A 119182-nucleotide genomic window follows, 5' to 3' on the forward strand; every position below is an offset into this window, starting at 1 on the left:
GGACAAAGACTGGATACATATTTTTTTATTATACCGTATGTATCATCTGAGATTCAAAGGAAAACTAACTGAACCCTAATATCAATACATTTAAAATCTAGAAATCTTTTGGATATGTACAAAAACAGAAGGATCTTATAGTCTTACCATTTAAAAAGGCTGCCATCCTCATCCTAGTATTGAAAGTAGAAATATTTTCATGGAAAGGTAAGTGCTTCTGCTCCAACTACATTCAGTTTTGAAGTAATGTTTCAAGATTAAAAAAGTCCATGAGAGTCTTCTAGACTAATTACCCACTTTATACTTAGAATAAGCAAACAGTATTGACTGAGGCCTAGATGTAGATAGAGTGTCAACCAGTAAATCAAGTGGATTTTAATGCACATCTTCAACATGGCTTGATTGTTCTAAACGAACAAATGAACAATTAAAGACCAAACAGATGGTCTTTAAAGTATTCACATGGAAACAGTTTTTTTTATAACTGTCATGTAAAATTACAAGTAAATGACCTCTTAAAAGTTTAGCCTGATTTTGTTGGAGGTAACATAATAGCTTTGAATTTATTAACACTGACCACTGTGTTATATCAGGAGAGAGAAACCTAAGCTGAATGTTTTTCATGTGTAATGTGCTGAGCTGTGCCATGGCTCTTAAAGAATTTGTCATAAAGGATTCAAGTGAGAGGCAGAAGGAATTAAAACTATCACCACCAATTAATGAGATCCATTATATTTGGAGGCCTAGAAGTGTATTGCTTTAAAACCATAAATGTAGAGGCTGTCATTATCATAAATGTATGCTGAATTTACAGAATATCTTTAAACTACTCCCTGTTCTATAAATGTTACTTCATTAATTCTGTTGACATGGTACATAGGAAGGCAGCATGTGAATTCGTAATTTTTTTCTCCTCAACGTTCTCACAACCTAATACGGCACTAAATATGACACATAATTATACAACTGAAGTGATGCCCACCTTGATATTTGTACCAAAATACAGCCTAGGAGAGAAAAATCTTGTAACAGAATAGCGTCATTTATGAATCACTTATTATATGCCAAGCACTTTACATTTAATCATCTCAATGACCTCATGAGGTAATTAACATTATTAGCTATCATTTTACAAATAGAGGAAACTAAGAGGAGGAGATAAGAAATAGCTGGTAGAAAGTGGGGCCAATATCTGAAACCAGGGAGTCAGACTCCACAGACTACACCCTTGATCACTAAAATACAGTTACCTCTGTATGAGATCTCTTTGTGGCTGACAATATTGGATTGCACAGAGCATAAGTAAAACACCCATTTTCCTTTTGTAATTTACATCAGCCCTTGATGGGGTTAGGGTGGGGGAACAGGAGATCAGAAAAGGTGGCAAAACACAAGGAGCAAATTGCCTTTTGGTAGCTCCTTGCCAGTCTCCTTGCCTTGAGACCACACCATCTAGGCAATAGTTCTGCAACAACAGCGTGCATCAGCATTTTGTTAAAACGCACAATTCAATTGGTCTGGGTTAGGACCCAAGAATGCATTCCTAACCTTCCCAGGTAATACACTGGGGTTTAGTCTTGGAACCACACCTGGAGAATGGCTGACACAGAGTACTTAAAGGAAGCGCAAATGACTAGCCAATGGCATTAACTTGTTTTGAGGGTCTCATTTTTTTGTAGCGTAGTCAGGTGCTACTCAAAATATCTTGTTACCTGTTGTTCATGTTTACTATTCATGTAATGGACTGGACTAAGACAGCAGTCTTGGATTTTTTTGTTTCAAGAGCATTCTACGTATTCTCAGTAATGAATTGCCTTCATAATGTTTCTGAAATGAAAATGCCACAAAGACATGAAATGTTAGAGAATAATAAGAAATTAGAAACTGGAAAATCACAATAATTGAATAATTTTGCTTCCACTGGGTAACTCAAATATACTTTAGAGACAAAATGATAGCTAATTATCTGCTGAGGAGCAAATGTCAATATATGAATTCACCTAAGAGAAGAGCTAGATCATTAACTGGTTGGGGGTTTGGTAGACCACCCATATTAGAGCAGTAACTGTGTCCTCTGAAATAATAGCTATCAATTAGATACAGCTAGGAAACACTATGGAGGGAATAATAGGGGTTCAGAACCCTAGTCCAGTTGAAATGGTGCTTATGAAAAACTAAAGACAAAAATCAAACAAAAGTAACTATTTGATTCTGACAACTTTTCATGAGATAATTTCCCTACAGGATCAATGGGCCTCATCTGTCCACTGTCCAACTGTAAATAACACCCAAGTGCTGATTATAAGAAACTATCACACTTATTGCTATACTTGGCTACATAGGCAAGAAAAGTTTGGGGTATAGTTGCTACTATAGTGGGAATCTCAGCAACTCAAATTTTTTAATGAAAATTGCTTTTATAATGAAAACTTTTTATATGAAAATGTCTCAAGATCACAATTTGGGTTTTTTTTCTCTCCCCCCCTCCCCCCCTCCTCCCTCTCTCTTTTCTCTGTTGTACTTTACCTTTAGGAAGAAAGCTCAATATTGAACATTAATGACTAAATGATAAGGCAGGAAAGTCTAAAGTGAATTAAAGTACCCAGTATATCAACAGAATTTAAGCTGACTGGCAGAAGTAGTGGCACCTCACTCAGCTGCTGAAATTTACAACCTTTTTTTCTACTTTGTTGTTGTTGTTCAATTATACTTGCTCAAGTAGAAGATTCACCTATTTTAGAAAACTAAGAAAGTTAAAAACTACTCCAAGACCCATTCATCAGAAATAACTATTGTTAACATTACATGAATACCTGTCCATATACATATGCACGAGAGAGAGAGAGAGAGAGAACTTTTAAAAACAGAATTGCCATGCTAGTCTTAATTCTTTTGGTTTAATTTTGCTTGAATTTAACAGAAATAAGAAGGGAAGCAGAATACATGGATAAACCTCAGATAAATGTTTCTTTACTACTAGTCCTTTAAAGGTTCCTATAAAATTAAGGGAAAAGGGATTTTAATAAATACTAATTGTCAGTGACTCAATTTGATTTGCTCATTATATTTGCATTGTCAAGGCTTATAAAGTCAGTGTGCAGATTAAAGAGCTGATTAATTACAGCACAGAGAGAATTTGTGAAATAGAAGATAGAGCTGAAGACATTACCCAGAATGTGAAAGAAGGTAAACAGAAGGTAAAAATCTGGAAAATATGAAAAAAGGCATGAGATAGAATGAGGGGGTCTGACACACATAATGTTCAATTGGAAAACCTGAAAGAAAGATAAACATGGGACAGGGATCATATTCAAAGAGCTATTGTCTGAGAATGTTTCTGAATTGTCTGTAAGACATGAAGTCTCAGACTCAGGTAGCACACAGAACCTTAACAGCATAAATAAAACATTTTCCTGGAACAGGATATACCTTTTGAGTTACAGGTTCAACTCTACAGCAATATGCAGTCTTAGAAAACTTTTGCTCTGTGTCCGCTCCCAAGATATGTCAAATATCCCTACCAGGAGAGAGAAAGGAGAGTGGAGGTAGGAAAACCCCATGAATAGCCCAGGTTCACATTCAATAGGGATGCTATGTATCAGGTAACTTAATGACCAGAAAATTAGAGTAGAATGTCCCTATATGCCCTAGAACAGCACTAAAGGTGGAAAGATCCCTTAAAACCTGAAATAAAAATAATAGCTACAATTTATTAGGCATTTATTAGAGGAGGTTCTGACGTTTGGGCCCCAACTACTTAGAGACTGTGATGAAAGGAGTAGACAGATACATTGTCAATGGGGGATCCTCCTGCCTACTACCTGAGCGCATGGACTCCAGATTAACAAAACCTAGTTTACTGTTTTCCAGAAACTTTGTCTCAATTCTCACAACTCCCAGATTACAGGTGAGGAAACAGGCTAGAAGGTGCTTGAAACCAGAGTGTCATATAAGTAGTAAGTAACAGAGCTAGGAGTCAAGGTATAGTTTTATGACTCAAAAATCTAAACTTTTAGCCACTGTCAATGTTACTCAAAGTATAGAACAAGGACCTCCTGCATTAGAGTCTGTTGTTCCTAAGAATGTATTTGACTTCTTTTCCGCTAACACAAGGGAGCAGGGTTTAGCAAACTAAATTTTAATGAGCTCCGCAATAACATGAAACTGTCTATACTGTCTTTATAGGTCTTACAGTTTCATCAATTCTTTTGGAAAATAATATTTTTCTGACATTAAAATTTTTTTCTGACATATACACCCATTGTAGAAAATGCAAACAACACTGGAAAGTATTAAGATCATTTAAATCACCTGAGATTCTGCCACATAACCAAAAGCATTTCCAATGTCTGGTGTAGTTCCTTCTAGTTATATATATCACAAATTTGTGTCATTCTGTTTTGTAACTTTTGCTTTCACTTAACATGTTGAAAATATTTCCCCATACTATTCAAAACAAGAAATTTTAACCTCTATATATTACTGTTACATTGTAATCAACCTATTGTTGAATGGCCCTTTCTAGGAGAAAAACAACACTTTTTTCAAGTGAAGGGAATTGAACCATGAGGTCAGCCCTGTATGGCTGGGTATCCCGGGACTCCCAAGGGAAGGGAAGGCATGAGGGAAGGGTTTATGATTTGAAAGGGAGCAGGCCCTAGCAGCATGTCTGCAAGAGAAATTGGGGTATAGGAGGCTCCTGGAATGGAGTCTGGCCAATGGACTTTAAGAGAAGTGGTTTCTGATGCTGAGTTTTAAGTTTTCCTTTTCTATGATAGCCTAAAGTTTTCAGTAACCTCTTAATTCTCTAGAATCGAGCATTGGCTTTGCCCTCTGGTGCTCTACGGGTACACGGTGGGAGGGCCTATGAGAGAGTACATGTCAGGTTGGGAGTTTGAGGCTCTTGGTATCTAGGCAGTTTCTTTATGAAATCCTGTTCTGTGTATTGTCATGTAGGATTCAAGGAGTATTTTATATTTTTAAAATATGCAATGATTTATCCTGTATTTTATTGTTTTAGAGAGACTGACGGCATGTATTAAGATTACTCTATTTTTTAAAATTTTTTATTTATTTATTTTTGGCTGCGTTGGGTCTTCGTTGCTGCGCACAGGCTTTCTCTAGTTGCGGCGAGTGGGGACTACTCTTTGTTGTGGTGCGTGGGCTTCTCATTGCAGTGGCTTCTCCTGCTGTGGAGCACAGGCTCTAGGCACGTGGGCTTCAGTAGTTGTGCCTCGCAGGCTCTAGAGCGCAGGCTCAGTAGTTGTGGCACACGGGCTTAGTTGCTCTGTGGCATGTGGGCTCTTCCCTGACCAGGGCTCGAACCCATGTCCCATGCATTGGCAGGCGGATTCTCTACCACTGCGCCACCAGGGAAGTCCCAAAATTACTCCTTTTAAAAAAAGTCCTTTTGTCTTTTGAGAAGTCCTCCCTTTAAAGTCACACTTTTCTCACAGAGAACCTTTATCCTACACAGGTAGATGACCACTCTTACAAAACAAGGAAGCAATTCTAGGTTCTCTTGGTTTTCCTGCCAATCTCAATGGTCAGTCTGTGGAGCTGTCCAAGGTTTTATTTCTTGCCTTTCCTGTTCTGGCCCCTTTAATCATCATACAAAGAGGCAGCAGAGGGTAGTAAGGAAGAGCTGCAGACTCGAGTCAGACTACCAGGTTTGAATCCCAGCACCAGCACCGGACAGCTGTGTGACCTTGAGCAAGTCAAATAACGTTTCTGGGCCTCAGTTTCCTCATCTATCAAAACAGGGATGGTAATAAGAGCACCGAACTAAAAAGGTTATTGTGAGGATTTAATCGGTTACTCTTTGTGAAACTGTCACAGTTCCTGGCAAGTAGTGAAAAAAGGAATCTTTGGATACCCTAATTTCTACCATAAAAGGGTTTTAAACTTAGGTTATTTTTCTCCTCAGCTCTTTCGATTTTGTAAATACACCCTGGTAATCATGAATTGAGGATGCCGCAACAGGAGGAGGAGGAAAGAGTGTTCACTGAGCTGTGACTTAGGGCCCCTAATCATGGCTCTGCCATTAACTAACTGTGTGGCCCTTGTTAAGTTAATTGACCTCTCCGACTTCGATTTCCTCCTCTGTAGAATGAAGGACTTGAACTTCAATAAATCATCTCTATGCTTTAGTATTCGGTGAATCGCATTCCCTCCTTGTTTGTAAACTGGAAAAATATTTGGCACCTACCATTAGCCAGAGAGTCATAGCTGCGGAGTACACAGGAAATTAAGGGTCCACTGCCTAAGTGGCACCAAAGGAACAGGGCCTAATATATGCAAGGACTCCGCTCTGAGGGTGGCATTAGCGCTTATTTCTGCAGAGCCTAAACCCTGCCAGACTCACCTGAAGGAGCCGTCACTGTGGTTTGCTAGAAAACCCCGTTCTGTTAGGAAGAATACTGGGCCGCTGTCTCCCAAGGACACGGAAACCTTTTTTATCCAGAGGCTGGAGCGGCTCAGGTCGAAGCGTGAGTTGATGGGAGCTGTGTCAACCCTCTTTCGGCTGTGCGGCCACTTCGCATCCGTGCTCTAGGCGGCGTCCTCTCTGCGGCAGGGCCAAACGCCCTCCTCGAGTGTCTGCGACGGGTGTCCCCGCGCCGCGCGCCCCACTCCCTCTAGCCCCTCCCTCCTGGCTACCATAGAAACCGACCTATGAGGTCCAGGCCCGTGTCCCGGTACCCCGCGGGCCTCCCCTTCCCCCCTCCGCCGGGCCAGCCCCCCGCTCCGGATTGGTCCTTCGGGAAACGCTGCGGGGCGACTGGGTCCCCTTGGAGGAGCCCGGGCCGGGCCGGTGGGCGGGGTTTGCCGCGGCCGCCGTCCGTCAGGTCGGCCACCCCTGACAGCTCCCGGAGCCTACAGCGCGGCCGCGGCGCCCCGGCACCCACGCACCGTCCGCGCGCGCGCCAACCACCGGGAGCGCCTGGCCGGGCGCCGCGCAGCCGACCCCGAGAGAGGAGCTCGCCACCAAGGTAAGCGAGGCCCGCGGGGCTCGCAGCCAGCACCCCACCCGGCAGCCCCTTCCTCCGCCAGGCTGCCGACCTGGGTGCTGAGGAGGGACGCCTCTCCTCCCCGTGACCTGAGGGGAAAGAGAGACACAACTCCTGGCGGGGGTGGGCGACTTGGGGTTAGGAGAAGGTTAGGTGCTTTTTAGGGGCGCCCCCTCCCAGGCCCAGCGCGCCTGGGAGGAGAGCGCGTTGGAGGCGGAGACCGGGGTGTGCCGGCGCGTGGGGCCCGTGCCCGGGGTCGTGCGCCCGGGGGCGTGTGCGCCTGTGTCCCGGAGTCCCGGCTTGGTGCGGGCACCCGTGTCTGGGGGCGCGCCCTGAGCCTCGCCCCGCGCACACCAGCTGCGCGCCACCAGCGCTCCCGGGCGCAAGCCCAGAGCTCGAGAGTTTGTATCGAGGGCCGGGGACCTGCGTGACCCCGGCTGGCAGTGGGCAGTGGAGGGAACTGACAGTGAACGGCTGTGGCCCAGAGGAAGGAACCCTCCACCACACCCCACGCCACGACGCGCCCGAAAGAAAAACGCTCCTTTTGAAAGACTGTACAAGTAAGGAAGAACCTGTCTCCTCTTCCCTGAGGTCCCTTCAGCAATATTAGGAGCTCGAGGATTGGGCGATGCGAACCGGAGAGGATCGCAACAGGGTCTTTAAAATGCCGTCTCCGATCAGCTTTGTGTGCCTGACACAAGATCGGAGCGGATGGAGAGTTCCAGGCAACAGATAAAGGAGCTCCTAGCCCTAATAAGGGTAGCGGAGGTTCAGCCCTCTGCACTTTTTTTCTTCCCTTCTCTCTCTCCCTCCTCCGCCGTCCCTCCCGGCCTGTCTCCCCACCCCCTCCCCGTTTTCGTCCTCCCGACTTTATTAGACAAGAGGGCTCTCTGTTAGACCCACCCTCCCCCACCCCATTCCTCACCCCGTTTCAAACCGAGAGCGAAGGAACCACATTCTAAGCTCTCACCCGTGCAATTTCAGACAAGTTTGGAAGTTAAACAAATCGCCTTTGCACTCGAGGCCGCGGGAATCCAAAAGGGAAACAAACAAAACCAGACCGAAAAATCGATTCCAAGTTAAGTCAAGATTGCAAAGGGGAATCTAAAACGGGTATTTGTTTATGGCGATATGATTTTTTTTAATGTTTGAAAAATATGTATCACTCAAGTTTGCATCATCAGTATTCAATCTGATTCACAGAAGAGCTTCAAAAGATGGTTTCTGTTAGTGTTGCAAAAGCACTTCTAATTTTGGTTGCCATGGTAACTGAAGAAGTCGCCCGGCACTGTTGAGAGGCTGCCTGGCTGGATCCAGGAACTGTTCTTGAGGAGATCTCCCCACGTCGCCTCATGTTACCATGGTAATAATAATCGAGCCTGTAAGATACTTGTTTCTTTAAAGTACTAAAAGCCCAAGGCATGTCGTTGTTCCTTAATTTTACCTTTTCAGAGTGTGCAATTTGTGAAACAGATCTTCCCTCTCAGACAACTGAGAGTAAACACTGCCCTCCAGCCAATCAGGCCCGCTGGCCCAGCTCTCTTACCACAGCTCTCTGCACTAAGGACGGAGGCGGAGGAGTGTTTGATGTTAAAGGAATCCTGGCCTGTGACCAGACCTCTCTCCCCATTAAGCGTTAAATTTGGAATCCTAATTAGCTTTCTAATTAGGAGATGGGGAAATGTGAGTGGGAGGCCCAGAAAGAGGCTAATAGGGAAAAAGCAAAGTCCAGCTCTCCATGGACTGGTGTTTTGTGTGCTGTTGAATTGCCTAGTAAAGTCCTCATAGGTTTATTTTTGGCTTGACCACTGTTAAGTGGTAAGCCTGTAAAAACCTTCAGAGAGGCCTCATTCTGTGCTAGGAAAAAAATGTGGATTGATATTTAGTTTGAGGTGTGTGCTTTTTTCTAATAACAACTGCATTTAAAATAAAGACAGTTTTGTGTGAAATCTCAATTTCCCAGTAATAACTACAGATAGGCCATAGAGCCCTTTATGCTCTAGGTTTGGCCTTAAGTTTTCAGTTAAAAAGGCTTAATTTGGGCGGAGCAATGGTCCCATTCAAATACTTTTATTAGTAAGTGTTGATGTCTTTAAAGGACCTTAATTTTTTACACATTCACAATTCCTGAGCATTGAATACTATAAACTAAATTTACATATTGATAGCATATGACTGGGAAATTTGAAAGCCCCTAGACGTAGAGTTAAAAAAAAAAAAAAGAATTTGTCTTAGTAGCTTAATGTTTTCAGCCAAGTATCTAGTTCCATTTTAAGAAACTTAAAAATTAAAATATAATGTAAAATCCAACTGCATTCTTTGAATCTCATTACAGTATTTCTCTAGGGACTAAAGAGCCTTAATTCATTGGCTGATTTTCTTTCAGTTGTTGAAAGGACAAACTGTTTATAAAATTAGTCTCAGTCTATGGTTGTCACTTCCTATGGTCATTCTAGAAAAAGTTCTCTAGAATTGAAGTTATAAATTTCAAGAAAAGGAGAAAATATTCAAATTTCTTATGAAGACAATAGTCTACAATTTGAATTAATCAGATCACAGTTCTTAAATTACTTTTTTCTCAAGAACTTCAAAGATAGCTCAACCATTATCATACAGTATACTGAAGAATATTAACCAGTTTTATGGATGGGCAAGTCGTGTTCTAAAGACTCAAGTCATCTCAGCTAACTACTTGGAAAATTAAGGGATGAAAACTAAAATCACCTGGCATGTCTATGAACATGAGTATCAGGTAGGACTTAGAGAAAATCTAGGTGAGAAGAGAGACAAGGTAGAGTGGCAGGAAGAATTTAAGATTATGAGAAAAATAAAACAGTAGGGAAAAAGTCTTAAGTGAGAAGAAAACTCACAGATTAAAGGAAAGGGAGTAAAAAGAAAAAATTGAGTGTAAAGAGAGTTGCACAGAAAAACGAAAACAAAAGCAAAAGAAAAACAAGTTGGAGAACAGGAAGCTAAAAAGAACTCTACTCTTCATCTTCCATGGAGAACAGAGAATCTGATGCTTTTCCAGAAAGCCCGCACTATCCTATTTAGCAAAATCCTCCAACTTAGAGGATCTCTGGGAGGCCTGAGTGGTGGACCAAAAATCTCTCTGGGTCACTGCTTCCTCTCAGTAGTATGGGCTGGGGCAGCCTTCCCATCTGCTCGCTAGACCTCCTTCTTCCCAATCCTTAAGCCACTAAGAAAGCTTTCTACGTTTACACTTGTTGGGATAATTTGTAGACACACTTGATTACATAATTGCAATATTTAAACTTTAAATTGCAAGTTTCACTTTTAAAAATTGCTTAAACTGTTATCAAAGTAAGGCATTCATCTAATTTTGTGAATTAGAGCATGTGAAAAGATTCTAACAAAACAACAGTCCCCCTCCTTGGGAGACTCTGCTCTTAGCTGTTTGATCACGTACCTCCCCATTTCCAAATAATTCACTTATGTGACTGGTCCTTGAGTTACCAGTTTTAGACAGAATCTATGTACTTTCTCTTATTATAGGGGAGGATATAGCTCTCTTACTCCACCCGTCCAACTTCCCCTTCGTCCATTTTTGCAACATAGTTGGTGGAAGAAAATCAGCCAGAGCACCATTAGTATAACCCTTTATTTGCAAATACCAGGCAGGGGAGAGCTCCATAGAGCATCAGGCTTAGGGAAGGAGGACTAAATGTTTCCTAGGACTTTAGCCAGAGCAGCCAAAGTTCTGCTAATTTCAGAAATAGTTGGTCAAGGATAGAAAAGGGAGAAATTGCTCTTTTGGATTAGTAGCCATTGTTTGAGTAATCTGGATTTTATACAGGGGAATGGGGAGGAAGATTCAGGGGCTAATGTCTTGTGCTAGGATGGTGAGGAAGAAGAGTGCAGGAGACAAGGACTTGCACACCTCTCCGTGGAAAATCCTGCCCTATAGTGCTTCTCACAAGTGACGTCGCAATGTTAATTAAATCAACGTTGTGTTTGCATTGCTATGACTGTGTGATTATTGTTCACTGCAGGGCCAAGTCGTGAACTATGGTTGTATTTCTTTTTCTCTACAACTTTTTTTTTTTTTAAAGGAATTCCTTTATTTTTATTTATTTATTTATTTATTTATTTATTTTTGGCTGTGTTGGGTCTTCGTTTCTGTGCAAGGGCTTTCTCCAATTGTAGCAAGCGGGGGCCACTCTTCATCGCGGTGTGCGGGCCTCTCACTATCGCTGCCTCTCTTGTTGCGGAGCACAAGCTCCAGACGCGCAGGCTCAGTAGTTGTGGCTCATGGGCCTAGTTGCTCCGCGGCCTGTGGGATCTTCCCAGACCAGGGCTCGAACCCATGTCCCATGCATTGGCAGGCAGATTCTCAACCACTGCGCCACCAGGGAAACCCTCTACAACTTTTTTGAGGAAAATAGTTTTTCATTTGTTTACTTTTTAGAACCTATCGCCATTTCTTCTAGTGGCTCTTTAAAATGCCTCTCCTGGGTATTTTCCACACAATGAAATGCATCGGCCAATCGTCTTCCTTCTGGAACCCACACCAGCCCTCCAGAATGGACCCCTCAGTTCTCCAGTCTGAACCAGTTTTCTGATGGCCCTGACACGCACTGGCATTCCAGGATTTCTCTTTACCTTCCTTCTGTGCTGATGCCCTGTTCCCCCTGTTCTCTTGTTTTCTTCTTTCTTGGTTTGTGCTTTCATTTTATGGAGCATCCATTTTGCTAGCTTCTTAAGAAAGGGTACAGGAAGTACATTTGGGGGACCTTGCATGTCTGGAAAAGTCTGTTTCACTCTCACACTTAATTGATGGTTTGCCTAGGTATAGGATTCTAGACTGGCAATTCATTCCTGCAAATTTCCAAAGATTGGTTTATTGTTTTCCAGCTTCCAATGTTTCTGAAAGTTCATTGCCATTCTGTTGCTTGATTCTTGGCGTGAAATCTGTTTTTTCTCTTTGGAACCTTGTAGGATTCTCTCATTGTTTTATGAAATTTCAGTAAGTATGGATTCACTTTCTACGGATTATGTTCATATACCTGGTAGAGCCAGGAAACTCATGTCCTGCAGTTACAGGGAATTAATAATGTAGGCACACTTGGGAAATTATCCCATTTTATTGGTTTCTTTTCCTTGTCATGTATTGATTATTGTTAATTGTATCAACTCAGGATTTTTAGCTTTGAATAAATTGGTTGCTGCCCTTTGGAATCATGCATGCTGCCAGACCAGTTTCTCTTTTCTCACCACTTTTGGTCTTTTAAAAACTGATCTCTACTCTCCTTCATATAGGACCATATCCTTAGCTCTACTAATAGTTTTGGTACTCTTTGGGCATTTGCGTTACGGTACATATTGGTTTGAAGATGTTAATCTAAGCACAAAGACAGCAAATTTGCTACAGACTAATCAGTGATGTGCAGGCCAAGCCTAAAATGATGGTGCAGGTTTCATGACCTTTCATGTCAACTATTGGTAACCTGCAGAGTAAAATATCTCTCTAGAATATAGACTTGTTCACCTTCACATTTTACAGTGGAGGAAACCAATCCTGAGATGTTAAGTGTGGAGTCATTTCTCCTGACTCCTTTCTAAACCATTATTCTTTCACCTTGTCTCCTCTCTCTGCTTGGCTACCTTGTCTTATATTTCTTTTTCTTTTCATTTCTTAATCTTCTTTTCTTTAGTATAAAGAAATATTATAGTTCTTTACGGTAAGACATATTATACTTATACATAAAGTATGTATTCTAAAATAGTACGTATTCCAGAGGCAGCAAGAAGTAGGGGTTAAGTCTAATTCCGGAACAGCTTGCTGAGTTTGAATCCTGGCTCTGTGACTCACCTACAGTGTGACCTTGGGCACATTATTTGACCTCTTTGTACCTCAGTTTTGGGGGCCTATAATAATGGTACCTACCTTCTAGGATAGTTGCGAGAATTAAATGAGTTAATTCATGTAAAGCTCTTAGAACGGTGCCTGGTATACAATAAATATCAATGTCGCTAGTATTCTTGTCAGAAGTACAGAAACAAATGTTAAAATGAAAGAAATAATTATCTTTTTTTTTTGAAATAATTATCTTTAATTCTGTCTCTACTACCATCTATAATCCCAACTAGAGAGATGACCATGGTTAACATTTCTGAGGGTTGTTTCTTGGTAGTTAAAAATAAAGGAAAAAAAAAAAAAAGGTATATTGTACATAATTTTTTTTTTTTTTGGCTGTGTTGGGTCTTCGTTTCTGTGCGAGGGCTTTCTCTAGTTGCGGCGAGTGGGGGCCACTCTTCATTGCAGTGCACGGGCCTCTCACTGTCGCGGCCTCTCTTGTTGCGGAGCACAGGCTCCAGATGCGCAGGCTCAGTAGTTGTGGCTCACGGGCTCAGTTGCTCCGCGGCATGTGGGATCTTCCCAGACCAGGGCTCGAACCCGTGTCCCCTGCATTGGCAGGCAGATTCTCAACCACTGCGCCACCAGGGAAGCCCTACATACAGTTTTAATGTTGCTTTTTCCACTTGTCTTTATAGTTTAAGCTTGACTGTTCAATATTCTTCTGTGTGGTATATTTGCTTCCTGTATTGGCCCTAACACAGAGTCTTGCAAATTAGGTTCTTCCTAAGTACTAACCGACTGGGAAGCCAACTCTTCCTTCTGGACCTTTTGGGTTTGGAACAGGTGTAAAGAGGTCTTCCTGTCATGAATTCGAGAAGACTCAGTTACAGTTAAGACAGGTCTTATATTTCTCTAGACAATGAAAGCATTCTGGCACCTGAAGAATCTGGAGATGGCATCTGAAAAGTGTGGATTAGAACAAAATGAGGGGATATTCACATGAAAAGATGATGGAGGAGGAGAGGGAGGGCTGGGTGAGAACCAGAATGGAAGTGGTGGGGTGGGACTCAGTGGGACCATTAAGCATGGAGGTGTGGGTCTCTCCACCCACAAGGCAGAGACCACATGGAATGTGGATCTGATATTTTGATTTTTTCCTTGGAAACTCAGCAATTAAGTGAGGCTGGGAAGCCAGTGAAAAGGCTTCTGCGTGCAGACACATCCTGAAAGCTGAGGCTGCTTTGATCTCCTGGGAGATCCGACATGATTTGGCCCTTCCCCAGTGCATGACAGTCACCAGTCTCATTCACTCACACAGGACCTATGTAGCCAGAGGCAGTCGGCTTAGCAGTGTTTCCAGAGTTCTGGAATTAAGCCTTGAGCAGCCCCAGTGAAGATTCATGCCTCTTGAGAGCACTCCATGTAACACTGAGACAAATTTATGTTAGTGGGTTTGTGTTCTGTCATGTTGCACGTGCTAGAGAATTACTGTCTTCTTGGGAAGCAGAGAAGTTCTTCAGAGGCTTGTGGTCTGGGTGGTGGGTTTTGGATGGAGATATATAGAAGGTGATGTAGAAAGTGAGGAGGAACGCTTCTGTCTTGCCTAAACTCAGGCTTCCTTAAGAGTCACCCTCTCTGTATAGCACATCACATCCATGTGAGAACTAGTCTGTGTGGTTTGGTGACTACTATCTACTGAGAAAAGTAAAAAAGATTTAAAACAATAAAACAGGTGACATGGTTAATAGCTATAGGAAACAGGATGCAACATTTTTTTAAAGGTTAGTATATAGCAGTGCTAAGTAAGTAGACTCTGGGTTTAAAGCTGTTTGTCTCATTGATGGAATGTTCAGTGATAGTTGAAATTTGGTGACTTAAACCTTTTTTGTTCAATGCTAGATTAATTGGTGAAAGTTGCCCATCAGAACAGACTAAGATGCAAATACAGACTATTACTCCCATTCTTGGCTAATAAAATACACTCTGATCATATTTAATTATGAAGGTTTTTTAAAAAGACTTTTAAACTTTTCTGAACTTCTAGTTTAGACAAATACCCTTTGGACATAATCAACAGCACTAGTTCTTGTAGCAGACAATGAGGTACAGATTTTCCCACCCTTTACATTGCTTCACATTCAATGGCCATTAAAAAAAAAAACAACCCACATTTCACTTTCTGTTTCCCTGACCTACATTTCCTTATCTTAGCACTTGCTTAATCACAGGGGCAAATTCTTTCAGGTTTCATCTTATTCAGGAAGTTTTCCCTGAACATTGACCATACCCCACGTGTTCTCTGGGTGCCCACCCTACCTTCACATATGTCTGGCCCAGTGCTTTGAACGTTATATTTAAATTATCTGTTTAGGTGTCTACCTTACCCCACTAGCTGATGATTTAATCATACCTATGCGGCTCTTGGGGAGGACCTCGTACCCACTGGCTTAAAGTAGGCAGGCACTTAAAAATAGTCTGCTGAACTGGATATTTCATCTTGTTATTGGAGGAGTATTCCACAGCCCTAGCTGTGAGGGAGGAAGAGAAACTGGGCTTTCCAGCCCCTACAGCAGGAGAAGGCAAGGAAGGGAGAGTTAATAAAGATGTTGAGTGAGCCAGCCTACGGTGACTGCCACACCATCACTGATTGATAGGGTGACCATGTGTCCCAGTTCATCAGGGAAGGCTCTGGATTACATCTGTTGTCCCAGTGTGATTATTAATAGCACCTCCTTCTACTCTCAAAAGTGTCTTGGTTTGAGTGACAAATTCTGTGTTCACCCTACATACTGAGCACTTGCTATTTATTGTAGGCTCTCATTAAACAGTAGCTATTAATAAGGGAGATAGACCACAACCATAAGATAAATAACAAGCCAAGATTACATGTGGTGGTCTAACAGCACTTCATAGGTCTAACCGTTTTGACACAGTCTGTGGCTGGTTGATCATCAGCTCCACCCCTCCCACTCTCATGTTTCCTACTGAAACAGGAGGGAAGGGGACAGGGCACAACCTTTAAAAGAATGACATAGCCATAAGACATGACAAAAACTGGTTAGAACCAACTAGGTCCAAGATGGTGGAAGATTCGACTTCCAGTGGACCTTGAGCCTCATTATACACTCATTGTAATACATTAGCATCTAAATGACACACCCACCAGTGCCATGACAGTTCTGAGGCTAACCATAAAAGGCCAAAAAGTGGGCGGTGGCCCAATTCCTGGAACTCCCCACCCCTTCCCTGAAATAGTTGGAATAATCCTTCCACTTATTAGCCTATGAAATTACCCAGCCCATAAAAACTAACCACCCCATATTTCAGCACCTCTCGCCTTCTGAGATGGCCCACACTCCATCTGTGGAGTATGTTTCTCTCTAAATAAATCCACTTCTTACCTATCACTTTGTCTCTCACTGAATTCTTTCTGCAACATCAAGAACCTGAGCTTTATTAAATCCTGAGACCAGGTGTGTAATCTCAATTAAAAGACCATAGGTTCAGGGACTTCCCTGGCGGCACAGTGGTTAAGAATCCGCCTGCCAATGCAGGGGACACGGGTTCGATCCCTGGTTTGGGAAGATCCCGCATGCCATGGAGCAACTAAGCTGTGTGCCACAACTACTGAAGCCTGCACTCCTAGAGCCCGTGCTCTGCAACAAGAGAAGCCACGGCAGTGAGAAGCCTGTGCACCGCAACGAAGAGTAGACCCTGCTCGCCACAACCAGAGAAAGCCCGTGTGCGGCAACGAAGACCCAACGCACCCAAAAAAGAAAAAAAAAGACCATGGGTTCAAGTCCCAATTTGAGTTGCGCGGTTTCACTATGACCTCCTTTCTAAAGGACCTCTCTTAGGTTTTGCAACATTATTTTCCAATCTGAGTTGCACGGTTTCACTATGACCTCCTTTCTAAAGGACCTCTCTTAGGTTTTGCAACATTATTTTCCTATCACTTTTATTTTTGAAACGAAAGACTTAGAATCTAGAAAATTTGCATGTTCAATCATCCCAACTAGTTTTTGTTTAGATTTTCCCTTGGGAAATCATGTTATCAAATAGCTGAATATATTAGTATTCCAATGTCACACTGCCACTTCAAGGAGTAACCATGTTATAGATTTTGACATTTAAGTTGCCTATTGAAATGGTGATGCTGGACTAATGTCTTAAAGGTACCGAGAGTTCCTATTCCTGACCCATTCCAGGCTCCCACCTCTGACCACCCTTAATGTGGTTTATAATTATTTTGGAATTTTTCTTCCTTGGAAGTTCTCACCTCTACATTCTCTGCTAACTCCTCTTCCCCATTCTTAAAAACGCATTTATTTTTATGAAATCTTCCTCAGGTAAGATTTTCATTTCCTCAACTTTTCACTTGTCAGAAGATAGAATCATCTGCTGAGCACTTCCTGATTGAGCTAACTGATGGAAATGTTGAAAAATGTACCTCCCCCGTTTTATGCCCAGGACCACTCATTGCCTTTTTGGAAAGTTGCTTAAAACCCTACACTTCTGTGGCTGTTCTAAATGACTCATGTTAACAGTTTTGCTCATACCTCTTTCAGAAGGCATGAAGATGTTTGCCGCCCTGAAATTTGGAGTAGAGAGCAGGTGTACCAATCTAAAACATGAAATTGGAACAAGCCTGTTGGAATACAAGACTAAATATGCCGTTTTAAGCATACTCATACACAAAAACAAAAAACAATTGAGATTTCAATTGAAATTCACTAAGTTTGTAGATTCATTTGGAGAAGAGTTTACATCTTTATGATATTGAGTATTCTCTTATTAAACATGGTATGTTTTTTCCATGTATTAGTTCTTCTTTTATGTTCTCCAATAAGCTTTCATAATTTTCATGATTTATGTCTCTCTCATCTCCTTTGTTGGATTTATTCTTAGGTATCTCATGAATTTTTATTGCTACTCATATGAATGGAATATGTTTTATTATTGTTATATTTTCTTATTATGGCCAGATTATTATTGGTGAATACAAATGTTATTGAATTTGCACTAATTTTGTCTTCAGCAACATTGTTAAACTTACTTATTAGTTTTAATCATTTGTGAGTAAAGTCTCTAGGATTTTCAATGTTTAAAATTCTTTGTCAGGAAATCAGAACAGTTTTGTTTCTTTTCAGTATTTAGTTCTTGTCTTCTTTCACTGGCCAGAGGCTCCAATAAATATTGAATAGAAGCAGTGTTAGCAGGCAACCTTGTCTTCTTCCTGATTTTGTAGAGAATGCTTCTAATATTTCACCATTTAAAAAGATGTCTGCTGTAGGTTTTTGGCAGGTAGACGTAACTTGGTTGAGCAAGTTCCCCTCTATACCTAGTTTGCTAACATTTTTATTAATAATGAGTGTATAGTGTTTTTGTTTGTTTTTTTAATTTCATTTTATTTATTTATTTTTTATACAGCAGTTCTTATTAGTTATCTATTTTATACATATGTGTATATATGTCTATCTCAATCTCCCAGTTTATCCCACTACCACCACCCCTCCCCCCACATTCCCCCTTGGTATCCATATATTTGTTCTCTACATCTGTGTCTCTATTTCTGCCCTGCAAATCGGTTCATCGGTACCATTTATCTAGATTCCACATATATGTGTTAATATACGATATTTGTTTTTCTCTTTCTGACTTACTTCACTCTGTATGACAGTCTCTAGGTCCGTCCACGTCTCTACAAATGACCCGATTTCGTTCCTTTTTATGGCTGAGTAATATTCCATTTTATATATGTAATACATCTTCTTTATCCATTTCTCTGTCGATGGGCATTTAGCTTGCTTCCATGACCTGGCTATTGTAAATAGTGCTGCAATGAACATTGGGGTGCATGTGTCTTTCTTTTTTTTTTTTGGCTGTGTTAGGTCTTCATTGCTGTGCACGGGCTTTCTCTAGTTGCGGTGAGCGGGAGGGCTACTCTTCGTTGCAGTGTGTGGGCTTCTCATTGCGGTGGCTTCTCTTGTTGCAGAGCATGGGCTCTAGGCGTGAGGGCTTCAGTAGTTGTGGCACGTGGGCTCAATAGTTGTGGCTTACGGGCTCTAGAGCGTAGGCTCAATAGTTGTGGCACATGGGCTTAGTTGCTCCGTGGCATGTGGGATCTTCCAAGACCATGGCTCGAACCCGTGTCCCCTGCATTGGCAGGAGGATTTTTAACCACTGCACCACCAGGGAAGTCCGCATGTGTATTTTTTTTTTTAATTAATTAATTAATTTTTATATTTATTTTTGGCTGTGTTGGGTCTTCGTTTCTGTGCGAGGGCTTTCTCTAGTTGCAGCAAGCGGGGGCTACTCTTCATCGTGGTGCACGGGCCTCTCACTCTCACGGCCTCTCTTGTTGCGGAGCACAGGCTCCAGACGCGCAGGCTCAGTAGTTGTGGCTCACGGGCCTAGTTGCTCCGTGGCATGTGGGATCTTCCCAGACCAGGGCTCGAACCCGTGTCCCCTGCATTGGCAGGCAGATTCTCAACCACTGCGCCACCAGGGAAGCCCCCGCATGTGTCTTTTTGAGTTACAGTTTTCGCTGGGTATATGCCCAGTAGTGGGATTGCTGGGTCATATGGTAATTCTATTTTTAGTTTTTTAAGGAACCTCCATACTGTTCTCATAATGGCTGTATCAATTTACATTCCCACCAACAGTGCAAGAGGGTTCCCTTTTCTCCATACCCTCTCCAGCACTTGTTGTTTGTAGATTTTCTGGTGATGCCCATTCTAACTGGTGTGAGGTGATACCTCACTGTAGTTTTGATTTGCATTTCTCTAATAATTAGTGATGTTGAGCAGCTTTTCATGTGCCTCTTGGCCATCTGTATGTCTTTTTAGGAGAAATGTCTATTTAGGTCTTCTGCCCATTTTTGATTGGGTTGTTTGTTTTTTGAATATTGAGCTGCATGAGCTGTTTATATATTTTGGAGATTAATCCTTTGTCTGTTGATTTGTTTGCAAATATTTTCTCCCATTCTGAGGGTTGTCTTTTCGTCTTGTTTATAGTTTCCTTTGCTTTGCAAAAGCTTTTAAGTTTCATTAGGTCCCATTTGTTTATTTTTGCTTTTATTTCCATTACTTTAGGAGGTGGGTCAAAAAAGATCTTGCTGTGATTTATGTCAAAGAGTGTTCTCCCTATATTTTCCTCTAAGAGTTTTAGAGGGTCTGGTCTTACATTTAGGTCTTTAATCCATTTTGAGTTTATTTTTGTATATGGTGTTAGAGAATGTTCTAATTTCATTCTTTTACATGTAGCTGTCCAGTTTTCCTAGCACCACTTATTGAAGAGACTGTCTTTTCTCCATTGTATATCCTTGCCTCCTTTGTCATAGATTAGTTGACCATAGGTGCATGGGTTTATCTCTGGGCTTTCTATCCTGTTCCACTGATCTGTATTTCTGTTTTTGTGCCAGTACCATATTGTCTTGATTACTGTAGCTTTGTAGTATAGTCTGAAATCAGGGAGTCTGATTCCTCCAGCTCTGTTTATTTCCCTCAAGATTGCTTTGGCTATTCAGGGTCTTTTGTGTCTCCATACAGATTTTAAGATTTTTTGTTCTAGTTCTGTAAAAAATGCCATTGGTAATTGGATAGGGATTGCACTGACTCTATAGATTGCTTTGGGTAGTATAGTCATTTTCACAATATTGATTCTTCCAATCCACGAACATGGTGATCTCTCCATCTGTTTGTGTCATCTTTGATTTCTTTCATCAATGTCTTACAGTTTTCTGAGTACAGGTCTTTTACCTCCTTAGGTAGGTTTATTCCTAGGTATTTTATTCTTTTTGTTGCAATGGTGAATGGGATTGTTTCCTTAATTTCTCTTTCTGATCTTTCATTGTTAGTGTATAGGAATGCAAGAGATTTCTGTGCATTAATTTTGTATCCTGCAACTTTACCAAATTCATTGATTAGCTCTAGTAGTTTTCTGGTGGCATCTTTAGGATTTTCTATGTATAGTATCATGTCATCTGCAAACAGTGACAGCTTTACTTCTTCTTTTCCAATTTGTATTCCTTTTATTTCTTTTTCTTCTCTGATTGCTGTGGTTAGGTCTTCCAAAACTATGTTGAATAAGAGTGGTGAGAGTGGACATCCCTGTCTTTTCCTGATCTTAGAGGAAATGGTTTCAGTTTTTCACCATTGAGAATGATGTTTGCTGTGGGTTTGTCATATATGGCCTTTATTTTATTGTGGTAGTTTCCCTCTATGCCCACTCCCTGGAGAGTCATAAGTGGGTGTTGAATTTTGTCAAAAGCTTTTTCTGCATCTATTGAGATGATCATATGGTTTTTATTCTTCAGTTTGTTAATATGGTGTATCACATTGATTGATTTGCGTGTATTAAAGAATCCTTGCATCCCTGGGGTAAATCCCACTTGATCGTGGTGTATGATCCTTTTAATGTGTTGTTGAATTCTGTTTGCTAGTATTTTGTTGAGGATTTTTGCATCTATATTCATCAGTGATATTGGTCTGTAATTTTCTTTTTTTGTAGTATCTCTGTCTGGTTTTGCTATCAGGGTGATGGTGGCCTCATAGAATGAGTTTGGGAGTGTTCCTTCCTCTGCAATTTTTTGGAAGAATTTGAGAAGGATGGGTGTTAACTCTTCTCTAAATGTTTGATATAATTCACCTGTGAAGCCGTCTGGTCCTGGACTTTTGTTTGTTGGAAGATTTTTAATCACAGTTTCAATTTTATTACTTGTGATTGGTCTGTTCATATTTTCTATTTCTTCCTGGTTCAGTCTTGGAAGGTTATACCCTTCTAAGAGTTTGTCCATTTCTTCCAGGTTGTCCATTTTATTGGCATAGAGTTGCTTGTAGTAGTCGCTTATGGTGCTTTGTATTTCTGCAGTGTCTGTTGTAACTTCTCCTTTTTCATTTCTAATTTTATTGATTTGAGTCCTCTCCCTCTTTTTCTTGATGAGTCTGACTAAAGGTTTATCAATTTTGTTTATCTTCTCAAAGAACCAGCTTTTAGTTTTATTGATCTCTGCTATTGTTTTCTTTGTTTCTATTTCATTTATTTCTGCTCTGATCTTTATGATTTCTTTCCTTCTGTTAACTTTGGGTTTTGTTTGTTCTTCTTTCTCTAGTTCCTTTAGGTGCAAGGTTAGATTGTTTATTTGAGATGTTTCTTGTTTCTTGAGGTAAGATTGTATTGCTGTAAACTTCCCTCTTCGAACTGCTTTTGCTGCATCCCATAGGTTTTGGATCGTGTTTTCACGTCGTGTCATTTGTCTCTAGGTATTTTTTGATTTCTTCAGTGATCTCTTGGTTATTTAGTAACGTATTGTTTAGCCTCCATGTGTTTGTGTTTTTTACGTTGTTTTCCCTGTAATTTATATCTAATCTCATAGCGTTGTGGTCAGAAAAGATGCTTGATATGATTTCAATTTTTTTAAATTTACCGAGGCTTGATTTGTGACCTGAGATGTGATCTATCCTGGAGAATGTTCTGTGTGCACTTGAGAAGAAAGTGTAATCTGCTGTTTTCAGATGGAATGTCCTATAAATATCAATTAAATGTATCTGGTCTATTGTGTCATTTAAAGCTTGTGTTTCCTTATTAATTTTCTGTCTGGATGATCTGTCCATTGGTGTAAGTGAGGTGTTAATCTCCCCCACTATTATTGTGTTACTGACAGTTTCCTCTTCTATAACTTTTAGCATTTGCCTTATGTTTTGAGGTGCTCCTATGTTGGGTGCATATATATTTATAATTGTTATATCTTCTTCTTGGATTGATCCCTTGATCATTATGTAGTGTCCTTCTTTGTCTCTTGTAATAGTCTTTATTTTAAAGTCTATTTTGTCTGATATGAGAATTGCTACTCCAGCTTTCTTTTGATTTCCATTTGCATGGAATATCTTTTTCTATCCCTTCACTTTCAGTCTGTATGTGTCCCTAGGTCTGAAATGGGTCTCTTGTAGACAGCATATATATGGGTCTTGTTTTTGTGTCCATTGAGCAAGTTTGTATCTTTTGGTTGTAGCATTAAATCTGTTCACATTTAAGGTGATTATCAATATTATGCTCCTATTACCATTTTCTTAATTGTTTTGGATTTGTTATTTTAGGTCCTTTTCTCCTCTTGTGTTTCCTGCCTGAGAAGTTCCTTTAACATTTGTTGTAGAGCTGGTTTGGTGGTCCTGAATTCTCTTAGCTTTTGCTTGTCTGTAAAGCTTTTGATTTCTCTGTCAAATCTGAATGAGATCCTTGCCAGGGAGAGTAATCTTGGTTGTAAGTTCTTCCCTTTCATCACTTTAAATATATTGTGCCACTCCCTTCTGGCTTGTAGAGTTTCTGCTGAGAAATCAGCTGTTAACCTTATGGGAGTTCCCATGTATGTTATTTGTCATTTTTCCCTTGTTACTTTTAATAATTTTTCTTTGTCTTTAATTTTTGTCAATTTGATTACTATGTGTCTCAGTGTGTTTCTCCTTGGGTTCATCCTGCCTGGGACTCTCTGCACTTCCTGGACTTGGGTGGCTATTTCCTTTTCCATGTTAGGGAAGTTTTCGACTATAATGTCTTCAAATATTTTTTTGGGTCCTTTCTCTCTCTCTTCTCCTTCTGGGACGCCTATAATGCGAATGTTGGTGCATTTAATGTTGTCCCAGAGTTCTCATAGGCTGTCTTCATTTCTTTTTGTTCTTTTTTCTTTATTCTGTTCCACAGCAGTGAATTCCACCATTCTGTCTTCCAGGTCACTTATCCGTTCTTCTGCCTCAGTTATTCTGCTATTGATTCCTTCTAGTGTATTTTTCATTTCACTTATTGTCTTGTTCATCTCTGTTTGTTCTTTAATTTTTCCAGGTCTTTGTTAAACATTTCTTGCATCTTCTCGATCTTTGCCTCCATTCTTTTTCTGAGGTCCTGGATCATCTTCACCATCATTATTCTAAATTCTTTTTCTTGAAGGTTGCCTATCTCCACTCCATTTAGCTGTTTTTCTGGTGTTTTATCTTGTTCCTTCATCTGGTACATAGTCCTCTGCCTTTTCATTTTGTCTATCTTTCTGTGAATGTGGTTTTCTTTCCACAGGCTGCAGGATTGTAGTTCTTCTTGCTTCTGCTGTCTGCCCTCTGGTGGATGAGGCTATCTAAGAGTTTTGTGCAAGCTTCCTGATGGGAGGGACTGGTCGTGGGTAGAGCTGACTGTTGCTCTGGCGGGCAGAGCTCAGTAAATCTTTAATCTGCTTGTCTGTTGATGGATGGGGCTGAGTTCCCTGCCTGTTGGTTTTTTGGCCTGAGGTGACCCAGCACTGGAGCCTAGTGGCTCTTTGGTGGGGCTGATGGTGGGCAATGGGAGGGCTCACACCAAGGAGTACTTCCCAGAACTTCTGCTGCCAGTGTCCTTGTCCCCGCATTGAGCCACAGCCACCCCCTGCCTCTGCAGGAGACCCTCCAACACTAGCAGGTAGGTCTGGGTTAGTCTCCTATGGGGTCACTTCTCCTTCCCCCTGGGTCCTGATGTGCACACTACTTTGTGTGTGCCCTGCAAGAGTGGAGTCTCTGTTTCTCCCAATCTTGTTGAAATCCTGCAATCAAATCTCGCTAGCCTTCAAAGTCTGATTCTCTGGGAATTCCTCCTCCCGTTGCCAGACCCCCAGGTTGGGAAGCCTGACGTGGGGCTCAGAACCTTCACTCCAGTGAGTGGACTTTTGTGGTATAATTGTTCTCCAGTTTGTGAGTCACCTACCCAGCAGTTATAGGATTTGATTTTATTGTGATTGCACCCCTCTTAATGTTTCATTGTGGCTTCTCCTTTGTCTTTGGATGTGGGTTATCTTTTTTTGTGAGTTCCAGTGTCTTCCTGTCGATGATTGTTCGGCAGTTAGTTGTGATTTTGGTGCTCTTGCAAGAGGGAGTGAGTGCACGTCCTTCTACTCTGCCATCTTGAACCAAATCCTCACAAATAGCTCGAGTGTACAGTTTTATCGAATGCTTTTTCTGCACCTGCTGAGCTGTTCTTTTATTTTTCTCCTTTAATTGATTCATGTGTTAGATTAAATATACACATCTTCTATTGTTAAGCCATGCTTACATTCTTGGGAGAAGTTTTAGCTGGTCATACTTTTATAAATACACTGCCAGATTTCATTTACTACTATGTATTTTACATTTTTTATATATATGTTAGGGAGCAAAATTGGCTTATAATTTCACTTTTTTGTGCAGTCTGCTAAATTTCAACAGGTATTCTATTCCAAGATGGCCTGAGCTGTGATCTAGCTTGTTTCTTCTCTGGTGTATACATATACAGCAAGTATTGCTGTGTATTCTTTTTTTTTTTTTTTTTAATTATTTTTTTAAACATTTTTTTAAATGTATTTTACCACAATTTTTTTTTTTTAAATGAAAGCTTCTTTCTTTCTTTCTTTCTTTCTTTATCTATTTTTGGCTGTGTTGGGTCTTCGTTTCTGTGTGAGGGCTTTCTCTAGTTGCGGCAAGTGGGGGCCACTCTTCATCGCGGTGCACGGGCCTCTCACTGTCATGGCCTCTCTTGTTGCGGAGCACAAGCTCCAGACGCGCAGGCTCAAAAGTTGTGGCTCACGGGCCTAGTTGCTCCACGGCATGTGGGATCTTCCCAGGCCAGGGCGCGAACCCGTGTCCCCTGCATTAGCAGGCAGATTCTCAACCACTGCGCCACCAGGGAAGCCCCTGCTGTGTATTCTTATTTATTTATAACTTCCATTGAGTCATTTGAACTTGTTTAGCAGTAATAGTAATCATAGTGAACCATTTTGATCTTTCTCTGTGTAGGTTGTCATCCAATAGCATAGGGTTATCTAGAGTTTCATCAAGTCAGGTCGGGTACTTGCAATGGGGAAGGCAAGTCTATTATGTAGTTTCGAATAAAAGATACTTCCATTTGTATATTTACTGTCACTGATATTCATCAGGCCCAGTGGTTTATTAGAAAACAAAACACTTTAAAGACTCTTCCTTTCTGATTCTCCTGCCTGCCCTTGCTGCTATCTGTAACTCATGCCCAAGCTTGGACCTCAGGGCAACAGCCTGTTCCTTTGAGCGTTATGTTCTACTATAGTGTAGACCACATGGAGGCAGCCAGTGGAGTCAGGAGGGCCTGGAGCCCATGCTGCCCTGACACTCACTTGCTCTCTGAGTTTGGGCCAATTCCTCAGCCTCTATAAACTTTAGTTATTTCATCAGTGCAATGGGAATTTTAATATCTGTCTTACAGGGTTTGTCATAATGAGTGATCAATAATACAAAAGCACAGTGTCTGGTATATAGTAATTGCTTATAAAAGTAGCTTTTAGTATACCTTCTCTGTCATATTGAATAAAATGCTAGTAGGACTATGTTAACACCAACTAAAAGCACGACTGCTTGCAGTCGTCCTTCCAAAGGTGCTATTAGTTTGTGGTTTATAGGTTTATGTTACTTCATCTTTCGTATATTGTTTTAATTATTTTAAAACAAATATTTTTTTGGCACCTACCATATCCTAGGACTAGATGCTGGGGAATATTAAGGATACAAGGTAAACAAGGAGCTGAGGTCAGTCTAGAAAGGCCAAACATAATTAGAATATGAGCTGATAGGTTATCAGATATGAGATAGCAAGACAGAATATCAGGATAAGATCTGAAAATATCAAGAAATGAATTTCAGTGGGAGTGATTAGGGTGGAACAGCTAACTCTGTCTGGTCTAACACCAAGAAGGTGATACTTCAGCAGGGTCTTGAAGGCTGAGTGAGACAAGGAGCAAGTGTGCTCCAGTCAGGGCAAGTTGGGTATGTCAGGCTACCTGGGCATGAAAGGATATTTTACGATAGGGATGGTAAAACTTTAGGAATAAATTGCATAATAGATTCAGATCTCAGAATTCCTTTCAGGGCTGCATATTTAACTGTGAGTCTTTGAGCTTGGGACAAGGGACGAGGGATGCCTTGGAATCCTGGGTAAACACTGATCCTCTAGTGTCCTAGTGGTAGGATTTAATTCACCACTAATTAGTGTTGGTTTTGGCTCCCATGGGGAAGTGTAAACACAAAGAAGGCAAGGAGTAGGGAGAAGGGCAAAGGCAAGTGCATGGGTGTGTATATTTGCAGAACCATTTTGGAGGAACTGAGGAGTGCAGAGAAGGTCTTGAAAATAGAGCAGGGATTATTTCTCATGCTTTAAAACACAGCAAAATCTGCTGGAGGCTACTAACGTGTCACACCCTTAAAATAAAAACAGAGGGAAACGGAGCCTTCTTTACTTGTACTGTGATCATTTTAATCTGAGTAGCCTTCCAAAGGGAAACCATAATCGGGTTGTTTTTATTGTCTGTGGGCTGGAGCAAGCGTTGGTCTGTAAACATTGGATGTTTCCAACTCAAATAGCCTTCTTAGGAATGTCTACCCACATTTGAGGTGTGCTTCACTGGGAACCTTAGAATGCTGTACAAAAGCAGTAGGGCATCTCCTCAAACTCACAAGGTTTCAGAAATTTTCCAGCCAGAGGTGCTCGGGTGAGGGGCACTTGTAACAAACCGGCCCTTGTTTTAGGAGACAGCGCTTGAAAGAGTTTTGGTTTTTGTTTGGTTGTCTTTTTTAGATTTTTGCCTTTTCTTCTTCATCATACAACAGTTGTTTGTGGTGGGTTTTTTGTTTTTTCAGCCAGAGAAGGATGTCTGTGAGAGAAATATCTGTATCTTCCAAGATCCACACTACCTTTTTTTTTTTTTTAATTTACTTACTTATTTATTTATTTATTTTTGGCTGTGTTGGGTCTTCGTTTCTGTGCGAGGGCTTTCTCTAGTTGTGGCAAGCAGGGGCCACTCTTCATCGCGGTGCACGGGCCTCTCACTATCGCGGCCTCTCTTGTCCCGGAGCACAGGCTCCAGACGTGCAGGCTCAGTAGTTGTGGCTCACGGGCCTAGTTGCTCCGCGGCATGTGGGATCTTCCCAGACCAGGGCTCGAACCCGTGTCCCCTGCATTAGCAGGCAGATTCTCAACCACTGCGCCACCAGGGAAGCCCCACACTACCTTTTAAAGTATCTGTACGATTCAAGTCAAGTCAGCCAGCATTTATGTACTCCTCCTGGATACTGGGTGCCCAGAATCCTGAAATTAATAAGATTGAGGACCTGCCCCATAGAAACCCACGTTCCGGTCAGGAGGACAAATATGTACCCAAGTAACTCAAACACCAGACAGGATTTGAAGATGTTGAAGGAAAATGTTGGAGTTCATGGGGGAAAACCAGAGGAGGAGCTAAATTCTTGCGAGGTGTATCAGAAGGAGAACAGAAGGGAAGGGAAAGGAAGGGAAGGGAAAAGAAGAAAAGGAAAGGAAAGGGAATGGAATGTAGTCTTAATTTGAATATGTAGAATTTCAACCATTAGGTGACTGAAATTAAGAAAAGGAATGAAATTAATCTCTTGTAAAACAAGAATTTAAAATAATTTTTCTGCTTACCAACAAAATAAACCTGTCTTAATTCATTGATTAATTCTTCTACTGCATAAACATGCATTGAGTACCTATGATGTACCAGGCACTGTTTAGAGATAGAAAAGGAATAGAACATCTCTGCTCTCGGTTCCTTCGTTGTCTAAACAGGTAGACAGAGATGTGCACACAAACAGTGACACCACAGAGAGGCAGGTATACCTAGCGGGATGCATGAAATACTCTGAGAGCCCCGTGGGTGTAAGAGAGTCAAGGAAGACTTCACGGACAGATAGAGTTTTAGAGGTTTGATGGTGAATGGGTCATGGAAACAGTCCATGTAGAGGGCATGTCATGTACAAAGGCAGAGAAGCATGAAGCAGCCTGGGATGTTTATGAGACCTCAGGTGTTTTGATATGTCTCAAATATAGGGTTATAAAGGATGGAAAGTTTGGCTGGGTCTGGAAATTAAACTGACAAGAACAGATTAACAAGAGAAAAGGATACAAATTTATTTCATATACATCTTATGTGACATGGGAGCCTTCATAAGGAAATGAAGACCCAAAGAAACAGGCCTGAGTGTTTTACACTGGGTTTGATGAAGAGTGGACAGTCATGGAGGAATATGATAGGCTAAGGAGTACGAGTTGAGTGTAGTCAACTGGTAGAAACTTAGCAAAGCCTCTTTGTTAGGATTCTTCTCTATGACCCTTTGTCTTCAGAGATAAGGCTGCTCCTTTCCTCCAGGTACAGGGAGAGCCCATCTCACCTGAGGGTTGTATAACATGTTTCAGGGAAGAAGGGCAAGGGGAGAAGAAAGTCGGAGTGACTCTCCTGCTTAAAATACTATGGGGCCATATTTTGGGGTAGCATGTCCTGAACCCCATCAGGGTATATGGAGGGGGCAAATGAGAGGGAGCGGGGGAGATGAGAAATGAAGCTAGAAATAAAATCAAGAGCCAGATCTTGAAGAGCTTTCTAGACCATGCAATGGAAATTGAATTTTATCCTGTAGTCTTTTTTTAAATTTTTTTTTGCTGGGAGATTCTTTTTTATTCATTTTTATCCTTAGAGAAAAGAAATTTAACTTACAAAGACCCGAAGAAACAATTTGTCAAAATAAGTAACCCATCCAGGGTTTACAGACACCAAAGGCATGAAAAGTGGATTCCAGCACAGAGCATGAGGTGACTCCCAGCTGAAGCCAAACCGAGATGCCGGCGTCTAGGCCTCAGGGCAGCGCTAGCCCCCCAGGGTGGCGGCCACAGCAGCACCTACCCCCCATAAGGCTCCGGGGGCAAAGGAGGCCACCTCCTCCCTCTGGCCCCAAGGGCTCAGCCCCTCCTCCTCACGGCTGTGATCTGCTTTGTGGAGAATTTACAAGATGAGGATGACCTACAGAAACCATAGGAACTGACCGTACATCCTTCCTTATATCTATCTGTGTTCAGTGTCCCACCATAGAAAGTTCGTATCCAGAGAGAGCAGGTACGCCACGTGGAAGGGGGTCTGCGCTAGGAAGACAGTCGGGAGGGCGGGGCAGGGAAAACGCCGAGACCGGGACCTTGACCGTGACCGGCGTGGAACCCGTACGTGATGTCAGTGGATCCAAGTGGAGGTTGGAGAGCTCCCCTCGCTGTGCTACGGCAGCTGCCCCTTCCCTCCCGGTCCTGCCGCCCGCAGGCGTGGGGCTCCCACAGTCCATCCGCCGTGGCGCTGGGCTGGCAGGGGCAGCAGGGGGAGGAAGCGGGGGAGAAGCTCCCTGTCCTCGCCAATCCAGGGCGCCTGCCCGGAGCTGAGGTCCTCCGACCTTCAGACAGACCGTGATGGAGTACTGAGGTATATAGTTTCTCGGAAAGTTTAGGAAACGGAATCAATACCGTGCTCGTCGTGGGGCCCGACGGTGCGGGAGCACTCGGGCGGCTCCCTTACTGCCCACGTGCTGCAGCTTGGAATTGCCCTCAAACTGCTCCCATTTCTGGTCTCAGGACTTAATGAAGCTCAGGTTCTTGATGTCTCGTCGCAGAAAGGATTCAGTGAGAGACAAAGTGATAGGTAAGAAGTGGATTTATTTAGAGAGAAACACGCTCCACAGATGCAGTGTAGGCCATCTCAGAAGGCGAGAGCGGCCTCCTGCAGTCATTTTAATGAAGGATGCTAAGTGGGAAAGTAATATCTACATTTTAGAAAGATCCTGCAGGTGGTTTCCTGGAGAATGAAGTTGAACTGGGCAAGACAGGAAGTAGAAAAGCCTGCTAAAAGGCTGTTTCAGCCAACTAGGTACCGGGTGGGATTGAGACCTTTAAAGGCCATTACCATCATCATCCCCCACATGCAATTCAAAATTTAAGCAAAGCTAACCATAAAATAAGAATAATAGAACCCAAGTTCTGATTTTTCTTATGATGATTGTTTAGATGCATTGAAAAAATTATATCAAATATCAAAATATTTTAAGACTTCTATTGCCTCTTCTCTTTGGTGCCCTGGTCCGCTGGTGCCCTAAAGCATGTGCATCACTGTGTCTTGTGGGATCCAGCCTGCCCAGTACAGGCGGTGGTCAGGATGATGGGTAAAAAGACTGGGGTGGTTTGAAGTGGGAGAGTCGACAGGACTGAGTGATGGGTGAGGGGAAGAGAGAAGCCAGGGACGGCGCTGAGACTTCTGACTTGGGTGGCAGGGTCGTGCCCTGCCTTTGGATTTCTACTGCTTGTCATTGCTGACATTTGGCCGTGGCCCCTCCCGGGCAGGCACCCTTCCAGCATCTGTTCCCTCTGCAGAGTGCCTCCATCCTTTGCACTTAGTCCAGGCTCCAACGGGTATTTTAAAATGCCCTCATCCGAGGGCCCCCAATAAATCCCTCACAGACTTTAAAATCCTCAGGACCAGATCCAGCCTCTGACATAACCACCGTTTCAGCACAGCTCTGTCATGAGACTCCTGACACAACCTTGGCTCAGATCGGAGGGCTCAGCAGGGGCCCCCATTCCTTTCACCCATCTCTCATCCTCCCCTTGTAGGTGGCTCCTCTGTGCAAAGGTAACCTGGTCCCCTTACTTACTCGGGAACTGTGGCTCAGTGACAAAAGGAGAAGATTCAGCCTGTAGAGACACAGCTTTATCCCGATGACATGCATCATGTCATCACCCACTGTCAGCCCCCAAATCTGTCTGGGAACAAAAGGCCCCAGGCAGCAGCTAAATACATCTCTGGGGTTGTTTCTGAATATTCTGAAATATCCATAACTCAACTGGGAAGAGAATTCCCCCCATGATCCTGAGACTAGAGTTCATTACACTGTTTTCTTCGGGATTCCCAAAGCCCTAACTCTGAGAGAAACAAAAACAAATGCAGAGGGCACACCAGCTAATATTCTCCATGAGGGCTTTAAGTCCCTCTTCGTGTTCCTCCAGGCCTGGTGTCAGATACTTGCACCACAGTACCATGTATTGTTTTCATCACCAATATTGGAGCACCCCCTTCTGCCTGGGGGTGTATTCTACAGTCAGTTGGTAATTATGTCACCATTTCAACCACTTGACACAAAGTGCCAGATTTCATTTCTTTCCAAGTCATCCTACTTCCGAACTCACAACTCTGGAAAATCTCAGCTTTGGAATGCTGGACTAGACCATGCCGGGTGGGTAGGCCAGTCTATTGTATCAGAGATGAGTTACTTTTACATACACAGTCACCAGAGAGAGGCCATGTTCCCCAGAAATCCGTGGAGGTAAACGTATATTTTTAGTCCTTAAGCCAAGAAAATTGCTGTCATAATCATAAATAGTCCAAATAGCAACAACAACAAAAGGGCACACTGAAGTATACAGGGTGAAATGTGAAAGAGCTTCTTGAATTCTCCACCTCCGCCCCTATTTCATTTCCCTCCTCCTTGGCAACAGTTGGGTACTGCACATCCAGAACTTTTCCTGCACTTTGTAGGTATCTTTCCTTATGTGTGCATAGATCGCCACTTAAATGAAGTGACTGTTATCATGAAGCTCTCAGAGATGTGCCTATTTCACAGATCCGTACATACCCCTTATCTTTACAATGATAAATAATTCATAAAATTCAAACTAAAGTAGTACAGGGCAGGGAGGAGGGGGAGTGTGGGCTGAGAATCACAGCAGAAATCTTCTTGATGCATAATTCAGGATCTTTCCGTGTGCAGTCTGTGATCTTTTTGCAGTTTTATACATTCGAATAATACCTGGTTTCTAGAGCTCATGCTCTGTTCGTGGGCTGCCCCATGAGATGAGATCCTTGTTATCTACTTTCACTCACCTCCTTGGGGAAATATTTTCAGCCTGAAATACCGGGTCAATTAGCAAGCACCATGGAACAGTATGTAATTCTCAGAACTGGCTCCAGAAGCCTCCTGGCTCCCTGGTGGGTGCCCCTTAAACTGCCTCGCCAACACTGTGTAATCACTTCTTCTTCAACCAGCCTCAAAGTGTTCCCGTTCTGGGGAAGAAAGCGTCTCTAATTACATTTGCCTTTCTCTTCCTCAGTCGCCAAGGTCCTCTGTGCAGACAGACGCCTGTGCTCAGCAGTTCCTGGAGCAGCAAAGGCACAGCCAGACAGGAGGGCCCTTCCTCTCCTTTTAGAGAGCAGTGAATTTTGCTTTTCCAAGCCAGGTAGGCCTGCGTGATCTTTGACTTCATGACTCATGTTCTTTAACGGATTTACATTATTACTTACTATGTTACTCCCTTCACATGGAAGGCCAGTTTGGTATTAATGTATTTTCTCTTCATGTAAAATCCAGAATGACTGCTTATACCTACATGATTTATGAATTTCCTGCCTCCCTAGAGGATATCCTATTTCTCATCAAGATGAATATTTATTTGATTAAAAAAAACAACTAATCTTTGATCCTGGTATACCTACGGGTATCGACCTATAAAGACATGTAAATACCCTTTATTACCATTTTCTTTCCCGAGAGCATTTAAAAATGTGGAGATGCTGTATTTTCTATGGGCTAAATTGCTGTTTACTGAAGACCTCAGGAATGGTTTTCTGTGAAGTGAGTTGAGGGAATGTCCTTTATGGAAACCGGGTGGGGGGGTTTTCCCTGTGTTTGCTCCTGGCTGGTTTGAGGCCAGCCTCCTATGAATTTTATTTTATTTTATTGAAGTTTATTTTATTTTTTTTATACAGCAGGTTCTTATTAGTTATCTATTTTATACATATTTGTGTATACATGTCAATCCCAGTCTCCCAGTTCATCCCACCACCACCACCACCCCCACCCCCGCTTTCCCTCCTTGGTGTCCATACTCTTATGAATTTTAAATTGTTCATGACAACAGAAGAAGAAAAAGCTACAGCAGCTGAGACATCAGATATAGTAGCCATGGAGATAAAAGCGCTGCTTTTTTCCCTCTGGGATGCAAAATTTGTGTTTAAATGTGAATGACATCTTGAGATCAATGCATTTGATACAGTTCAGTAGTACAATAAAGAATGGTGTCAGAGATTGGGTAGAAAGATAAGGAAGTGTTCACTTAATGAATGAAGGCTTTTTGGAAGAGGTGGGCCAAAGACAAAGTATTTTGGGAACTAGGGACAAGTCATTTAATCTCTCTGGCCCTTGTCTCCTAAGCCCTAAAGTGAAGGGGTGGGAGGGGAGGAGCACTGAAGTGTCCCCCGTTTCTAACATTCTGTAATTCTTTGTTCTAGCCATTTTGGACAGTGTAGGCAAAGAACAGCAGGCAAGATCTAAATAAAAGTCTGAAAGGGGAGCTAGCTGTTAAGAATGCAAGCTGGAGGGACTTCTAGCCATTTTGGACAGTGTAGGCAAAGAACAGCAGGCAAGAACTAAATAAAAGTCTGAAAGGGGAGCTAGCTGTTAAGAATGCAAGCTGGAGGGACTTCCCTGGTGGTCCAGTAGTTAAGACTCTGCACTCTTCCACTGCAGGGGGTGCAGGTTCAATCCCAGGTCCGGGAACTAAGGTCCCACATGCCGTGCGGCACAGCCAAAAAACAAAAAAGTGAGCTGGGATGGAAGATGTGTGCAGAAATGTGAATGGCAGAAAGGGAACAGGAATGGTCTGGAATCAGAAGGTTGTATTTAATCCAAAAATATGGTCAAGGTAGTAGGAAAAAGATTTGAAGGCAGCTGGCTGGGTAGTTTGCATTAAGTGAATATTTTCTAGTGTAACATTTTAATTCCCTTAATTGTTTCAAATGTATTTTAACAGCTTTATTAAGATGTAATTCAAATACCACACAATTGACTCATTTAAAGTATACAATTCAGTGACTTTTAGTATATTCACAGAGCTGTGCATATTTACATCACCACAATCAATTTTAGAATATTTTCATTACCCTAAAAAGAAATGTTGCTCTGCTTAGTCAGTATTCCCAACTCCTCCCTCTAAACCCTAGCCAACCACTAATCTACTTTCTGTTGCTATAGATTTGCCTATTCTGAACACTTCATGTAAATGGGATCATACAATATACGGTCCTTTATGACTGCTTCTTTCACCTGGCAGAATGTTTTCAAGGTTTGTCCTTGTACATATGTCAGTACTTCATTTCTTTTTATTGATGAATAATATCCACTGTATGGATATACCACATTTTATTTATCCATTCATCAGTTGATGGATATTTGGGTTGTTTCTGCTTTTTAGCTATTATGAATTATGCTGCTATGAACATTTGTATATAAGTTTTTGTGTGGACATGTTTTCATTTCTCTAAGGTATATACCTAGGAGAGGAATTGCTAGTTTATGAGATAACTATATTCAACTGTTTTAAAAACTGACAGATTGTTTTTCAAGGCGCTGCACCATTTCACATTCCCACCAGCAGTGTATGAAGTTTCCAGTTCCTCCACATCCTCTCTAACACTTGTTATTACCTGTCTTTTTTATTCTAGCCATCCTAGTGGGTGTGAAGTGGTATCTCATTGTGGTTTTGCGTTCCCTGATGGCTCATGACGTTGAGCATCTTTATATGTTTTTACTGGCCGTCTGTATATCTTCTTTGGAGAAATGTCTATTTAGATCCTTTGCCCATTTTTAATTGGGTTATTTGTCTTTTTATTTGAGTTATTTTTTGTGTTATCTTTTTATTTTTAATTGAGTTATTTTATTTATAGATTCTCGATACAAATCCTAACACTAGACCACCAGGGAACTCCCAGAACCTAGTTTAAATTTATACTAACTCAATTTTAGTGAAATCAAGAAACTTTACTCCTTTATAGCTCCATTCCCTCCTCCTCTTTGTTGTACTATTATTGTTATAACTATTGTATCTTTATATGTTAAAAATAAAACCACATATTGTTATAATTATTCATTTATATGATTAATGTCTTTTAAAGACGCTGAGAGAAGAAAGGATAGCAAGTGTAGATAGACTTGAGGATTATTACAAACCCCTTGAGTGAAGAAATCCTCTCTACTTTGCTTCATTATCATATCCCCTGCACCTAGAACAGTGTTTGTCACATAGTAGATGCTCATTTAATATATAAATGAATGAATAATGACCTCCATACAGACAATCAATGAAATCCCAGAGAGAGAGAGTCCCAATAAGATGTAGAGATGAGTAACGAAGAGATTGAGATTAAGAGAATAAGGTTGCGTGAGTTGTGTGTATTGGGGAAGAGGTAATAATCATAGTGAGAAGAAGTGAGAGTGTCTTTCTCATTCAGTGCCATATGTATCTGAGGCTTAACATGGTGTTGGCATATAGCAGATGCTCAATAAATGTTGAATGAATGAATGATGCATCCTATGGCTGGTGCAGATCTTGGAGGATGAGGCAAGAGAGTTTCAGTCTTAGAAGTCCCTGTGTTGGGACTTCCCTGGTAGTCCAGTGGTTAAGACTCTGTGCTCCGAATGCAGGGGGCCCAGGTTCGATCCCTGGTCAGGGAACTAGATCCCGTTTGCCGCAACTAAGATCCCGCCTGCCACACCTAAGACCTGGCGCAGCCAAATAAATAAATAAATTAAATATTTTTTTAAAAAAGAAGAAGTCCCTGTGTTCCCCAAATGAATACAATCTCTGTCTCTTCTCAGTGCCTCTGGCTCTAAACTGGTGCTTCTCCTGAGGTCTCACCTTGTGTCCCACATCCCCACTGGACTGCCTGGACCACCTGCTCCCTTTGTGGGTCCTAAGCAGGATGTCCAATTACTGAAGGATGAGAAGTGCAAGCCTATTGGTTAAGACTGAGCAGAGGGAAGACAATAAATTTATCGTTAACCAAGCTGGTAGGGTGGTTTGAAGGGGAAGAAGAAAATTATTAGTGATGGGCAGAGGCAACTGAGAGAAAACCTGTGATCTTCTACATTTATATGCTCATTCATTCACCCACAACAGTTATTGAAAGCTTGCATAGAACAAAGTGTTCAGCTTTCCTTATGCCAAATATTAAATCCTAGACATAAATAATTACTGTATTGTAAAAACATTCTGGAAATAACTATATAGCCCGCTGTGGTGGTGAAGATGAGCCCTGAGACTGGAGCCTCCCTGCCTGGGCTTGAATACTGGATGGGTGGAGTCGCCTTACCTCCCTTTTTGTAAAACCGAGAATTCATGTAAGGATTAAATGGTTAATACACATAAATCACCTAGAATAGTGCCCACCCCATCGTATGTATTATAATATGTAAGAGCTAGCTATTATTATTGGTGTAATAATTGTTATTAAACAAAGACTAGAATAGTTGAGATTATCAGTAAATTTCAATAAAATTTTAGACTTCCCATTTTCCATACTACATATCTATCTAGGCTTCTCCTTAGTAGCAGCCAATTATGTATATATGTATTTATTTATTTTACAGCTTGAGCAAATGAGAAGCAACAACTCTCTTCTTATATATATTTATTTCATTTTGTTATGTGGTTACTGTGGTAAAGAGCTGTTTTCTACCTTTGAAAAACCAGCTTTACTCCAGAGGTTACCAGAGCAGAGAGGAGCCCCATGGATGGATAATTCAGAGGGCAGGAAAGCGGTTGCTTTTCTTTCAAGTTAGGTTGATCTGAATGAATTCCTGCCTGAGATTTCAAAGCTATGGCAGATCAATGGACTCAGGAATCAAAGACATCAAAGGTGATGTTTCTAATGTAAATGTATGAGCCATTCAAAACACTAATTAATGACTGTTCCTAGCTGGTTGTATCATGTAAAAGAGCAGCGTCATTAAAGATTCTTTTTTAAGGTTTAAAAAAAAATCTTTAGATTAGAAAGATACAGTAGAATGGTTGGATGTTTATTTCCATCACTGAATGCGAGAACCGCCCCTTCCCCTTACTCCCCTATTCCCCATAAGTGTTCCATAACCCACTTGCATTGCTTGGACCCTTAAAGTTCACTTGTACAATTAAGATTTGTCTTACTGTAGAACTGCAGGGTCCCTTCCAGTCAATTTTCTCAGTTGAAGCATAGAACGCGCTTCAAACACCGAACATTGGTACCCAATGTGCTTATCTCAGCAGCAGATCGCCTATTTTAAGTCATGCACGCACAGTGAGTGTCCAAGTCGTTGGAGCCTTAGTAAACTCATCATGTGGAGAGGGGTTTTTTTGGCACATAATAGGTGTTTAATAAATGTTTGTTAAATGAATGAATGATGGTGGTGATGGTGAGCTGAAAATACATTTATCATAAATAGGAGTCTTATCTAGATTTTTCACCCTGAATGATCCCAGACAAGCCATTTAACTGGATCATTTCATGCCTTGGTTTCCATGTCTTTAAAAGAAAGTATTGATATAATTAGTGGTTTTAGGAGTAGACTCGAGCTATGTTAATTCAAAATAATTACACTGAAGACTTCTACTGCCGAACTCACCTGGTTACAGCAAGGAGCAGGGAAGCAATCTAAACATCAGGTTATACATTTGTCAACACAGTCTCACACTGGTCGTCAGGAAAGTGAGCACTCGCTCTTATTTGGCCTGAGGTGCCTTCCAGGGAGGGATGCTATCAGGTAAAACAAATAACACAGTGGATATGCAGCTACACACTTATTTATCCTCATTAACTATCCAAAGTAAGAGGAAGAAATAACACATTTAAGTAAAATGATCACATTATATATCATCCAAACAATGACACTTTTGAGAATAAGAAAAGGAGGTAATATTAATCACATTGGGAAACGCATGGACAGTAATAGGCAAACCAGAATGTACAGTCAACCTGGGTCTATGCCATGTCCAGAAGCAGTCTCAAGTGTGCAGGATCAATTTTGCCCTTTTTTACCTAACTAAAAATTTTCCCTTCCTGACCTCACCGTTTGCCTGTGATAGAACTCTCAATCCTCTTAAGATCTACGGTAGATCACTTGTAGCTTCACCTTTATTTGCTAGTTACAGCATCTGTGTTTCTCATTATAAAATCATTAGCACTAACTAGGCAACTAAGAATGAGGCATATTCCTTCTGCTCCATTTGGTGAAATTCTTCCTGTGTTTTTAGCTAATTTCCTTATGTGAGTGTTCTACTGTTACTCACACCTTATTTTGTCTGATTTTCTACAGGTCCTGGTGCCCTGTACACATTCTCCTAAATTTGCTGATGACACGTTTCAGTTCTACTAGTGAATCTTGATAACTTTTCTTCCTCCTATAAGATAAATTTCCCCCCTAACTAGCACTGCCCAGTCAATAGTCGTAGGATATTGACACCTCAGCTGGCTGTACCCGCTAGAATATCCATGTATTCTGGTGGAAAAGAGCCAGGTCTTTTACACATTTGCTCAACAAATATTTAATTGAGCTCTTATTTGTGCCAAATACTGTTTAGAGTCCTGGATATATAATCTAGTCTGTGATCTGTCTGTTGGTTTTCTTAATGGTATCTTTTGATACCCGTAAATTTTAAATGCTGATGAAGTCAAACTTACCAAATTTTTTTTCCCTCTTACTGTTTGTGCTTTTTGTATCTAGTCCAAAAAACTTGCCCTACTTCAAAGTCCTGGAGATATACTTCTAGAAGCTTTATGGTGTTAGGTTTTATGTTTAAGTCAATGACATATCTCAGATTAATTTCTGTGCATGGTGTGGGATAAAGGTCAAGGTTCAACTTTTATTTACACAGACATCCAGTAGGTCCAGCACCATGTGTTAAAAAAGACTTGCCTTTCCCCACTGAATTAGCTTGGCGCCTTGGTGGAAAATCAGTTGACCGTATATATGGGTCAATTCCTGGACTCTCTTTTGATTTTTTTGTCTATCCTTACACACTGTCTCAATTACTGTAGCTCTTATGAATATAGTCCATATAAGTCAAATATGATCACTACCCTGAAGGAGCTTACAATCTGATTTATGAGAGAGACAGTCAACATAGAAGTCATAATAGTACAAAGAGGTGGAGAAAATCACAGTGCTAGCCACAGATGTTGGAAGTACAAAAGAGAACTCCACCTGGTTTAGGTGTGTAGGTACACAAGCTTCCTGAAAGAGGTAACACCTAAAATGATCCTTAAGGGATCAGTAGGAATTTGCAGAGGAGTAGGTCTGGTGCCCTCCAGTAAGAGTGAGGAGACCAGTGTGGCTGGGTGGAGTGAGTGAGGTGGAGATTGGAAGAGATGACATCAAAGAAGAAGGGGACCACACTGGGCAGAGCCTTGAAGGCCATTTTAAGGGTCTTAGCTTTTACTCTGAGTGAGAAGGGAAGCCATCCAAGGGTTTTGAGTAGAGAAGTGACACGATCTGATGTCTTTTAGAAGGATCTTCCTGGATGCTCTGTCTGAAACAGATGATGTCTGAGCTGATCTCAGAGCTTCTATCTTACCTGGCTGGTGGGTGCCAGATAAAACAGAAGCTCTGAGACCAGCTGCAGAGACTGTAACTAAAATCCAATCAAAAACTGATGGTGGCTTGGACTCAATGGTAATACTGGGATGACTGTGGTTTGGGTAATAATGGGATAAAGGGATTGTGTTCTGGATATATTTTGAAAATAGAGCCAATGAGATTTGCTGACAGATTGAACATGAGATATAAGATAAAAAGAGGAGTCCAGGTTTTCGGCTTCAGCTAGAAGGATGTGTTGCCAGTCACCAATATGTGAGAGCAAGTCTGGAGAAGAAAATCAGAAGCTTGGTTTTCCTACTTTAGAGTAAATATGAGAGATTACTACCCAAAGTACAAGCAATTTCCCCTACAGAGAAAGCAGGTGGAGATAAAGTCATCATGTGAGTCGTCAAGCCATGTGTGCAGCACTGTCCTAGGTGATGGGGAATCTAGGGGAATGGACGTGACCCCTGCACGTGGACCCTGCTCCTGAGGAGAGCTGCGGGGAGGCTTGATTCACACCAATGAAATGGAAGAAATGTGAAGTCAAGGACCAGATTGTGGATACAGACCTCAGGTGCCACAGGATAGTAGCAGTGTGGTCAGGAGTACTTAAAGTATGCTTCTAGAAGGAAATGGGAAAGGAGCCATCTTCACAGGTTGGGGAAAACTTAGAGAGGAAAAGACAAAACTGTGGTACTAAGCAGGAACCACTAGAGACACAGATATTCTAGGCCTGGCTGGAAGGGTTGTCAGAAGGATTTTCAAAATTTGGTTCCTGGCACATAGTAGGCACTTGAGAAAGGATAGCTAGTAGTAGGTGTTATATGGGGGGAATAATGGAGATAAAATTGTGAGTCAAACTGTCCTGAGTTCAGCCCCACCCCCATGTCAACACCTACTCCTCTGATGCCCTTTGCCCTTTCTCCTTTCCTAGGTTGTCTTCTAGTACCTCTATTAGAAACCTTCAAATCTGGCTTTCTAAATTGTTTGTGAGGGGAAAAGGGAATTCGACTATCCTATTTTAGCAGGTCCATGCAGGCTTATGGGTTTTTAATCATCTCACTTGTGTGAAGACTACAAAGGTCCAGAAGGGGGCAATGTGACTCTTGGACTTCAGGCGGGCTTTTTTTTTCCTACATATGCTTTGGAATTCATCCCCTTGTCCCCTGCCACCAGCACCCCTCACTTACCTCCACTGCTGGATAACTATTTAAGAATCCTCAGATGTGTTTCTTGTAGCGTGTAAAGGGATCACTTATGATGGATGGGAGGATCTTAGTAAAGGTTTCAAATTTTACTTGAAATTTGAATTTTTTATGATGAATTTTTTATGACGGTGAAAGTAAGAGCTTTTATTCTGAAATGCTGTTCTCCTCCATGACCGTAGCACTCCAGCCCTCCTGCCATGATAGACTTTCTTGAGTTCTGCTCAAACAGAAAAAAATGTTTTTTCTAACACCCCCTATGGCCATCACTCAAACGTTGTTCCTGCTTCTTAGTGAACACACTACATTAGAGCTGAAGAAAGTTATAAGGCAGCAAAAGAGCAGTGTCTGCTTTGACTTGCAAATATTTTTAATCCCTTAAAAATAAACCACGAGCTGCAAATAGGCATGAGTGTTCCTGTACTGTGTTTCCTAAATTAGTTATTCCTGAGGAGATGTAGAATACATTTTGTTTTTCTGCTCAGGGCCACCTGCTTGTGATTCAACCCATGGGTTCGTTCTGTACCTTAATGCCATTCCTTATTTGTATGGAGGCAACCACGCTCCCTCAGAAGAGCTGGGAAGATCTGTGTTTTGGAAATGAATTATAACTGAGATTCATATCTTTATGGGGAAGGGTCTGAGTTTCTGCCATGTTGCTTCTGGAACTTGACCCCATTCTCTTCCTCACGTGTTTGAAATTCCTGGTTTCACATGTTGTAAGGTTAACTTAAATATACAATCTCCATGCTCTTGGAGCTAACAGTCAAGACATTAAGGGCAACTTTCTTAATTTCAGTTGGCCTTAGTTTTGTTTTTCGTTTTAATCTGTGAAAAGGAAGTGACGGTACCTTACCTCACAGGGTTGTCATGTCATTCATCCATTCATTCACTTATTCATCCATTTCACTGTTGTCGTAAAATACCTAGCATTATAAAATTACAAATATTATATTTTTTGAACTAGTAGATTTTAACAAATTTTAAAATTGCATTATAGAAAAATTTAATACAGATACAAAAATGGTGCGAAGAACGTTATAAACCTCCATGTGCTCGTCACCCAGTTTCAAAAATGATCAATTCATGGGTCAGTCTTGTTTCATTTAAATTCCCATCATTTTCTCCACTCATTATTTTGGAACAAATTCCAGACATATTATTTTATCTAACAATCATTTTTAAAGATTAATGTTTATCCTATTAAAAACCTAATTAGGGCTTCCCTGGTGGCACAGTGGTTGAGAATCCACCTGCCAATGCAGGGGACACGGTTTTGAGCCCTGGTCTGGGAAGATCCCACATGCCACAGAGCAACTAGGCCCGTGAGCCACAATTGCTGAGCCTGCGCATCTGGAGCCTGTGCTCCGCAACAAGAGAAGCCACCTCAATGAGAAGCCCGTGCACCGCAAAGAAGAGTAGCCCCCTGTTCACCGCAACTAGAGAAAGCCCACGCGCAGCAACGAAAAAACCAATGCAGCCAAAAAATGAAGAAAGAAAGAAATTTATTAGAAAAAAAAGAATGAATTTGATGGTCAAATAAACTTGGAGAACACTGAATTAAACAAACAAACAAACAAAAAAAACAGATTTTGTTTGTGTGTGTGTTTTAAACACCAGAAGATCATGAGGTACTAATAGAAATATCTAAGAAGGGTGTAATATGCACCATTCCCAGATGTAGTTGACCATGGACCTATGGACTGCCATCCCCTTTTTTTCTGATGATGTTCCTATAAAACCTAGAGCAGAATTGGCAAATTAGCAACCTGACGGCCAAATCTGGCCTGAAGGTTCAGTTTCACTAGGCCACACAGTGTTTTTAAAATATTTAAGCCACCATTTAAAAATTGAGAGTGTTGACCAGAAATTTATCGATTTCCAGTTGCCTTTAAAGAATTAAAAGGCTTGGAAAAAGTAAGCCTGCCTTCCAGCATGGCTACCCAGGCTGTTCGTGAGCCTGGGCTGCCTCGTCATGCTGGGCATGGGGGCTCCCCTAAGCCCCATTGAACACCTGCATGGCCCTCCTGGGCATTTGCGTCTGTGACCTTGACGGTCAAGAAAACCTCAAGTGAGGTAGAGCTCAGTGTGGGAAGAGCTGATGTAAACCCATCAGCCTGGGTGGACTGGCCATGGATGTGAGTGTAAGCAGAATGGGGAGACCCCAGCCTCTTGGCTGGGAAAGTAGCTTGTGAGATCAAGTGGGGCAAGAGGGCGTGTCAGGAGCCACGCTGCTGTTCATCACTAGGGCAGAACCAGTTCACATTCATTTGCCATTTGCTTCAAAGTTTCCCAACTGCCACCGCCCCCAACTCCCCTCCCATGGGGATCTTGACAAATATGCTGAGGAATAAAAAGCTAGGGCCAAAAGCTAATATGGTGCAAATAACGTTTAAATGTTAAAATAGATTTTCAAATGAAGCATGTTTGCTAATGATCTCCCCCGAGGGCCCACCATGTCTGAGGAGGATTACGTGGGCTTTGGCTGTCCTCGCATTCTGTTGTCACACATAGAGAAAACCCAGCTATTTTCTAAGCAAACCAGTGCCTGGCCTTGCCAACCAAGGAAGAGGTTGTCTGAGAGCCTTGCCCAGAAGTTTTGTAATTTAAACTCAGACAAAGAGAACAAAGACGAAATGGTTTTCTTTGATATTATTTTCACAGTGGGTTGCAAGTCAAGAAAATAAATTACCGAGTAAGCTCCGTTTTCTTTAATCTTATTTAATGCATTGCTATGCAGCCACAGTAAGCTAATAATTAAGGACCATTCTGCCTCCTCAGAGGCTTTGATCTATAATGACACGACTCTATATTTTTGGCTGGTTGGGTTTCTAAGCTCTCATTAATGTCCATAAAAATTGGTCAGAATCAAAAGGGCAGAGAATAAAATGACAGCAAACCATGCTTGCATCTAAGAAAAGGGAAGATTTCGTCTGCAATTAGGTATGTCATAATTTCCATTATTTGCTTATTTTCAACATGATATAGCTTGATATTTTAGGACACTGCTAGAAAGCAGTCCAAATATAAACTATTTATAGCAATTCCACAACCTGTAATCAGGATTTCTGTTTCCAGACATCTAAGAAAAGTCTTTAGGAAAAAAAATCCTGCAAAATAAAAATGAATATTCACAGCCAAACAGGATTTATCTTTCTAGTTTGATTTTTTCTTTTACTTTTTTATTCTATTGGAATATGTGAGAATCTGAAGTTTTTCCTCACTCATTACTAATTTTGAATTTTCTGAGATTTGTTGGCAATTCAAGTACAGTAGAAACCGTATGTCTTTGTTTATTGGGAGCACAATAGTGTGAGTCTGGGAATTCTAATAATTAGATGTTGGACTTCATGAATTGATTACCCGCTTTTCTTGTCTTTTTTTCTCTATTGTTCATCTCTTCTAGATTTTTTTAAACAACTCTTCAATTGAATTCCTTAATTTAAATTTCTAATAGAGCTCTTTCTTGTTCTCTGAGGGTTTTTGTTTTGTTTTGGTTTGGTTTTAGAATTTTCTTCTTATTTTATGGATGAAGTATTTTGTCTTTTGTCTTCTGCTTCCTGCAATGCTTTCTATTTCCTTCAAGTTCCTTTCATTCACTACTGTTTTGGTTGGGTATGCTTTCTTTCTTTCTTTTTTTTTTAACATCTTTATTGGAGTATAATTGCTTTACAATGGTGTGTTAGTTTCTGGTGTATAACAAAGTGAATCAGCTATACATATACATATATCCCCATATCTCCTCCCTCCTGCGTCTCCCTCCCACCCTCCCTCTAGGTGGTCACAAAGCACTGAGCTGATCTCCCTGTGCTATGTGGTTGCTTCCCACTAGCTATCTACTTTACATTTGGTAGTGTATATATGTCCATGCCACTCTCTCACTTCGTCCCAGCTTACCCGTGTCCTCAAGTCCATTCTCTACATCTGCGTCTTTATTCCTGTCTTGCCCCTATGTTCTTCAGAACCTTTTTTTTTTTTTTTTTTAGATTCCATATATATGTGTTAACATACAGTATTTGTTTTTCTCTTTCTGACTTACTTCACTCTGTATGACACACTCTAGGTCCATCCACCTCACTTCAAATAACTCAATTTCGTTTCTTTTTATGGCTGAGTAATATTCCATTGTATATATGTGCCACATCTTCTTTATCCATTCATCTGTCAATGGACACTTAGGTTGCTTCCATGTCCTGGCTATTGTAAATAGAGCTTCAATGAACACTGTGGTACATGACTCTTTTTGAATTATGGTTTTCTCAGGGTATATGCCCAGTAGTGGGATTGCTGGGTCGTATGGTAGTTCTATTTTTAGTTTTTCGAGGACCCTCCATACTGTTCTCCATAGTGGCTGTATCAATTTACATTCGCACCAACAGTGCAAGAGGGTTCCCTTCTCTCCACACCCTCTCCAGCATTTATTGTTTGTAGATTTTTTGATGATGGCCATTCTGACTGGTGCGAGGTGATACCTCATTGTAGTTTTGATTTACATTTCTCTAATGATTAGTGATGTTGAGCATCCTTTCATGTGTGTGTTGGCAATCTGTATATCTTCTTTGGAGAAATGTCTATTTAGGTCTTCTGTCCATTTCTGGATTGGGTTGTTTCATTTTCTGATATTCAGCTGCATGAGCTGCTTGTATATATTGGACATTAATCCTTTGTCAGTTACTTTGTTTGCAAATATTTTCTCCCATTCTGAGGGTTGTCTTTTCGTTTTGTTTATGGTTTCCTTTGCTGTGCAAAAGCTTTTAAGTTTCATTAGGTCCCATTTGTTTATTTTTGTTTTTATTTCCATTTCTCTAGGAGGTGGGTCAAAAAGGATCTTGCTGTGATTTATGTCATGGAGTGTTCTGCCTATGTTTTCCTCTAAGAGTTTTATAGTATCTGGCCTTACATTTAGGTCTTTAATCCATTTTGAGTTTATTTTTGTGTATGGTGTTAGGGAGGGTTCTAATTTCATTCTTTTACATGTCGCTGTCCAGTTTTCCCAGCACCACTTATTAAAGGGGCTGTCTTTTCTCCATTGTATATTCTTGCCTCCTTTATCAAAGATAAGGTGACCATGTGTGTGGGTTTATCTTTGGGCTTTCTATCCTGTTCCATTGATCTATATTTCTGTTTTTGTGCCAGTACCATATTGTCTTGATTACTGTAGCTTTGTAGTATAGTCTGAAGTCGGGGAGCCTGATACCTCCAGCTCTGTTTTTGTTTCTCAAGATTGCTTTTGCTATTCGGGGTCTTTTGTGTTTCCATACAAATTATGAAATTTTTTGTTCTAGTTCTGTGAAAAATGCCATTGGTAGTTTGATAGGGATTGCATTGAATCTGTAGATTGCTTTGGGTAGTATAGTCATTTTCACAATGTTGATTCTTCCAATCCAAGAACATGATATATTTCTCCATCTGTCTGTATCATATTTAATTTCTTTAATCAGTGTCTTATACTTTTCTGCATACAGGTCTTTTGTCTCCTTAGGTAGGTTTATTCCTAGGTATTTTATTCTTTTTGTTGCAATGGTAAATGGGAGTGTTTTCTTAATTTCACTTTCAGATTTTTCACCATTAGTGTATAGGAATGCTAGAGAGTTATATGCATTAATTTTGTATCCTGCTTCTTTACCAGATTCATTGATTAGCTCTAGTAGTTTTCTGGTAGCACCTTTATGATTCTCTATGTATAGTATCATGTCATCTGCAAACAGTGACAGCTTTACTTCTTCTTTTCCAATTTGGATTCCTTTTATTTCTTTTTCTTCTCTGATTGCTGTGGCTAAAACTTCCAAAACTATGTTGAATAATAGTGGTGAGAGTGGGCAACCTTGTCTTATTCCTGATCTTAGTGGAAATAGTTTCAGTTTTTCACCATTGAGAATGATGTTGGCTGTGGGTTTGTCATATATGGCCTTTATTATGTTGAGGTACGTTCCCTCTGCGCCTACTTTCTGGAGAGTTTTTATCATAAATGGGTGTTGAATATTGTCAAAAGCTTTTTCTGCATCTATTGAGATGATCATGTGGTTTTTCTCCTTCAATTTGTTAATATTGTTTATCACATTGATTGATTTGCATATATTGAAGAATCCTTGCATTCCTGGGGTAAACCCTGCTTGATCATGGTGTGTGATCCTTTTAATGTGCTGTTGGATTCTGTTTGCTAGTATTTTGTTGAGGATTTTTGCATCTATGTTCATCAGTGATATTGGCCTGTAGTCTTCTTTTTTTGTGGCATCTTTGTCTGATTTTGGTATCAGGGTGATGGTGGCCTTGTAGAATGAGTTTGGGAGTGTTCCTCCCTCTGCTATATTTTGGAAGAGTTTGAGAAGGGTAGGTGTTAGCTCTTCTCTAAATGTTTGATAGAATTCACCTGTGAAGCCATCTGGTCCTGGACTTTTGTTTGTTGGAAGATTTTTTAATCAGAGTTTCAATTTCAGTGTTTGTTATTGGTCTGTTTATATTTTCTATTTCTTCCTGGCTCAGTCTCGGAAGGTTGTACTTTTCTAAGAATTTGTCCATTTCTTCCAGGTTGTCCATTTTATTGGCATATAGTTGCTTGTAGTAATCTCTCATGATCCTTTGTATTTCTGCAGTGTCAGTTGTTACTTCTCCTTTTTCATTTCTAATTCTATTGATTTGAGTCTCCTCCCTTTTATCTTGATGACTCTGGCTAATGGTTTATCAATTTTGTTTATCTTCTCAAAGAACCAGCTTTTACTTTTATTGATCTTTGCTATTGTTTCCTTCATTTCATTTTCATTTATTTCTGATCTGATCTTTATGATTTCTTTTCTTCTGCTAACTTTGGGGGTTTTTTGTTCTTTCTCTAATTGCTTTAGGTATAAGCTTAGGTTGTTTATTTGAGCTGTTTCTTGTTTCTTGAGGTAAGGTTGTATTACTATAAACTTCCCTCCTAGAACTCCTTTTGCTGCATCCCATAGGTTTTGGGTTATCGTGTTTTCATTGTCATTTGTTTCTAGGTATTTTTTGATTTCCTCTTTGATTTCTTCAGTGATCTCTTTGTATTTAGTAGTGTATTGTTTAGCCTCCATGTGTTTGTATTTTTTACAGATTTTTTCCTGTAATTGATATCTAGTCTCATGGCGTAGTGGTCAGAAAAGATACTTGATACAATTTCAATTTTCTTAAATTTACCAAGGCTTGATTTGTGACCCAAGATATGATCTATCCTGGAGAATGTTCTCTGAGCACTTGAGAAGAAAGTGTAATCTGCTGTTGTTGGATGGTATGTCCTATAAATATCAATTAAGTCCATCTTCTTTAATGTATCATTTAAAGATTGTGTTTCCTTATTTATTTTCATTTTGGATGATCTGTCCGTTGGTGAAAGTGGGGTGTTAAACTGCCCTACTATGATTGTGTTACTGTCGATTTCCCCTTTTATGGCTGTTAGCATTTGCTTTATGTACTGAGGTGCCCCTAGCTTGGATGCATAAATATTTACAATTGTTATATCTTCTTCTTGGATTGATCCCTTGATCATTATGTAGTGTCCTTCTTTGTCTCTTGTAATAGTCTTTATTTTAAAGTCTATTTTGTCTGATATGAGAATTGCTACTCCAGCTTTCTTTTGATTCCCATTTGCATGGAATATCTTTTTCCATCCCCTCACTTTCAGTATATATGTGTCCCTAGGTCTGAAGTGGGTCTCTTGTAGACAGCATATATATAGGTCTTGTTTTTGTATCCATTCAGCCAGTCTATGTCTTTTAGTTGGAGCATTTAATCCATTTACATTTAAGGTAGTTATCGATATGTATGTTCCTATTACCATTTTCTTAATTGTTTTGGGTTTGTTATTGTAAGTCTTTTCCTTCTCTTGTGTTTCCCACTTAGAGAAGTTCCTTTAGCATTTGTTGTAGAGCTGGTTTGGTGGTGCTGAATTCTGTTAGCTGTTGCTTGTCTGTAAAGGTTTTAATTTCTCTGTTGAATCTGAATGAGATCCTTGCTGGGTAGAGTAATCTTGGTTGTAGGTTTTTCTCCTTCATCATTTTAAGTATGTCTTGCCACTCCCTTCTGGCTTGCAGAGTTTCTGCTGAAAGATCAGCTGTTAACCTTATGGGGATTCCCTTATATGTTAATTGTTGCTTCTCCCTTGCTGTTTTTAATATTTTTTCTTTGTACTTAATTTTTGATAGTTTGATTAATATGTGTCTTGGCATGTTTCTCCTTGGATTTATGCTGTATGGGACTCTCTGTGCTTCCTGGACTTGACTATTTCCTTACCCATATTAAGGAAGTTTTCAACTATAATCTCTTCAAATATTTTCTCAGTCCCTTTCTTTTTCTCTTCTTCTTCTGGGACCCCTATAATTCGAATGTTGGTGCGTTTAATGTTGTCCCAGAGGTCTCTGAGATTGTCCTCAATTCTGTTCATTCTTTTGTCTTTATTCTGGTCTGTGGTAGTTGTTTCCACTACTTTATCTTCCAGGTCACTTATCCATTCTTCTGCCTCAGTTATTCTTCTATTGATTCCTTCTAGAGAATTTTTAATTTCATTTATTGTGTTGTTCATCATTGTTTGTTTGCTCTTTAGTTCTTCTAGATCCTTGTTAAACGTTTCTTGTATTTTCTCCATTCTATTTCCAAGATTTTGGATCATCTTTACTATCATTACTCTGAATTCTTTTTCAGGTAGACTGCCTATTTCCTCTTCATTTGTTTGGTCTGGTGGGTTTTTACCTTGCTCCTTCATCTGCTGTGTATTTCTCTGTGTTCTCATTTTGCTTAACTTACTGTGTTTGGGTTCTCCTTTTTTGCAGGCCACAGGTTCGTAGTTCCTGTTGTTTTTGGTGTCTGCTCCCAGTGGGTAAGTTTGGTTCAGTGGCTTGTGTAGGCTTCCTGGTGGAGGGGATTGGTGCCTGTGTTCTGGTGGATGAGGCCTGATCTTGTCTTTCTGGTGGGTAGGACCACGTCCAGTGGTGTGTTTTGGGGTCTGTGAACTTATGATTTTAGGCAGCCTCTCTGCTAATGGGTGGGGTTGTGTTCCTCTCTTGCTAGTTGTTTGGCATAAGGTGTCCAGCACTGTAGCTTGCTGGTCATTGAGTGGGGCTGGGTCTTAGTGTTGAGAAGGAGATCTCTGGGAGAGCTTTTGCCATTTGATATTACATGGGGCCGGGAGGTCTTTGGTGGACCAATGTCCTGAACTCGACTCTCCCACCTCAGAGGCTCAGGCCTGACATGCGACCAGAGCACCAGGACCCTGTCAGCCACACGGAATCCCTGCCTCACCTAGCGGGTGAGCAGACGAGGTGGGTAGGTATGCTTTCTTCCTTTCATTGTGGAGCCTTTCCTCAGGTGTCTGGCGCCTCTTGGCTGGACATTCATTCTAAGCAGAAGGCACTTAAATCTGATCAGAAGCTCCTTGCCTGCAAGTGAAACTGGCTCCTGGAGGACTGCACAGTAGGTGGTCAGGCGGGTTTTGGGTTGGAGAACCTCTGAATATGGGTTTCAGGAGGTCTTTTCTCTTTAACCAAAAGAGGAACCCCCTGCCTGGCAGATTATATACATGTTTCCCTTTATCCTGGAAACTCAAGGGTTTAGGGGTGCAGAGAGAAGAGGGAAACAGTGATCCCATAACTGGATCTGAGCTAATGGACTGTCCTGTGCCTTGTGCTCCTGAGCTGGCCTGGGAGTGGGCAGGGAGAGTAGCACACTGGCTCTGAGGAGGAAAGGGGCTGGGGCTCTCACTGCTCTACATTCAAACAATCCCTATTTTTGGTCTGCTTCAATCCTCCAAACTTTGAGGTAGTTGGTCTCTTATAGTTTGAAGTCTCTTGAGCGTTCAGAAAGGTATATCTCATTGGCATATCCAGTTTTGCAGTTTTCTTCACCGTCTTTGCAGAGTCATTAACTACTCCTCAATTTGCTTTCCATCTCCCCCAGATGTGTTGGTATCTTACATCTGCTATTACCTCTCGTACTCTGTTTGTCCTTATGGGTTTATGCCTTTTTCCCCTCTTATTCCTACTGTGGGGTTTTGGCAGGAAATAGAGATAAATGAAAGCATAAAATTCTGTATTTAACTAGAAGTCCCTAATTATCTTTTGATTTTAAAAACAGTCCATTAGTATTAGACAATCAGGTGTGGCAATCTCCCTGTATAACCAAAAGTAAAGCAAACTTTCTGTACACCAATTGTGTAAGATGGCAACATATTACATATTTTTAATTTTCTCTTTAAAGGTAAATACAAGCACATGAAAAAAAGGTAAATCATATAAAAAGAGTAAATAGTGAAAAATACTCTACTGACCTCTTAACAATGTATCTTGGATATCATAACTCATTCTTTTTCACAAGTACAATGAATTATTTCACAAATAATCCACTATTTTTGTATATGTATGTATTGTAACTTATTTAACTTGTCCCTACTGACGGGCATTTAATTAATTAATGTCTAGTTTTTTCCTACAAAACAATGCAGCAGTGAATATCTATCTAGCCATCTTTATATGAGAAATACGTATACCTTTGTGAATGTACGTGCAGGATAAATTCAAGTGGAATAGCTGAGGCAAAGGATACGTACACTTGTACTTTAATACCTATAGCCAATTGTTCTCCAAGCAATTGTACCAATTTATACCCTCTAACAATGAATGAGAGCTCCTGTTTCCCTCTCTAACCAGTGCATTATAATTTGAAGACTTTGGATTTCTAAGCAGTACTGTAGCAATTCTCAGTTGGATGGTGGAATTCAGACTAAGCTTTCACCTACACAAGAAGGCGGGGCCAGGAATACTATTGGCCAGTAGCAGGTAGCCCAGGCCTTGGAAATGTGGACTGAAATAAGCTTTCTGAGATAATTCAAGTAAATGCTGGGATAGTGTTATGTGTCTATAAATAAAATATTTACCTCTACTCAATAGATCATACCTGAATGTAACGATCAATCAGTTGGTAAGTTAATTCATTCCTTCTTCAACAAATGCTTATCATACAACTGCCAGGCACTGGGCTGAGCCCTGGGAGTTCGAAGAATAAGGTGCAGGTTCCTGCCCTCCAGGTGCTTATCTAGTTGGGGTTGGTAATGACAGCACCGTGGCGAGGCACTGGGAGAGAGGCAAGCCTGGAGTCCTGAGCAAGGCCCAGGAAGGACACAGAGCCAAGAAGTTCTGCAACCTGAAGGAACACGAGGCGATCGAGCACTGCATCCTGTCAAAAGGCCTTACTCTCGTTGCGTAGGTGAAGCTAAAGTTTCTTTCAGAATTAAAATTGTTACACCACTTCTTGTCTGTGTGGTCTCTTTCTGCCAGGGATCTGAGGAGATCTTTGTAGAGCTTCTTAATCTGAAGTACAGAGATGGGTCTCAGAGGGTCTGTGAACCCCTTAAAACTGGATGCAGATTAGGTGTGCATGCTTTTTCCTGGGGATAGGGTCACAGGCTTCATCAGAATCTCAAAGGAGTGTGCAACTCCAGGAGGCTTAAGAACCAGTGGCTTAGATTCTCCTCAAGCTAATTCAGGCTCTTTTACCTTAAAATGTCTTTTAAAACACCCTACTCAGACTCTAGCCTAGAGATGTGTGTGGTTACTAATACCTGGCCCCTTTTAAACCTCTGTCCTTTATCCTTCATCCAGCTTCCCCTCCCCCATGCAGAAATAGGCACAGCGATGGGCAGCCTCCCACCACTCCTCTTCCCTGTCCTTGTTTCTCTTTATTCAGCAACCCCATACTTAAACACAATTACAGTGTACGCAATTCTGTACCTAACTGTAATAATGTGATACCATCCAACAGAATTGGGAATTCCCATTTCCAAGGCAGTCTCTCATGTTTTCGCTCAGGTTTTTTGGTTTGGAACGCTCAAGTCCAAAAATCGAGTTCGACGCACATTTAGCAAACACTTTGTTTAGGACATGATGCTCCATGCTGAGGGAGAGAGGAGGAGAGCAGGATATAGAGATGAATTAAACCCGGTTCCCACCTTCAGGGAGAGGAGACCCGTTGGAAATTGTACAGAGTGCTGTGGGGATCCAGGGAGGAAGTGATTATTTCTTACTGGAGGCTGCATGGAAGAAAGTCATGAAGATATTCCAGCTGGGCAGTATTTCTCATCACTGAGGAGGCCATAGACTTTTGCCCTCCAGTAACATTACCCTGTTTCTGAACCTTCAAAATGAGCTGCTGGGCCTGGAGGCTGACACCTGATTAGAAATACCTAGAAAATAAGCCTAGGAGAAAAATTAGCCGGTGTATGAGAACATACAGTGTAAAAGGAAATATAACGCGTTGTTATTTGAATCAGTGTAAGAACTTTTGAAAACTGATAGGAAATCTTTGTCATTATGATGATCATATTATTTTATTTCAAAATTTGACATCGTGGTCACTTTATTTTATAAATGATGTGACCAGAAAAGCTGACAGATTTTACTAAAGACACTTCCACTGTACCTACCAATTCCTTTTTTGGGGGGGGCCGTGCCATGTGGCTCGTGGGATCAAACCCTGGCCCCCGGCAGTGGAAGTGTGGAGTCCTAACCACTGGACCGCCAGGGAATTCCCTATTGTATTATTATTTTAAAAGTCTGGCTTCAAAACAAGCCAGAAACAGAAGTAGAAAAATTATTTTGCTAGAAATATTTACAGGCTGTGAGGGCTTTTCTGAGATGTAGATCGAGGAGTGTGTGTGAGTACATTTTCTTCTTACTAAATCGTATGTGATCAAGCATTTACTACAGATATGAGTCACAACTGAAATTTGTAGAGTGCTTTTAGACTGGTGCTCACCGAGCAGTTTCACATTCATTATAAATCCCATACTGTACATTAGCATGGGCTAATACATTTCCTTATTCTCCGTTCTTAGGATGAAGTAGCACCCACCAAATTTTTGAGACAGCTCACGGCTTAGAGGAAGGCTCATCTAAATAAAGGCCGGCTAAAGTGGCATTGCAGGGATTTAATCCTCCTCTGGCTGCCCGTGTGACCAGAAGGCTGATTTGCAAGTTTCTTCTTTCCTGGGGTCCAGATTATCAGGTCTCTGGGGCCCTGCAACTTGACAGCAAAAGCGCAAAATGAAGAAGATCAGAGATACGCGCCAGCAGCAGGGACCTGAGGGCCTCTGCGGGGCTTTTACACACCAGAGCAAAAGATTCTCTGGCCATCAAAGGAAATAGCAAACTGGAGCCTTTGTTTTGGGACACAGCCACCTACCACAGAGCACCAGCACGGCCGGCCAGAAAGTTCTTGGAGCCTGATCAGGGAAGCGGCTCTGGTACCTGGACGTGTGCCTGATGGTCCAGTTAGAGCTGGGAAGTTCAACGTGAAGGAAGGTCTCGAGTGAGGGCGGCTTCGCGCTTGGCTGGTAGGCGGTTCTGGCCTTGGCCTCTGCCCTCCCCCGACTGAAGCTGAGAAGGGGGTTTGCACATTCAAGAGTCTTTGCCCAGCTCTCGAGGACACAGGGCTCTGGCAGTCAACTCCCGTCTCCCACCCGCCGGGCCCCTTCGGCTCCTCCCCAGCCTGCCCCCGATTGGTGCCTCTGCTGAGATGGAAACGTGGGCCTGCGGAGGACGATGACGGCCGTGTATGTGAATGGAGGCGGCCTGGAGAACACCCACTATGCCAGGTGGGACCGGCGAGAGAGCGTGGAGAGTGGCGGTCAGACGGAGTGCACCAAGGAGGACGGAGAGGGACAGCCTCGCCAGCTGACACCCTTCGAGAAGCTGACCCAGGACATGTCCCAAGACCAGAAGGTGGTGAGGGAGATCACTCTGGGGAAACGGATCGGCTTTTACCGCATCCGAGGGGAAATCGGAAGTGGGAACTTTTCCCAGGTCAAGCTCGGGATTCACTCCCTAACCAAAGGTAGGATCCAGCCTCCACGGGTGATGCCCAGGGCGTCGGGACCTGGTTGGTGGTCGGGTTAGGAGTCCAGGGCCAAGGAGGCAGGTGAGGCGCCATCACTGAGCCCCTGCTAAGTGCAAGTCCTATGCCAGCCGCCGTCCATTGTTGCCGCAGTTCATTTTCACAGCCATGGTGTGAGCTCCGTATTTTTATTTCACTTTATAGATAAGGAAACTAAGATCCAAAGACGTCAAATGTGGCTTTAGCAGTTTAATCTTAGATGATTTTGACTCCAAAAACTCTCCCACTATAGCATGCAGGTGAACTCACTCAAACATTGAGGGCAATCCGTCCTCTCCAATTACATCTTGGAGAAGCGGAGTGGAGTGTGGACCCACTTGTATTCCGGGTCCTTATTTGCAACTTCTGTTTGTGTTTGGTTGTCAATACCAGTGGCACAGGGGACCTCCTGGATGGTCAGTGGATAGCGGGGTCCAGCCTCTCCTCCTTACCAGAGGCTGCTGCCTCTGTTAGGTTTGGGGACAAGGGACTTGATCTCAAGAACTTCTCTGCTTCAGTCTGCTCTGTACTAGTCCTCATCGTTGTTAGCTCCTTGCTTGCTACCAAATATCCACGCTGGCTTGGTTGCTGGCCACTCTGGATTGTAGACCAGCAGTGCCCACCGCTCTGGCCTCAGAGAGGAGCTGTGTGGAGAGACCAGCAGCCCTTTGCTGCCCAACCCAAGTGGGCACTTCTCCAAGTTACCTCTAATTTAGCTGACTAAGCCTGGAGATAGTCATAACGGAGTCACAGGACAGAGAAAGAATGCCTGCAACTTGGTATAATCTACAGGCTTCCTAAAGCCCATGGGCTCTGCCCTCTCCCTGAGAGTCCCATACTGACATTTATTCTCCTTGCGCTCAGGCTGCCACCACGTCTCCAGGGCTGCTGTTTCTTGTGTCAGAGTTTTGTTTTCTTTTCTTCTCCAACCCCCAATCCCATTTCCCGCTCATCCCTGTTTGGCCCTGTGGAGAAAGTACCACAACCTCCTCTACCCCCGCAACACACACACACGCACACACATGCGTGCACACACGCCCAAGTCACTGGAGCTCCAAGTCCCCTTCTATCTTGCTCTGAGCCCGAGTGTCTGGGTTCATGCCTACTCACCTTACCTACCTGGGAACATTACAGCGCTCCTGTGAGCCCTCAGGTTCCTCGCTGACAAAACGCAGCCACTAGCATTGATTACATTACTCATAAAAGCAGCTCTAGGGCTGGGATTCACACCTAATTGGGAAAGATGTTGCTTTTCAATGGTCAAGAGCAAGAGTGAAAGACAACATAAAACACATAAGGAGATGAGGGGCCAGAAATTGAGAGGAAGACATGATCAGTAAGAGGAGAGGAGAAGTTGCATAAAGGCAAACCAGGAGAGGAATTCAGAAAGGGGAGAGTGTCCATGGTGGCAGAGGGGCTAAAGCCTGAGCAGAGCCTGTTGGAACTGCTTCCCGAGTGTAGGTTCAGATATTAGATTCTAGTGGAGAGGATAGGATAGTGGAAAGAACATGTGCTTCAGAATCAGACAAATCTGTTCAAATCCTCGTTCAGTCACTTACTAGGTATCTGACTGTATGCATATTACTTAGCCTTTTTGGTCCTCAGTTGCCTCAGCTGTAAAATAGAGGTAATGATTCTTATCTTAGAATTGTTGGGGAAATTAGGAATAATATATATGAAGTACACGGCACAGAGTAGCCACTCAATAAATGGTAGCTATCATTGTGCAAGTCTATTTTTTACTTACACTTATTTCAGAAGGAAATTTGATATTAAAGTCATGAAAACCCATGAATAGAAGGTAGTGGTAAAAATAAATACAATGCAAACAAATTTCAAAGTTCTGTTTATTTATCTTTCCAGCTTTATTGAGACGTAATTGACATATAATATCGAGTACGTTTAGGGAGTATAATGTTCTGATTTTATGTATGTATATATTATGAAATGGTTACCGCAGTAAGGTTACCTAACGCACTCACCATGTCATATAGCTACAATTTCGTATGTGTGTGGTGAGAACTTTTAACATCTGTTCTCTTAGCAACTTGCAAAAAAATTTAAAGGTGGACTTCCTTGGCAGTCCAGTGGTTAGGACTCCACACTTCCACGGCAGGGGGCATGGGTTTGATCCCTGGTGGGGGAATTAAGATCCCGCACGCCGCACAGCATGGCCAAAAAAAAAAAAAAAAAATTTTAAAGGAAACTTACGAAGTGACTGAAAGTAATTTAAAACATGCCAAAAACCCATCTGTGAGTTTCCCTTCACCTTACTTAGGAGAGTGAAGGGAGAACCGATACGGAAATAACATTTTTATGCCGTGATTCGGTGCTATTTAAGGCTGTTTTCAGGCACTGAAATCACTGCATGCCCCATGAGTGTTCAAGGTTCCACTTCGGGAAACACTGACCTCATCTAGCCCTCCTGAATTTTACAAATGGGGAGTCGGAGGCTCAGAAGTGGCTGTCCCGAGGTCACGGCAGAGACAGGGTTAGAGCTCAGCTTCCTTTTCGCTGCCGGCTACCTCGAGCAGGGTGGAGGGGGCAGCTCTTTCACACACTGCCCTGGACAAGCCGACCAAGTGGGCTACCACTGCCTTCTTCAGCCCCAGACCCCCGCCAGACCCCAGCCTGCTCACCAGCCATTCTGCTTCCTGGCGGCCGGACTGCCGAGGAGTGATCCTGCCCTCCAATGCCTGCAGCAGGGAAGCAGGGGACAACGCGCAAGTCATAGAGTGTATAACCAAGACCCAGAAGCAGCACCTACCTTCTGCCCGCCCTCCCTGTTCAGACAGTGTGTAAGAGAGAGCGGCACCTTGTCCTGAAGGTGGCAGAAGGTAGTGCAATACTGTGGAAAGATATCAGCTTTGGAGTCAGCCAGACCTGCGAGGAATTCCAATTCTTTTTTCCTCTAGCTGTGTGACCCCCGAACAAGTTATTTTACCATTCTATGCCACAATTTCCGTATGTATACGTGAAGAAAATATATCAGCTGCCTAGGATTGCTAGGAGGAGCGAATTTTAAAAAGATATAATATACTGAATATTTACCATGTACCTAGACAGAGCATGTAGCAAGTATTCATTAAGTGCCAGTATTAGTCTGCTTTCAAAAAAGTCCAGGTCCTTTAGGCCTGTGTGAGTCACACGTCATTCGTTTCATGGCACAGAAGCCGACTCAGAGGAGCTCACGCTGACAGGGTGACTTGTGTGCAGGGGAATTTTGTGGCCCCTCAGCAGGGAGGTAGAGCCACGTTTCAAGGATGGAGGTTACCCTCTCCATCTCCCCTTTCTCTGGGGTTGCGCGGCTTCTCATTTCTACTTCGTACTTCTCTCTGCGGAGTGGCCTTCTCTGCTTAATTATCCAAAGGCATATGGCCAAGAATAATTGTTTCCAGTCCCATATCTACATAACCTCTCAGCTTTATCCCATCTCCATCCCACTAGTTTCATTCTATTTCAGCTCAGATTTTGAAAAGAGAATATAATCGCTCACTGACCAGCCAGCGATGGGCCACCGATGAGTCAAGGGCCTGCCTATGTCAAGTCAGCTGCAGCCTTTCGGGTCACACGACCCACTGCACTGTCAGCAGGGCCCGAGGTCCAGAGAAGCGTCTCTGAGACGGGAGAGTGGAGAACACAGTAAATTGACGGACACATCATCACCGCGACAATAACCAGCTAAGCAGGGAAACCGCCACAAGCCAAGAGCAGGAGAGCGTCTAATTCCGTAGACAGGCTGTTACGTGAGGAGGACAGAAGAAAGAGGAAGGACCACAACTGGTGTTTACATAGTGACTTTCTTCTTGAATGCCAAAGGCTTCTTGCCTGTCGTATTACAGAATTAACTTAATTCTAGTCCCTTGAGTTTCAGAGAATGCGGCGTTTTCCTGCTGTGTGGATGGGGGCCTCAGTGGCCTCACTACCATGCTCTCCTCACTCCTAACCCGCCACAGAGTAGCCCTATTGTCAAAGGCTCGATGTCAGGCTCTGCTTATGGGATGGGATGGGTGCACAAAAGGAGAGGAAGGCCAAAAGCACAGGCAGAGGAAAAATCAGTTCAACAAGCACGTTTAAACAAGCCAGAAAATGTCAACAGCAGGTCATTGTGCACATTGTACTGATGCAACAGGAAAATGAATCCCAGACTTCGCCTCCCAACTTGCAGACTCATCCTGTGATGGCCTCGTCCTGGTACCGTGCTCATCTCTCTTCTGGGTTCTATCAGAAGTGAGCCCAGGAAAGAGTAGAAAGGTGAGGACAAAAGGAGCTGAGAGTGTAAAGGAGGGGAGACCCAGATGCGGATCGATGTGGGGATGAAGAAAGAGGCGGGCGGTGTAGGTACTAGGAAGTGAGAACTCTGGGAGGATGACAGAGGCAAGACTGGAAGATTGTGACTTATGAAAAGAGGGCGGACGTTAGGCTACCGGGAGCAGACTGGGATGGAAAGACAGGGGGACGTTCCTCTAAAATCTTTACCTCTACAATGGAAGGAGATTTATCAGGGAGTAGTTTAGCCTTGCTGGGAATTACAAATACCCTGTCCCATTACCAGGCCATGTCAGGTGACATAGTCTGAATAGCGATTTGTATAAATAGGGTTCCCATACAAAGCCAGCTTGCCCAGAATTGTCATTAGGTTTTCTAGGAAATATGGACAACCTGGATAAGATAATGGAGGAGATTCCCAGGGAAGCGGAGGGTTTCTGTGCCAGGGGCAGCTCCCAAGACAGTAGTTTAAAAAAAGACACCAGCTGCTCTGGATCCCTAAAGAGAAGTCTCCAGTATCAGCCCCTGCTGGCTGGAGTTTATTTTTATAGCTAATGGCTCAGATTCTCTTGGGCCTTGCAAGCTGATAGGGCAGGCTGAAGCCATCATGAGTCCCCTTTTAGGCTGATTAGAAATTTCTCAAAAGAAATGACGCACTCGGCTTCTGAATATTTTATGTCCCATCTGTTGCCTCAAACAAAAGTAAAAGAGGCCATGGGTGCCTGTCCCCTTCTCTGTTGCTGTCCTTTCTGACCCCTTCATCCCTGGTCTTCTTCTCTGTTACCCTAGTCTCATGTTTCTAGAAGCCTTTCTTCTTCTCTCTCAATTTATTTATGCATCGGTTCATTCATTCTCTTTTAAAAAATATAATAAACTCTCTTGTGCCTTACAGAGATGAATAAGATACAGCTCTTGCCTGATAGGAACTCGCAGTAGGTAATGGAGACAGACAGGAAACAATTGATAAATGCTGTCACAGGGTGAGGTTACAAAGGGTGTGTTCGACTGTGGCTGAAATCAGGAAAGGGTCAATTGATCAGGAAAGGCTTGCATTAGGTCTTGAGGTTTGCGGAGAAATAATGCAGGACACAGAGGAAAGGGAATTCCAGTCAGAGAGAGAGGATGTAAAGTGACTGGAGATATGAGCCAGGGTGCGGAGTGTTTGGAGATTTAAGAGTAATTCATTGAGGCTAGTGCACGGGATGCACCCACAGAGTAGTGGGAGATATGGTGGGGGATGTAGGCAGGGACTAGATTATGGAGAATCTTCTTGCATATTTGGATTTTGTCATTCATGTATCAGGAAGCCATTGAAGAGCTTTAAGCAAGCAATTAATAAAATGATTAACTATTAATAATTTCAGTGAGGAAAGTGAATTGAAGTTGGGGCATGACAAGAGTCAGGTATGTCAGAATAAAATATTAGTCTAATGGTCCAGATGAATGATGATGTCCACCTCAACTAAGGAAGTGACAGTGAGGATGGAGAGAAGGGGATGCATTTGAAAACTATTTTAGAGTATTGGAAAACCTGTGGTCAACTGCATGGGGGAAAGCAGGAGAGGACAGGGAGGGGAAGAAGTAAAGATGACTCCCAGGTTTCCAGCCTTAATGACTTAGCAGTGAATAGTGAATACAGGAGAAGAAGTGGATTTGAGAGTGTAGATCTGGAAGCACTGACTTGGAGGTACATGGAGGTCAAGTAAAGGAGCCCAATGACCATCTTGGAACCCAAGAGAAAGTATGCATGAGAAATAAAGATTTGGGGCCAAACAAATCTGGGGTATAGTGAAAGTCTTGTATGTCCTGGTCGTAGGCTCCTTGGTGTCAGACATTGTATCATATTGATCCTCAGACTTTCCCCACATTCATTATAACTAATAAATATTCAACAAATACTTGGTGAATTAAGTTAGTATAATAACTTCCCCGGAAAATCCAGTAGTGGTGGGAAGAGATATGGGAGGGAGCAATGCATGGCAGTACTCTCTGGTGGGTTCTTCATGCTATAGTCTCCTAGAAGGACAGGGCTGGGGGACTCACACAGGCTCTAGTAAAGCTTAACCGAGAAGGCCCAGTGGTTTTAAAAAAGGGGTCCCTCCTCTTGAGTACATTCATTAAAACAGCAATTTAAAATTATGTTTTCTGGATGCAACTAGAGATTATCATACTAAGTGAAGTAAGGCAGAAGAAGAAAGACAAATACCATATGATGTCACTTAGATGTGGAATCTAAAATATGTCACAAATGAACATATCTATGAAATAGAAGCAGACTCACAGACATAGAGAACAGACTTGCAGTTGCCAAGGGGGAGGGGGTATGGGGGAGGAATGGACTGGGAGTTTGGTGTTAGTAAATGCAAACTATTGTGTATAGAATGGATAAACACGGTCCTACTGTATAGCACAGGAGACTATATTCAATATCCTGGGATAAACCATAATGGAAAAGAATATAAAAAAGACTTTGCTATACAGCAGAAATTAATGCAATATTATAAATCAACTATACTTCAATAAAAAGTAAATTAAAAATAAATAAAATTATGTTTTCTTACTTTAAGAATGGTTAGTTAGTGGCTTTGGTGAATCCATCCTAAAAATAAATTCAGTATTACTATAACAAAAAAAGTTCCCTATTTATAACACAAAGGACTCAAAATAATTTATATGCTCCAATGATACAGGAATGCTCACGGATATTAAAGCATACGCCCTTGGATGGAAGTCACACAGCCATTAAAAATCACAATTGTGGAGAGTCTGTGGTAACATGGAGGATGCGTGGGACACGATAATAAATGAAAAAGCAAGGCGCAAAATTGAGTTACACTGCAATGGGGATACTTATCCTGGGCTCTTGTGAGCGTTCAGTGAGATCATTTATTCAACAAATATTTGTTGATCACCTCCCGTGTAACAGGCACTGTTCTAGGGACTGGAGATATAGAAGTGAACAAAATAGACAACAATCTGTCCTGTGGAGCTTATGTTCTAGCCGGGAGAGACAGACAAAAGTAAGCCAGTAAAATATTCATTATGCTACGTAGTGATAAGTGACAGGAGGGAAGATAGAGCAGAGGGGAGGGGAGGGAGCATTGGGGGCTGCAGTTTTAGACAACATGGCCAGAGACAGCCTCCCTGAGGAGGTGATCATTGAGCTGAAGGGAATAAGGAAACTGGCCATGGAGTCCATGGGGGAACGTGGTCAGGCAGAGGGGACAGCAAGAAGAGCGCCAAGGCGGGAGAGTGCCTGTAAAACTCTAGGGACGGCTGAGGCGGGTGATGGCAGAGAGTGGCAGGGACCAGACCACATAGGGTTAATATGCAATATGGCATAGTCAGGACTTTGGCTTTTCCTGTGAGGGAAACCCGAGCCCTTTGAGGGAGCAGAGAAGTGTGGCGCGACCTGGCTTAAGCTTAATAGGATCACCTTGGCTGCTCTGTTGAAAATAGGCTGCGAGGGGTCAAAGGCAGAAAAGGAGAGATCAGCTAGGAGCCTATCGGAATAATCCAGGCAAGAGAGAATGGTGGCTTGGACCAGGAAGGGAGCAGTGAAAGGCTGAGAAGTGGCTGGATTCTGGCTGTATTTAGAAGTAGAGATAACAGGATTTGCTGACAGATTGAAAGTGGAGTGTAAAAGAGGAGAGTCAAATAGTCAAGGTTTTTGTTCTGGATGACTGCAAGAATAGAGTTTCCATTTACTGAAACTGGGAAGACTGTAGAAGGAACAGGTTTGGGGTGGGGGAGATCAGTATTGGACGTGTTATGCTGGGTGTGCCTGTTACACATGCATAGCAGAGGCTGTTGATGCCTCACCCGTGTCTCCTTGGGCCTTTCCATTTCAGTGCATGCAGGCCAGACCTTCAAATGCCAGTCTCTCCATCTCTTTGCCTCTGGGCTTTCTCTAGCTGCCGGAGCTGCTCTTCCTGCATGCATGGGAAATAGAGGGGAATTAATGTCTGCCAGGAACAGCCAACAGCTAGTTACTGGCAGTAGTTGATGTACAAATACCCCAGCTCTCTCACTCTTCTCATGATAAAACTCAAACGATAACTCGCAGCAGGATCTTTGGAAGACAGAGGGAACAAAAGATGCCCATCGAACTGAGAAGTCATCTTGAGACTGAAAAATGAGGCAGGCAGCTCCATATACTCAACGGATCAGTTTATTGTAGGTGCCTGACAAGGTGGGATCAGAATCGGGCCGACAAAGATCTGGAAGCATTCGCAGCTGTACTCTGCACCGCCCGAAGGGCCACTGGGGCAATTTTGTAGCTAACCTAGGGTATGGGAGTACCCTTGAAAACAGGAAGTACATTCCTAAGTCAAGATGATTGAATGGGTGACTAGTCTCGTGGGTACCAGGAAAATGTCAGCGAAGGTCTTCATCATTATTTGGGGACTAACGGATCATAGAGGCCACCTGGACCTACCGATCATTAAACAATATCTGTTAACTACAAAGCCCTTGACAGAGAAGTGATTTGCCGCATAGTGCAGTCCTGGGTAGGGTCAGTGGAAGGACAGGAGGAATTGTATGAGCCCGAGATGATGTCAGTTATGCTAACAGCCATGCAGGATTAACTGGTAACTTGCTTAGTAACACATCCTTAATTGGCTGCCTTTCCTCATTCTTCTACCAGTGTTTCCTGGGTACCACCTCCTTCATCAACCATTTGCACCTGAATCACTGCCTCATGATCTGCTTCTGTAAGAAGCCAAACTGAGACAACCAAGTGGAGAGGTCTTGTAGGCAGGTGTATTTATGCATCTGGAATTGCTGAGGAAATTGTAGAGATGTCTAAGGACTAAGCCCTCAGGTGTCCAACATTTAGAGGCTGGGCAGAGGAAAAGAACACAGCAAAGGAGCCTTAGAAGAAGTGGCAAGAGGTAGGAGAAAAACCAGGAGCGTGTGTTTTCCTAGAAACCAAGTGACAAAGGTGTTTCTAGGAGGAAGGATGAAGCCTGAAAGCTGGCCATTGGTTTTAGCAACTTGGAGGTCATCGGTGACCCTGAAAGGAGCTTTTTTAGTAGCAATATCTCTTAGGTTCAAGACATAATGAGGGGAGGACTGGAGACAGTGACGTAGAACCAGCTCTTTAAGAGAGCTTTCCTACAAAGAGAATTAGAAGAAGTCTGATGCTAGAGGGGGAAGTGTGGTCGAGAGAGGTTTTTCGTGGTTTCTCAAAAACTTTTTTTAATGTTTAACATACATAAATACAAAAAGAAGTATGAAACTCACAAATATGCAGTTAAATGAATTTTCCAAACTAAAAAGACCCATATAACCACCACCAAGTTCAAAAAAGAGAACATTCCCAGTACTTTAGAGGCTCCCCTATCCCCCCTTCTATTTACTACATCCCCAAGTATAACCACTACCCTGACTTCTAACATCACAGATTGTGTTTGCCTGTAAAGCTTTATATAAATGACATCATACAATATGTGTTCTTTTGCCTTATTTCATTTGCTCAATATTAAACTTGTGAAAGCTGGGGACTTCCCTGGTGGTCCAGTGGTTAGGACTTGGCTCTCTCACTGCCGGAGCCCCGAGTTCAATCCCTGGTGCAAGCTGCAAAGCACGGCCAAAAAAAAATGGGGGAAAACCATCCGTATTATTTTGTGTAGTTTAGATGCTTCATTCTTATTGCTATATAGCAGCCCATTGTACAAATATACCACAATTTATTTATCCATTCTACTGTTGATGAACACGAGGATAGTTTCCAATTTGGGGCTATTATGAATAATGTTATTATGAACATTCTAGTACAAGTCTTTTGGTAACATGTATGCATTTTTGTGGGGAAGACTTTTTTTTTTTAGATGGGTAAATAGCATGAATGTATGCAGATGGAAAAGATTCAGTAGAAAGGTTAAAACTTATGACGCAGGAGAGAAGGAAGAAATTTTGGATGCCTGTTCTTGAGTAGAGGAGAGTAGATGGAATCTATTCAACATGTAGAGGGGTAGCTAGGCCTTAGATAGGAGCAGGGACCATTTATCCAGAGAAACAGGAAGGAAGACAGAGTTTATGGGCACAGATTCAGGTAGGCTGGAAGAAGTGGCAGAAGGAACTTGAAGAAATTCTCTTCTATGGCTTTCTTTACTCAATAAAATAGAAATCAAAGTCATCAGCTATGAGTGAGGAGAGAGAGAAGGTATTAGAGATTTGATGGGAGAAGAGAAGCCATGAAAGCGTCATCTAAAAGTGTAGGGACGCTATTGGACCAGGGAAATGTAGTGTGTCTGCCAGGAGCAATAAAGACGCACCTGAGGTTATAGATTATGAATTCAAAGTGAGACAAGCCGTCATGGTCACTGCATGGGTGTAGGCAGAGAGTAGGTGGGAGGCTGGATTTAACCAGGGTGTGGTTCAGCTGAGTAAACATGATGAGAGAGACCAGAGATGTTGAGGGAGTACACAGAGCCATGACAACAACAATAAAGATGCTCCTCCAGGACTTCCCTGGTGGTGCAGTGGTTAAGAATACCCCTGCCAATGCAGGGGACACGGGTTCGAGCCCTGGTCCGGGAAGATCCCATATGCCGCGAAGCAACTAAGCCCGTGCGCCACAACTACTGAGCCTGCGCTCTAGAGCCTGCGAGCCACAACTATTGAGCCCGCATGCCACAACTACTGAAGCCCTCGCACCTAGAGCCCATGCTCTGCAACAAGAGAAGCCACTGCAATGAGAAGCCCACACACTGCGACGAAGAGTAGCCCCCTGCTCGCTGCAAGTAGAGAAAGCCTGTGCACAGCAATGAAGACCAAACACAGCCAAAAATAAATAAATAAATAAATATTTTTAAAAAAGAAAAAAGATGCCCCTCCAGTGCATGCCACCAATCCTCCCCATTCCTCAACCCAGAAACCTTTACCTCTTCTTCAACCCTAACCCTTGGCTGAACCCCAAGTGCTATTGATGCTCCCTTCTAAATATCTCACCCTTTCCTAGTTGGATTAAATTGCTGTAATCTGTCTCCCTCATCCATATTTATCTCATCCTCTGCACTGCAGCCAGAAGCGGTCTTTTAGAAACTGCAAGCCTGGTCATGTAGCTCACTCTCTGCTTGAAACTTTCTAGTGGTTTCTCTTGGTTACCAGAGGGGAAGGGTGCAGGCAAGAGATAGTTAGGGAGTTTGGGATTGATACATACACACTGCTATATTTAAAACGGATAAGCAACAAGGACCTGCTGTATAGCACAGGGAACTCCGCTCAATATTATGTAACAACCTAAATGGGAAAAGAATTTGAAAAAGAATGGATACATGTATATGTATAACTGAATCACTTTGCTGTTCACCTGAAACTAACACAACATTGTTAATCAACTATACCCCAATATAAAATAAAATAAAGAAAAAAAAAAGAAACTCTCCAGTGGTTTCTCAATGCCCTTAATCTGAGGTCCAGAATATGACTCACGGACTTTGGCCCTGGCCGACTCTCCAGCCTCATCTTGGCTTATCTTTTCCTTCATTCCCCATGTGCCAGCTCCACTGTCTTCTTTCAATTCCTCAGAGGCAGTGGTCTCCAAAGTAGGGTGCACATACCACCCATGGAGGTGCCCACTGGGATGAGGGAAGAAAATATTAGAACTTCTTTTCTATATTTATTTGTAATTACATGTTTTTAATTTCCATGATTACATACATTTAAAATGTGTATATTAGTAGTGCATGCATATAATTTATAAATAAATATACATAGAGAGCAATGCTCAAAAATGTTTTATTAGTAAAGGAAGCTAATCAAAAAAGTGTATAGACCATTACCCTAAGGTATTAGGGTCTTTCCTGCCTCAAGATCTTGTCTCCTATACAACCCTACTATTAGAATCTCTCCTTATTGCTTCCCCCCTACTTTCCTCTAGTTAACACTTAGACTCCAGGGAAAGTGTTGAAGATCTTCCCTGACCCTCTGACTCGGGGAACATCCCCTTGTTTTTTGCTCCGCTGCATCCTGCTCTCTTACCCTCCTAGCCCACTGTGCCAGACATCTTCCATCTGCTTCCCCAGATCCATTTTCCACCCTTCATTTTGCTCTCTGTCCCAGACTACATCACGTCTCTTTAGTCCAACGGGTTCCAGTTGGCTTTGGCTTGTAGGGAGCCCTTGCATTGGATCAAAAGAAGGAGAGCGAGAGCCTGAGATCTGTTCCCCCAGCCTGACTGTGAGGTTGATTCAGGCCAGCTGTACGTCTGGAAGGATGTCTCAGCTCCCCTCAAGGTAGCTTTCTCTACACAACACTCTCTAGGTTCTAATATCTGCTCCCTCCCCCTGTCCCTTTGGTCCCAAAGACAGATTTTGCTTGGTCCACTCTAGGTTTGAAATTCTGAATTAGTTGCTGACACTTAATGATTAGAATGATTGCATTACAATTCAGATGTCTCTTGAAAAAAATTAGATTTGATAACACTGAGTCTACATCCCAAACAGTAACAATTGTCTGGGGTTGAGTAGCAGCTGCCCCTTTACTCTGGGGCATGTACTCCTCAGGACTCCACAGTCCCCACTACTCCCTATTGCCTTACAATAAGCTTGCCACCCTATTTCCACCCTGGCCTCTAGAGACATTTGAGTTTGCAAGTCCTGGTTTAAGGAAATGTGTCAGTCTCTTCACCAAATTTGGAGAAAGGGGAGGTTTACCTCTCGAATTTCTCTACTTCTCTCTCCTCTCCTCTCCATCACTACCGAGAGAGTCCTCTCCCTGCCTCTCCCATCATCACCTCCAAAACCACCACCCTGCCCTCAGGTGTGCTCTGCTCCTATCCCTTTCCCACACTGCAGCCAGAGTACCCATTCTAAAGTGGATATCTGGTTATGACAATCCCTTAAAACCTTGTAGTGTCTTCCTACTGCCCTAAAAATAAAGGCTACTTTAAAAAAAAACAATTGAAGTATGATTAACTTACAATACTATATTACTTTCAGGTGTACAACATAGTGATCCAATCTTTTTATACATTACAAAATGATCGCCATGGTAAGCCATCTGTCACCATACAGAGTTATTACAATATTACTGACTATATTCCCTGAACTATACATTACATCCCTGTGACTTATTTTATAACTGGAAGTTTGTACCTCAATCTCCATCACCATGTCAACCGAAAAAAAAAAAATTGCACAACCTAAAAGTTGAGAATTATCTTTCATTCAGCAGACAAAACTGAGGACTTAAGCTGGGGACACAGTCTCTCAGATGGCTCTGAAGCGGTGAGGGGGGGGCCAGGGTATATAGGAGCTTTTGCAACAAAGACCAGGTAGTCAGAACCTCCAAAGATAACTGTTAATTAAAGAAAACCAGATATTGCAAGTTAAGGAATTCAGCACTTTTCTGTGTATGGGAAGATGCAAAAGTCTGGGCTCATTGAAATCACTCCTTTGATATGCACCTCAGCTCCCTGGGGCCAGTATCCTGCGCTTTCTCATTCTGAGTCTCCTCAGGATGCAGGGCGGGTCGGGTGTGCAGGGCTGACCGCTTGATGGCTGGCATCCCATTTCCATCCTGAGTTCCCTCAGGGCTCACCTTCAGCGGCTGTAATGTGAAGGCTTAATGGCTGCAACATCCTTTGTTTACTGATATGTCCAGCAAAGTTTTTTTTTCTCTGAGAGTGTATTTCTTCATCTTCCCACCCCCAAGACTACATTTCTTGAAATAATTTCCAGGTCTCTGGGTAATGTGACGCCTGCCTACTGCTGCAGGCTGGTTTGGGACCCCTTTCCCCCAGCCTCCCAATTCTCCATGCCCAGCATAATGGGCTCCTCTTAGATCCTCAAACACAAACGTGACATCTTGCCCAGACCTGGCACACTGTCCCCTTCCCGCGGCCAAGTAGTGGGCCTCCCTCCTCACCTCCTGTTCACAAGGCAAGTGTCATTTCTCAGGGGGTCTCTCTGTTCTCCTATCTGCTCCCCTTCCTAACACGTGCCACGCTTGTAATAAGGGTTTTTTCAAAGTCTCTCTGTCTCACTGGACCGTAGGAACATGTCTGTCTTTTTCAGTCTGGTGCAGAGTAGGTACCGCCTGAACATTTGTTGAAAGGGTGGACTTAGAGACCTAGTTCTTCACGAACCGGCAATTTCTACCACTTAGTGACAATTCAGAACGCCAGGGCTTTTTTAAACGTTTCATATGATTATACATTTACGTTATGCGGCATGACTATAATCTGATTTAACACAAAGTGGAGGAAACAGGCTGGGGCTAGAGTGAGCCATCGGACGCCTAGGGTGTAGAATTTCAGAACGCATTTCCTCTCACAAACCTTCTCCTGCCTCACTGTGGTCCCGGCCGTGGGAGGGCAGCCTTTCCTAAGAACCGCTCAAATATAAAACTGAAAATCTAAAACTAGGATTGTCCTAAAGGGAGGTTTGAGACAGCGGCCTGGACGCACCCCAACCGGATTCTTGGGCGGTCGCAGGGTGAGCAGCGCGCGTGCAGCTGCGGCGGCCGAGGGGGCGGCAGAGAGGGACCCGCAGCTAACAGAAGCCTGGCCCGCGCTGGGGACGACCGGCCGGAGCAGCGGCCTCTTCTGCAGGCAGGCTGCAGGCTGAAGGATGGAATTCAGTATTCTAGCCCTTGGAATAACAGCTCGCCTACCAGGCTGCACAAAACCAGAGTTTCTGTTTCAGGTAAACAGCGGCGGGGAATCTTAATCCTAAAGGCCTCAACAGTAGAAAGGACGCGACCAGCGCGGGGAGAATGCCCCGGGGACCGGCCGTGGAGGTCCATCCGTCTGCTGGGAGGATTGCCTGCGGAGGTCGCGGGAGCCCTGAGGGTCCTACTCCGTCTAGCTTCCCTCCTCCTTCCCCACCCGAGCAAGCGCGGCCACCTCAGGCACCAGCGAACCCTGCCTCTTCGTCTTCCAGGAGTCCTAATGGACCTACTTTAATAAACCGATAACACTCCTATTTTAAACTAGCAGCTTCTATTTTCATGCCCATAACCACTGTGCCAAAGTTCCTCAAACCAGTTGTTTTGCAAGTAGGTCAAACAGGCGCCCTGCCATCCCGTTCTCCCCGTTTATTTGCCTGGAAAATTCTTTCTTATCTAATAGAAAGTCTGGTCCAGTTTGAACCAAAAAATAAATGAAGTGTTACTTTGGAGTAGAGATTCATTCATTTTCAAACATTAACCATTTTTATTACACAATCTATGATAATTGTATAATTAATTGTAGGAAAATTAGAAAGCACAGATAAGTAAAAAAAAAGAAAAATTAAAAGAAAACCATCCATTAGCGGGGGATAAATTGGGAGATTGGGACTGACATATATACATTGCTATAAAATAGATTAATAATAACCTGCTGTATAGCACAGGGAACTCTACTCAGTACTCTGTAATGGTCTACATGGGGAAAGAATCTTAAAAAAAAAAAGTGGATATATATATGTATAACTGATTCACTTTGCTGTACACCTGAAACTAACACAACATTGTAAATCAACTATACTACTCCAATAAAAGTTTTAAAAAAAGAAAACCATCCATGATCCCCCTATTAATAAAATAACTATTCTAAACATTTTGGTGTATATCTTGCCAGATTTTTTCCCATGCAAATGCATATTTGTGTTTTTCCTCGCTTGTTCTATATTGAGCAACTTTCCATGTTCGTAAATAAAGATCAACGTGGTTATTTTGATAGCTGCATGGTGTACCATTAGAGAGATAGATGAACCACACTTTAACCATCTCTCTTGCTGGACGCTTAAGCTGTTCCCAGTGTTACAGAAGTCTTCTTACACAAGCAATCTTGTACATGTGTCAGATTATTTCTTTAAGATTAATTGCCAAAAGTGAAAAGGGTGGGTCGAAGGGTGTGATCATTTTAAAGACTCTCAAGACGTAATACCAAACTACAGTCCAGAACCATCTTACCAACTAGGCCTCCCACCAGCAGCACCTTGCAGTGCCCGACTCTCCATGGCTTTCCAACAATCCAGACCCACCGAGCGCTGGTGTTTCCTGTACTGGTACATGGTGTGCCAGGCACAGACAAAGTCAAATCAGATCAAACAGCCCACGCAAGGAAGGGGGTAGGAGGAAGAAACAGATGAGGAGTCAATATTTATAGGTAAATGTGCTGAGATTATAGTACAGAGAATACACAGAAACTGGATGTCATCATCTTCCTGGGACAGGTGTCATAGAAGGCTTCCTGGAAGAGGTTGGTTCTGAGGCTGGCCTTGAAGACTCATCCGGCATTAACTGAGTAAAGAACAGGAAGGAGTGATGAGCCAGAGAGAGGAAATAATCCAGGTAGATCCAGGTAGAGGGAAGATCCCAGGCATGAATGTCCTGTACCTTTTCAGTGAACAGCAAAACGTTCTGTAACGGTTAGACCACAGGGTGCATGGGGAGGTGGTTAGGAGCGGTGGGCCATGAGGCTGAAGAGGTAGCTTGGGCCTGATCAAGAGGGGCTCTGTCGGCTAAATAAAGGTGCTTTAACTTTATCCAGAAAACTGGATAAAGCTCACCAAACTGAAACCTCCTTGGGAGGCAGGAGTTGGCATTAAAACCTGTACATGGTAGAGTCACACTGATCTAAGGGACCAGCATGGATGTTGAACTCAAAAATTGCTGTTTGTCACTACTCCTGAGGAGCCTTTCTGAGCTGGAAATAGCCACTTAACCTCTGTGTCTAGTGAAATAGAGGGACTAGGTTTCTTCCAGTTCTAAATAGCTATGAACTCAGGCACATTCTTTGACTTTTTTTTTTTTTTTTCCAGAAAAGGTGGCCATTAAGATCCTGGACAAGACCAAGTTAGACCAGAAAACCCAAAGGCTCCTATCCCGCGAAATCTCCAGCATGGAAAAACTGCACCATCCCAACATCATTCGCCTTTATGAAGTCGTGGAGACTCTATCCAAGCTGCACTTGGTGATGGAGTATGCAGGGGGTGGGGAGCTCTTTGGGAAAATCAGCACCGAAGGGAAGTTCTCAGAACCAGAAAGCAAGCTCGTCTTCTCCCAGATTGTGTCTGCCGTGAAGCACATGGTGAGCAGGGCGAGGAGGGAGCGTCTTGCTCCCATTCTACCCACAATGGGAGCGTGGGGCTTTAGTTTACCATCATCTAAGCATCCCCGAAGGCTTTGGTCCTACAAGGGCAGACAGCAGTCCCTTCTGTGAGAGTCAGATGTCTGGCTGGGATTGTGCTCCCTGCCTCCGAAGCAATGCCCAGGGATCTCCAGTTACACGGCAGCCTCCTGGCCTCTGCGGAAGTTGGCAGGAGTCACTCTGAGCAGCCCCATGACCATCACCCCCTCCTTGGCCACACGCATTCCTCCAACCCCGTCTTCCACTACTCGGAGAGCTGGCTTCTCACTGCTTCTTGGCCTTGCCTCCCTAATTCTGTGTCTAGGATGCCCTCTCCCCTCTTTTCACATCTCACATCCCCAATCCCATCCACACGTCGTGACCCAGCTCAGTTCTGTCTCTCTCTGTGAAACTTTCTTCAGTCTTCGGTCAGCCCGCGCTGATCTTCATGCCTTTGGTGAACCCCACTAGCTCTTGCCGCCTCTGTGCTCAACACATTAACACTTGCTTGTGTCATTCTTATTTTAGTTCTCTGATTATGTCTTTAGATAAATCTGGACTCCGTAAGCATACTCCCCAGTTCCTCCATGAACCGGTTCTCCTGTGCCCTCCCTATTGTTGGTTGTACTGCTGGGCACACAGGAGGAATCTGACTTGCAGACCTGATGACCACTTGTACCACTCTGTTAGTGCAAAGGTTTTGGCTGCCCTCTTTGCCCAGCTCTCAGTCCAGTTGGCAGGAAGAGACACTTGTCTGGTGTCTATATTAGTTGAGAGGCTCTTTCTAGTTTGCTCCTCTGTTCAGATGTCGTGAGACAAGAACTGGGATCAATGAGCTCCTGGCCAAATTATTAGCAGGTTACTAGTGACCTAAGGGGCCCAAGATAGCAGCTGGGAGGGAGGGGGGAGGAAAAAGAAGTGAGCAGGGAGAACCTGAGTGTGATGGTAGTGGCTGTTTACAACCTGTGGTTGTCATCTAAGTGGCCCTGTGCTGGGGTGAACTTTCCCTGGGCCAGGGAATAAGCCAGACCCATACCAAGCAATGGAGCAGATGGGCAGAGTCTTGCACATTCTACTTGGAAAAGAGATCTGGTGGGAGAGCAGAAGAGGATCCAGCAGGAGAGGATGCAGACTGAGTCCTCTGAGGCTCTACATCCTGACCTTTCTCCTAGCTCTCTGGTCTCCAACAAGAGGAAGGGTGAACGATAGACATAGATCCAAATTTTATCGGGTTTGTTTGCTATGTGCCAGGACCATGCTGAATGCTATAGATACAGCATCACATACAGTTCTCACAACAGCCTTATGAGGCGGTTCTCAGTGTCCCATTTTACAAAGAAGGAAGGCGACACTCACATACACAGCTGGTATAGTTGAATCTAGAATTAACCAAGATGTCAGGCTCCAAAGCCTGGATTCTTGCCACAGGAGATCCAGCCGGAAAAGTGACATTAAACCATTTCCCAAGAGCCCTTGGCATTAAACTGGTCAAGGGTCTTCAAGGTTGTCTGGATCCAGAATTCAAGGGTAGGGATTGGATCTGCTGCCAGAACCTTGCCCAACATAGTATCCTCCCTTCTATTGAGTTCTATGGCGATAAAGGAGCCCACCCAAAGGAGCAGGGGTGTGGAGTTGGGGGAGGGCTCCTCACCTTCTTGGGGTTGGCCCTACTCAAGAGATTGCTCAGCCAGAAAAACCCATACATGGTCTCAGAAACGAAGGATTACTGTTTCACAAGATCTGGGTCTTACTTCTGGCCCTAATTCCTGAGTCCATGTGTGTGGGACAGACTCCAACCCTCACCCCACAGAACAGAACCTTTGGTCTGCTTGGAGGGTGTGGGCTTTACACTGGACTAAAGGTTATGACAGGGCAGCTCTCAAGATCTGAGGTTTGACGTGACTTAAGTTGATCTCCATTGAATTTCTGTTGTTACACCGTTATCACCTCATTGTTTCAGAGCAACTGATGCATCTTTAATGTTGGTATTTTACTTTGAAAACGATGACTTTTTCCCCCTTTGTCTTCTTTCCACAGCATGAAAACCAAATTATTCACAGAGATCTGAAAGCAGAAAATGTGTTCTATACCAATAATACTTGTGTGAAGGTGGGTGACTTTGGATTCAGCACAGTAAGTAAAAAAGGTGAAATGCTGAACACTTTCTGTGGGTCTCCTCCCTACGCGGCGCCCGAACTTTTTCGAGACGAGCACTACGTCGGCGTTTATGTGGATATCTGGGCCTTGGGGGTGCTTCTGTACTTCATGGTGACGGGCACCATGCCATTTCGGGCAGAGACCGTGGCCAAACTGAAGAAGAGCATCCTGGAGGGCACGTACAATGAGCCTCCGCACGTGTCAGAGCCCTGCCTCCGGCTCATCCGGGGCGTCCTCCAGCAGGTACCCGCCGAGAGGTACGGAATCGACTCCATCATGAACAATGAGTGGATGCAAGGAGTGCCGTACCCCACCCCTTTGGAGCCTTTCCAGCTGGATCCGAAACATTTGTCAGAAACCAGCACCCTCAAAGAAGAAGAAAATGAGGTTAAAAGCACTTTAGAACACTTGGGCATTACGGAAGAGCATATTCGGAATAACCAAGGGAGAGATGCCCGAAGCTCCATCACAGGCGTCTATAGAATCATTTTGCATAGAGTCCAAAAGAAAAAGGCTTCGGAAAGTGTCCCAATAATGATACTACCAGACCCTAAAGAGAGGGACCTAAAGAAAGGGTCCCGTGTCTACAGAGGCATAAGACACACATCCAAATTTTGTTCAATTTTATAAATTGCATTAGACTGCTGGTAATTAACCAAGATCATTGTTGCTGCTTTTAAATTTTTTCACCAACTTGAGTGGAGACATTTTTGTAATTTTTAAATAAATTTAAATTTAAGATATGCATTTCCCCTCCGCCGCCCCGCCCCCCCCCCCCCAAAAAGTCTATTAGCTCAGATTCTGGCTTGGTTTGTAACCTCATCTTGTTTTCAAACTCTAACATTCACTCAGTTAATCGAGAAATGCTTATGCAGTGCCTACCATGTGCCGGGCACTGTTTAAGGTGCTGCAAAATAAAAAATAGGCCAGGTCCTTTCTCTCCTGTGCAGGATAGTCTAGTCATTACTGCAATTTGTCCTGAGGCTGTAACTGGACTCATACCTTCCTTCCTCCATCAACCATTGTAAATTTCCCTCGCCTTTGGCCAGCATTTTGGCTGGTCTAGATTGGGTGGTATGACCCAGACCTTTAGCATCAAAGGATCTGAACCCTTAGGTGCCTTGCTCTTGTTGGCTCAGGGTTGCTGCAATTGCCTCTTCACCATCATTATGAGGCTCTAAAGTAACGCTCTTGGGTTCAGACATAACTCCTCTTTAGCTCCTTACGAAAATCAGGGTCAGTAATTCCCACCACTATAATAGCTCCTTTCTTTGCCTGCTTGTCACCTGGCATGGGGATCCCAAAGTGACCATGTGGTAGCCATAGATCTCAATTCACTGGACCCCTACTGGGTCTCCCGGTAGAAGCATCCCCCTGCCCCCAGGATCGAAAACCTCTAATCTAGCCAAGCCGAGACTGTAGCAAAGAGAAGTACAAATTCTTCAAGTGGGTCCCTGATTGTGATGGTAAGAAAAGTCAATCATGCTTCTACCCAGTGGTTCCCAGACCTGTGTATTTTAACAGCAGGGGACATGTATCTATGAGCCATTGTTAAATCATGTATACTGAATCCTGGGGGATAGCACCCCAGCCCTGCAGGGTGCTGCCCTATAACCGGTGCCTTAGCTGAGCCACTCCATCCATCTATGCTGGCTGCTTCTGGTGTTGAGGTATATAGTAAGAGGGGTACATCCCATGGTCATGTGCCCGTTGCCCACACGGCTTTTACCAAAACTGTGGTCCTTGAGGCAATGTTATGTAATATACATGATAATGGACCAGGTATTCTCTAGGACCTAGCATGATTGTATTGGAGGATTCACTGAAGGCAGGAAAGGTGAACCTATATCGTGAGTAGATGTCAATTCCATAAGGATGAATCACTGCTGTGTTCGTCTGAATTTATGACTCTGTGGATCTGATAATGCCCAGCTCATGAGGAGATAGCTCCATTTGCTTGGTCCCTCAGTGACCCATAATCAGGTGCTCAGTCTCTCCTAGAGCCTAGAAACACACCAAGAGCCTGAGTAGTTCTCTGCTGCAGAAAGCATGGCCTCACTCCAGGACCCTGCAGGGCTGTGCTGTAACCTTCTACAGCGGTTGCCAAAGAAAGACTCCACACCGTATTCTTAAGCACCATGTAGACAGTCAGAGTAGCAATGCAGTTTGCACTGAAGCCTGAAACTGCTGTAGATTTTTTTTCTGTAGCATCCACTTGAAACCAGCAGTCCCGACAAATGGGTTAGAGGAATATGCCAAGTATAATACATGTGCTTCCAAAACCCAGATAGGCCTACTAAACCCTGTGCCTCTATCTCAGCGCTAAGGGGTACAAGGTGCAACATATGAAGGCGTGCCTCAGGTCATTGGTCCTCTAAACACTTCATCAGTGTGGCCAGACCCCTGAATCTTCATGGAGCTTATCACCCACACTCTGGCACACATAAGTCTTAGTAGGGCATCTGGAGGACTCGCCACTTCCTGATGCCACATCCACCCAGCATGCTGTCACATGGACCAGCATGTGTTCTGCAGAATGTCAAGATGAGGAAGGTCCTTTTAGACTATCTTGTGACATAGAGCAGGAGGCTTAACATCATCGCCTAGGGGCAATAGAGTAAATGAGAATCTCTGTCTATCCCAAAAAAACCGCAAACTGCTTTTAATCCTCCTTTCCGGTGGAAAATGAGAATGAATTTTCCCCCCAAAATAGCTGCATATCAATGCCAGAGTCTCTGCGTAAAGAGCCACATCCAGCATGGCCGCTAAAACTGACTGAGACAAACACTGGTCCACCAACATCCTCCGTTCACCATCTGCTCTTTTAAGGAGGCTGATGGGTAAATTAAGTAAATTAAATGAGGTTATGATGGAGCCCATTACCTCTGTGTCCCACTGATAGCTGCATTTCCTCATGTGACTGCTTATGATTTATTAACATGGCTGGGGAGAGGGTACACTTTCAGAGGTTTCCATGTGCCTCCTCCTCCCAAAGCGGCTCTTACTCCACACATTAGGGGTCTAAATGTATTTATCCCAAATAGGTACTTGGAGACGAGGGAAAGGACCCCAAGGTGACATCCTCATTGTGAGACAGACTTTGGCCAGAACTCCATCCATCAGCTGGTTTCCATAGGCCACCCCTCCCATCTACACATAGGGCCGTAATGGTACTCAGGGTTCTCTGGTGTCCATTTCACTTTACACTTTTTATCCAAAAGTCCTTAAACTTTCTGGGTATGCATACCATATATACTTGTGGCAGTAGGGCCTTCCTTCAAGAAGTCCTGGCCTCCCCCTCACTGTGCACTGGATCTGTAAAGTAACTCAGATCTGGAACCATAATTTTCTGTGACAGGCTACACCAGACTTCTGCTCACCAGCTTGCCTGAAGGCCCTTGGGCTTTCAGTGTGCCTTGAGCTGATAGTTGGCTGACTTAAACCTGTCATTTTTTTCCCCTCAGGCTTCCAAAACAGTTAACAAAAGCTAGCCAAATCCAGAGGCTTTATCATCGCCCCATCCCGTTCAGGTGCCGCATGGTCCAGTATTCCATCTCCCCCCTCTACCTCTAGATGACAGCCTCGGTAGTAATTGTGCTGCTCCTGCAAGCCAGGGCTTGTCCGCACCCTCTTACCAACAGCACATTAGTGTTCTATTGATGTCTTAACAAATTACCTCAAATGTAATGCCTTAAAACAACACAAATTTATTATCTGACAGTTCTGTGAGACAGAAGTCCATCGTGGGTCTCATTGGGCCAAAATCAAGGTGGCCTCAGGGCTGGGTTCCTTTCTGAGACTAGGGGAGAACCCATTTCCTTGCCTGTATCTGCTTCTAGAGGTGGCTTGTATTCCTTGGCTTGTGGTCCCCTTCCTCCATCTTCAAAGCCAGCAATGGGCCATCTCTTCGCTCACCCTTGTATAGTGACATCTCCCACTGATCACAGCCCAGAAAGGCTCTCTTCTTTTAAGGGCTCCTGTGATTAGGTTGGGCCTATCCAGTCTCCCCATCTCAAGGTCCTCAAGCTTAATCACATCTGTTTTTGCCATGTAACACAACATATTCACAGGTCCCAGAGGTGGAGATCAGAGGTAGGAATCATTCTGCCTACTACAAACAGCAATGGGGTTTTTGCCATGACTGGTCAGTAAACCTGCTCCAACCACCTATCCTGAGGGTCTGCTTTATAGGGCTGTTCTGGGTACCAATTGTATTAGCCTGGGTTCTCCAAAAGAACAGAGCCTGAGACAAGAGTTTGCACGTAAGTCATTTATTTAGGAAATGATCCCACGATGCAGAAGTGAAAAATAAGAGGCAAGCCAATATAAGGATGTGTTGCCAAATTGGCTGTAGGCAACTGGTAGTTGATTCAGCAGGATCTTCTGAGGCACCTTCTGGAATGCTTCTCAGAACTGTCTGCCCAGGGGAATGAAAGGAGGAAGCATTTATCTACCAGCAAGTAAGTGTCCACTATTGTTAAGGGTGGCCCCATGGGAACTTAACTTCTCTGCCCTTCTGGGCCATGATATTGAGTTCCGAATGACTTCTATGGGCCCCCCGCAACACAGAGACCGAAATGAGGGGTGTGTAGCAGGAATCCGGAGGGAGGTACTATCATATTCTCTGAGATCCTGGTCAAAGACTGCATGGAAGCAATTGCCACAAATGTGGCTGGAGTAGAAGGCAGGGCAAAGAAGGCCTCAAGTGGGCCCAAGGTTTCTGATGCATAGATCAAAGGCTCTAAGGCTGGAATAAACTTGGCATGTTTGAGGAACGGAGAAGGCAGGGTGGATGAAAACATAGTAGGCCTTGGTGGGTGTGGTACTGAGTTGAAGTAGGCAGGGGCCAGATCCCTCAGGACTTTGCAAGCTTGAATAAGGAATTTGATACATAGGGTGAGAAGTGCTTACTACTAAGGTAGTCCAGGCAGCCTTCAGGGAGGAAGCAGATCTTGAGCTGAGACCCCAAAGATCAACAAGGTTTTGCTAAGATGGGTCGGAGGTGCTAGTTTAATAGCATGTAAAAAAACCTGGAGGCAAAGGGAAGCTTTTGCAAAATTAGATCAAAACTTTCATTATTTTTGCTGTAGATGCCTGCACAATGATGAAATAAGACAAAAAAAGTAAAAGGTGAATTCCTTGTTTTTCACTTCTAAACATTTAAAATGAAAATGCACTTTTTATAATTATAAGCTAGAACCCCGATATATAAACTTCCTGAGGATTGGTATTCGTAATCTTCATCTCCACAGTACCACGCTTGTAACAGTTTGAGGAGAGAAAAAAAAAAAAAAAAAAAAAATCACAGGTCAACTATTTCCTTCCACCACCAATTAGGAAAAAAATAGGAAGAGAAGTTGCTAGAAATTTTAAAGAAAGTGTTCACTTTTATGTCAAGAGTACACAGCTGTAAATTGTTTAAAGATCCTGTTACATTCCTTGCTCTCTTCACTTCCACTTTAGTGTGCCAGGACATTTCAAACAGCAGACAAGAGATAAAGTGTTTCAGCTAAGTCACAGGAGGATCAAAAGGCGCTGTTGCATCTGTTTGAGTTGTCTAGCATTAATCTTAAACATACTCATCACTGTTTATGAAATAAACAAAACCCAGAAGGTGGGGAAAAAAAAAGTGCACAAATTCCCAAAAGGAGGAGGGGAAGGAGAGAATCCTTAAAGCCATAGGAATCAGGATCCTAGAATTTGTAGAATTAGAGAGCATTGGCCTCACCTTCTAAATGACCCAGAGATATTGGAGACTGGGCCAGAAAATAAAAGAAATTATTACTAAGTACTGAATCTAGACATGACAGCATTATAAAACAGCTGATCAGTACTAGAAAATAATCTGGTTTAATTCCCAATTCATACAGTCCTAAGAGTTCACAGGGATTGAGGTTATCTGGTCCAATATTACTGCCAATGCAGAAATTCTCTCTGTAAAACCTCTGGGAGCACCAGCAACCTGAGACCCTCAGGCTGGAGGCTCTAGACGGCAGTTCTATATTGGCTGTAAAATGTGCTTTTAGTGTTTAATTGCCAACCCTTAATCTTACCTTGCTTTTAGGAAAACACAATAAGTCTCTTCATAAATATTTATAGTGAAATTTACACATGCTTAGCACCCAATTTGGGAGTTAATTTCTTTGTTTGAAGTATAAGAATGATAAACCATCAGTATAAATTCCCCCATACTAGATAAATTGCTCCTTGAAGGCAAGACCATATATCTTGTAAATCTTTATTTCTGATGGAAGCAGAGTACCTTGCTTATATCAGGTCTGCACATTTTTTCAATAATGAATGAATGAGTTAGTGAATTAATGGACTGAAATGAAATGAATGACTGCATTTTAAAATAGCATATTAGCTGATTTCTTGTCTAAACTGTTAGTTCAGGAGGGAAAAAAGAATACTCAAATATCTGAAATATTTCTCTAAAACTTTATTCAAAGTTACTCACCTCACTGTTAATAAGGTGTACAGTTTATGCTCTGTGCCAGTATTAGTAGACCTGCCCATTGCCGGCAATGGACTTTGAGAAAACCCATTTCCTGACACCCCAAAATTAAATTACTCTTTTCAAAACATACCGAACTCCCAATACTTGCAGAAGTATTACATGCACCATTTTCCCATCAATCTTTAAATCTGAACTTACGTTATTAATCTACATCCGTGGATGTTAAAATGAAGTCATTTTAACAAATTATGACTGTACAAATCAAAACACTGCTAGTTAATATTAGACAAAGAGTATTTTACAAACACTACCTTACATATTACCTTGCAATCTGAAACTTACATTTCATATTTGTGTAAGTTTATTTTAGATAACTGAAACATCACAGAATTCAATGGCAAAGTTTAAAAAATTTAGTTCTGTACATTAGTTCCAACTATCCTATTTTACAGTCTATAAGGCTCATGTCATAGTTCAGCACCAAAAAGATCTACAAAACTGTCTAACCAGTCTTCTTATTTATTCCATATGATGGTTTTTGTTGTTTTTGTTTTTTTTTTTAAGGTGAAAGTCTGAGAAAATGGTTTATATATCCTACTTCCAGACCTTGAGAAGTGGGATACTTTTTGGCTGGTCATACTATGTAAAAATTCGGTTGTACCTTTTAATTTTCATTGAACAGATACAAAAACCAAAAAGGATACTTACAACATGAGTTTAGGTTGTCAGTCTTTAAGTTGAATTTATAACACTGAAGCATCAGAAATAACCTAATAATAATGCCCTGCCCCTATCCTTCCTTTTTGTTTTAAATTTTTAAAAGGAAGCCATAAAAATGTTTTATTTATTCTTCAAAATAAGGTGCAAAGAAGGATTGCAACCACCAACTTCCTCATACACAACTCCAATAACATCTCAATGTTGTTCCGCAAAATACACCTTGAACTGAGTCAGGAGCAGACCTAGAGCTACATCCATGTTTTCTATACCAGACGTCTCCTCAATGCCAGCATCTCTCTGTTCACAGAGGTCATTACAGTAACGCGTCACTGCTGGCCTGGATTTAAAGCAACGGTTTTTAGAACTAGTGTAACTGTCCCAACTCTTCTCCTTCTTTAGGATTCATAAATTCTAGAAAAAGAGTATGTCTGTCTTGCCATTTTCAAACAGGGTTTGTGCATATCTCATTAAGACCACATTCCCTAAACCAGAAACGTTTTTCAAAAACCACAGGAACTTTCAGTCATCTTGTTTGTTCAAAGTATAAAATTCTTACATGTTTAAAAAAATTAAAATTGGAGACTAGTACCGCTGCTTTCTTCACCAGAAGTGCACGATTCATAACACTACATTTAAAAACTAAGCTTCATGCATACAAATGGCCAGAGGGGTATGAAGTTTTACAGAGCCCTTAACATCATTCGAGTACATTAAGCATTGGCTCGACCACAACAGGAAGCATGTTAGGAAACTGAGCAAAGAGACTTTCCCAAGAACACGATAATTTTCCAGGCTCCATGTCAGTCACATAAAAATTTAAGCAACATGTAATCCTTTAAAATTGTCCCCAGACAACCCATTCCCCCAACCGTTCCCATACATACCCCCCACCCCACCCTGAAGTCCTCCACCTCACAGAAGTATCTTAATGCTCCCCATTACTGATGACAGCTGCTTCAGGTTCTGCTGCTGTTGCAGGGAGTCTTGGCACTTTCTTAGCAGGGCTTGGAATATGCTAAAAATCAAAAGAAAAAAGTTGTTGCCTCTTAGCGTTTTTTTAAGGAAGAGTCAAGTTGCTAATTAAAGTTCTAATAGGAAAACTGATAGAGGGCAACTTTGGAGAGGCTTATGCTCAATATATATTCTATATAACTTTTCATGGAGGGAGCTAAATATCCATTCTTTACTTTATAGTGAATTTATTATACAATTATCCGTGTAGCAAGAGACAGGAAGGCCACGGAGATCCACCATACCCAGTATTTCACTTGTCACATCTTGCCTTTGCAACTCAAACACTTGTGGCTTGACTTGCAACCTCAAGGAGCAAGACTATGCCTTTAGCAAATTTGTGATGAGTGGATAAGATTAATAACTTCAAAGTTTTTAAAAGTCCTCAGTTTGAAGCCTGGCTCTGATCCTGGTTAAGTCATTTAACTTTTTTCAGCCTCATCTCTAAAATGGGCACAGTATCATTTAAGTCAAGGGGGTTCTTATAAGGATTAAATTTAAAAATTAAATTAAATTAATTAGAAAATGAAAAAAGTGGCTAGCATGTAATAGGAATTCAAATCATAGCTATTCCTGTTCCTTCTTGACAACTGGAGACAGATTAGACAATAGGCTGAGAGAAGGGATGTGAGGAGCTCAACACCCTGCCCCTACTTCCTCTCTCACCAAGACACGCACCACAAGTGGGCCTTCTCTCCAGATCAGTTTTCCTTTAAATTCTGGTCTTGTTAACAAAACCTCGTATTTACTGTGCACTTAAAAATGCTAATAATTTAACTGCAAAGCACTTTATACAACTGGAAAATGGCATAGCTAGAATCCAATACCAGAGCCCTGGCTCTGAATCACTCTGCTTTATTGACATTCCTTTAAGTTGCTAAATCTCAGTTAGATCCCCTAAGCCCTGAGATCTGGGGATGGAAATTTCTTACCCTGTCAAAGCCCAAGACCAAACACAATGAGCTTTCTTTACCTCAGTTGCTGTGCTTGAATGCACAAGCCCTACGCCTTCATCCAAAGTGTCATCATTTGGAGAGGGGCGCCGAGCATAAGTTCTTCTGTGCTTCTCATCTACTCGAACTAGGTACCATGTTCCTTCAAAGAGTGAGTCTATGGAACTCTGGGGAATATAGCTGACTAAAGGAAAGGCGGAGAATGTGAAAAATTAGTTATGACATACAGCTCATCTGGTAATAAAACTAAAGATAAAAGTTGCTATTTCGGGACTTCCCTGGTGGCGCAGTGGTTAAGAATCGGCCTGCCAATGCAGGGGACGTGAGTTCGAGCCCTAGTCCAGGAAGATGCCACGTGCCGCGGAGCAACTAAGCCCGTGAGCCACAACTACTGAGCCCACGTGCCTAGAGCCCATGCTCCGCAACAAGAGAAGCCACCGCAGTGAGAAGCCCGCGCACCGCAATGAAGAGTAGCCCCCACTCGCCGCAACTAGAGAAAACCCGTGCGCAGCAATGAAGACCCAATGCAGCCATAAATAAGTAAATAAACTAAACTAAAAAAAAAAAAAGTTGCTATTTCCCCATAATTTTCACCAACATCAGGCATGTACTGAATACCGCCTAGATATCTGGACATCCTAATCTGATACGTAACATGTTTAATGTTATTAGAGCCCTCCAATAGGCTTCTGGGTATGTATTAACAATTTAATATTTTTACCCAAGTGATGAGTGTCCTCTCGGAGCTTCATGTTTTCAGCAAAGACATCTGGTGCCACACAAGTTCTTGAGTCAAGCCTTGATTTAAGATCACATAAGCTTGCTATTATTTTATCAAGAGCAGACCCTAAAATAGCAAAGAATTCCAACATTAGAAGACTAAAAATAGCATGCCCCAAAGCCTGAACAAAATGTTGCCAAACGAAAAAAACAACTTTGCATTTCTTTCAGAACTACTGGCTATTGTTTAGTTAAAAGATAAAAGCTGTTATTTATTTGGCACAGCTTCCGTTGACCTCTGACTAAACGTTTGTTCCGTATCAGCCAGTAGACAAGCTAGGAAATAGGTGGGATTTGAAACTATAAATAACTTGTCTACAGTCAACCTACAGTACAGTTTTAGAGTAATGCCAAGTCTTCCATCAGTTTTTCTCCATATTTTTGCTCCTCCCTGCTCAGGGAAGGCACAAAAGTGTCCTTAAATACAGCTAAGACCATACCCTTATAAACATTAGACAACTCAGTAAACCAACCAACAAGAAATGACCTGGTATTATTCACTCATATGATCAGACTCAATCATTGGTGTGAAGACTCAAAAGCCACCTGCCTTAAATAGGTATGCTTCCCTTTCTCTGCCTACGTCCCCTGGCTACATACGCTTTAAAAATGAGATAAAAGAGAAAATAAAGTTACTTGCCAGAGAAGAAAAAGTCACACTATGCCATTAAAAAAAAAAAGGTTTCAGCTGATTATACATTTTTTTCTGACTCGGAAGGAAGGAAAGATATTCTGACTCAGACATAATCCTGCCCTTTACCCAGTTAAGGCAGATTTTTGGAGAGTATGTTGAAAGAAGTAATGAAGATTAAAATGTCATAATGATCTACGGAACAGATTCAAGCACTCACTTAAGAAGCCTGCTAAGTCAACCTTACCACAGTAGGTTCTCAAGACATTCTTGTTGAAAGACTCAGCATTTACCTGGTGTGGCATCTTGTGTGACTTTGAGGGAGTACAGAGTGGCAGCTAAACCAGAACCATAAGAGAACACACCAATCCTCTTTCCTGCCAGCTGCTGAGGTGAGTACCTGTGTAGGAGGGAAAAAACCATTAAAAAGTTTAACTGATCCAACTACAACGGGTGGAAAACCACGAGTTGGAATAAAATTCATCCTAAGCCTAGGGATCTAACCTAAAGCTTTACTATTACAGTAAGCAGACTGAAAACAAGAATTCTCATCTCTCTGGGAATGATGGGGTTTTTGAAAGTTATCATGTCCTAATATAAGTTACTTGCCAACTGGGGTTCAACTGTAGGTCAAGAATAATAAAACCGGGACTTCCCTGGTGGCGCAGTGGTTAAGAATTCACCTGCCAATGCAGGGGACACGGGTTCAAGCCCTGGTCTGGGAAGATCCCACATGCTGCAGAGCAACTAAGCTCATGCGCCACAACTACTGAGACTGTGCTCTAGAGCCCACGAGCCACAACTACTGAGCCCACATGCCACAACTACTAAAGCCCGTGCTCCACAACAAGAGAAGCCACTGTAATGAGAAGCCTGCGCACTGCAACAAAGAGTAGCCCCCGCTCACTGCAACTAGAGAAAGCCCGCATGCAGCAACAAAGACCCAACGCAGCCAAAAATAAATAAATAAATAAATAAATTTATTAAAAAAAAAAAAAAGAATAATAAGGCCATGAGAACAATAGCCAGGAAAGCAAGTATGAAATTAAATACTCTGGAATAATTGTAGCCTCATCCCATATCTCCTTCAAGTCAATAGACAATAGGCTAGAGAGCCTGGAAATAAAATACCATTCTGCGACCTGCCACCAACATGCCTGACACCAGATCTGGTCTTAGAAATCCAACATCTCCAAACGAGGGGAGTGAACCAGCGGAAATTTATACTTACTGGGCAAGAACAGAAGCGAGGGAGCCATACACTGAAGATGTGTACATATTTCCATTCTGATTTGACACAAGCAAAGACGCCTTTGTTTTCTGATTGAAGAGTTCTGAACTAGCCTTCATAAATGCCTTTTCCACATCTCTATCGAAGTAGGTATCTTCTAACTTAACATCCCTGAAAGATTTAGAGAAAAGAAAATCTTACAGTATTCAAAGACTGTATTTTTATTATATTACTTAGTGGACCTAACTATAAGTGTGTATGATTCTGATTTCCCATTTATTAAAAACCAAGTAGCAGTATGCTAATTGCTAGGTAAGATATAACAGTTGTACATATATGGTCCTTTTTCTGAAAGGTTTTTTTTTTTTTTGATCAAATTAAAACAACATAATTCTAATGGGTTAATAACCCACTAAAGCTGTCATCACCAAACAGAATATACTACTATTTCAAGTCCATAATAATGTCCATTTAGTTAGAAAAGTCACATTATAGGAACCAAGTCTTAAAAAGTTGAATAGAATTTTATCAGAGGGAGAAGAGACACAGGAAAGGAGAAACAGAATGAGTTTAACAGGTATAGCATACTAGGAGGCCCTAGAAGTGGGGAAAACGTGGAAGGAGTATGAAAGCAGACGTCAGTAGTGGCTATGTGCAGGATGGATATGGGCACAGGGGCTCGGGAGAGGCAGGGAGAAGAGTTAAGAGGCTGCTGTATAAATACAGGCACTTGTGGGGCTATATTATCATGGTGACAATGGCAACAGATCTAAAAGGAGGAAATCAGAAAATCTGAGTAGAAATGACTAAAGAATTCATGTAGGTAAGCGACCACCTCTCTGGGACTCAGCTTCTTCATTGATTACATAAATAGGTTAGACAAGATGACTTCTTTTGACTAAAATTTTCATGTCTGTACGAATATTGCTTTAACAGATATAAAAAATACTCTCACATAGAAGAGAAAAAATCATAATTCCTCTTACCCAAAGGCTTCCAGGCCACTATAGATACTATTTTTATCTCTGTTCTGGTCATTAAGGAAGTCATTCAGCAACATCCGAGCTACAGATTTCTGAACCAGTTTACAATAGGGTGAGTGGAAGATCATGAAACCAAAATCATTCAAGGTGAAATCTCTATCATTTCCCTCTGAAAGAGAAATCCAAAGAAATTATGAAATTCATTTAAGCCACTAACTTTTGAAGTTTGATTTTAGAACAGGGCTGGGATGTTTTTAAATCTTTAAGCAGCAACCAAAAATACACTGTATAATGAAATATCTCTATAGTTTAAAATGTTTATCAAAAAGACATCTAGAAATAGAACAACATACACTACTATATTACTGGTTTTCAAACTGAACTACACAATGCATTAGTGGGTTGTGTAATCAATTTAGTGGGTCAGGGCCAGTATTATTTTTTTAACCTTAATAATTAAGAGGTTTTTGTTTGTTTGTTTGTTTTTGTTTTGTTTTTAATGAAACAGACTAGAGTAGAAAATAGCAAACTGTATAACCCGCAGCATGGGCAGGAAATTTCATGACACTTTAGTTTCCATTTAACTGCACATACAATGTAAAGTATACTTTTTACTGTGGGTCCTAATAAAAAGTTAGAAAATCACTGTATTGTTAAATACTGGCAAACAGTATGATATTTTACATACTTCAAGAATACTTCTTGGGCTTCCCTGGTGGCGCAGTGGTTGGGAGTCTGCTTGCCAATGCAGGGGACACGGGTTCGCGCCCTGGTCTGGGAGGATCCCACATGCCACGGAGCAACTAAGCCCGTGAGCCACAACTACTGAGCCTGTGCGTCTGGAGCCTGTGCTTCACAACAAGAGAGGCCGCGATAGTGAGAGGCCCGCACACCGCGATGAAGAGTGGCCCCCGCTTGCCACAACTAGAGAAAGCCCTCGCACAGACACGAAGACCCAACATAGCAATCAGTCAATCAATCAATCAATCAATAAAATCTTAAAAAAAAAAAAAAAGTTAAATCTTTAAAAAAAAAAAAAATACTTCTTATCCAGAGCCACTATGTGTTACCTCATATCTGTTATTGATTATTATTTTTACCCCTCTCTCACAAACCCTATAAAGCAAAGTTGGACTATGGAAAAAGCATACTTTATATGATATTGTGTGTTTTAATAGCATTAATTTGAATAATGTCCTTCTCAGTATCTCAAGAACTTTCTCAGCGTTAAAGATGGAGACTGATGATGACACTAAAAAAGCAAGTATGAATTCACAGGTCAAGTGCAAAAAGACTATGTGGGCAGGGGGATCACTTCGGTATAATTTATTTTCATTAGAGTTTTCCTGGGATCACAGTTGCAAACTAAAACCTTGTGAGAATACCTCTCTCAGAATATGTACAAAATTCAAGTTACTTTCTTTTACCCTACTTTTGATTTTCTTACTGGGGGTAAGTCATCCTAAGTATTTTTACAGAAATACACTCCATTTGGAAAGTTTACCTGTTCTCTTAAATTACACATTCCCAGAAACTATGGGAAAACTATGCTATTTGGTGGGTGAGAAAGAAATGGTTTAAGGAGACACTAATGAAGGATGCCCAAGAAGTAGTTTCTCACTAAAGACAGTCAGCACATTATACTGCCCTCAACAGATACCAAAACCAAGGAAAACAGATAAAGCCCACCTTTCTGCCACTGGGCATAGATCTTCTTGCGGTAGACAGAATAGCAGCGGTCTAACGCACTGAGGTAGCACTGAATGGATAGTTTTCCATCTACTATAGGATATTCAGAAAGCATATCAGGCTTGTAAAAGTCATAGGCATGTTGCATATGTGTCCCACGAAGTCCTATTAGAACAAAAAAGAAAGAGGTCCGTGTATCTCTGCTTTTTGATATATGTTAGTAACCATATTGCATCATCTGGGAACTTCCCTTTAATCTAGTCAACTCACTACTCACAGAATAGAAGTCACAAGGTGAAACCAATATGTAATTCAAATGAAACATAACAATATCCACGGACAGGCCCTAAGACTCTTTTGATATACAACATTTTATGCAAGTTTCATATACCTAACCAGGAGATCATAACTGCTCTACTGAACTGAAAACAAATTATTGTATGACTACGGGTAAGTTACATCTCCCAGTTATTACTTGAACCCTACTTAAACCCATTTTACTCCTCTGTAAAGTGGGGATGACATCACTTACCTCGTACAATTGCTATGAAGACTAAATATGATAACACACATAAAGCACTTAGCAGGTAGTGACTGCATTTAATGAACACCAAGTACTAGCTTCTATTTTTATTTTCAAATTTCTCAGCATATTGTACAAATAAAAAAAATGCTTTCCCAGACACTCACCTCGTTCAAAAATTAAAGGAGCATTAGGCCCAATTAGCATAGCAACGGCTCCAACTCCACCTGTAGGTCTAGCATTTCCTGTGGCATATACAGCAATATCCCCTGCAACTACCATGGCATACCGTCCTGAAAAATATTTTGTATTAGTATACAAGAATGTGATCAACACTCTAAATATCATACATATAAACTGAATCTGTTATATTTTCCCAGAATATCCTTTCCCCATCTTTGGTAAAGACAAAAAATATTCTGACTAAATTTTGATAGATAATTTTGTCCTACATGATAAAGATAACCAATTCATAATTCAGATAAGCTGAAAGTCATAGCTATCTTTCTGAACATGTTCAAACAAGCATAACTGGTAAGTTTGCATATGGCATTAATTAAAGGTCATTTGAATGTTTTCATCCTCAAGGAGTTTCTTTGGAATAATATGTAACATACCATCCCAAGAGCTGGACTCAATCCAGTTAACAGCATTGAAGACAGCAGCTGTGCCTCCGTAGCACGCATTAGTTGTGTCTATTCCTTCTATATCTGTATTCCCAGACTCTTCAAAGAGCTGCATCAAATTCGTCTTCACGGACTTTGATTTGTCGATGATTGTCTCTGTTCCAACTTCTAGCCGCCCAATGCAATCATAAGAAAGGCTATTTCTCTCCATAAGATTCTGGACCACAGTCATGCAAAGAGAGTTGATATCTTCTCTATCTGTGCAGAAGCCCATCTTGGCCTGGCCCAGGCCAATAGTATACTTTCCAGCATCTACACCATCATATTTTTCCAACTCTGCTTGATCAACATATTGAGAAGGAAAATAGATCTCAAGGGCAACAATCCCCACATCTTTTGGCCAGCAGGCTTCTGCGTTCAAAGGAAGTGACCCAGGCATGGTGAAAGAACTTTAGAAAGAAAAACAGAAAAAACATTGTTGTAGATTATAGGTTGCAGGTTGTCAAGTTCAAACTTGAGAAATCAACATTGAGACTTTCATTATCATCTAAAATATTAATTTCTAAGTTTAGTTTACTTAGGGAGTCAATTTTAATATGTGGAAGTAGTAATTATAGTATGAATGGAGTTATTATTAACTCCATTATTATTTAAAATTATCATCTTTTTGGGACTTCCCTGGTGGTCCAGTGGTTAAGACTTCATGCTTCCACCACAGGGGGTACAGGTTCAATCCCTGGTCGGGGAACTAAGATCCTGCATGCCGCAGGGCAAGGCCAAACAAAACAAAAAAATTATCATCTTTTAGAAAGGCTTGTACTTTATTCAGAGCTGGATATATTTAGATTTAAAATATGATTATTAGAGGTAAAGAAAACTCAAATAAGATTCTTCTATGTTGTAAAGAACTATAAGATAAAATACAATGACAGTTTAGTAATATGGCCCACAAATCAGAAGTCAAGTATCTGATCTATTCCTGGCCGCTCAAAAAGTTTTAAAATGTCATTCATTCATTTATCATAGGTATATTGATTATTCATAGCTATTGACTTTATGGGACTTTAAAACTGTTAGATCAAACAATATTGCAGTCTTTATTGATCTAAACAATACCAGTAAGTAGAAAAGCCACACTGTCAAGTCTACCATAGCAATCTACTCAAGGCCGCTACTATTATAATCCCAACTTTCCAAAGAAGCCTCCACCCAGAACCCAAATGATTAAAATTTAAAGCAAAGACAAGTTCCTGGACCCATAACAGGTCAAAAGTCAATATTCTATACTTTCTACAGCTGGTGTATAGGCAATAAATGATCATAAAATCACAAGGTATCACTTAGCTTCTAAATCAGGCAAAAAAAAAAACCCAAAACAGATTCAAATTTGAAAACTGATAATCCACATATTATTTGTGTGGCATCTTAGATAACATCTCTTAAAACAACCCCTTCTGTTTTAAAAAGGGCCTTAAAAAGTTGGACTGTTGCCACACTGTAAACTAGTGTCTAGATTTATTTACCAACAGTAAAAAAAAAAATGTGCTAGCCTCTCAAGAGTGTTGCTACGGCCTATGGGTAAGTCACATAACCTATCAGAGCTTCAATTTCTTTAGAGGTTGTATCAATCAGAAAAAGAGAAATTATTCTAGATATATCTAACAGACAAGGACTTAATACAGGGAAATGGTTACCAACTTGTTGGCTGGGCTAGAGGAGCAAAGGGGAGGAAGGTGGTTACTATTCAGACCCCATGAGCTCACATTCCTACTGAGGCTGCCAGAGCTCCTGGTCCCAGCACCTCTGCTGCTGAGTTAGAGCCAAAGCCCCACACTCTTGCTGCTGCTGCCACTGACAAAAGGCAAATCCTGTATCTATGTCATTTGTCCTCTGCCACTCTGCCAACTCAGGTGTAGCATTAGGGATAATGAAATTACAGACTATTGCCATAGTGCGTTGCTAATCACTGAAATCTTGAGAAAATATCTAAAGCAGAGAAGCTGTCCTGAAATCATGAGATCTACCCTTAGCCCATAGGTTATCAAGGTATGAGTATATTAAAACCTGAAAAATAAGTACCTGGAAATATAATCACAAGATCTAAGTCAAAGGTCTTAAGAACATCTTCCTTCTAAATACAAGAATTTTTCATGAAAATTTTGTTTCAATTATTCACACATATCCTGGGTTGCAATTGTGGATTCCTTACTGAGGGTCATAGTCAGAAAAGTTTGAGAGTCACCGTTTTACACAGTCACTGGTGCTCTGTGGAGAATGGATCTGAGTTAGGAAGCTGATACAGAAGTCCAGTGAGATGTAGGTCATGAACTAGATCAATTACTACATGAAGAGTAAAGGAAAAGCTTCAAAAAAATATGGAAGCAGGAAATTGGCAGAAATTGTGACTGACTAGATAGTAGGAAAAGGATGAAGTATTGAGGATGACTTCAGATTTCTAGCCTCCACTGTTTTATTTCTTGACAGAATCACTCACTGTCAGATACACAAGTGAACAGAGAAGCACCTCTCCACTTTGTCCTATCTTTCCCCTGTTCCATGCAAACCCATCAATTTTATGATAATCTAAACTTTGCTACACTGAAGTTGAAATGAAGACATAAAGGGACTATCTAATATGTCATGAGGCAGATTCTAAGTTTATAGTAAAATAAGTTAAAGTCCTCTGCACAGTCCACAGAAAAAAACTCAACTAGTGTTAAAAACAAAAACACAGTCCATATACTTATAAGAAGAACCCCTCCTATATGCTACCCTTTAAGTCACCAAAGCAGAGGCAGTAGGATTAACTACCTTCCCAGCCTTTCCCACTGGGTTAACCTTTAGATTCTTTTCAACTCTTCAAACCGCTCTCAACATGCTGAGGACAGTATAATTTTCCCTGCCTGGCCCAACAGCTTGCAGTGCTGTTGGAAATAAAATGGACAAATATATATATAATCTTCTGAAGATATAAACCAGTTTATGAAAAGCCAGAAAGAAGGCTTTAATTCCAGAATTACTCTATATTTACCATAATCTAAATAGCTCTGATCAGTCACTGCTATATGGTATGGTACTTACTAAATAAGGTGTAACTCTATTTTTAAGCTTCCTAGAGTTAAATAAGTGACTTGTTTCATTTGGGGGAAAAAAAAGGTAGCTAAACTAAAATAACCCATACCCATCAAAGCGACTCATGAAAGTGAATCATGACTCTGATCTTGATGTGGAAAAAATTTTTACATTGTCTAACTCAGTCAATATTGCTCGTTCTCTGAGGATTTTTGACAGCCAAGGTGTTTTCATTACATTCTTGGTAAAACACCATCTAATTTGAAATATTTACCTTTTGGTTGAAATTGAGGGAGAGTGAGAAAAGTAGAAAAAAAAGAGGGAAATTAATACAGGGAGTAATTGGTTCATGGCATTTTGAACAACAAAATGATTGATATAGTTTAGGGTCTATAATCTTTACTTTTAACTATCCTGTTGTGTGCTCTTATGTTGTGCTCTCAAATGCTCTCTGCAGTAGGCCAGAAAAATTAGAAAAAGAGAGAAAAAAAGGAAAAAAAGGCCAGCTAAAGATCTGGTATGTTCACATTATAGCATTAACTTTAGTCAAAGAATGGGATATTCTGGTTAATTCACTATTCTAAATATCACAAAAATTTTCTAAATAGAATACAGTTTAAACATCTGACAGTTTTAAAAATTACCTGCATGTATTCTTAATCTTTTGCTGATAAAAAAGGTACTTCATGATTTTTCAGAGCATTGTGCTTACAATTAAAAAAAAAATCTAAGCAGGATAATGGGGATTCTGTATTTCCAATAAAAAGATGTAAATATTCTTTTTAAATTTCATCTTTAAAAAGGAGGAGAGGGCTTCCCTGGTGGCGCAGTGGTTGAGAGTCTGCCTGCTAATGCAGGGGATACGGGTTCGAGCCCTGGTCTGGGAAGATCTCACATGCCGCAGAGCAACTAAGCCCGTGAACCACAACTACTGAGCCTGCGCGTCTGGAGCCTGTGCTCCGCAACAAGAGAGGCCGCGATGGTGAGAGGCCCGCGCACCGCGATGAAGAGTGGCCCCCGCTCGCTGCAACTAGAGAAAGCCCTCGCACAGAAACGAAGACCCAACACAGCCAAAAATAAATAAATTAATTAATTAATTAAAAAAAAAAAAAAGGAGGAGAAAGGTACACTTTTACCACAGAACTCTGTAAACCTTCCAAAGCTATCTTCCAACAAGTACCAACAGAAGACTCCCAAATCTGTTCTCCTAAAGTGAAGGCTCACCCCCACTGGTGGACAAAAGGAGCTCCAGGTCCTACTTCCAGAGTCGGCAAAGCAAGATAATATAGAAGCCTTGCCTTGTTAACACTTTCTGAATGCTTCCTGCATAGGAGGACACAAAAGGGGCCAATATGATCCCCTGAGAATCTTTTAAATCTGTGAATGAAAGACAACTGGAGAAGGAAAAGGATAAAGAGAAAAAAAAGGCAAAAAAGCAGAGAAATCAGCTGAGGATGCTGATGCAAGGGCAGCCCTTACCTAGCTCCTCAGGGCTCGTCAGGGAGGGACTTCGGCATCAGTCCCCAGAGCCTCCTAACTGAGCTCTCTGCCTCCATCTCTCCCCTGTCCTACGCTAACCTTTCTAAAATGCACATCCGAGCTTTGATAAGATGCTATTTAAAACTATTCCAAGTTTATCCTCTATTATTTAAAGTCAGCCTCCTCGCACTAGAAAGGAGCTTCTAGAAAGCAAGAAATGTACCCGTTCGTCTTTGTGCCCCTAGTACCCAGCCCAATGCTTGGCATATGATGGAAGATGGATGTTGAATAAATGAGACCCTACTAGCCTTCTAATCTAAAATTACTAACAACCATAGGAAATCATAAAACTGAAGCAGGAAAAAAGCAGACTCATAAGAGAGGCGCTCCATGGTAATACAAGAAAGCAATAGCTGCAAATAATTAGATTATTGGTTCAAACACATTTGTAACCACTGTCCAATCTTACATAAACATTCAATCTACAGCCCTGATGGATATCTTTCGAGGCTGTAATTCAGAAAGCACTACTGGCACACATGCTTACCTGTGATTGTTTCTGACTAAGCAGTTTATACGGTTACATTTTATTATCTAGATTTTTTTCTCTTATGAGTGAATGCTAATTTTAAAAATTAGTTTCTAAATTTTAAACATTAGTCTAATAAACACAAAATCAGTCTCCTGAAGCATTATGGCATTAACTAATATTTAAAGACAAGGTATAATCCTATAATGGGGTTTAAGAATGTGTGGTGCACACAAATGGTTATTTGTCTTAGGATAAAAATTAAATTTCCCCCTTCCATTAGAAAGGAACACTTTCCTTTAGCAGCATGACAGGATGCCATACCTGTGTGAGGGATAAAGAACGGCAGTCTCCAGGTCTGTCACTCTGTTTCCTCCTTCAGGCACTAGGAATTTCAAATAAGAACCTCTTTTAAAGTCATAAATCACCACACAAATTCAAATAATGACTCCAATTCAAAGTGAGTTAAAATAAACATTTCCTTGTCCAATTACATTATGTAGAACAGAGTTTGACTTTGCTTAGAAAAAATGGTACTTAAAGCTTATAAAACTTTTTCCTCCTTATCTTATTAGCTCTTACAGTGGTAGGTTCAGTCCTGGTAATGAACTGACATAAGTAGTTCATATCACTGATTCAGGCTTTAAACCAAATATGACGCTGGGAGAGTTGTAGTCTTCTTTACTAAATTAGGGTTTTCAAGAATTGGGGGAAAGGAATATAAATGAGTTGCACTAGGCTAATAAATTTCTGGAGTAAAGAGGCTTACACATTGAAGAGCTTGCTGTGCACTTGGGAGTTTGTGACTTGAACAATTTGTGCCTCTTTGAGCTTCAATTTCCTCATCCATAGAATGGAGCTAATACCTGCCCTCCCAGTCCATTGTGAAGGATGGTTGAGAAGATAAAATATGTGAATAATATAAAGCATTTACTATTATCCTAGTTCTTAGTATTTTTCAAACAAAATATGTATCTTTCTAGCAAGACCTAATTATCTTCATTATTTAATCTTACGCTCCTAGTTTTCAACATGGTCACTTTCACCTGCCCCAACCTTTTAGAAAGTGATTTTCCCCTCAGTGCTTGGGTTAAAAAGGTAGGTATTTGATATCAAGACCAAGGAGCATTAAGCTTTATCATCATTTAAATTATGTGGAAACAAAATTACATGGAAACGAAATGCTTTGGAGCATTTTCCTCAGTCCACCTGTTTTGCAGGGTTGTTACTTGAGACAACAGTTCCTGTTTAACACAAACAATTAATTACCTTTGCTCTCCATTTAATTGTTGGTGAATATAGCATCCGCCCTTGCCTGATTAACTGGAGACCACCCTCAGCTGCTGTTTAGTAAAGCTTTACTTCTTTTACACGATTAGATCATTTAAGAGCTTAGAGACTTAGCTCCTTTCCCTTCATTAAGTTTACCCCCCCATCCCATAAATCGATCCTGAGGTTTGTGGGAAAAGATAAGACTTCTATATTCTGAAAAACCTCTGATTCTAGGATGATATATACATTTTGAGAAAATAACTTTTTTGTTCCTTATTCTCTCAAATTATTCTTTTGTAATCTGCAAATTAAGCAGTCCATGGGGACTAGTTCTCACTGGTGGAGGGGGGCGGGGACATGATTCCTTCTTAAGTGTTGAGACTATTTAAATAACTTAATAATATTTCTTCTTGAAACCACATTTGCATATGTATTTGACACTATTTTCATCAAGGACATTTCTCCTGAACTGCCAATATTCCCTCTTTCAATTTTTATTATTTAAATTGGGGAGGGAGGTTAGGTGGGAAGGCAGAAAGAGCAGGAGGGAGAAGGGAGAAGGAGAACTCCAGCGCACAAAAGAAAGCAAAGAAAGAAGAAAAAAGAAGATTCAGAGGACTGCCATGCTACTTAAGCTCTCAGGAGAAAGACAGGCCTGGAGTCCAGGAAAGGAAATGGAGCAATAAATGCCACTTTGGGGAAGAGTCAATCAGAAAGGGATTAGGCTTTCCATTCTCTTCTGCAATTGCTAGGAGTGTTCTCTATCCTGACTGAAACAGCAGTGCCGAAGTCTCAAGCAGGTCATCAGCTTATTTCTAACAGAAGGTCTTTTCAGAGCAAGTGATAGAGGGAAGCAGTGTGGCTCAGAAAGCAGTTTATGAATCACAAGCGGCTGGGCAGGTTATCACAAAGCATGTTTGGAGGAGACTCCTGAGCTGAAATATAGGCGTTTCGAGTTTGGCAAAGATTAAAACTGAAGAATGATAAGACTGCCTAGGGCCAACCAACTTTCTCCTGGGGTTTATTCAGTGCTCTGAATTCCTCCTTCTGGCTCCCTCGTTAGCCTTGATTCAAACAAATGGTCGGAGAAGTTCACCCAGTACACATTTTGGTACACGAGAAACCACAAGCAGTTACCTGCTGATCTTTTTCACTATCACAGGAGAGAAATCCAGGAATCCTTTTTAACTGAGAATGAGCCTTTCCTCCTTAGGAGCAAACAAGCAAAACTACTGTTAGGAAAGCCTTGCCCACGCCTGTACATCTCTGGTCTAGTTCCCTAAGTAAAAATCACAGACGCCCTGCCTTCCCCCAGAGGGACTGGTCCACTTATCAGAGATTCTAGTCATATTTCAAGGTCCTGTTCTAAGCCCCTCTTCCAGGAAGGTTTCCTAGAGCTTTCTAATCAGGACCCTGCACTCCTACAGCAGGTATGTCATTCAAACCCACACTGAAGCCTTCATATTCTACTCTCAATGGAAAACTAGTTACTGGCGGTCTTCTTAAGAATACTGGATACTTAGACTCCTATTGGGAGAAGGGCTGTATTTTGATTCTTTTGAAATCCCTTTGAGACCTTAGAGTAAAGGGCACACAGAATTGCTATTTTTTGAGGGGCTGAATTTGGAGTTATAATTAGATGAAAAATCTTTTAGATTCAAGTACTCAATAGCAGCAGCCCTCATTAGTGAGTTCTTTTCACTGTCACTTTTAAGATGAGCTGCAGCACCAAACTGTCCAGAAGTTTAAGAAAATTGGCTTTCTACTGCTGCTGTTCAAAGCAAATGGTAGGTTTCAATTATTCCTTGAAAAATGTAAGGAGTTCAAATGGAATCAGAAGAGAACATTTGTTGGTCTTACAATCATTCCCAAATGCACACACCCCCAGCCACGAACCCTGCAAAGATGAAGCCTGTGAGCTTTGGAAGATTAGCTTCTCCTCTACTGCTCTTACTACACTCAGTTAACAGCAAGTGGACATCACCACAAGCTAAACATTAGGGTGACTAAATTATTGAGTCCTACCACCCTCCCATTAGATTGGGTAACATGTTTTTAATCTAACATTTTTTTATCTGTATGTCTTGAGAAACAAAAATATCGCACCCTTCTCTGATATTTGGTTTTTTTAATAACCCAGCATAAAAGTATGACTCTATATTCCTTTCCAAATGAAACTAAATAGAGATTCTGATATATAGCCCATCAAGCTCCTCCATCCACAACCCCAATGCATCTCCCCGCATTCAGTTCCACTGACTTACTACTGTTTTAAATAATGCTAGGGTACCCAGGAAACACATATTACACCAATATCAGGGTTTTGCATTTCCTGTGAGAAAAGCTATCTAAAATCTCAATCAAAAAAAATCTCAAAATCCATCCCACAGTTAAGAGAAACAAGATGTAAAAGCACCCTGGAGGAATATTTAAGGAAAAAAACAAAATGAAAAACAAGGCCCAGGATTAGTCTAACAGATGACGTGGTCTGTGGCCCCAAACATAATACCATTTAACCCTCCCCATCGGAAACACCTTCTGAGAACTAGGGTTACTGACTAAACTAGAATTGAACTGAACTAAACTGGAAATGATTTACGGACAAGCTTACAAACTTAGGAGAGACCTACGAAGTTTAGACACACAGAAAAGAAAGTCTCCTTTCCCATAAGATATGCTATCCTTGCCCTCCGTATCCACAGAAAAATAACTGAAATTTTAAAAATAAAGGACACAAACTGCTTAGATGTCTCAAGCTGCAAAGAACCATTTGGCACAGATACAGGTTAAGGACTTTCAATTAGCCTTCTAACAAATCTGTGCAATAAAAGTCCAAACTCCACCTCAGAAGGAAAAATCTGCTAACTATACGGGCACTTCCATTTGTCTCAATCTTGTCATTTACCTTGCCATTGTTTTTCATGACTCATCCCTGAAAACAGAGCAAATGTTACTCAGCAGCAGCCAGAACACATCATCCACTGCAGCAGTTTGGCAAGAGCATCCGCAGGAGGGAAGAGTTGCAGCAGAGGCAAAGAAGCCTGTGATGCGCTAAACCAAGGCCGCAGGGCAAGCATGACCGGCAGGGCCAGCCTCACTTTACCTGTTGTCCAAATCTCTCCTCCAGGGTGGGTCAGAGTAATTCTTTCTCTACCACTGGTCACGGCAGGACACACGTTTTTCAAAGACTCCATATACCAAGCTTTGAAATGTCCTTGGTTCAACCCAAACCTATTGTGGGTGAAGACCCTGTGCTTGCCTGCCCATTACATCATCATAGCAAGTCCGGCTGGTCCTGAGGCTACTAGCAGGAGGGAGATACGGAATTTCAAAACACCGAGGAAACCTATATATATATATCTTAATGGGCATTAAAATTATGGAGGCGGGAAGGTGGGAAGCAGGAATCTGTGATATCTGAAGCAAGCACAGACCGAGGCAGTCAAGAGTTCAAAGTACTCAGCCAGGTTAAACCACAGTTGTGATACTTTCTCGCACCTGAGCTAGGGACGAAGAGTAATGCTGCCCACCTCCCTTCCTCCCAGCAACTCTCCATCTGTGGCAGGAAGACACACCCCCCCTGCCAACCTACAAGCCTCCATCTAAGCGTGATCTTCCCCATCCTTCGGCGTCCACCCCTAAGCCAAGGCTCCGGGAACACCCTGACAGTCCAACTCCTTTCTCGTCCCCCTCATGTGGGCACCCCCATCCCCTCAAGGCGGTCACAGCCACTCCCCTAGCACCTCCAGCTCCTATGTCATCAGAAGCCTAGCCCTCAATGCCCTCTCTCCTTCTCCCCTCTGCGACTCGCCTGCCCACATCAGTGGCCCCGGCCCCTGCTAGGACCCACCGCGGTCGGCCCCAGGTCCCTGACAGGGGAGGCCCTGCACGGCCCCCGATCACGGTGCCCCATCCTCCCGGGCTAGGTCCACGCCTCAGCCCAGACCCTGACGGACCCGGAGCTCCTTCGGGCCTAGTCAAGGACACGGATCCGCTGGGCCCTCACCCTGCTGGCAGGGCCTCAGCAGCCCAGGTTTCTTCCTCTACTCGGGACACTCACCGAAATGTGAGCGGGCGGTGGCCGTGGAAAAGCAACGACCAACGAAGATGCAGTCCGCGACACCTCCCCTCCGCCACCAGCTTTATAGCCGCGGACCCACCAGACTCCGGCACGGCCCGGAGTCGGTGGGAGGCGGGACCGTGGCCCCAGCAGCCAATCGTGGTCGGCAGAGTAGGCCGGTAGCGCCCGCCTCCCAGTCCGGTTTCAACCAATCCGAAGGAAAGTGGAGGCGGGCACTCGCTGGGGTTTTCCCTCGTGGCTGGAAGGGCGGGGGAAGGGGCGGGGTCAAAGCCGGAGGGCCGAGGAAGTGGGGTGAGAGAGTGACGTGTGGTGGCCCGAGAGCCGGCCTACCAATGACAGAGCAGCGAGAGACGGCGAGAGCCAACGGGAGCGGAGTGAGAGGTTCTCCGGTCAATTGGAACCCAGTGAGAGGAGATGTGAGCCAATGAGGACTCCACGTCCCACCACTGGGGAGAGATGGTCAAGTGTGGAAGGCAAGTTGGTCCCTGCTGGAGAGTCTGTCAGGTTGCCTAGCAACCAGAGCTAGGCTTCACCTGTAAGATTTCTGAAATACTTGATTTGAATTCAATCTTAACCTTTTCTAGTTTCCCAGAGCATCCAAGTGTGCCTGCATGACAAATTGGAGCGGAATACGTCACCAAGAATTTGTAATTTTGTAAATATTCTAAATACCAGATTTGCAGATACTCGATGTTGTCACCTCTATACAAACTAACTAAACCTAAAACAGGATGGTTTGGGATTAGACACCAGTGAGGAGGGTAAGGGGCCTTGCCTAAGCAGGGAGTTGGTCCTGATTCTAGGATTTTTGCTAGCCCATATATTCTGAAAGAAGGGGCTCCATGTGGCGCATTCCCCACTGTATTTTCTGAGCTTAACATGCGGTAGTTGCCTAATAAAAGGTTGTTGAAAGAAGGAAGGGGTCCCATAATTCTCAATATAGCAAATCCACAGAATAAGCACTGGCTAGTTCTCCCAGAAGATAGAGAGGAGCAATTCTAGCTGGAGGAAATCACTGAAACACTGTTTGGGAGAATCCAAAGGAGGATAATTACGGCCTTAAATTAGACTCTGCCTCATCTTCTCAAGCAGAGAAACTGTAGCACTTAGCTTTGGTGGGAGATCATGAGAGATTGAGAGTTGTTTGTATCTCTCTCCCCCTCAGTTTCATTATGACCCAGGAATGCTGTTGATAAGGGGTCACTGATGATTCTATGCATCACAGAACTACTTTTATGTGAAATTCATTATCCACTATAGATACTAACCTAGTTAGAGACATTCTCAGCTGGGAAGTGGCCAAACATATTGGCAATGGAACCACTGTGAAGCGGTGGCATAAGTTACTTGGGAGAGAGGACTACTCAATAATGGTTATACTCCACAATGTAGCTGATGACATTCACTCTGTTCCAGAATCAATGTCATTTATACCTTCATAAAGTAGGTGACAAAGAGAAAGACACTGCTTGATTGTGACCAACAGCAATTTTGAGGGGAGATTTAAACATTCTTGGCATATTAGATTGCATTGAAAGGCAGTAAAGATAAACACAAGAAAGAAGATGTAGCTTTGTCCTTAGAAAAAGATAGCAAATAGTTCCAACTCCAGGAGTACACAATAGGAAATAATTAGCTAGATAGTCTTGAGGAAGATCATTTTGCACAACAGGAAATTCCCACAAGATGCAGACTGTCTTTTTGATCAAATTAATCTCCAGTTAAGCAAAGTGAGCATGGTTATTGGAAAGTCAAGCAACAGACAATGAAGTGGGTTAGTAATTAAATATAGAACATCTCAACAGAATTTTAAAAAACAAGCCTCTGGGGCTTCCCTGGTGGCGCAGTGGTTGAGAATCTGCCTGCCAATGCAGGGGACACGGGTTCGAGCCCTGGTCTGGGAAGATCCCACATGCCGCGGAGCAACTGGGCCCGTGAGCCACAATTACTGAGCCTGCGCGTCTGGAGCCTGTGCTCCGCAACAGGAGAGGCCGCGATAGTGAGAGGCACGCGCACCGCGATGAAGAGTGGCCCCCACTTGCCACAACTAGACAAAGCCCTCGCACAGAAACGAAGACCCAACACAGCCAAATATAAATAAATAATAAAATAAAAAAAAAAATTTTTAATAAAAAAAAAAAAAAAAAAAAACAAGCCTCTGTGATTCTGTGAAATATAATGGTAGATTATACCAGGCTACACATATATTAGCTCTCCATGCAATTGAGGACAAAATACATATATTTATTTTAGTAGGGGCTGCAAGCATTTTTGAGCTACAATCTGACATAAGCATGTCATACTTGAATGTGCATTTTTAAGACATGTTAATATATATGTTTTATTACATTGTTTCTAAATTCAATTCCAAGCAGTATTAGTAAAGCACTGTAGATGCTGTACATCAAAGGGAAAGTATAATTTATTGTTGTGCCCTACTTGGAAAGGAGCAAAAGTTTCCTAAGAAGCAGGAAGATGTAATGATAACATTTAGTATTATAAATTCATCCATTGAACAACTGTCTTCTTTTTACTCTGTGACAGGGATTGTGCTAGACCTATGCTGTCCAATAAGGCAAGTGCTAGCTGTAAATGGCTCTTGAGCACTTGAAGGGTGGCTAGTCCAAAGTGAGCTATACCGTAAGTGTAAAATACACACCAAATTTTAAAGACAGTACAAAAAAGGAACTATCTCCTTAATAATTTTTATATTGATTACTTGTTGTAACAATAATATTTTAGTTATATTGGGTTAAATAAAATATATTATTAAATTAACTTCACCTGTTTCTTTTTAGTTCTTAGTGTGGCTGCTAGAAAATGTAAAACTACATCTGCAGCTCCCATTTGTGGCTCTCATTTGAGCTAGACAGTAGGAAGACACAGTTGAAAGACAGACTCTGTCCTTAAAGAGTTCATAGTCTAAAGAGTGGAGGAGAGAAAAATGAATATAACAGAGGGCTGGCTTTCCAGCCACTATCTCACTAGACAAAGGGTAGGAGAGGGTGAGGTAGGAGGAAACTTCAAATTTGTCAGTTAAAGGTATTTCTATCTCTTCAGGTTTAAACAGCTTTATTTTGCTTAAATATTCTGTCCATTCAAAGTTTAGTTCCGTATCAGAGCTATTTCTCCCGAAGCCCTTTTTCTTGGCAAGATGGCAATGGGCAGAGCATACTGGGTTGTTGTTACATCCAAAGAGGGGCCTCAGCCCTAGTTGTGGGGTCTTGTACTGGCCTCCCTTTGCTGACTAGGATTTGGCCTTGGCCTTGGTGCTCTCTTGTGCTGCAGAATCCCAAAGCTCACTTTCATTTGATGTCCTACCCAGTAGTCCGCACTCAGCAGCCCAACAGCAGCCCACTATTAGGCTCACTCAGCCCCTTTTGCAGCAAAACCCTTCCATGCTGCCAGCCAGAGTTTCAGCTGTCTTCCTTCCTCTGCATGACATAAGGAACTCCTTTAGGACTTCCCTGGAGGTGCAGTGGTTAAGAATCCACCTGCCAGTGCAAGCGACATGTGTTCCATCCCTGGTCCAGGAAGATCCCATGTCCGCGGAGCAACTAAACCCATGCGCCACAACTACTGAGCCTGTGTGCTGCAACTACTGAAGCCCGTGCGCTTAGAGCCTGTGCTTTGCAACAAGGGAAGCCACTGCACTGAGAAGCCCGTGCACTGTTGCCCCCGCTCGCCACAACTAGAGAAAGCCCACGCACAGCAACGAAGACCCAACACAGCCAAAAAATAAAAATATAAATAAATAAATACATAAATTCTCCACATAGAATCTAAAAAAAAAAAAAAAGGAACTTGAGGGAGGCTCAGGGCCCAGTCCCTACCTGACTGCAGACTGATGCTAGTACAACTCTACTGCTACACTCTAAAGTAGGTCTGTGGTTCCCAGGGAGAGATTCTCCTCTCTCCAGAACCACTTTACCACCCCTAATGAGTACTTGATTGAAAACCCTACTGATTTAGTACTCCCACCCCAACAAGCCACCATTGTTTCCAACACTACTTCCCTCTAGGGTTTTACCTCTTACCCTTCTCACCCCTGAAAGGGTTACTAGCATTCAAGGATACGTGAAAGGTATTTTTAAAAATAGCACAATTAACGATTACAATACAGTTCAAGGGCTACATAAAGAAGCATGCCCAAAAGACAATGGAAGTTCAAAGGAGGAGTATCTAGTCCATCCCCGTGGTTAAGGCAGGCTTTCCAGAGCAGGTGATATTCATTCATTTATCACATTCAGGAGTCTTTACTGAGCACTACTGTGTGCCAGGCACTGTTCTAGGCTCAGGGAGTTCTGTGTGGTAAACAAGACAGACACAATTTGTGATCCAGTCAAGCTTAGTTGGTGAAGACTAAACATTATGTAAGAAAATAAGTTGTGGTATCTTCAGGTAGTGATAATACTGCAAAGAAGATAATGCAGAGTAATGAGACAGACACTTACTGTGGGATGGGTAAGCACTCGAGGTGGTTAGGAAAGATCTCTCTGAAACAGTGACACTTGAAGGATGAGAAGGATCCAGTCTATGAAGCTCTGGGGGCAGAGTGATGCAGGGGGAGGAACAGCCCTCAAAACAGGAAACAAAAGGCCCATATGTCCAAGCTGAGTTTTGAAGGACTGAGAAGTTATCTGGGTTGTGGACCAGAGGGCAGGAAGAAGAGGAGGGGGACGGGGAGTCATTTCAGGAAAAGGGATCCATCAACTGTATATGTGAGAACTGCAGCTTTAATCAAGAATGATAAAATAAGTTGAGATTACGGTAACAGTGAAATCTCCTTTGTGCTAGGTTTTTCAGGTAAAAGGAATGTTAATGGAGCAGGGTGCAGGATTTTCTCTGTACTACTGAGGGGAAAAGGAATGGGTTCAATGAAATGTCCTTCCCAAAATGTGATCCGGAGAGCAATCTATGTCTCACTTGTCAACATTTGTAAAGAGAGTTTACTGAGCATCTACTATCAATATTTTCAGGAATTCTAATAAGTGTCTTATACACATTATCCCTCCAGTTAACCCCACTGGATAAACCCCAATTTACAAATTTGGAAACTGAGGCACTGAGAGGTTAGGTAACTTGTTCCAAGTTAATTACAAAGTAGCAAAGCTGGGGGCTTCCCTGGTGGCGCAGCGGTTGAGAGTCTGCCTGCCAATGCAGGGGACACGGGTTCGAGCCCTGGTCTGGGAGGATCCCGCATTCCGCGGAGCAACTGGGCCCGTGAGCCACAATTACTGAGCCTGCGCGTCTGGAGCCTGTGCTCCGCAACAAGAGAGGCCGCGATGGTGAGAGGCCCGCGCACGGCGATGAGGAGTGGCCCCTGCTTGCCGCAGCTGGAGAGGGCCCTCGCGCAGAAGCGAAGACCCAACACAGCCAAAAATATAAATAAATAAATAAATAATCTCATTAAAAAAAAAAAAAAAGTAGCAAAGCTGGGATTAAAACTCAGGTCTACCGATGTCAAAACTCATATTCCTTCCACTATTCTATATAGAGAAACATAATTGTGCTCAAAGATAGGGTGGACTGGGGTGAGGTGGTAGATGTCAAATAAGGGAAGGTAGGTAGCTTCTCCCAAGAAGCCTCAGAGGATAGCACTTATTACCCTTGGGGAATCTTACCGTAGAACAGGTTTGGTGCTTGGCTCATGGGCTCAGCAGACCTCTTTTATCAGCTTGCTAGTAGCAAGTCCATCTCTGAGGGGTGCAATACATTAATCAAGTTCCTGATGCATAAAATCAGAATGCCAGCCTACTATTTATAATACAAAAGGGACCACAACCCTCAAAGTCTACATGACTCAACCTCTAGATTAACTACACAGGAAATCAAGTCATCCTCAGAACATTGATTGGTAAACATGGAATTGGGAAGACATTGGAAAGCAGCTCTTTCATGCTATTGCATTAAGATACCATGATGTATCCATTTCTCAATAGGATGGTCTTCCCAATAGGAGTGGAGATATGCCAAAGGCCATAAGCCATCGATTGCCTTCACCCAGGCCCCTTTAAGACCGGCTTTGCTAATGAGACTAGGATACTTGAAATTTACTCCTAAGCTCTCTTCTTCTGTGGACCGTGCTTAATTGGACACTGTTTGCATTTGTATCTATGAATCCCCTTTTCATGAGTCCATGGCTCACCATCTCCACTTCCAGGGCTCAATTCTCTAAACAAGTCAGTATAATCAGTCAGGTTAATGTCTAGTCTTGATGGCCTGCGTGACATTTGGTTTCTTTCAGGTAACTTTTTCTATCTCTGCTCCAGTATGCGTCAAGTTCTTAAGGCTTACTCCTCAGCAGATGATCTTGTTTCCATTTCCTTAGGGGGCACCGCGCAGTGGACTCCACCTGCTGAGAGCCCATACTGCCCTCACTCTCCCTCACAGTAGTGTACGGAAGGAATGTATTAAGACAGCATCCAGCCCACAAACAGCCTGAATTATGCAATGTGGTTACAAGTGAGTCACCCTAGATTGGAGCACACAGGCAAGCATGACCATAGAGGCCCAAAGCCGAGATACAAGATATGAGGTATTAAATACCTTACACTCTGAAAAGAACAGTGCTGGGGCCAGATACATTCCTACAAAGGGCTTTTGTTTTTTAATAAATTTATTTATTTATTTATTTTTGGCTGCATTGGGTCTTCATTGCTGCTCACGGGCTTTCTCTAGTTGCGGCAAGTGGGGGCTAGTCTTCATTGCCGTACGTGGGCTTCTCACTGCGGTGGCTTCTCTTGTTGTGGAGCACAGGCTCCAGGCATGTGGGCTTCAGTAGTCCTATTAAGGGCTTTTGAATTGGTGAAAGAAAAATCTTTCTAAAATCAACCACCACTTGCTCCACAACCTAAAAGAAGGTGGGATGGTGAGGGTAGGAAGAGAGGGAGGTCAAGAGTCATCAGCCCTGGGAGGAGTCCAGTATTTTGGGGAGAAGGTAATTTCTTCCTGCCCTGTGGAGGAAGGGAGGGTAGTTCTTCCTCTATTCCCCTCCCCCAGGTTAAATCCAGGTTTGCGGTTGTTGATAAGAATCAAGCATTATGGGCTTCCCTGGTGGTGCAGTGGTTGAGAATCTGCCTGCTAATGCAGGGGACACGGGTTCGAGCCCTGGTCTGGGAAGATCCCACATGCCGCAGAGCAACTGGGCCCGTGAGCCACAATTATTGAGCCTGTGCATCTGGAGCCTGTGCTCCGCAACAAGAGAGGCCGCGATGGTGAGAGGCCCGCGCACCGCGATGAAGAGTGGCCCCCGCTTGCCGCAACTAGAGAAAACCCTCGTACAGAAATGAAGACCCAACACAGCCATAAAAATAAATTTAAAAAATAAATAAATTAATTAATTAAAAAAAAAAAGTAACAGTGGACCATGAGAATAGGGGGAAATGTGGAAGTTATAGTCAGTAGCATAAAAATCCTCCCGTGTGCTGGGTTTTTCCTCTGTTCCAGTCTGGGCAAAAAGAGTGAGTTCAGTGGCATACTCCTTCCTCACTGTGATTCTAGGAGTTACCTGCTAATCACTTGAAAATGTTTTAACACTAGCTACCATTTATTGAGCATCTACTATTTTCTAGGCGTTGTAATAGTCAGCTTAGGTACATTATCCTACCCACCAAGCTATAAGTAGATATTATTCCCAATTTACAAATGAAGACTTGAGCTGCAGACCGTTTAAGTAGTTTGCCCACAGTAAATGAAAAATTTGGGATTCAAATCCAGGTCTTCTGTGCCAAAACTCATGTTCTTTCCACTATTCTGTGTACCCCTCAAAATCACAGTTGTGTCCAAGGACAGAGAGAGGTGGTAGACACTGGAAAGAAGGAAGGTGGGTCACTTCTCCAGATAGGCCACACAGACCAGTTCTCATTTCTTTGAGGGACTGAACATGCTCAAGGATTTGGCACTTGGCCCTGTGGGCTCAGAAGCCACCTTTTAGTAAAAGGCACAGAAGTAAACTCATATCAACCAAATTTATGGTGTGTATTATAATTAGAATGCCAGTTTCAGAGATGGTTGCCTGGAAAAGCACAGACAAAATATGTAATCAAGAATATGAAATGTCAGTTAACAAATGTTTAAAAAAACACTTTTTTGAAAGTATCTTTAATGCATGCAGGTATGTCCTGTCCAGGATGGATGTGTTTCCTTTCTGTGGGAAAAGTGCAGGGAGCTCTAAACTCTCATGGCTTCCAACCTAGCAAACGAAATGTTACTCTGCAAAAGTTATTTTCAAATACTGTTTATACTCCCTTATAACCTTACTCTGAAAATGAGAGTCCCAAATTGTAGCAACTATTAGGATAATTGGGATAATTAGGGAACAATATGCCCAGAACAGTTATCAACATAATTACCAAATCTGAATACTTAAGAAAAAGACAGGAAGGAAAAAAAAGAGAGTTTGGTTGCCATTTTTGAATACTGGCTTGAGGCTCACTTTCTGAAATGAGAAAAGGATGTTAAAGCACTGTCCCCACATACTGAATACTTCCAGTTTAAAAACTAATAAAAATGTATGATATAATAAACATAGAACTATTAATGTTTATTGGTTTTACATATTTTCTTGATTCCTAGTTGGAATGAAGATAAACATTTATTGCTGTATTAAGTTTTTGTCTTATGGACTTTAATTCTTTAAAAGTCACACTTCGTGGGAGTTCCCTGGCAGTCCAGTGGTTAGGACTCAGCGCGTTCACTGCTGTGGCCCTGGGTTCAGTCCCTGGTTGGGGAACTAAGATTCCGCAAGCCTCAGGCCAAAAATAAGTAAAATTAAATAAATAAATAAAATAAAATAAAATAAAATTCACTGCGTATTTTTTTTTTAAAGTCACACTTTGTATTTCATCTCTCTGGTGATCATAAAGGTACTACAGAATACAAAATTGTGGGTTTAAGCATGACCTATTTTAATTCACGCAAACGTTTGGTTATTTGCACTAATGCCAAAAATGACAATGCCCGTTTGTCATTCTTTTCTCTTGACTTCTTAGCATGTGGACCTTTTGCCTATATTTGGGGAATTCCCCATGAATGTCTCTTTATGTCTTCCTAAAGATGAGAACAGCAGATAATCACTTTCCCAGAACACCTAAGAGCTAAGGAGAAAGCAATCTGTCAGATGCATCCACCTGGGACTTTGAAGCTAGTGTGGCAAAGAAGCAAGGAAGTGGAGAATTCACTTTGATAGTGGCTGCACCATCCATTTTCCAAGGGCAATGTCCAAAAGTGCGTTCACAATCACTTCCTGACTGGCATGACTCCGGCTGCTGTGCTGACTGGCTGGCCTCCCTTCGTTTTTGCCCATCTTCCAATCCTAGTTTTAAGGAATTTCTCTGAAATTCCCCAAGATGCCCAATACCATTTCAGTAAATCCCTTTTCTGTTTAAATCAGCCAGAATTGGTGTCTGATACAATGGCTAACTTTCTATGTTTGCACCGTGCTCAAGTTATTATACTGAATTTTATGATTTAAAAAAAAATCCTGAATTTACTTCATTCTCCATATTGGTATTGGGAGATTATGAACATGGGATTTTAACTGATATGTGTTATAATCCAACCGTGCCTGTGTCTTTCTTAAATTGGTCTTTGTGAAACCCAGAAAAATAACATAAAAACGGCATAGACCTTGTTGGGGTGGTGAGGGGGAGGCATGTGGAGGGTATGACTGTATAATCCTACTGGCCTCTCCATACCACTGACTCCCCCCTCCCCTGGGAAGAAGGAGCAATTTACCTAATTAGAGGCTTTGGAAGAACACACCAGGTGTTGGGAGTGGTTGGTTGGCCTGCAGAGAGGGGATGCTCTCAGTTGCTGTCTACCTTGCTGTATCAGCCTGGCCCTTCTGAAGGAGGCCTGCCCTCATCCACCACTGCCTATGCCTGGGGGGTGAGTCTATCATTCTGGGGCACAGTATTGGGAAACCCATAGACACCACACACCTAGACCACATCCCTTACCTTGGCTTTCATCAGGAATAAAGGCAATACTTAAATCTCAACCACAGTTGTTTCAGAACTTGACAGTTCTGAGAGTCCAGAAGAGGACTGCTTTTATTTAAGCCCCCTGAGATTCTAAGAGGTCTATACAAATTGTTCCATGTGTACTTTCAGAGTAAACATTTTTTTTTTTTGGGCCTTACCACTCAGCATGGGGGATCCTAGTTTCCTGACCGGGGATCGAACGCGTGCCCCCTGCATTGGAAGCACAGAGTCTTAACCACTGAACAGCCACGGAAGTCCCTGAGTAAACTTCTAAAAGTTTAATATTTGGCTATTTTTCCCTCTGACATCAGTCTGGATCCAGTCAGGAAAGAGAAAATGCACAATAGTTTAAACAGGAAAATTTTAATAGGAAGAATTATTACTGAATGATATGATTGGCCTAAGAGGGATCGGCTAGTCCAGATGTAAAGGGAACTCTAAAGCGTACAGCAATAGCAGAGAGGAGGAGCCGCCACCATCCGCAGGGCTGAGAGAGAGCCCGGAAGGGAAGCCCCGCTCCACCAGGCTGAGATCCACACTTTGTTGTTGGCGAGAGCTTAGCTGTGGCTCGTGGAATGGCAGAGAAGTCACTTTATAATTTGCTGGAAATTTGCCCTCTGGGGCGCTGGGGAAGTAGCTGGGGCTCACCAGAGGCACCGGGCTACAAACCTGCGGAGGACCAGGGAGCAAGTACAGGGGAGGGGGACAGCTGCTGGCCTCTGGGTGCCACCCACCCCTACCCCCGCAGGCCCCGTGTCCTGCAGGAGCCTTTTTCCTCCTACAGTGTCTTTGTAGCAGCCCCTCTACCGACAAAGCTCAACACCATGCCAGCCGGCAAAGGAAAGATATTTAAAGGTACCAGAACTGTTTTCACAGAGCAGGCAAAAATGGTGAATTTGGAGCTAAGAAGCAGCAAATCCATAACCAGTACACCTGGATATGGATTTGATTGTATTTCGTAGTGACATCAAGTCAATTGTATTTTCTGACACTCTTAACTGCTTTTTAAAACTCGGGGTAACCCAATACCAAAGTAGTAAATATCTGTGTTTATCCAAATGCATCTGAGAATTTGGAGTTAAGCATTTGCATTCTCTGTTGTTCCCTGTAAAGGAATACTGAGAATTTTTCTTCTCTTCAAATAGCTGGTTATGTGTTCAGATGATACTGATAGCTTTTGCTGTTTTTTGTTTGTTTGTTGTAACCACTGCTTTACTTCCTTCCCAACTAAAGTTTGTTCCTGTTGCTTCTTTTTCTAAGCTTCCTACCTTTATAGATTTATGGCTTTATAGTAAATCCGTGTATGATCACTTAAGTCAGTTTTCACTGGAAGCTAATGTCAATGTGTGTTTAATTCATGTCTTCACTTGGAAGTCTCCGTCCTGGTTTTAGTAGCTCCTTGGCTGAAGGACTGAGCCCACCAACTCTCATCCTCAGCAGTTGTTACCAGCCTGTGCTGTCCCACGCTTCAGGGAACACATGTCAAACTCTCAGTGGTCCCATGGAAGCCCCACCTAACTTGAGGAGGAAATCAAAGCACACCTCCCTCCAAAGAAACTCTCCTCACTGTATTGTCTCTTAAGCTGTCCTCTGTCAACTCATCAATACCCTTTGTATCAGTCAGTGTTCAACCAGAGATACAGAACTAATAGGAGATGTATATTAAGAGATTTATTGCAAGGAATTAACTTATGTGATTGTGGAAGCAAATCCATAGGGCAGGCCTTCTCAGAGGGCAGGTTGGAACTCCCCGGCAAGAGTTGAAGCTGCATCTACAGGTGGATTGTTTTTCTTCAGTGAAGCCTCAGCTGTGCTCTTAAAGCCTTTCAGCTAATTGAATTAGGCCCACCCAGATTATTAAGATAATCTCCCTTAAAGTCAACTGACTTTGGATTTTAATTGCATCTACCAAGTACCTGCTCAGGAACACCTAATTAGTGTTTGATTGAATAACTGGGGGCTGTGGCCTAGCTAAGCTGACACATAAAACTGGCCATCACACCCTTATTATGGTCGAATGTCTTTATAATTGTTAAACTAGTGCTTTAGTATTTCCTTTGAAAAGCTGCATTTTATTCTAGCACTCACTTTGGAATTTTCTATTACATCAGTTTAATTTCCTTATATACCCCCTTGATGCCCAGCATAAGAGAACAGTCCAGACTGATGAGCCTCTTATTTGTAGTTTCCTGAACCTCCTAGCCTCACCCTCATCTTATTCCAAAGCTCACTACTCAGGGCATCTCTTGGTCTCCCTGGTTCTTAAACTGGCCGCAAGTTTTATCTGTCCTCACTCTGATGCATGTCCCATTCCCCCCTGGCTCACACATTTTCCTGGCTATGCTTGAGTTGCCCTACTTAAGCCCCATATCCTCATAGGACACTCTGGTTCCCCGGGCTGTTCCCGCCTCATTCAAGGGGGATGCCTTCCCCCAGTCCATCTTATGCTCTGCTTCCACACTGGGGATAAGCGTGCCTCTGGCCTTCTTACCACTCTGCAGTGAAAACACCAAGCCAAGCCAGGTAAGATGCCCCATCTTCCCTACCAGCAGCACAAATCAGGCACTCCTCATTACGTACAGAATTAGATACCAAGCCACAATCATTCAAAGCCCTCTGTAATATTATACTGGCCTATTGCGGAACTTTCTCCCCAAACCAGGTAATTGGCTCTTCCTCCAGTGCAGTCTGTACTTTCCCACATTTCTGACTCGGCTGGTGCTCTTCGTCTGCCTAGAATTTCTCCCCCACCACCATGTCTACCCATCAAAATCTCACCCATCCTCCAAAGTCCACCAGGAATGATACCCCGTCCATGAATCCTTTCTTGATATCCTTAACTGGATGTCAGGCCTCCTTACTACCTTATCCCTCTTACGGCGCACATATACTCTTGCTTACATTACAGTTATCCTGCATGCTGCTGTTATTTCCCATCCATCCCTAGATTGGAAGCTCCTTGAGGACAAATACTGTTCTAGCTCACGTTTCTATTGCCTCTAACATCAAGCACAATGCTTTGCCAAAAGTAGGTCCTTAATAACTATTTTCTGATATGAATACAGTTGATCTGGGTCATTATTTCCCTAAAAGTTTCGTGTGGTGAACTGCACATACGATCTCTGAATCTGGGAACCCAGCTTTGTGCTTACCCTTGTCAACCTTATCTTTTCTGGCCCTCATTCTCTTCATCTTTAAAATGAGAGGTTTCGGCCAGATGACTTTCAGAGTCCCTGCCGTGTTCTTCAATTCTAAGATTTTTTAAATGCCTAAAAGGAGAATGCTGGCTTGTTTTCACAGTTCCTCAAAGAAATAGCCTTTGCTCTGAGAAGAAAAATATGCTATTTAAGGTGACAAAGTTTGAGTTGTTGACATGACAGTAAGTCAGCAGTCCTGACCTGCCCTGTCTTATCCAGCCTGGGACATCATCCTATCCTCACCCACCAATCCGGGAGCTGGAAACCTGGTCAGATGTACTAGCATGACAGCAGGCAACATGGGAACAAATGAAGGGTAATAAGAGAAATTGAGGGCACTATCTCAAAGACAGGTGGGTGAACTAGGGCTTGAGGAATGAGAGGGAAGAGATATGAATGAGTGAAACCAAGCTAAAGAGCCTTTTGGGAAAACTGAGGATTTAGTTAAGAAAATCGACTCTTCTAATTTTTAAAATACACTTTTATTTTAGATTAATTTTACATTTATAGAAAAGCTGCAAATTTCGTACAAAAGAGCTCCCCTATACACCACAACCAGATTCCTCTATTGTTAATTCCTACATATGATACCTTTGTCACAACTAATGGACCAATATTGACACATTATCATTAACTAATTTAGATTCTCAGCCTTTACCTAATGTTCTTTTCTTGTTTGTTATCCCATCCAGGATACCACATTATAGTTATGTCACCTTGGGCTGTGACAGTTTCTCAGACTTCCCTGCTGTAGTTTTGTTGTTGTTGCTGTTGTTTTGCTTTTTTTAAAAAATTTATTTATTTTATTTATTTTTGGCTGCGTTGGGTCTTTGTTGCTGCGCGCGGACTTTCTCTAGTTGCGGCGAGCGGGGGCTACTCTTCGTTGCAGTGTGCTGGCTTCTCATTACGGTGGCTTCTCTTGTTGCAGAGCACGGGCTCTAGAGCGCAGGCTCAGTAGTTGTGGCACACGGGCTTAGCTGCTCTGCGGCATGTGGGATCTTCCCGGACCAGGGCTTGAGCCCATGTCCCCTGCATTGGCAGGCAGATTCTTAACCACTGCACCACCAGGGAAGCCCTGTTGTTCGGCTTTTAGTTATTTTTCTTTCAGTTTTATTGAGATACAGCACTGTATAAGTTTAAGGTGTACAGCATAATGACTTGATTTACATATATTGTGAAATGATCACCACAACAAGTTAGTTAACATCCACCATCTCATACAGATGCCAAAAAAAGATAAATGTTCTTTTCGTTGTGATGAGAACTTTTAGGATTTACCCTCCTAGCAACTTTCTAATATATAATACGGCAGTGTTAACTAGAGTCATCATGTTGTACATTACATCCTCAGTACCTATTTATCGTAAAACTGGGAGTTTGTACCTTTTGACCACCTTCATTCAGTTCCTCTACTCCTCAGACTTTCCCTGTTTTTGACAGTTTTGAGAAATGTTGGTCAACCATTTGGTAGAACGTTCCTCATTTGGGGTTTGTCTGATGTTTTTTCTCACGGTTATTCTGGGGTTATGTGTTTCTTGGAAGATGATCAGAGGTCAAAGTGCTATTCTCATCAGATCATATCAAGGTTACTTCCTATCAAGGTGACTTATCACTGTTGTGTTGACCTTGATCACCTAGCTCAGGTAGTGTTTGTCAGCGTTCTCCACAGTGAAGCTACTCTTTTCCTCCCCTCCATACTATACCTTTTGGAAGAAGTTTCTTTGTGCAGCCCCTTCTTAAGGGGTGATACTGAAACCAAACCAGACCCTGCGGGGCCCTCCCAGGTACAAAAGCCCCTCTGTGTCCCACGTTTCTTGTTTGTGGGAAAAGGCTTTAGTCTCCTAGGCCTTCCCTGAGTTCCAAAGAGCAGACAGAGGTAGTTACTAACTAGGGAAGTGAGGAAGTGCAGAAACAAAGGAAAAGCAGTCAAGAAAGAATAGTGCAGCGATAAAACAGAGTCCTAGTTCCTCCTCAAGGGATATACGTAACAATCTGACACATATCCTTGAGTTGTTCTGCAGGAACTAGGACCCCTACTCAGTTGGAGGATGGTGACTACATGTTAACCACAAGAACAAAGACCCCAGACTGGTTGGATCCAGAAAGTTGGTTATGAGATTCCTGAAACACCACCCAAACGTTACCTTTAAAAACTCTTCCCTGAAAACCATCAGGGAGTTTGGGTCTTTTGAGAATGAGCTGCCCTTTCTCATTGCAAGGCACCTGCAATAAACGCTGTCCTTCACCACAACTTGGTGTCAGTAAATTGGCTTTGCTGTTCTGCAGGTTAGCAGATCCAAGTTTGGTTCTATAATAAAGCTCTTCTGATTTTATTTTCTCTTATCCATCAGATTTATCTTGTTTTTCTCATAGCCTCATTGTCACTCTGGCCCCATCACCTCTTTTCTTCTCCTCCATTCCTTGATGTAGCAGAATTTCCCCGTGACAGATCCCTATGAATCCCCACGAAAAGAATATTCCTTTCTCTCTACCTCCTTTCCACAGAAATATGGTGCATTAGTCAACTAGTACTGATAACAAATCACCCCAAAACTCAGTGATTTAAAACAGCAATCATTTATTTGCTCACATGTCTGAGTGTTAGCCAAGGATCAGCTGATTCAGGCTGGGTTCAGCAGAAAGAGCTCTGTTCAAGCTCTGGGTCTGGCCAGCTCATATTTCTCCTGTGTGTGTTTTTATCCTGGGACCCAGAATGGAGGGAACAACTACCCAAAGTGGAGGATTCTTCTTCAATGATAGAATGCAAGAGGGCCAGCCCTACCCCAAAAGCACTTTTTAAGCTCCTGTTGTATCACACTTGCTAACCTGCCAAGGTAGATCATGGGGTCAAGTCCAAGGTCAAGGGGAGGGGAATATACTCTGCTTTTGTTGGAGGAGCTGCAAAGTCACATGGCAAAGGGTGTGGCCACAGGGAAGGATAAGAATTGGGGCCAGTAATTCAATATACCATGGATGATCATAGTAGACACCAGTTTCAGCACAGGAAAGAACCACTTCTTTGACACCACTCCTGATATGGACACAGGAAAGGGGTTAAGAGTTACTGTCATTGATCTTCAGCTATGGCATTGGGGAAGTAGTCTTGGTGGCAGGTAGAAACAGAGGAAAAACAAAAACAAAAACAAGAACACTATGAAGCTCCCCACATCTTGCCCTTATCTCAAAGAGCTATAGCTATAGTTGGCCCTCTGTATCCACAGTTTCCGCATCTGAAGATTCAACCAGTATTTTGATGTTCAAAAACATTCGGAAAAAGAAAATTCCAGAAAGTTTAAGGAGCAAAACTTGAATTCGCCACACACTGGCAACTATTTACATAGCAATTACATTGTATTATAAGTGATCTAGGGATTATTTTAAGTATATGGGAGGATGTGTGTAGGTCATATTGCAAATACTGCTCCATTTTATATAAAGGACTTGAGCATCCATGAATTTTGGTATCATGGGAGTCCTGGACCCAATCCCACCCCCCGCCGAGGATACCAGGAGAAAGCTGTACTTTATCCTTTTCTCTTGTGTTCTCCAACTCCCTCCCATCCAGGTCTCAGAGGTTCCAGATAAAGAAAGGGCCAAGGGAGGGTAGGCTATGATATTTTCTCAGATTTCTCCCCAATCCAATCCAAATCAATGAAACAGAAGCTATTTCCGTGTTGTGAAACAAATAACACATATGACTAAAAGATCAGGACATGTTATTTTGATGCCCAATTAGGATATTTTGTAATCCCTCCAACGAAATGGTCAGATTTTGCCTTTCTTCCGTGTGACCCCCAGGGCCCAAAGGCTATTGTCCCTCCTGTGCTCAGCGACAGGTGATTTGTGTGCTTTTGCTCCGGCCTTGCTTCTGCTGCCCTGTTGCTGCCTCAGCTACCAATGACCCATGTGAGGTTGCTGCTCTTAGGGGCACAGACGTCATCTGTTCTGTTAGTAACAGCTCCCATGTCACCACTCTGGGCTTGTGAGGACACTGCTTTCCCCTTAGTTATTCTTTCTGAAGCACAAAGCAGATCTTTCCCCAATTCTCCATGGCATGACTGAGGCCAGGTTATAATGTCTAACAGGTGCTCAAGTACTAGGAATCAGAAAGTGAAAGTCAGGTTGGAGAGAATACCTTCACTTTCAAAGGTTTTTCTCACTTAAACAAACCAGAATGCAGTCTTCCTCAAAAAAGAACAAATAGTTCCTAAGTACCTCTTATGTAGCCAGCACTATGCTTTACATTAAATCCCCACACCAATTTTTTTAAATGCCTTAAATCAACAGAAATTTATTGTCTTAAAGTTCTGGAGGTCCGAAGTCTGAAGTCAGTCTCACTGGGCAAAATTCAAGGTGTCTGCAGGGCCGCATTCTTTCTGGAGGCTCTAGGGGAACATTCATTTCCTTCCTTGCCTTTCCAGCTTCTAGAGGCTGCTCACATTCATGGACTGTGGTCCTCTCCCTCCATCTTCTAAGGCAGCCATGGTGGCTTAGAATTTCTCACAACATACAATTCTTCTTAGAGACAGATTATTCTTCTGTTATCACATCGCCTTCTCTGACTACACAACAATCTTTAGAGGCTGGTTTTATTATCTCCATTTGTAAATAAACAAACCAACATTCTATGTAAGGATTCCAATCAAGGCCTCTCTGACCAAAACAACCCAGTGCTTTTTCTACCACATAATGCTACACAAACAAACGAAAAAAATCAAATGTCGACATTAGCTTTTAAAAAATTATATTCATTTTATCCAAGTATTTTTGGAGAAATTTCTTTAGGTAAAAAACTGTTCTACTTCACTTAAAATACAGTTCAATTTACAAAAATGAATTGAATAATGACATAGTTTTGGAGAATTTTTGATTTATAAAAAAAAATTCACATATAGTTTCTAAGTTTTGTGTGTGTGTTTTTTAAAATAGCAATTGCTAACACCACAAAACTCAAGTAGGATTATTAAAACTAATATTTTATTTGAATTATTTACATAGCTATCATTATGAGTATATTAGCTCCAAATAATATAAAATATCTGCTCCATCTTCACTGCCTCTGATTTCTCTGTCTGAAATATGGGGAAATTGGCCTGATTATGAGGTTTGGTTGGGGGAGCTAGAAATGTCAAGTTTCTCCTTTTACCGCTGGAAAGTAACTTGAGCCCATTTTGGATCAAGGAGCTATTTCTAACAAAAAATTTGATGTGTTCATGTTGCAGGAAAGAGAGTGGGGCCGTAGAGGATGGTCACGTCCCAGGTCTCAGGCGTATCTGGGACGGCCGCCAAGTGTGGGTTCTTGGCTTCGCGCAGGAAAGAATTCAAGAGTGAGCCA

General features: G+C 42.2%; 2 protein-coding genes and 1 non-coding gene across 7 annotated transcripts; 2 read left to right on the forward strand and 1 right to left on the reverse strand.

The window, feature by feature from the left end:
- Positions 1-6827: 6827 nt before the first annotated feature.
- NIM1K (NIM1 serine/threonine protein kinase) lies at positions 6828-75367 on the forward strand. 3 transcript variants are annotated; one of them, XM_057541406.1, is made up of 6 exons: positions 6828-6989; positions 32776-32901; positions 50041-50087; positions 54096-55093; positions 72160-72428; positions 74505-75367. In XM_057541406.1, the coding sequence occupies exons 4-6, from the start codon at positions 54802-54804 to the stop codon at positions 75252-75254; spliced, it is 1311 nt and encodes a 436-aa protein (XP_057397389.1). In that variant the 5' UTR covers positions 6828-6989; positions 32776-32901; positions 50041-50087; positions 54096-54801; the 3' UTR covers positions 75255-75367. The 3 variants fall into 3 exon arrangements, with proteins under 3 accessions (XP_057397389.1, XP_007195604.2, XP_007195605.2); XM_007195542.2 differs by lacking the exon at positions 50041-50087; XM_007195543.2 differs by lacking the exons at positions 32776-32901; positions 50041-50087.
- Positions 36101-36173, forward strand: TRNAR-CCG (transfer RNA arginine (anticodon CCG)). Its single transcript has one exon. It is a non-coding gene; the product is annotated as a tRNA-Arg (tRNA).
- Positions 75368-80930: 5563 nt separating the features above from the next.
- On the reverse strand, positions 80931-100778 carry HMGCS1 (3-hydroxy-3-methylglutaryl-CoA synthase 1). 3 transcript variants are annotated; one of them, XM_007195545.2, is made up of 12 exons: positions 100644-100778; positions 97721-97791; positions 95636-95696; positions 90223-90680; positions 89773-89898; positions 89083-89247; positions 87397-87562; positions 86411-86581; positions 85473-85579; positions 84490-84615; positions 83789-83952; positions 80931-82819 (listed from the first exon to the last, which is right to left on the reverse strand). In XM_007195545.2, the coding sequence occupies exons 4-12, from the start codon at positions 90668-90670 to the stop codon at positions 82730-82732; spliced, it is 1563 nt and encodes a 520-aa protein (XP_007195607.2). In that variant the 5' UTR covers positions 90671-90680; positions 95636-95696; positions 97721-97791; positions 100644-100778; the 3' UTR covers positions 80931-82729. The 3 variants fall into 3 exon arrangements, with proteins under 3 accessions (XP_007195607.2, XP_007195606.2, XP_007195608.2); XM_007195544.3 differs by lacking the exon at positions 97721-97791; XM_007195546.2 differs by lacking the exons at positions 95636-95696; positions 97721-97791 and having other exon boundaries at positions 100644-100772.
- Positions 100779-119182: the final 18404 nt, after the last annotated feature.

Source organism: Balaenoptera acutorostrata, chromosome 2 (assembly GCF_949987535.1).
Source record: "Balaenoptera acutorostrata chromosome 2, mBalAcu1.1, whole genome shotgun sequence".
Lineage (NCBI taxonomy): Eukaryota > Metazoa > Chordata > Mammalia > Artiodactyla > Balaenopteridae > Balaenoptera > Balaenoptera acutorostrata.

What these genes read in the sequence shown, in the direction of transcription:
- NIM1K (XM_057541406.1), top strand. Translation starts at nt 54,802, where the DNA reads ATGACGGCCGTGTATGTGAATGGAGGCGGCCTGGAGAACACCCACTAT. An exon ending in GATTCACTCCCTAACCAAAG is followed by an intron (nt 55,094 to 72,159) that starts GTAGGATCCAGC and finishes TTTTTTTTCCAG; the next exon opens with AAAAGGTGGCCATTAAGATC. An exon ending in TGTCTGCCGTGAAGCACATG is followed by an intron (nt 72,429 to 74,504) that starts GTGAGCAGGGCG and finishes TTCTTTCCACAG; the next exon opens with CATGAAAACCAAATTATTCA.
- HMGCS1 (XM_007195544.3), bottom strand. Translation starts at nt 90,670, where the DNA reads ATGCCTGGGTCACTTCCTTTGAACGCAGAAGCCTGCTGGCCAAAAGAT. An exon ending in TCCTTTAATTTTTGAACGAG is followed by an intron (nt 89,248 to 89,772) that starts GTGAGTGTCTGG and finishes TTGTTCTAATAG; the next exon opens with GACTTCGTGGGACACATATG. An exon ending in AGAGGACACTCATCACTTGG is followed by an intron (nt 83,953 to 84,489) that starts GTAAAAATATTA and finishes CCTTTCCTTTAG; the next exon opens with TCAGCTATATTCCCCAGAGT.